At 45.7% G+C, this 144179-nt stretch overlaps 1 protein-coding gene and 2 long non-coding RNA genes across 4 annotated transcripts; 2 read left to right on the forward strand and 1 right to left on the reverse strand.

Annotated features, from left to right (window-relative positions):
* Positions 1 to 10617: 10617 nt before the first annotated feature.
* On the reverse strand, positions 10618 to 100453 carry UXS1 (UDP-glucuronate decarboxylase 1). Of its 2 annotated transcripts, none has more exons than XM_047745618.1 (15): positions 100220 to 100453; positions 74902 to 74929; positions 73553 to 73616; positions 72423 to 72466; positions 66773 to 66833; positions 57468 to 57648; positions 43304 to 43408; positions 40314 to 40373; positions 37530 to 37651; positions 28086 to 28205; positions 21551 to 21594; positions 17953 to 18013; positions 15596 to 15653; positions 13595 to 13698; positions 10618 to 11487 (listed from the first exon to the last, which is right to left on the reverse strand). In XM_047745618.1, the coding sequence occupies exons 1-15, from the start codon at positions 100311 to 100313 to the stop codon at positions 11356 to 11358; spliced, it is 1278 nt and encodes a 425-aa protein (XP_047601574.1). In that variant the 5' UTR covers positions 100314 to 100453; the 3' UTR covers positions 10618 to 11355. The 2 variants fall into 2 exon arrangements, with proteins under 2 accessions (XP_047601574.1, XP_047601575.1); XM_047745619.1 differs by having other exon boundaries at positions 73553 to 73601; positions 100220 to 100452.
* A 176-nt stretch (positions 100454 to 100629) lies between these two features.
* LOC125109032 (uncharacterized) lies at positions 100630 to 108107 on the forward strand. Its single transcript, XR_007130078.1, has 4 exons — positions 100630 to 100722; positions 103323 to 103407; positions 103714 to 103879; positions 104538 to 108107. It is a non-coding gene; the product is annotated as an uncharacterized LOC125109032 (long non-coding RNA).
* A 24588-nt stretch (positions 108108 to 132695) lies between these two features.
* LOC125109033 (uncharacterized) lies at positions 132696 to 141175 on the forward strand. Its single transcript, XR_007130079.1, has 3 exons — positions 132696 to 132782; positions 135390 to 135499; positions 140819 to 141175. It is a non-coding gene; the product is annotated as an uncharacterized LOC125109033 (long non-coding RNA).
* The last annotated feature ends 3004 nt before the right edge of the window (positions 141176 to 144179 follow it).

Consider the following 144179-nt stretch of genomic DNA (forward strand, 5'->3'; position numbering starts at 1 on the left):
TGGATTTGACAAATTTTTCCTTCGATTCTCTCAGTCTGGCTTCCTGAGGCTATACACAAGTTTACATGGTATACACAAATTTAGAATCAATGCATCTTCCTGGTGAAGGGAATCATTGATCATTATGCAGCAAATTTCTAATTTCTAATAATGTGTTTTGCCTGAATTTTCCTTTGATATTAATATAACTGTATTTGTCCTCTCCCTTTGGTTACTAACTGCCTGGTATATCTTTTCCATAGTTTGGCCTTTTTTTCTGGGTGCTTTATGTGTCTTTTGTAAAGAGTACATAGCTAAAATTTATTTTGTTTTTTAAACATGGTGTAACTATTAAGGCCTTAATGGGAGAATTTAGTCCACTTACACTTATTGTGGTTAGAAATTTCATTTTAGTTCTAACATCATATTTTGGAACTTAAAAAAAAAAGATTTGTTTATTTATTTCTAGCACAAGCAGGGGGAGAGGCAGAGTGAAGAGAGAGAGAGAGAGAGAGAGAGAATCTCAAGCAGACTCCATGCTGAGTGCAGAGCCTGATGGGAGGCTCCATCTCATGTCCCTGAGATCCTGACCTAAGCCAAAATCAAGAGACGGAGTCTTAACTGACTGAGCTACCCAGCTGCCCCATATTTTGAACTTTTGACTCATTCATTCCATTTCACCTGTTCCTGTCCATCTCTTCCTCTTTTCTTGCCTTCCTTTGGACTGATTTGCCTTCCTTGGTTTATTTTTTCCCCTTTATTTCTTTTGAAGGTATACATTGGGTCTATTCTGTTAGTATTTGCTCTTTTTAATGCCTATTTGACAATATGACAGGCACTCGGTAGCCATGGTCTTCTGGACAATACAAAGACCTTGCAAAACTTTATTCTCCAGTCTCCTCACCCAACTTCTTAGTGATTGTAACTTGGCATTTTAAATCTAGCCTGCTTTATTTTCCCCACAGATTACCTTTGTTTCATGTATAGTCACTAGTTTGTTTAGATTGTCACATAGTTATCTTGGTTCACTGTTTCTCCTTGCAGCTCATACACCTGCATTCATTTTCCTTCAACTGGAATTATATCCCTCAGAACCCACTTAGTGGGGGTCATTTGGTGGTAAACTCTCAAGTTTGGCACTTTCCCTTGTTTCACTTGGTACAGAATTTTAGTTATTTATTCAGCACTTTGACGATATGGTTCTAGCTTATGGTTTCCACTGTTGATGTTAAGAATTTTCTATCACTTTCTATCACTTTTCTATTACTTCTCTGTGCATGACACTGTCTCTCCAACTGTCTTTTATAACCTACATGCCTGCTGTCTCCTACAGCTAGGTCTATGTGTTGTTTGGGGTTTATTGGGCTTTTTAATCTGAGAGTCAGTGTCTTTCTACAAATCTGGAAAATTTTCCTCATTGCTTCTTTGAATATTTCTTCCTCCCCATTCTATTAGCTCTTCCCAAAATGTTATTCAAGTATATAAACTTCAGTTATATTTTCCCTTTTCCAAATATATGTTACATCTCCTGTTATCTGCTCAGATTTTCAATTTCCTCTTTTATTTCTTTAAATGTATGGCACTTCTTTTTTATTGGTTGTTGTTTTTTTTTCCCCTCCAGTATCTGAAGAAGTCTGTGTGGATCTGTTACCACCTGCCTTCCATTCATTGTTTTTCACTCATGATGTCGTCTCATTGATTCCATGTAATGTCTAATTCCTGTTCATTTTCTTTAGAGCTTTATTTGGTTGAGAAATATTTGATGCCTGATTTAAGCTGAAGTCTTCTGGATGTCACTTGTATCTCCCTTTATCAGTGCCCTTGGGTGCAGGGGCAGGGGGAAGGGGAGTCTTACCAAACTGGGACCACTGTAGATCACATTCTCCACTTGTGGATTTATAGACCACATAGGGACATCTTGCAGTTAAGATTCTCATGGGTGCTCACTCCACACCCACCCATCTACCCCTACACAGCTGTTTGAAAGAAAGCATTCTCGTTGCCCTCTTCAGTGTGATGAGTTTATCTACTCCCTCCTCCTGGAAGTTTCTGTTTCCCTCTTTTGCCTGGGTAACTCCCAGACTTCCTCCAGTGTTCAGTGTGGTCATTCCCCCTCCCTGGTTCTTCCAGGACAGCTTCCTCCCACAGGCTTTGCTACAGTGCTGGGATGCAGCACTTCCCTAGAGAAAATTATCACCTGGACCATTATCTGACAAACCTCTTTCTCTCTCCTGCACTGTAAAGTCCAGGACAGAGAGCATGACTATCTCTTGTTCACCACTGAACCTAGTACACCTAGTGAACCTAGTTCATCCAGAACCTAGTACAGAGCCCATTGGAGTAAATACTCTTTGATGTGGGTTGGTTGGAGCCTGACTGCATTCAGGAAGGGAAAAGTTGATCTAGTCTCATTTTTGAGGAAAATGGCTGGAAGCATGGGATGACAGATACCTCCTAAGATACAAAGTGAGTTAGGGACAGAACAGGAACTATAACCCAGAACTGGTGGTCCTTCCCATACCAGATGACCTCTCTCCTTCCCAGGACAAGTACCACCTACCTTAGCTTATTCATGTCCTCACCCCTATTTCCCCCATGACAGTATCCACCTCCCCACTACAAAGTATGCCTCATGGGCCTATAGTTTCCTGAACCTGCACTCAGACTGGAAATATTGAATTTTTCCTCACCTAACTACTGCACTGACAGCCTTCTGAGTAGAAGCTCCTATGAACAAGGGTGAGGACTTAAGGCCGGTCTGGATTGGAAGCTTTCCCAAGCTTGGTCAGAGGTCCTTGGCCAAGTGCTTTTCACATCATCCCACCTAATTCTCTGAGCATCCCTTTTAAATAGAGAAATACTGTTTTTTTTTTTTTTCTTTTTAATGGATCAGAATTACTCTCCAGGACTTTATAAACCAACTATTTTCCTATAAAGCTTCAACAAAGTGCAAAAAATGCCATTGTAAAAAGATGAAAAGAATGGAAATGGAAGGAGAGGACATGCCTACACATTGCTCTCAGCATCTTCCTCTGCCCCATGTTCTTAAAAACTGAGTGGACAGCGTCTGGGGGGAGCTAGGAATCTATCTATGCTGGGGTGGGATGCCTGGAGGGACCAGACTGCTCATTTTCAAACATCTGAAGGGCCGTTAAGAGAAAAAAAGTCTTTGTCTTGTTCTTGGAGAGCCCCAAGGGCACAACCAGAACCCAATTTTAGCTCAAACTTCCAAATATAGAATGGTTTCCCTCATAAAGTGTTTCCAGCAGGGTGAGTGAACGTTTTGTGAAGGCTGTTTATTGAAAATTCTGCATTTGAAGATTAAAGTTTCTTAAAGTTTGAGATCATGAGATACCCAGTGGTGATTCTTGTACAACAGCGACTCATTTCTCCATTCCTGCTGAGCCCTTGTGAAGAGATGTGGCATCCGATTCCTCAGAAACTCTGACTAAACTTTTTTCTCTCATAAAATGAATAGTATATATACATAAGGAGCCTAGGCAAGACTAGATAATGGTGGAAATGTTAAAGCCAAAAGAAATACACTCTACAGGCTACAGGCCACTGAATAAATGTTCAAGCAGTCTTGTTACTACTTTCCTAGTAGTTTGTGATCTATCCTGTCCACATCATATTGGAGCAATCAGGGGGAAAAGGTAAATATATCCCCCAAATCTGGATTTATAAGAGCTGTGTCTTTTCTTGAAAGTTCGTTTCTTTGCTTGTAAGTAATTACCTAGTCTACCTGACATAAAACAGCCTGGGAAGAGAGCAGAGAAAAACACCAAGAGGTGCTACAGCTGCGACCATCAGCATAAACAGATGCTGAGCAGCAGCAGAAAAGGCAGATGTAGCAGTTCTGAGCAGAATGTGTGGACTAGACTCCATTAACAAAGGAGGTGTGTGCGTTGGATGTAATTCACGTCTGGTTGGTGGTTGTTTTTAATTGAGCTCTGTCATCCTATTCTTTTCTGATTTCCAGTTCTTTTTCTCTTTTTGCTGAGAAACAAATTTTGTGAAAATAAACCAGGAAATGGGAATGAGAACATGGTAAATAAGCATCCAATATCAAAGAAGCCCAAATGCTGATAGGAACGCTGACAGAGGGTCCTTATTGCGCTGACAACAGATGAATTTCACCTCCTGCCATTTGATCTGTGAAACTGGGAATGGTGATTTTGATTCATTGTCCACCCATGACCTTTCCAGCTGGCCAATTGACTCAGACACAGTTCTGTTGTGGGACGTTGAAACACAATTATCATCATTTTTTCCTCACATCTGTGTATTATATCACTGCAACCTCATTAGCACCTTTAAAGTAGGAAAAATCAGGTGTTATCACAGGCACCTGTATCTTTTTTGTGTGTCTTTAACAAGTCTTATTTCATTAATACTTGATTAATGAAATTCCATTTTTAGCTCCTGATTCTTATTTGATCCTTTTCAATGCCTACCAAACTTTCTTTGATTTAAAAGTAATCTTTTAAATTCAAGTTTTGTCAGAAAGATAGCACAGGGTATCAAGCACAACCATGATATAGCTGTAATACTTACATGATTGGATTTTTAGCATCATGTGATCATGTTGTTTTTTCCTTTTATGGTGGAATATATTGATCAGGGTTTTCAAATACTGTATCAGACTAGTATCCCTGAATAAGTTCCACTTGGTCATGGTACAGAGTTCTTTTTATATACTGTTGTTAAATTCAATTTTCTAATATTTTATTTAAAAATTTGTACCTAACAAATAAAATTAAAAAATTGCACCTATATTCATGAGGTATATTATTCTATATTTCTTTTTTTGTATGTGTTTGCCTAGTTCTGATGTTAGGGTAATACTGCTTCATAAAATAAATTAGGAACTGTTCTTTCCTCTTCTAGTTTCTGGAAGAGATTGTGTAGAATTGACGTGCAATCTTCTTTAAATATTTCGTAGAATTTTCCAGGGAATCCTTCTGGGCCTGGAGGTTTTTCAGGAGGCTACCAGGAATTCTATCTTATAAGACTATTTAAATTATGCATTTCATATTGGGAAAGTTGTGTTGTGTTTTTCCAGAAATTGGTCTATTTCATCTAAGTTGTCAAATTTATGTACAAAATTGTACCTCCTATTCCCTTATATTCTCTTGAGGTCTCCAAATTGATGTCATTGGCTACTTATATTTAATGTAATTATCATGTTAAAGCTTGAATCTGCCTTTTTACTTTTTGTTTTCTGCTTATTGTATGTTTGTTTTCTTTCCCCACCTTCCTATGGGTCACACTTTCCTTTTTTACAATCCTATTGGCTCATTGGGATATGTCTCTCTGTATAAGTCTTTCAGTGATTGTTCTAGATAACCTATAACATTTACCCATGTTTTTGCTCTTTTCATGTCCTTTCTTCCTTCCTGATTATCTCCAGGTTCCATCTTTTATCATTTCCTTTTTGTTTAATTTTACTTTAGTCATGCTTTTAGGATGGGTCTGCTGTGAAAACTTCTCATAGTTTTCCTTCATATGAGGGGAAGGAAGGTTTTCCCCTCCATTTCTGAAGGATATTTTCACTGGGTATAGAATTCTGGGTTGACAGTTCTTTTCTTCCAACACTTGGAAAATGTGCCAGTTATTTGTGGACTCCAAGGTTTTTGATGAGAAACTCATAGCCATTTTAATTGTTTTGTCCTTGGAGGCAATGTGTCATTTCCCTTTTATTGCCTTTGAGACTGTTTTCCTTTGGCTTTAGTTTTTGGTTTTACTATTATGGATCTTGGCATGGATTTCTTTGGTTTTATCTTATTTGGGGTTCACTTTGCATTTTGTATCTGTTGGTTTATGCCACTTTGGCAACTTGAGGAATTAGTCCATTCCTTTTCTTGGAATATTTTTTTTCAGTCCCACTCACTCTCTTCTCCTGGAATTCCAATGGCATGACTGTTTTTTTCATTATTGTTCCACACATCTCTTTTTCAGTCTACTTGTTCAGCCTGGGGAATTTCTACTGTTCCATCTTTAAGTTCATGGAGTCTTCCTTTGGCCTCCCCACTCTGCTGTTGAATTCACCCACAGAGCTTCTTATTCTCATTATGTTTCACTTCTAAAAATTCCACTTAATTCTTTATACTTCTTTTCTGAGATTTCCTATTTTTAGTGTTTCAAGCACATTTATAATTGCTCACTGAAGTATTTCTTTAAAATATTTTAATAAAATGCTTTAAAATATTTGTCAGGTAGGGATGTGAAATGTACAGCATCAGTAATATAGTCAATGGTATTGAAGTAGCATCTACTGAATGGTGACAGATGGTAGTTACGCTTGTGAGCACAGTGTAATGTACAGAATTGCCAGATCACTATGCTCTACATCTCAAACAATGTTAACACTCTGTTTCGACTACAATCCAATACAAAAAATTAAAAATAAATTAAGTATTTGTCAGATAATTCTACACCTGTTATTGTCTCTTAATTCTGTTTGAAATCTTCTTGGTTCTTGGTGTGATGTGATTTTTCATGTCTTGATGTGACATGAAACCTGGTTGAATGTTCTAAGATAAAAACCCTGGGCTGTGGCAGGCCTTCTCTGACGCCGCTCCTGTGAGTGAGAGGGAGCACTGCTCTTTATTGTCTGGTGGGGGTAGGAGTCCAGGCTCTTCACGGGTGACAATCAGGCTGTAAGGGAAAGAGGCACCCCATTACTGCCACCCAAGTGGCTCCCACTGGCATTGCTTTGTAACAACTGATCAAACGGCTGAAACTCCTGACTCTCCGCTAGGGCTCCTTGGATACCACCCGCCATGGGAAGCAAAAGGGAGATGGGGTCATTACCATTCACTGGAGAGGCAAGTCCTGGATCTGGCCATCTAGTTCCTAGTTCCCACGAGGCCTTCCCTGAAACTACTGGGAAGAGGGGTGGGGAGGAGTTCGAAGTATCTTGTTCCAGCCAGGCAAGGGGAACTTCAGGCCCCACTTGGCCTTTGCTGGCAGGAACAGGGGATGGGCTGCAATTTTCTCACATAGTATTTGGCTGGAGTAGAACCATTATGGTTTGAAAGTTAGTTCTGCCTTACCAGGCTTCCTTTTTTCTGGCACGTTTGCTACAGTGAACAGGTTTCAGGAGGTTTGACTGTGTGAACTGGCATTCTAGATTGCTGGCTTCTCAAATCTGGGATATAGGACGCAAAAAGAAAATCTAGGGAACTCACCACTTGTATTAGTTTCCTTGGCTACCCTAACAAAATACTGGAGACTGGGAGGCTTAAACAACAAAAACTTATTTTCTCAGTCTCAGAGGCTGAAAGTCCAAGTTCAAAGTATCAGCAGATCTGGTTTCTCATGAGGTCTCTCTCGGCTTCAGAGGACGCCTGCTTGCTGTTCGGTCCTTCCTGTGCACATGCGCACGTACATCATCTGGATTTCCTCCTTATAAGGATGCCAGTCAGGAAGGATTGGGGTCCATCCTAAAGATCGCCTTTTAACTTAATAACCTCTTTAAAGACCTTATCTCCCAATATAGCCTACATTTTGAAGTCTGGGGGATTAGGAATTCAACATGTGAATTTTAGGTGGGACACAAGCCCACCCATTCTGACACTACTGTATCCCTCCTCAGGTCCTGAGAGACCTAGTTGTCTGCTTTATTCTATGCATTAACAAAATCCTCCTCTATGTGTCTTACACATCGTGTCCACAATTTTAAATTGTACTTTAGTGGGAAGAAAAGGCAAAGTCTGCCTACTCCATCTTCTTGGAAACAGAAGTCTCCTCCTTACGTTTTTCTTTATGTTTGCTTCTTTAAGAACTGGCCTTCCACGGTTAGTAAGTGGTAGGGTCAGCTGTTCTGACGCCGCATCCTGGGTCTTTATACCATGTCACATTAGTTTCACTTCAAATAAAATGTGTAAATTACACAGAAACACAAAATTCAAAATGTACCCAAATAGCAAGACTTTTGACAAGCATTAAAGTTCTTAAACAAACCCTTTTACCAACATGGAAGGAGCTTACAAGTCATCTCTCCGTCCTAACTGCTAAAAACCAGAACAGCAAAAAAACCCAACATCCCTTCTTAGAGGCAACAGAGCAGTGAGGTCTCAGGGCAACTTGCCGTCCCCCAAACTGAAGACTGACTGGCGAATGTACAGAATTGCAACTTACTGGAAGAGCAGGCTCTGAGTGAACGAGGGCTGAGGGAGAACCATCTGAACTGTAACTTACAAAATGCTGGAGGCAAGATGTGGACAAGTATGAGTTAAAAAAAAAATCCAGGTGGAGCCTATCATAGGGGACCCTGCAATTTGGTGAGTGTTATCTCTAGGATCTCAACCTGGTGTTCACAGGTAAAGAGCAGAATTTAGTGCTCAGAAGACAAAAAGGAACTGTTTGAAGGACAGCAGAGGACTCTTTTCTCCCTAACAACACCTGCCCTTGGGAGGCCCTAGTTCCTCAGTCTAACCTGCTGGGGTTATATCAGAGGCTGACCTGAGGAAAGGGGAAATCATGCCAGCTCTGCTAGATGCTGTCCCACTTAAAAGAAGAAAAAAAAAATTGAGATTTTTGATCATAAAATCCCTACTTTTCCTTCCCACAGCACAACTGTAGATGACAATGACCCTTGTTCCCCAATGTGCCTAGGGTACAAATAGGACACAGTCAAGAATTTTTAATACAGAAAAAACAGGTGGGTTCATCTTGGTAATTAGGACAAAGCCCTTCTGGAGTCTTTGAAGCAGTGTGTATCCCCACCTCCGGATACCATATGTAGTAAATGGTTCTCAAGGAAATGCAACTCTTCAATTCCCTATCAAATATAACAATCGAGGGGCGCCTGGGTGGCTCAGTGGTTAAAGCCTCTGCCTTCGGCTCAGGTCATGATCCCAGGGTCCTGGGATCGAGCCTCACATCGGGCTCTCTGCTCAGCAGGGAGCCTGCCTCCTCCTCCTCTCTCTCTCTGCCTGCCTGTCTGCCTACTTGTGATCTGTCAAAATAAAAATAAAAATCTTTAAAAAAAAAATATAACAATCGACCACAGAGAAAGTCTAGGTAATACACACAAATCACTTTCATATGCAAATTGAAACATTAAAACTCCCAGCTCCTCTGCCCCAGGAAATCACAGAAGACTTCCCGGATTTCCCACAGTCTCTTATGAGGCTAAATTGTAACTCACTGTTGTGCCCAGACCAGCCTTTCACTTAATACAACTTCAAAACTGAGAACAAAGTCAAGCTCCCAGTCCTACTCAGAATTATCAGAGGGACAGCCCACCCAGTGCCAGCGCCAGGACCGAAGACACACCACGGCTCATGGAGCAGCCGTAGAGCCAGGCTCACTGCTGAAGAGCAGGCAGGTGAAATCCAGCAGGTTCTGACTCTGTGATGTGCACCTTGCTTGAGCTCACTCACTGTCATTGAAAGAAGAGGTGATGTACCCCAGCGGTGACACCCAAGTCAGGAGCCAGTCCCGAAATGCAGGGGCACCGTCATCTAACCAGCCACCTGTCCCTCCCAAGGCTCCCTCAGTACCACTCTCCTCTCTCCCTGGGACAGTCATGCACTCAATCCAAAGCTCACATTATTTCCCTGGATGTATTACCCTTTTCCTTAGGGGGAATTAGACCTTACCCCCCTTCCCCTTCTTCCTTGTTCCCTGAAAACTTTTATGAAAATCATAGGGAAGAAAGTCAAAAGGACTCCAGAATTCTAGACATGAGCAAATAACAAGATAAGAGAATTCTGAACCCCAGGGCTTTTGGGTACCCCCAAACTGCTCTGCCCAGCTTAAGATTAGAAAAGTTCCCTCCAGGTCTCTGCTCATTCTGCGATGTCTGGACGCTCCCAAACTTCTCAGCTCTGTTCACCTCTGCCCAGTAAATGGTATATCGCACAGTTGGGGCTACAATAATGACAATTAAAATAAGAAACCTTCTGTGAATCCTCTTTCACACAATGTCTGATCTAGCAACAATCCCAAGCTCCAGAATCTTCTGGGGACTTTAGCGTGACAAATAAAACAAAACCACAGCTTCCTTGGCCTGGTCTCAGCAATTCTGATAGGAAAAACATGTCCAATTAAAAAAAAAAAAAAGTCCCCAAGGGATTGTGAGGGGCAGGCGAGTCTGGCTTACCCTGGGTGGTTATGGAAACAGGCATTCTGCGTAACTGCTCAGGCTCTCCTGGTGCCAGGTCAGGCTCTGTTGCTGTCGTGCAGAGCCAGCTGGCTTGGAAAATGCAGTGGCCTGAACTCCCGGCATTGTTCTCCCATTTATTCCAAAATGAGTATGAAAATCCTAATGCAAGAGCTTGAAAGAATTCTTAATGAAAGCAAAAGCTCTCAAAGTTTTCTCTCAATGTGCCTCGTTTACAGATTTTACAACAAATGGCCCTTCTTTTTCTCCATCTGCTCTGTGCTGCCAGGGAAGGACATAAAGCGATTCAAACCCTGAGTGGGACCAGAAAAGTCTCTCCACGCAGCAGTTAATGATATGCAGATTCAGCCTCAGGAGCAGAGCAGTGCTTTTAACACCCACTCATCAAGTTACCTATACCCGCCTGGATGTTTTCGGAGTTTTCCTTGAAATTCTACGGTATTTTTTTCAGCAATCCGACAATACGCTGTGCGAAGCAGAGAGCCAACCTTTAAAACTGCCAGTGTGTTCCAATATTTTATTAAAATAGCATATTTAACCACTTTTAACCAAGAATACGTTAACTTTGTCCCCCCACCCCCGCCCCAAATACGCAGCACAACACAGTAGTGATTTCAAATATCCTTGATCGTGATAACCAACGGAAGTATTTCAAAGTCAAGTTTGCAACTAAAAACTAGACCTTGGAAAAATTCTGAATTAAAAGAAACATAAAGCTCTCAAACAGAATTCTTTAATCTGCCTGAAGAATAAATGCCGGTGTGTCACCCACCTGACAATCCTGCCAAATTTTTTGTTTGTTTGTTTTTGTCCTTTATGCATAGTATAATGTCTCATTTATAAGTACCCACTTTTATAAATAAAATTGGCATTTTTCACCCCATTTAATGTTCCTTTTCAGCTTCACAAAGAAACCAGTAAATAAAACTGTCAATGACAGTCACGACATATGCTCTCATAGCAAGATAAAAAACGTGAAAATACGCAAAGATGCATCTACCCTATTTTACATAAAAAGACAGATTTTAAAAAGTGCAAGGCAAAATTTGCAGTTTTCTGAGGGGAGTTTTTAGGCACATCCATTTCTTTAAAGCAAGCTTCTGAATGAAATTCCAGTTTGTTCTTCATGACACCTGTTTAAGTCTTTCTTTAAAAAAAAAAAAAAAGAAAAGAAAAAAGAAAAAAAAAAATACATCCCATCAAGTGTGAAACGGAATCTCCCGTCCCGAGAAGTGAGGTTTTCAGTTATGGCGTGTCCGTCCTTTTTTTATCCTTGCGGGCTTTGGTTTGGGGATGTATTGATTATTTGCCTGGTACTCGAGTTCTTTACGGAAGTAGTGGATGGCTTTGTTTAAACCTTCTTCCAGCGGGACCTGTTTAAAGAGAAGGGGAGACAAGGTCACTGTTGCAGGAAACGCCAGACATCCCCGGGGCTTCGCAGGAAGAAGTGCTGACGAGTGCTCTGCCCTCTGCAGAGACACTCAGAGCAACGCGGTAGGCTCCCACGGCATTGCGGCTCGCCGGGAGAAGGTCCTGCCAAAGCTGCTTTCAGAACGCACTGGGCGATTTGACAAATTACACCCCTGACGGACAGAAGACAGGCTCTCATCCCCAAAGACCATGAACTACCTCTTGCTGATCTGGGGTCTATCCAATTTGAATCAACCACAAAGAACCCCTGAAAATAATGCCTGCGAGTGTGTGCCTTTCTTTCGGAAGTGTATGATGGAGGGAGGGTGCCTTGGGAAGCACCTGTGTGACCCCCACACCTCACTCTCCCACGGGACCTAACAGACCAAGTCTGAGAAGAAGCTATGACAACACCATGGAAGCCCACAGGAAATCCCAACAGCTGCCCATGAGAACAAGGGGAGAAGTCGGGAGCGGAGCACTGCCAAGGGCTACCTGGAACTGATGGGGGAGAAGGCTCTGTTACCTGGACGGGGGTGATGGTTTCATGGGTAGAGAAATACATCAAAACTTACCAAGTTGTACATTTTAAACAGGCAGTTTGCTGTACGAATTGGCCTCAACAGTACCGTCAGAAAGACACATATGGAAGAATCAGGATGGATATACGACTAAGCACTTCCTTGGACAAGATCCCTCAAAAATCACTAATGAGCTGGAACTAGCAGGAAGAGAAACTAGTGGTAGAGGCCTCATCTTCTAAATGTGTTAGAATGTTACACATCGAAACTCCAGAACAATAAAAAACCTACATACCTCACTAAGATAAAAGCAATAGTTACTACATAGCGAGTGTGCATTTAGCTTTTCAAAAAATATTTTGTTTAAAACATAGGGGCTCTACTTACAAAAGGACCCATGGCAAATGCCTTCTCAAAACGAACATGTGCACTTGCTGCTTTGTGCGGAGGGAGTTCTTGGGTATGGTCTGGGCGTGACCATATTTTTAGTGCACTTGACAAATCCCTGTAGCCCTCAGATCTCTCAGAGCTGTAGTTCCCAGGATAAAAAAAGATCAGACTGGAACTCTCGAGTCCCTTTAAGACCCAACACTGTGGGATTCCATTCACTTAGCTCTCTGGAGGGCAGCAGAAGAGAACACCTCAAAACAGGACTGTGGGAGCTTTTTGGTATATGGACCATGTTGGGCTCAGGGTCTTGAACAAGTGTAGGGCGAGGCTCTCTCTACACTCCTCTGACCAGTCAGTCCAGAGACAGGCCATCCCAACAGAAACTCAGCTGTCCTGAGTCCCCTCCCAGAGGGGTCAATGACCAGGGAGCACTGACTCTCGCAGCAGGGGAGGGCACTAGACATGGACACCAGGTACATCATCACTGGCTCTCTCATCTCCCATCTGTTCTTCTAAGGGCCCATTCACCATTCTTAAAAATCACTTACTGTCCTCGAAGAGGACGACATGCCCCTCTTCCCTATTAAGACGGTATTTAAGCCTAATTCTTATGCTGCCCCTTGAGTAACTTATGCTTCCCTGGGTATCTCCCGTATCCACCTGAGGGACGCACGCTACTCTCGCTGCATTTCCCCGTAGGCTACAAGGAGTCTAACTTAGTCTAGGAGCAACAGAAAGGTATGGAGGGTCACTGCTCCCTGGCCTATGGTGTCTCACCCTTCCAACCTGGTGTTCCACCTTCCTGGGAACTGGGGTGACCCTGCTCGCCCCGGTTCCCATAGCAACCTCGCCCAGCCCTGCATGTCCAAGGACATCCTGGGCCGAGTGGAGACTGGCAGGTCAGTCAGGGCAACCAGAGAGCACGCGGCCATTGCCCGAGACACTTCTCTCACGGAGTAAGCCGTGTGCGTGTGCAAGTTTACAAAAGCAGACTCCACAGTGGGCTCCCATGTCCCCGTCACAGAATGAGACACGCAAAAGGAGAAGCCACAGAACAGGCTGGAGAAAACCCTGCATCCTGTCCGCCTAAGCACACTAGCGCCTGCAAGGACCTGTCGTGGGCCTTTGTCAATGGGACAGTACAGGGCCCTGCACTCACCACGGGCTCCCATGCCAGCATCATCTTCGCTTTTCTGATGTCTGGTTTTCTTTTCTGTGGGTCATCCTGGGCTTCTGAGAGAAACTGAATCTCACTTCCACTACCTGCATTAAGAGAAAAGAAAGGTAAGTGAAGCACAAACCACTCCAGGTGGGGACTTTCACTGTAGTCCTCAAAGTGAAACCCCCTCCAGGCAGTGAACAAGGCTGTAGGGGACAGAACGCATTTCCCACGGAGCCACTGAGTCACACGGGGGACCGGACCTCTGGCCCCAAGAGAACTGGGTAAGAGGCAGTCACTCCCGAGGGAAGGGCAGGGCTCCCTAGCTGCCCGTCCCCAGGCAGACCACCCACCACCAGCTAACACAGCAGGCACATGCACAGAGCTAGACTCCAAAGTCAGTAAAAGTGGCAAATGTTGTGTGTGGTCACCTGTGAGGACAATGGCCCGAGGGAGCCACACCTGAGGCAGTCATGCACTGCAGGAGCCCCTGGTCCAGAAGTGGCCTGTCATCTTGTTTAACCAAGTAGAGAGCAGGAGGAAATGACCGTGGGCCAGTTCCTGGCTTATGCCTTACGGAAGACCTAACCCTTTATACACCTGCAGGTGGGAGTTCTGAGCCACGTAAGGTGTCTAGCTACCCTGCTGCAGAGACCACGTGCAGCAGACAGAGAGCCTGGCTTGTCCAGCATCCTAGTGGGGCCCAGACCCTGCTGGCCAGCAGAAGGAAGCCGCGCAAGGGACCACCGGCAAAGATCTGCAGGAGAAACCCCCAGCGGAGGCCAGCCCTGAGCACAGAACCACAGAAAACACAGCAGTTGCTATTGTAAGCCCCTGCAGTTTAGGGTGGATTGCTACTCAGCCTGTCACAGAAGCACAGTTATTATTAATGCCTGAGGATCTTATCAAGATGCAGATTCTGATCTGGAAGATACAGGTGGGGTGTGTGATTCTGCATTTCTAACAAGCATCTGGTGACACCAAAGATGCTGGCCCTGGCTCCCCACTAGGGGTAGAGGTTTTGGATGGCCTAGATCCTGGACAAACTGTTACCTAAGCACATCCCTGCCTTACCTAGGATGAGACAGGCAGACCCAGAGTGGGAAAGCTGGGGAAGCAAATCTTGGGGAGGCTGCTGGGGCGACACGATTCTGCAATTTATGACTGAGGAAGACCAGCCCCCTTCCTGTCCAAGTGTCCAGAGCTGATAAGAACATGCTGGTAGATGACAGCTCCGAATCAGGAAGGACAGCCCCGAAGAATCAACTCAGCTGAGCAGGGGTGTGGGCAAGCAGAAGGTCCTCCATCAGGCTTACCCCAGTCTAGCCTAGGGAGCCACACTCCAATCTGGTTGTGTCCTGTATCAAACATCTTGATCAACCATGGAAAACAAAGCACCCTCCCCAAGAGCCAGACTTCCCAGAGCTCTAGTAAGCCTGCTGACGTGACAAAGGGCTCACCCCGCGTGCATGTGCAACACGAGGGCTGTCTGAAACACACAAGCTTCTCATGACTTTCAGAGCCCACCCCTGGGGTTACTCCCAGTGTCTACGCTGCCGCCAACGTGTCACGGCCAGGTTGGCCAGCACTGCCAAGAACTTGAAAGTTGCCAACAGATTCCATCAGAAACACACAAGCTGGTACTGGGTACCGCTCCCGCTTGGTTCTTTGAAATCTCATTGTCATCACTGCCCATGTTTGGAAATCAAACACTTGTCACCTGTGTGGCACGATCTACATAGTCCCACCTCAAGCACCAGGAACAAATCTACTCCTCCCACTCCACCCCCACCTGCTGAGGTGGTCGTGAACACAACACACCCCCTGCATCGTTACCTTTCCATTACTTAATTAAAGAATCAGAAGACAATTAAGTGTTCCTGATAAAGTTCTGCTTTTTATCCAATTCAATTAGCTTGTATTAATTACACATTTTCTAATCAGGTTGTTATTAGCTGATAGGGTGAGTGCAGCCAATTTCATTCATTCGGTCTTACTTACCAACAAGGCTTTTAATTAACTGAGCAAACTCTAGGATTGTGTGTTCTTCTGGGTTCCCCTAAGGAAGAAACGGTTGCTGGTTATAAGTGTAACAACAGCAGAGACCGCCACGCAAACCCCATGCATGTCTTCCAAGCACCCACGGGCTGACTCCGGCATCTTGGAAAATCGCGAGGCTTCTGCCTCTTCGTGTTTCCTCGGGCGCTTCCTGATCGGGATGATGACTGATCCACCCAGTGAAGGGCTAAACTGTGTCTGGTCCTGCTTTTGTCCTCTAGACTAAGTGTCTGTTGACAAGAATGCCCCTCGGCTAGGTCAGGAGCTTCTAATACGGACACATAGTACATGGCCAAGAGGCAGCACAATTTCCGTATCTAACGTTACTGTAACTGCATTGTCACTTTGCATAGAAGTTTGGGTCTGCAAAACGAGCCCTCATAAGACAATATAATTCCCTCAGGGTGCACTGTGTCAACAAGTTAAGCAGTAACAGACTTGCAAACTTGCACGTGGGAGCAGTAAAGGAACTGAGATGCACTCGGCAGGTGAGGGCTCCGGGGAGCCAGAGGGAAAGCCTCCATGTGGTTTATAGTGTGAGCATGCCCTTAGGGGACATCAAAAAAAGCCATTTTTCTCCTTCCTTGCATCACACAGCGGCCACTGGCCCTCTTCCCTTCCCAATCCAGCTACTCTTACTTGCCACCCCCTCCCCCATCATAAAAGACCACCATCAAGTGTGACAAACAGGTGTCCCACACACGCTGCACTTCCAACTTCCTGGTCTGGCCCGAAGCTGGCAGGGACCAGGTCCTACATGTGAGCACCAAGAAAGGATTGACTTGCAAAGTGAAGTGATGGGAACTTGGGAGGAAGGGGCCCATCTTTGTCAGGGCTATTCGCAGACACTCTTCAGACTTTGGAGAACAGGTTCCTACCAGGGATGGGAGTTCTCAAAGGGCCCTGGGTCAAGGCCCCCTTGGAAAGAAAGAAGGAACCCAGTATCTAAAGAAAAGACTGTGGCTCCTTGGGGAGTGGAGGACATCACTGACAACACCCACATTTCAAAGGGCCTGGAGCAAGAGCCAGTGTGAAGGTGGCATGGCCTTGACAGTGACAGGCAGGTAAGTGCTCGGAAGAAACTGAGGCTCCCAAGACATGTCTCATTCTATTTCTAATTTCATGTTTCTTGAGAAGTACATGAAGAAGCGGTCAACAGCCTGACAAGGGAGTTAAACCTCCACTTTCCTATTTCGTAAGAACTCACTCCCAACTCAGTGAAAACAGATGCGACAGAACATGTTTCCAATTGCTGGTTACAGAGAGAGGTTTCTGAGTAAGGTGGTTTTGAGGAATCAGCAGGCACGGCCACCCCTGTGCACCTCAAAACCTTGTAGGAAGCCAGAGAGGTGGTTTTTGGGAGAAGAACCTGAAGCTGACTCCCAGGTTTGCCAAGGGGAGGGGACGGCTCCCGATACGCTAATGTCAGTGGCCACTGGCAGGAGCAGAACATCTAGAATGATGGGCGGTCTGCTCTGGACACTTCACGTTTTCAATCAGATGGAGTGAAGCTCTTCAGAGGACAGGGAGTGAGAGGGTAAGAGGACTCCAGACATGAACACCAACTCTGGCTGAGAGCTGGGGAGGAGGGGACTCAGAGGGCATGACCCTGCCTTCTCAATCCTTGGAAAGTTACCCAACTGTGGCCGCATTGGGCTAGCTTGAATGGCCCCCACCCCGAGAAGTAAGGCCAGTGGGTAGCTCACAGAGAATGAGATTTCAGTTCTAAATATAAGGAAACGCTTCCTGCCAGTGAGAACTGGCCAGAGACAGAATAAAGTCCTTTGAAGAGACACACGTTCACCAAGCAATACAAGTGCTTAGAAACACGGAGCAAAAGAACCTTACAATCCCTCCAACAGGGAGACTCTGGGGCCCTAGGAAGCCATGAAGGAAGAAGCAACAAAGGAGCCCCGTGCAGGCGGCTGAACTACAGACGTGATCAGAACCTGGGAAACGTTCTTAACCTCCTCGATCTAAAGCTCACTTAATTCTCAGGGAAATCAGATGACACCGAACTACAGAGAAAGGAACGCACACAAAAAGCGTCTATGGACCGCCATCAAAGGCTTCACAAATGGTTAGACCCAAGCCCTTCAGGATGATGGTGATAAACACTCACCCGTGCTGTGCAGACGTGCTACTCCTTGGCACACACAGATCTGGGGTTTCTCCCCCTCTACCATTCAGCAAGCAAACACACGCATGCAAATAAAGCAAAGGCTGCGGCTCTTCGTGGTTTCACAAAAGCACGAAACTCTGGCCTGTTCCGGGGGCGTGGGAGGGGCGGCCGTACTCACCAGGTTGACCGGGCTGCTGACGTTGCTGTTCATGAGAGCCACGAGGCCGTTCACCAGATCGCTGGAAGAGAATGGAAGGCTGGGTCAGGCGCCGCCCGCCGCGGACCCGCGCCACCTCCCGGAAGAGAACCAAAACCCACATGGAAAGCCGATGCCAAAACAAAATCCTGCAAATAAGCGGGGCTGGGAATGCTCAGGTATTCATGGGTGATGATATGAGGTCTGGGATTCGCTCGCAGCGCGTGGGGTGTAGATGGCTAAACGGGAAACGGGAATGGAAGCGAAATGGGCAAGTTCTCTACTTCCGCCTATTTCTGAAACCCTTTAACGACCGAAGAATAGAAATAAAAGAGACAAACGCCCCCAAAAGATGGTGTTAATACAGCTTCTGATGTTTAAACGTGAGCCCACGTGGCTGGTCCATATGAAAAAGCAATGATTAAAAAAAAAAACAACAGTTCCGACCCACTGAAATGAGTGCGCTCCAGTATGTAATTCTCATACTGGTAAATCACAGATAAAGCCAAACAACACAGTGTTGAAATCAACCGGACCGCTGCTCCCTACGCCCTCACCTTCGATTCCCCCCTGAGCCCCCTGCCGCCCCCCCAGACTCCTTGCACGGGACGGACGGCGATCTGGGTGTTTCAGATGAATCGTGACCGACGGGGCCATGGAGGTGAAGAGGAGTAAGCAAACGTTCGCTTACCAAGGTTTGGTTCTTATTTTCAGAGGCTTTTAAAGTGTGGCTCTGTCAAAAAAAAGTTACTTCGTAAAAATGACACCTCACTGCTGCTCACGAGCACGTTCTCTACGTCTGCTTTCCGTCAGCCGTACTTCTCAGAAGGCTCTGAAAGCTCTGTTCTGCTGATCCCAACGCAGTCTGTGCTGAAACCTTCCCTCCTCCTCCTCCCAATACCAGCAAGGAGCAGGCTGCTACGGTCAACTTCAAAACAGAACCTGTTTTTGCTTTCCTTTTTGTCCGAGAAAAAAAATTTGGGGGGGGGGGGATATTTGGCAAACTGTTTTCTGAATTTTTGTTTCTGATGATTGGGTGTTTTAAGGGAACATCCCTAAAGTCCGTTCCAGTCTCATAGGTCAAGCACAGATTCGAGTAACTGCTGACTCCAGAGGACTTTTCTAGAAACGGGCAAAAAAAGTCACTTCATCACGATGGCAGTAATTAGTATTAGTAATTAATAATTAGTACGACATGTCTCTCACGGCACAAGTCTCTGCACATTCGTCAGAAGACGTTAAAAGCTGCCATTCACCAGCATCCACAATCCATTTTAATATGGAAATGAGGGTGGGAGGCATACACATGAAGCCAGAAGACAACAGATTCACACAATCATTCTCATGGGGCGGAGGGGCATAGCTTTTATATAATCGAAATGGCAACTTTTAAGGTCAAAATTGCATAGATCACACCCATTTAACCTGAAGCTCTTTCAAAGTGTCATTTTGACAAAGTGACTTTAAAAAAAAAAAAAAAAAAAAAAAAAAAAGGACAGCATGCCTTTGTTATGGGGATGAGGCTGTAATCTGTCCGGGGAAAACATCAGACACAGTCATGCCAAGATGTGAATGCATATGGTATGGTCACCCGGACCTGAGGAGCCAGGAAATGCCGCTTCAAGGCAACTGTGGATTCTGGAAGCAGTTAACTTAGTGAGGGAACTGGAGATTCAGACATTGTGCACTTTTAACTACAAAATTAATTGTTTCTTAAAAAAAGCCAGCTTCTTAAAACTAACAAAACTGTACATTATCTCAGTGGAGTCCTGAATAACAAAACCAGGAAGTCGGGAAAGCTGTGCGAGCTTGGTACGCCCTAGAAGCACACAAGGGCGCGGCACGCACTGCAGGCATGTTCGCCCCTGAGCTGGGCTGGCGTGCACCCTGTGCATCACTGAATTCTTAACACCTTTTAATTACCAGCAGAGAAAGTCTGCTTTTAAATAAATTTTGCATGTGCTGCCTTTGAAGTCAATGAGCACAGTTAAGGAGAGGGAACTCTAACTGCTCTGCCGTTTACTGCCATCTCTCTGACGCCTCACGAGCTGTCCTAGCCAGAGAAGTTTGGGGACCACCAGTGAGGTGGAACTCACAGACGACCACACAACTCCCTCATGATGTGCACAGACCGGGGGTGGGGGGGTTAGGTGGGCGAAAGTGTGTTATTACGAGAAAATAGTACTCAATACACAAAGTCCAGTTAAGATGGTCCAGATACAGATATGTGACTTGATGCTTTGTCTCAGAGCACATGGTTCCCGGGGTAAGTGCCTTGAAATGAAAACAGCCCTAGAGGGATCCTGGTATTTCCTGGTTAAGTCTCTTCTTGAGATATTCGGACACCAAAGTGTGCCAGTTTTATTTTACCCCCGGGCTTTGCGTCCTGCTTAACAAGACACTCATGGCTGGGGAGGAAAAAACACTGTGATATATGTTTATTCATAGCTTTCTTTCAGACTAAATGTGACAACTGACACTTTTGGGGGAAAAAATCCACAGTGGCTGTTTTAAATTTTAATTAATTAATTTATTATTATTATTATTATTTGCTAGCAGTTCTTTTTCTCAAAGAGACTTCTCCCCAGGATTCTCGCATAATCCGACAGAAGTCTATGTGGTCGCTGTGGCTGAGGTGGCCCAGACGTGCACCGCCACTGCACCACTTCACAGTTACAGGACCCTGGGAAGGCCTCAGGACACAGCAGGAGCAGCATTTTCCAACTGACAGGCATTCCTGGGTATTTACGTTACAAGGTGAAAACACAGAACTGGATTTTACAATGATTCAGGTTATCAGAAACCTGTACAGAATTCATAGTAACAGTGTCATGGGGGGAAATATTTTGTTCTATGCAAGTGATTATAGTGATATAGTTTATATAAACTCTTTTCCCAGAACTCAAACTGCATTTTAAGATGTCACCAACTGAACTAACAAGCACACGAGACTTAGGAGGGTTAATGAGAAAAGGATAATAATTACCACCGTGACTATGAGAAGAGGTTCTCAAATCTATTTTTATCCGCATAAAATCTCATCCACATAAAATCTGACATGAGGACGGTCTACATTATCTTTCCCTTAATGAGGACAATCTCCCCCGCCCCAGAAAGCCATGTTTAAAGTGGGTCTGATTTCACCACCTGTAGGTTTGCTGGGTTTAGATTAAGGACAGCTGTCCAACTGGTGTGAACTGAAATCAAGTCGCTCTCAGGAACTGGGCAAGTTTCCCTAAGAAACACTAGGGGGCAGTAAAAGATCAGCACATGAGTTATAAATGGCACAGACTTACATGTACACTTTTTTTTTTTTTTAAGATTTTAAGTAATCTCTACACAAACCTGGGGCTTGGACTCACAACCCAGAGTTGCATGCTCCAGCAGCTGAGCCAGGCAGGAGCCCCTAAAATTTTACCTTTTAAACAGAGAACCCCAAGGGCTTTCCCACCTGAAAATTAAAATGGACTTTTAACCATGCCATGGTAGAGAGATGCGAAAATAATGCACATATCCAACAGATGCGGGCCGTCGGCTCTGCACCACCTGCCGGAAGCAGTGCGGAGGCCAGCTGCCTTACCTGACGTACTGGAACGCCCTCGTCTGTGACCCGGACCCATACACCTAGGAGGAGAGCAACAGTTAGGCCTCCCAAAAAAGCCACACCGTCATGGGAAAACGGGGTTCCTTAAAACTCCAGGGGCACAGACTGACCTCAGAACTGAGGCCGAAGGGCCAGTGATGCCACAACTCACTCCGTACTTCCGAGTTACGCCCCGAGAGTGGGACAGTGCGTGCACCCACGTACCGGTCTGTCCTTCGAAGTCAGTAGTGGAAGGAGCTGGCATCTGTTACGGTCTTATGACGTGGCAGGGATCACGTTAGCCCAGTAGGGTGACAGACGCACATGCAAGCAGGAGGCAGTACCTAGAACCTGAGTCCTATACCCTGACTGCCCATCAGAACAGCTGGGCGCTCAGTCAGACTAGCCCAGAATCTCTAGGGAGGAGGCGGTGGGCGTCTTGGTACTTGGACAACCCCGGCTGAGTCTCACACGCAGCCAAGTCTGAGAACGACCCAGGAAACTGGACAGGAGACAGGGGTGACAGAAGGAAGGAAGGGGGAGGCCCTCGCGCTCCATTGTGTCCCCTGTATGTTGCCACGTCTCCACGCCTGTACTCAGGTCCTTTCCTCCGCAGACCTCTTGTCTAAATGTTATCTCCTGGTGGCACTTCTCTGGCTCATTCCGCCAGCCAGAATGCAGGGCTCTGTCCTCTGTGCTCAGCCATCCTCCCCTCCTCCAGACTGTGTCACTCATACTTGCTTCCCACGGTGAGCTCTGGGGACAGGCACGGTGTCTGATTCACCTGCGCTCCAGGCACCCCGCATACTACCAGCGCTCCACAAACATGTACTGAACAACAACCTTGTGGGGTCTGCAGTGAATGCCACTTGCTTAGAATGGAGAGACTGAGGCAGAGGCTCTTTGAGGCACTCCCTCACCCTTAAGAGAAGGAAGGAGCCAGGGGATTTTTGTTTGCTTGCTTGCACTGGTGGAAAGGGAGCAGCTGGGAGGAGGGACTGCCTTCTAGAACAGCCTGAAATCCATGACTAGAACAGAACAACACTGGTGCCTCCTGTCACTGGCCACCTGATGCCAAAGAGGAGCCAGACGCCAACAGCTCTACAGCACATACCAGCCCCCAGTGGCCTTGCTTTCCAAGAGGGCTCCCTAGGGCTCAGGCCACCAGATTGGAGAAGCAAATGGGAAGGAACAGGAAAGGGAAGAAAAATATGCCTCATAGGTACCTGCTGCCTTTTTCATTTTTTAAAAGCAGGTTTGGAAGGCTGCTTTTTTTGTTGTTGTTGTTGTTTTTAAGATTTTATTTATTTGACACAGGGGTTGGGGGTTGAGAGCAAGCACAAGCAGGGGGATGGCAGGCAGAGGGAGAAGCAGGCTCCCCGCCGAGCAGGGAACCCAATGCAGGACTTGATCCCAGGACCCTGGGATCATGACCTGAGCCGAAGAGAGACACCCAACCGACTGAGCCACCCAGGAGTCCAGGCTGCTTTTGTTACCTTAATAAGTGTTCACATATACACCAATGTCATAGGGGCATCAGCTTTACCTACTTAGGCAGAGGCCCCCTGCAAGAAGAGGCTGGGGAACGGACTTACAGAGGTTTCTGTCTGTAAGACACAAGTGCAACAGCCAAACTCCGCACAGGAACACTGAAGAAAGGTGAACGAGCCTCTCAGAAGCAGACTCACCCTTCCTTGGCAGTTCTGCCGGAAGCCCACTGCCTAGTCTTGCTAACCCTTCTGACACCTTTGCGCAAGTCAGAAAGGAAACCACAGGTCCACTAAGTAGGAAGGAGGAGGGGAGGTCTGCCCACCACTGCATCATCCTGGAAATCCACCTGCACCTGAGGAGCCCTGCAGGTGGGACACCTGTGTTATTTTCTGTACAACCTCATGACAGATAAGGTCACGAGAGCTCTGAGCACCGCAGCACCCAGCGTCCAGGAGAGGAAAACCTACCGTGACTCCAAGTTCAGGAATCTCTTTCCTCACCCCCTGCATCAATAATTTCAGAACCGCCTGTAGCTCCAGCTGTCAACTGTGGCCCACGGCAAGCTGGCACTGAGCCATTCTCCCGTCTCATTATAAAGCATCAGATTTGGGCGACACCCATCAGCAGCCTGGTGTACGGCATCCTTGACACACAGGTGTGTGCGTGTGGAGCTATGCTTCTGGTTCCCTGCGTGGACCTGCCGTTCCTGGTGTGCTTAGGGTCCCTGAGGGTCCTGACACTCCTCTGTCTCCTTTCTTTGCACCTTCCCACCATGCCTAGCCAGGGGGTCTGCTGCTGTGGGCCGCCAACATTCACAGAGAGCCCACTGCCCGTGCAGAGCAACAATGAAGGCTTGGTGTTAGCTCCCATCAGGCCTCCAAGCTGAGAGCTGAGCCCACAGACAAACACGCGGGGGCAGCGCTCCGTCCCATCGGATGTGTCAGAAGGAACATGACTCAGTGCTGTGTGCTGGCTGAGCCCACAGCCAGGGGGAAGTGAGAGGGCTGCCAGGGTTAAGACTCTGAAGAATCACCTTCTCAATGAAAGGAACAAGAGAATCATGCTGGTGACATTCAGTGGCTTGAATGTCACAAACTGTCAGAGACCCAGAGGGTTAGAGTCTCATACTAGGAAGCCCAAAAAAACTCCTGAAGACTGAATTGATTGGCGTCTGCGGAGGGTTTCACACAGCTGCCTTGTTCCGAGTGTCCTTCTGGGTGGGAGGCAGTGGGGGTGGGGAAGTGATGCCCAGAGGGCCAGGCTGAGTTCAGGTACCCCACACTACCTGACAACATCGCCACAAGGCTTGAGGGGCCTAGAGCTGAGCTGCAGGCACCCGTCGTCAGGGGAAGCTCAGGCTGCTCCCTTCAGGTCCAGAGACTAAAGGCCCTTAGGAGTACCCTTTTGCAGATACCCTGCACAGGAGGCAGCACAAGGAGAACTGCAGGGGAGCACCACAGGGGAGCACAGAGAGCATCACAGGGAGCTTCCCCAGGAGCATAGGGAACGTGGAGGGAGGAGGGGGCGGGAGGCATGGGGAGTACTGTAGGTCAGCATGGGGAGCACTATGCCAACCCCAACCCCACAGCTGGGCCTCAAGTGCCTCCATGAATGACGGCCCGAAGTTAGGGATCACTTCCAATACCACAATGCAGATACAAAGGGTAAATAAGATGTAGACTTTGGTCTAAGAAATATGGTTTCTCCAAAATTTCCCTCTAGAAAATACAGCAAGGCTTTTTTAAAAGATACAGACTGTGACTCAAACCCCAATTCTGTCACATCTGGAAAAATTCACCTCAATCAAGTTGTTCTCTCTCATCTGCAAACTGGAATAAATCACGATAAGGTGATAAAACAGAATTAAACCATAATGCTCACACGGGTACGCATGCACGAGGGCTTTCACTGAGTGGTGAACTCCCGTCTCTTCAAAATATACTTAATGAGCTAGTTCTCCCTGAACCGTACCATCTATTTTCTAGACCTTGTAAACGAGAACAGTTTTTTGAGCTTCTGTGCGCTCAAGCTCAAGTATATAGCTTCTGTGCGTGACTTGCAGAACTCAGCAAAATCCTCCCGGAGTGACCCTGACAGACCTCTGTGACTCAAGATGTGGGGACAGGCCCAAAGAATGAAATCTGCCCTGAGGTAAGATAACAAAGGGCTTCAGGAAAAAGCAGCTGGAAGGCGAGTGATGACAGTAACCCAGCTTGGAAAAGGGAAGGCGGGACACTGAGGGGCCATGACAGAGGTCTTTAGGTTTGGAAAGAACGTGCTGGAAACAGAGCAGGAAAAGAAAGGATGGATGGACCTCCTTATTCTCCTTCCTTGCTAAATTAAACCAAGTGTTCCCGAAGCGGAGCTGACTGAGAGTCACGACACATGGCCCCCTCCTTCAGAACTTCTCCACAGAGCCGTCTGACAGAAAGAGATGCCATCTTAACGGGACAGCAAAGGATGAAGGGTGAGCGGCTTCATCAAAACATTGAGGGGACACAGAACTCTGTGTGACAAGAGGGACCACGCATTTCTGAAAGGCCTCCCTGAGGACTCCTGCCACCAGAGGCGCCTAGAGAAGATGAAATGCGGCATGTCTTGGACTAGCTGCGGCCCTGCCCAGTACCAGCCACCCGGCTCCTCGGTCCCCGGCAACGAGGCGACAACACATGAGTTATCACCCGCTGCCCACAATGGGTGCTTTCTTGGGCGGGCCCACCTGACCCTGACCCCGGGGCCCTGGCTGCTACCCAGGAGGCAGTCAGTCAAGAAGCCTCAGAAGGCTTTTAACAGTTTGCTCTGCAAACAAAGCAGCTCTGATGGAGGGTGCAGGAGAGTTAGTGAGGGCAGTGGCTAAAAAGGCTCCGGGAGTGTCCCTGAGGGTGAGGAATTCTCTACCAAGCAGCTGGGCTGCAGGAACACTTGGGACCCAACAGCAGGCAGAAGGGGAGCATGGATGAGGGGGGCAGCTTCGCCTTGCAGTCACACTACGAACACTGCTTCTAGAACAAGCCCCAGAGCACTTGTGCTCCTCAAAAAGGCCAGCGGCCACTATAGACCCAATCCTCAGCTTGACCAGCATTTATCACATGTTGCCTGGGTGCCAGGGACCCTCCTGGCAGCTGGGGACACAGCCATGAATGAAACCAGTTCCTGATTTCAAAGAGGGGGATTGGGGGGCTGGAAAAATAGTATTTCAGGCGCTGAGAAGTGGAAAACAACAGAAGGCATGGTTAGGAGGGGTAGAGTGGTGATTGGACATCATCACGTACAGAATGGCCCAGTGCTCCCCTAATGAGAGGATGTCTGAACAGGGAGATGCCTGGAAGGAGCATGCTCCTGGGACAGTTGGGAGCAGGGTGCTGAGCTGACAGAGCAGCAGGGGCGAGTCTGGGGTGCAGAGGGGGGCCCGTGAATCCTGCTCCCAGCAGATGGGAAAGCCCCCCAGAGCCGGTGCTTTTCTTTAGAGGCCCCCTGGCTGCTGGGTGAAGAGCCCCTGACAAGGGGAATGAGTGGCTAGGAGGCTGAGGCAATAAACTGGGGACGCATGGCAGTGAGGCCTGGGGGAAACTGCGGAAGAGGTGGACAGGGCCGGATCCTGGATCTTCTTAGGGCGAGACCACCAAGCTATATACCACTGCAGCAATATGTGGTGTGAGAAGGAGAGAAGTCAGGGTGACCATGGCATGGCCATCTGCAGGCCCTGAGGCTAGCAGCTGGTAGGGGGAGGGGAGAGCAGGAGTACGACAATAGCACAGTGAGGTGGGGTTTGGATTCACCTCTCCCCTGCGAAGTGTTTGGCAAAAGTCGCCTAGAGCGTGTATCTTACCCTGGGGTGTGGTGGGGGGGGGGGGGGGGCAGACCATTTTGTAACAGGCTAAGCTTTTTGTTCTGAATTGGCCTCAGGGTAGCTAACCCACCCAAGAAGAAACGAGCACCATGGAGAACTGTGATCAAGAGCGGACACCGTTGGCCACCGTCTGGCCACGTGAGCTTGGGCGACTCCTCTAGCCTCTGCGCTTCAGTCTCCCCATCTAGACAATGGGCTAATAACAGAACCCGGGCCCCACACATGTGCTGTGAGCACTGAGCGAAGTGAATTAATGGACGTGAACATCACTGACAGAAAACAGTAAACTTACTCTACCGAGAGACAGACAGGCGGATGCATATGGACGCAGAGCTGTAACTTTCGCCTTTGGAATCCACTCAGCTGATGAGCAAACCCTCCTGCAGTTTTTGGAGTAACAAGATGGGAACAAGCCCTAGAGGACGCAGAGCCCAGAGGGCTGTAAGAGGACGCGGAGGCAGACGGGAGGAGGAAGAATGAGAAAAGCAAGATAACAGAGGAGCTGGAAGAGGAGAGGAAGAAAGCACCAAGAATTCAGCAAAACCAAAGAAAACCAACCAAACTGAATCAGCAAATCCTTCGTAGAGCAGGAGAGGGCCACTCCTCCCCGAGGAGGGGACAGGGGATGGTGGGGACGTGTGTGGAATGGGCTGCCCACCCCAATGTACCTGAACCACTGACCCTAGACTATCAAGGTCCAGAACTTGGGCTCCAGAAGGCTTGACTGAGGTTGACTGTGACCAGCAGAGGGCATGCTTCTGGGCATCACCAAGAAAACCACCAAACCCTGCCCCAGACACCTCACTTCTCAGCAACCTGAGGGGTTACCAAGGATACACATGGCCCTGGCTACAGCTCATGGGCCAGGGGAAAGTCTGGAAAGGTCTTTGCCAGAAGGCTGGTGTGAGCAGATGCACACGGAGGCCCGGTCTGTATGCGCCAGGCTGCAGCCCATGCACTAGCAAGGCCACCAGGGCTCCGTCGCTCCTCTTCTGGATTCCAGCCCTGTGCCTTCCCTCCTTGTCACCAAGGGAAGTGGGATGGACCCAAGGCAAACGGGCAACCTCAGGAAAGTGAATGCCCAAACCAAGAGGCACTGCTCCTTTGTCACTTGCTGGCAAACGGCCAACTCTTTCTCTACCCCACCCCGACCCCGCACCCCTCTACCCGTACTCTGAGGCTGGCACCTACCGTAAGCGGCTCTCCCTGCAGCGCCTGCAGGATGAAGTTGCTGACGACCCGGCCATCGTTCATGTGCATGCGTGGCCCAAAGGTGTTGAAGATCCTGGCCACGCGCACTTCAACGCCTTCCTGGAACAGGAGAGGAGGGGGTGGGATGCATTCATTTCACCTTGTGTTTCTGGCGCCTGGACCGTAAATAAGTCTGAAAACGCCCTGCTTTTCGCTCCCAGATGAGAGAGGCTTTCTGGCTGTGTCTATACGACACGTTCACTAAGAAATCTGAGCACTGCACAGAGTTATACCAAACTCAAATGTGTCCCCGATTCCACCCCCATCAAGCCACCGGCAGAGAACCTGAGAGGCAGCAAACAGTACAAAGGAAAGAAATGTTTGCTGAACACTTTTTCCCCAGTAAATAAATATGTATTTCCCAAATAGGACCATGCCGTGCATACTCTTTTATAATCTTCTTCACATGGTATTTTGCCCAAATTTACCAGTCAACAGTGACTTTAAATGTCAATGAATGTTTAGTAGCTGATGCAAAGAAAAACAAGCAAGGTCTTTATCCTGGAAAAGGAGGGACATACACGCATTCTTAAAGAGGCACACTGCCCTACACCCCCCATCTGTTCCAATGGGAAACAGACTTGTTTTAGTGAAAAACTAAAGACAATGCAGCGACCCCTACAGGCTACTGGCTACAAGGTCCGGAGAGATGGGTGCCAACATTGAGAGCAGCTGTCTCTACGTGGTTGGATTATAGGTGTTTATTTTCTTCTACGTATTTTTTAAATCTGTTTTTGTTACAATAAATATGCATTCCTTTCGCATCAGGAAAAGTATATTTCAAAATATGTAACAAGGAAAGTAGGCTTTTTAAACCCCCAAAGCCTTCTTGAAACTCTCTCATGCAACTGTTAATTTCACAGGCTGCTTCTTCATGAACCAAAAGTTTACACACGTTTTTATCACACTCCGAACTGGTGGACCTTCACAGTGTCCATGTGTCTGATCTGTTTCACCCATCAGACTAGGGACGTGCATTTTCCAGGTGTCCGAGGGCAGGCAGGATGGCAGGGTGAGGCCCAGGGGCTCACGTGCTCTCCAGCCCCACTTTCCCTAGCTCTGCCGTACTGCACTTGGGAGAGGAGCGGTACTGCCCTCACAGAGGCTCACAAAAAGCCAGTCCCCTGCATAACCCTTGGCACGGGCCTTGTAGTGAGAAGCAGTAGTTGCTACTGTTGTCTCTACTCATCCAGAAAGTTTTCTTTTCTAATTCTACCGCTTCAGGTCTGGCACAGGCTGGGATCCGAACGACTCAATGAACACGGCTGACTAAGCACAGACTTTTCCATCGGTTTAATGAGTGAGAGGTGACGAGGTGCAGTGTCTCAAGGACCCATGCGGCCTCCGTGTGGTTGGAGGCACCCGCTGGCCACCTCTGCCCCCAGAAGCCGCATCTCTGCCCCAGCTACTAGACAAACACGGGCAGTTTTTATGGGCACCAAGATCTGAAACGGTCGGGAAGCACGGATCCAGCATACAGCTAGCTCACTTCTAGAAACCAGACGGCTATATTTTTGCTGATTCCTCCCAGCAATGCATTATAATGCTCCTGTGAGCTATTCAGAGTTTTAGGATTAAGGTATGAACTATAATCCTAGGTCCAAGATTAAGTCAACTTGTTTCTCTGCTGGACTACCCAGAGAGTCTTTCCAAAACGGGGGGTGGAGACAAAAGGAGAGATCCTGATCCCAACAGAAAAGAACTCAAAAAGCATCCACCTGTGTTTAATTGTTAAGATGCAGAAAGAATTAGAAGTAGACAAATAGGGTGTTAGTCCGGAAAAAGACTGGAAAAACCTCAACAAATCTACAAGAGTCAAACCAACGTGCCCAGCAGGAGGAAGCTCGATGAGCTACACGAGATTGGCAACCAATCAAATGCTTTCCTCCTCTGGACTTCGCTGTCCTCCAGAACCACCTTCCAGAACATGGCCTCACAGAAGCTGCATTCTGCAGACATGAACTGGCCAGTGTACGTGGACTTGTTTGTTTTGGTTTTCCCATTTGAACTGTGAACTTAGGCGTTACAGGACAACGTCTCAGGACCAGCACAGCTGCTGGGATAGCCGCCATGCTTTTCTGACCACTCCAGCTCTCAAACTCAAATGAAATAAACATAAACCCAAGGCTCCCTCAACTTAAGACCTGCTCTCCTCTCACACTCTGGCATCTCCTAGAGTTTGTGTACTGCTTCATCAGGACACAAAGGCCACCCCCATTCAGCATGCACAGTTCAGCAGCCCTCATCCCCTGGGATCCTGCAGGGGCCCCAAGTAGGAGGGCAGACCCGTCAGCAGGTACTGGCACGGACGCTTATGGTGGCAGCCCAATGGGTGTTCACATCCACACTTGGGAGGAAAGTATAATGACTCGCCATCTCAGGCCTGAAGAAAGGGTCAATGTCTGACCCAAAGACTGCTTCCCTGAATGAAAACCCAGTAGGTGCCCAACAGGCGGTGATGTCTCTTCAGGAAGACCCTCCTCTGCAGGACCAATGAGCAAACACATGCACCAACTCTTTATCTCACAGTCAACGTTCCATCTGCTGGGGGCAGGGTCCTGCCGACTACCGGGCTGGTGCATCGGAGTTTCCACCACGGCACAAGGCCAGGTCTCTGCACACTCGCACACACAACACTGATTCAGGAAAGAAGTGCTGGTCATTAAGAATGGTTGGGTTTCCGGGGCACCTGGGTGGCTCAGTGGGTTAAGCCGCTGCCTTCGGCTCAGGTCATGATCCCAGGTCCTGGGTTCGAGCCCCGCATCAGGCTCTCTGCTCAGCAGGGAGCCTGCTTCCTCTTCTCTCTCTGCCTGCCTCTCTGCCTACTTGTGATTTCTCTCTGTCAAATAAATAAATAAAAAATCTTTAAAAAAAAAAAAAAAGAATGGTTGGGTTTCACTGTGTCTGTGGTTTTGTCCCGGGTGGGGATCAGGAGTCATTCATTCACTTATGATTCCAAGCACCAAGAAGTTTTTATGAAGCATCAGGATAACTCCTCCAAGTTTGAGGCACAGCAACATAGAACATACAACCAGAAGCAACTTCAGAGAAGACAATGCTCAGGGTGCCACTCGAGTGAGTGTATGTCAGCACACATGGGTAAAGAGCACGTGGCCTGCCTGATAACTGGGCTTCAGAAACAGTGGCCAGGCTACAATATTATACAACCCCAGCTGGGTGAGCTGCCATCAGAATGTCTCCTGCCCTATTTCTAGTGCCCAGGAAGGGGGAGCAGTTCGGTAGGCAGGCCTACCCACTGATCAGCCAACAGTAACCCAAGAGATACAGTGATGTTTAGAACAAAGACTCCCCCCTCCCCAGACATCTCCAGAGGACAGAAATATTGCCCGCAGGGATTAAATGGGCTAACCCTCAAAAGCTCTCTTTCAAATGCAATCATTCCTTGGTCAGTACCGTCTGAAGCCATTGGACCACACAGTATGATCACAGTCCCTGTCTTCACTATGGCAGGTACCGGAAAACGGAACACAGAGGCTTCGAGTGGGGAGGGAGCAAGTGCTGACTGTCACCCCCTCCGTGGTGCAGGCAGCCTGCCCTGAAGGGGATACCTAAGGCAGGGATGGGGTCAGAGAAATAACAAAAAGGGCTCCCAGGTCCAACAGGCCTAACTTGGTGATGCTTCCATAATCTTCCCCATGCACTGGGAGAAGGCCACACATCACAAAACCAACAGGACCCTGAGACCGTGAACACTGAACCATGTAAATCCCCCATGGCCTCAACTAAATGCATCCTAATGGGGTCTGTTCCCTCCCTGGGGAAAGGACGGAGGCCACTACAGAACACAGAGCAATCCTGCTGAGCATGGTTCTCCAAGGTGCTAAAAAGCTGTAATCCACTCTCGGTGGTGGCACAGGGACAAGGCCATACCAGGTCAGGGGACAGCAGTTATGTGTCCATCTGGCAATCTCTCTCAACAGCCCTGGTTTGGTCTTAACCATCAGTCCAGAGTGCTCGCCACGCAGCAGGCTAGGCCAACACTCACACCGGGGCCAGGAGGGGTCAAGTACTCCTCTGCCAGTGTCTAGGTGTGGAGGGCAGGTGCTCAGTGAGCAAGCGGCAGAACCGGCAAACAGGGCAACTCTGGGACGTCACCCCAACGGGTGAATACCACCTTCAAACATTTGACTGGAGAGCTGCTTGCTGAATATCTACTTTTTTGAACTAAAATAAACATACCAACTATTTAATTTTTTAAAAGTATTCTGATGCCAGGAGCACCTGGGTAGCTCAGTAGGTTAAGTCACTGCCTTCCGCTCAGATCATGATCTCAGGGTCCTGGGATCAAGCCCCAAATCAGGCTCTCTGCTCAGCAGGGAGTCTGCTCCCCCCACCCCCCGCCTGCCTCTCTGCCCACTTGTGATCTCTCTCTGTCAAATAAATAAATAAATTTTTTTTAAAAAAAGTATTCTGATGCTGGAAGATAAAACAAAACCCTTGAGACCCCCGAACTAGATGATTTCTGAGTTTTCTGGCTTTCTGCTCTGCTAGTCTACGGTTTTATGAAGGGTGGCTTGTTTTTCAGACCCAGCCCCGTGGGTGGGCCACAGACCCCAGACAGTCCTACTCACGCAGGGCCAGGAGCTCACATGCACACCAACCACCGACCACAGCATGCAGACTAGTCCCCACATTTATACAAGTGCCGCAGCCAAGGGCACAGAGAAAGTGCACTTTAATTGCTCCCAGCCAAGTTCAAAGGACAGGTTTCTCCTGGTATCCGAAAGTCGCACGTTCCTATGAAACCCTTCAGAAGCAGGAATGACATATAAAGGAGCAATCACATCAGCTTCTATGGAAAAAATTCTGAGCTTTCCCAGACCCCCAGAATAGCCTCTCTTAGGGCTTTTCTGATACTGCAGACACATCTTGCTAACATGAACAGCATCAGTCGCGATTAAGCTCAGATGCTCACAGACACGCAGGTCAGAGCTCTGACACCTGGCACGATGCTAAGTGGGGTTCCCGGGGATGGGGCGCAGGGTGTCACCACCTTGGTAACAGCTCACTGCAAAACAAACTTTGAACACTAGCTTCGCTTTTCGCGTATTTTTGTAAAGGTGACAATCCTCTTTGGTTCCATCTCATTCCATTCCCTGGAAGACTCACAGGACCTTCTCTTTCTGTGAAAGACGTGTTTGGAAACGTGTATGTGGGACAGATTTTTCTGGGAAATCCAGTTCTATTTCAAATACGTTAGGGTATTTCCATACATGAAAATGAACTCAGAATTCCGAGAATCCTTTGGAAAAGGGAAAATCTTCCTTTAGATCTTCAGAAAAGTTCTTTAGAAACAGATCCTTAAAATCTTTAGAAAAAGATCGTTCATACCTCTTTTCTTGACTACATTCTTAATCCTTATACACTGGATTTATTCAGAGTAAGATAAAAACCGCATAATATGCAGTCTTCACGATGAAGTGACAACTTACACTTAAGAAAGATGTGTCATGTATAAAAAAAAAGAGTTAAAGTTATTAAAATAATTAATTAAAAATATGCCAAAGGATGATGGTTTCCCATTCTCGCTGGTCATTTTTTTTTTTTTCATTTGTTTCCAGACACACAGCCTAAATTGTACACCCAAAGCCTTGAATCTATCCTGCTATCCCGAAAGGCTGAATATTCTAATTATGAACAGAGCACGTCACAACACCGTTCCCCGCTAGCTACCCACACTGTTCTAAGAAGCAGCTGGCAATTTCCAAGTAAACCTGTGTGGACTACTGGCTCTAGGTGTCCTCACTGCCCATGGTCCTTCAGAGGAGCACCAATGTCCTTGGACTTGCAGCTGCATCTTCTCTAGGTGAACCAAGCTTCCTCACCTGCAATGCCCCACCAGGGCCACTGGCAGCTGCGCAACCAGGTGTGGCAAACTGCGCTTACTAGCCGAGGAGCTCAACCCAAGTTTTGCAGCTACTTTCCCATCTGTAAAATGGGCGACCCACCCACTACCTTAAAAGGGTCATAAGAATGAGGTGAGGTTCAACAGATTTGCCCTATAGGCTGAGCCCTAACAGAGGCCAGTGCCCCAAAGGCACTCCTCGCCCACAGGGTCCGGGTCCTCTGCAGCACCCACTGCAGCCCGGCACGGCACAGCCTCCAGACTGCAGGGCACCCTGCTGAGCGCTCAGAGTCCAGAAGGGCTACATCCACTAAGAATGAGAGCAGCAAAGTTAGAGTTCTGAAAATCAGGCACTTTGGGGTGGGAACCCCAAAGAGGATCTAATTTGCCCCAGACCAGGCCATTTCCACAGAGGCCAACCCTGACTACCCCCCAACCAGGCCACACCCAAAGGGCCGACATTGACTCCCCAAGACCAAGCCACACCCAAAGGGCCAACACTGACACCCCAAGACCAAGTCACACCCAAAGGGCCAACCCTGCCCCCCAAGACCAGGCCACACCCAGAAGGCCAACCCTTACCACTCTAAGGCTAGGCCACTCCCAGAGGGCCAACCCCATGTGGGCAGGAGGTGCTCGACCCACTCTTTCTGGTAGCTAAGACAAAATCCTGAGTAAAACATTTGTTCTAATGATGTAAATGTTTACATTCTCACAGTCTTCACAGGGTGGTGTTTATTTTCCTAAATTTTGTCCTTATTTTCATCTCCAGATAGGATTATGGGTAACAACTTCTCTTCCTTCCTACACATGTGTGTTTTCTTACTGTCTGTTCCTGCCATAGAGCAGGAACGCAAACACCTCTCAACCACAGGAAATGCAGCCATGTTTCTTTCCTCCTCCTCACCAAGGGTCCAGACTAAAGACAGAGAGAGCACCCCAAAGGGGCCTAGTCTTGGACCCAGGGCTTTCCCTATAAGGGAGTATAGTATTTGTAAGACAAATACTAGGGGAGGGACGGTGGGAAGCCCGTGCTGTGCCTTCCTCACAGGCCTCTTTAGAGCTGTGATTCAGGCAAGGTCCCAGCGACCTCTGTCCCAGCCCACCACCCTTGACCATGCTGTCCCCACATCAAGAGACATAACCTCCATTTGTCTGCTGGGCCACCACCAGAACTAGAAATGATGTGGTCCCTCCCTGACCTAATGGCCATGTCAAAGGAGCAGGAGCAGTCCTACTGCATCACATCAGGTCAGAAGTACCAACTCACCACAAGGGGCAGGTGGCATTTCCAGACAGCAGTGACCAGAACACTCCCCCAGGCAGACGCGAGTCCCTGGGCAGGTGTGCTGAGCAGTGTGATGAGACTGGATGGATCTACAGATACCAGGTGCTATCGGCCTAGACCCCAAGCTCCTCAAAAAGCACAGAGCCTTGCTTCCCCAAGGCTTTCTCAGACCTAGGACCATCCATGCACTGCTCCCACATGCAGAGCCATCAGTGTCCCAGGAAGAACCCAATACTGACTTGACCACCATGTGACTCTCCCATCCACACAACAATCATCTGTTCCGGCCTCCTGTACGTGAAGCACATGCCAGACATTCCACAGCAGAAGCAGTAGTCCGGGGAGTGACTGTCCTTCCCAAGGACAGCCCCTGCTATGCAGGGACACCCTTGTGTCGGCACTCTTATCAGGGACGTGTAGGCACACACCAACTGTATACACAAGAGCTTCTAATGGGAACATGACTTTACAGTTTTCCAGGCAATGCTGCCTCTGCCATTAATCTCCCAAGACCTCTGTGGGCAGAAAGGTAAATGCCAACAGATCCAGATTTTTTGAGATGCTATATTCCTGAGCTCATGAGCCGGCTGACGAGTGCAGATGCAGCGCTGGTTTGTGTTTGAAAAAAGCACCCTGGCTAGTACCCGGGTGTGTAGCACAGTTCCTGGCATACAGTTAGTGCTCAATAAATGTTGGCTCTACTATTACTAAATACTACAATTACCGTGAGCACCTACCCTGAGGAAGTAGGTGTTCTCCAGAGACTCACTAGACTCTTTAAATAAAAACTAAGAGATCAATTAAAATGTCCTATTTGCCCACCAGCTTTACCCTATATAAAAACTAAGAAATACCACAAGACTGAAAGCACAAGTACACAGTTGAGAAGCACAACAGTCTTCAAACTTACTCTGTAGTAAAATGCAACATGTGACCCCTTCAAGCCTTCAGGTTAGTTTCCTCAAGCACCAACATATCCAAAGGCTGATCTCCACATCTCAGAGACCTTCCCAAACTGTGGCATCAAGTATTCTGGGCTCAAGAGCGATAAAGCAATGTCCTTTCCAGAGCTCATTTATGCCTCTTAAAATAAATAGATAATAACAAGCCGGTGGCCCAAAGTAGCTTAGAAAGCAATTAGTTTTTCCTCTGGCTGAGAGAGTAGACAGAATAAATAAACACCTCCATTGGCACAGTATCCTGCGTCTCTAATGTTGGTATTTCATTAAAAATATGAGGAAAAAAGCTCCCGACAACTCTCTTCTAAGAAAAAAAAAAAAGACGCTCAGGGACTCTCAATGGCAGGCACATTGACACGCCTCTTCCTCATGCAAAACACAGGACTGTCTGAATCTGAGCTCGCCTGCACGCGAGACCCTCGGCCTCAGAATGCTGCTCCCAGGGACAGACATCCAAATCTCCAGGTCCTAGGAGCACAGGCCACACCAGCTGACTCCAGTCTGCAATGATTTGGCCCCATGCCCCTCCCTCCCCCAACCAGAGGGCATGTCCATGTGTGTATCCAAAAGCTGGTCCAAGCTCAGGGACAGTGACCGAAAAAAAGACAGGCTAGTCTGGGCCCTCGCCTGCAGTCACAGTGCTGTAACAAAGGGGTCACAGGTCCAAGGCACACGGAGGCAGAGCCAGGGTGCCTGACACTCCACCTCTCAGTCTTGTGGGCTCCTTCTGCTATAGCATGTGGGTGAGCAGATCCGCAACATGACGTCATCCATGGGAGAAGCCCCCCAGTGTGGCAATATATAATTAAGAAATCAGGAAACAGTAGTAAATAACTAAATAATCTCTAGAAAGATTCAAATTAAAGAAATCACAAATTCATTTTTATACCTATTAAATAAGTCCAAAAAAAGTAAAAAAAAAAAAAATAATAATAATAAAGTTCACTGATTTGGAGGCTTCAGGAAAACAGAAGCACTTACTAACTGCTGGTGGGCAATCAGGCAATAGAGAAATGTACCTTCGGAGCCATGCAACAGCACTCCACACTGAAACATTGATCTCCACGGGAGATTGTTTTTAAAAAAGGACATACACAGGAAAAGCTGTTGATAACACTACTCATTTACAGAAGTGGGAAACTAAGCTTCCCCAGTCACCACTGTCAGGTGGACTTAATCACGGCATTTCATTGCCATATGGCCGCTCTGAGTTTGATGGAACAGACGTTCCACGTGTCTACACCCCAAGTCCCCAGAACCCGGTTCGATACCTGCTTCATGTAGGCATAGCACATGGTCTCAGCAACGCGCTTTCCTTCATCGTAGCAGGCTCGGGGTCCTATTGGATTCACGTGACCCCAGTAATCCTCACTCTGAGGGTGGACTTCAGGATCTAGGAGTACGGAAAAGTGAGACTGTGTTCATCAGGTTCATATGCATTCTCAACGATGAATATTTATGATGCTCAAGATTGTTCCAGAAAGACCAAGGTAAACATTTACAGATGGGGAGATACCTATCAGTGTGGAACAGTCCATTCTCCCAAGTTCCAGAGTGACACGCTGCTCTTACCTCTCATATTAACTAAGGATGGTGTTTTACATGGAAAAAAAAAATAAATTAAAAGACCAAGGTCTCTCAAATTCAAGCTTCTCCTCTCTCCCGTAAATCGTTCTTAACATTTAACAAGGCTATAAATAAATGTTATCTATGTGAAGGGATATATGGTTCCACTTTATATTTAAAAAATATATAATTATAGTAAAGCATGTACTTACTGAAATGATTTTAAGAGCATCTCTGCAGAACACAGGACTTTCCCATGTGCCAACAACCCAAGAACAAACTTGAGAGGCTCACTGAGAACCTCAGTGAGACGATTAGTACCCTGGTCAATGTAGGTAGAAGGACAGAGTGCCGTAAGGGATGCTTGTTCCTTTAGCATACATTTTATATTTCCCAATTCCTTGTCTTTCTGGTGTGTAAATCAATCCCATTTTACAATGTGCCAAGGGAACAGACTATTTAAAGAAAAGAAACAAATTCTTTTGTAATGCAAGTATATTTTTGGAATGTGAATTAAAACCTAACGTATATGGTACATACGGCCACAGTTAAAATGTATAAATCTTTGCCAAGAAATCTGGACAATGTACAGGGACTCTATATGATACATTCAGTTCTTGCTTATCTTAAAGCCAAAATCTGACTACAGCCCATGGGACAACAGGACCCACGCAGGACAGAGATGTGAACGCACAGGAGCCTGAGCCAGCCGGCCCCCTTCAGGAGGCTGGCAGCCTCCTGCAGTGTGACAGCATCAAGGCACAGATTCTGACCTCTCTAGCTGCTGCTGTGGTTTAAAATTCTCTTAAGAAGGGGGCATAGTTTTCCTGCAGGATCAGAGGGAGGATCCATGGGGAATATTTCCCAAGAGAAGAAAACCAGTGACTTAATTTCACACAGATGTAACAGATGATGGAGAGCAGACTTTTTCTGGGGACTTCTGACAAGAACTGGGCCTCCTAGACTCCAAAGAGACCATCCTAAATTTAGCAAATGGCAAGAAACAGAAGATCAGACACACCCCTGCCTCTGCCCCTTGATGGGCACCCCCGGGCTGATGTCCAGATGTTCAAGGTTCAAGAGATGGTTTTATAAAGTCCCCACATTGTCATTATAAAAGATCTAGAGTCAAAATAGACTTCAAATTTCTCAGCATGTTGTGAGGCTAACCCACCAAGCCCCCATTCCACGATGCATCCGTTTACTGCACTGATCAAACCCCAGAGCCAGCCAGTTACACCCTGGGGTCATTTAAGAACCTTAAGGAACATAAGGTGTCATCAAATATGCAGATAATAAATGAGGAAGAAAGCTGGACATGGAAAAACACATCACTGTGTCCTCTTGGACCAATAAGAGGAGTACCTTCATATTTGAGACATTTAAAAAGCTTCAGCCCTTTGAACTGTATCAACACCACTCCTCTTGTGACACAGGAAGCAAAGGGGGATCCTCCCATGCTCTATAAATGGAAACATACCAATCCCTTGGGAAGTCTAGCTCTGGGAAGGGCAGGATGGGGGAACGCAAGTCCCCTCAATGCCTGTTCCAAAAGCAACGGGGCGAACAGGTTGGCGGCGGCTGCTTTTAACTGCCCAGATTTCAGAGTGGATGATGCTGTCCCTTTTCACGGGGATTACAAAGACTAGAATTGCACTTAGCAGAATTTCTGTTTCTATAATTTTTTTTCACTTGATTCCCTTATTTAAAAAAACAACAACACACATCTCTTGCTTTTTTGTCCCGACTTCCTCACTTCTCCACCCAGAATAACGACGCGCAGCAGACGAATTACACCACGTCAGAGTCCAGCTTCCGCTACGTCAACTGAGCAGCTCTCCATGATGCTGCAGCAGCTGGTCTGGGGCCGAACAGAAATCAACATGAACCGCACCGCAGCCCTCGCCCCAGTCCGAATGCTGGCCACCTTCACGGGCCTCACGGCTGGGCAGGTGCTGCAGGTTGGCAAAACACACTCAGGAGTTTTCTGGCACTACTTACTTAAGACTGTTCCAGAAATCACTATACAACAGGTCAGGCAATCAGCACCTCTCTCTGTGCCAAGCGAGCTAAGGCCAACCTCGGAGATCTCAGTGGGTCAGGCTTACCACACCCACTTCTCACACCGAAGAACAAGGATCAGCTCAGCCAACTGGCAAAAGAAATCCCTGACCAACGATCCCTGGGTCCTTTCAGAGCAGACTGGGAAAAATACTTTGGTGGGCTCGTCCATGGTGGGGCCTTAATGGCCGGGGGACAGGATGGGGTCCTCGGAGCGTGTTCCTCTGCAGGAGGAACAGGGGTTCGGCCCACTGAGAGCAGACATGGATGGCTGAGCTCGGAAGTCTCTCCGCTGCCTTGCGCACAAACCGGGAGAGCAGACAGGGCCTTCTTACAGCGGAAGCCTGGGCTCATTTTTGCTTCCTTCTTCACGTAAGGCAGTCCGGTGGGCCCCAGAACCAGTGCCCTTGTGGGGCCCCCCCACTCACCTCCATACACCTCCGAGGTGGAGGCCAGCAGCAGACGAGCACCGACTCGTTTGGCCAGTCCTACAGAAAGCAAAGATATAGTCAGAGAGGCTGTCAGCTTCGGGGAAACGAGGGGATGACACGAGCCTGCTCATTTTTGTAGCCAATTTATGCAATTTTTTAGTAGGAATCATATCTAATCATTTGTGCACTGTGAACCATCCCCTCATTTTGTACCTACGTTGGCACCAAAATAAAAACAAAAACAGTAAGAAAAACGCAAATGAACCCTGAGAAGCACAGTATTTAGTCAGATAGTGGTAAGTGGAGGTAGGGCCAAAAACGAGTCTGTTAGTTTGGGAAGGTGTAGATTCAGGATTACCACTGATAGGCAGAAGGCAAGGCCTTTTGCACCCTCACTTCTACTGCCCCCCCTGCAAGCTGGTCCACCTGCCACTTCCTCCACAGGTCACCGGGCACCCGAGGATGCCCGAGCCAGTTTCCCCACTCCCCGGCCCCTCTAGCCTGTCCTCCTGCCTCCTTTGAGGCTCAGCGTCAATGGCTCCTTCTCCAAAGCAAGTCTCCACATTCCCGTGTCCAGCTTTGAACTGTGTCCTGCGTGAGACCCCTGCAGGGAGAACAGGCTAGAACATCGTGCTCTATGGTGGTCATGTAAGTATGGAAAGTCCTCCAGACACAAACTCCCAATGTTAAGCAGTTCCTCAGAGGCTCACAGCCACCCTGAGTCAAAGAAACCCACTGCCCTTTGCTTAACCTGGGGCCTCTCGAATGTACTCCCCCAGGGAGCCTGTGTGCACAGACATCACCAGCCTGAGGGGCCAGCTGTGCTACACACGGAGCTGCCCGTGAAAAGCTGGGCATGCACGCGCCACCTGCAGACACTGCGAGGGGTGGCTGGCGACCTAGAAGGCCCCACCGTGCAGGGCCCAGGGCAGCAGGTGTGGGAGCACCGGGTGATGGAAGTAAGGAGCTGTGAAGACAGAAGACCAGCAACAGGAACAAGAGAATTGGGCTGCTGAGCAGTAAGGATCTGGAGATCATCTGTGCAAATGCCACAGCGCAGTGGAATAAAAAATGTTAGAGGAACGGAGCACAGTATGCAATTTATAGGCTTTATAATTTATACCAAGATGACAGGAATTTCAAAAGGAAGGAGCCCGAGCTGGGTTTTTTGGGGTTTTTTTTTTTTTGGGCAATAAACTTCTGAGATAACTACAGATTCATATGCAGTCATACAAAGCAATACAGAGGACCCTTTACCGTGTACCCTTTACTGTGAACCCCCCTCAACAGTAAAAACCTGCAGAACTAGCGTATGGTATCACAAGCATGACAGTGACACAGATTCACTCAGGACAGAGACATCCCATCACCACGAAGACCCCTTGGTGGGGGAGCCAGGGGAGCCCACGTGCGCTGCTGGAGTGCCCAGATGTTTACGCAGAGACCAGACAAAGGAGTCTCACCCTAAAGAAGCCGAGTGCAGGCACAGGGAAGTAGGGAGCCGCAGAAGGGGAAGGGGCCCACCAGGAAGGGGCCGCGTGGGGTTCACTACATCTTGTCTCAGGTGTGAAATGATTAATGACAACGTCTCTCTCCATTCAGGATATGAAGTTCTTCTTGGGTCAGTGTGGCCCAGCAACTGTCCCCCCGACCTCGGCTTTTGTCCCCGTTGTTCCTGAAAGGAGTTTACCCTTCCTTCCAGACTTCCAAGTCCGATCTTGGCAATGGCTCAAGGGTCTCTTCCGCCTGGAACTCTAACAGCGTTCCCCAGAAAGGTCCCTTCCTCCTCCATGCCACTGGTGCCTGGTCCCTATATCACCTCCTCCAGGAAACGCCAAGGCCTCTTTGCCTCTTCCTGGCAGAAGAGCCTGAGGATGATCCTTATTTGAGGACAGGACAGTGCCTCAGGCACAGGGATTGCTCCATGAATACCATCTTCTTAAACAGCCAGGGCTTCGTGGCCTCTCCCCTGTGGCATCTAGCTCAGGTAAGAAGGAGGCAGCTGGGGGAGCCAGAGAGTGTGGGCAGGGGCAGGAGCCGGCGGAGGCAGGAATGGACAGCAAGCAGCTTTCCCAACGTCTTAGCTCTGAGCAGAAGTGGGACTCTGTTTCCTCTGGTGGCCAGGGCAGGTCGCAACAAAGAGGAGAACAAATGCCCTTTCTAGACTAGGGGAATGAATCACTTTACTTCACGCAGAGCTTGACCCCCCAGAATGTTTAGTCTGAGAGATTAAAAAACCAATCTCCGGCTGCCCTTTCAATCCCTTGTCTCCAGGCTTAAAATTTAGTGCTGTATTTTCCAAAATCCATTTATAGAAGCTCTTTTAAATGTTCCCATAATTAAATCCATCTCCACTTGACATTTTAAAAAGTGGTTCCTTTTTTCTCCTTTGCAACTCATCATATCCTAGCTTTTGAGACCCGTGTCAAACTTCAGATGTCTCTAATTTAAGCATTAATAGGTATGGGTCACCACAGCTATAAATCTGAGGCGTGTTGTGAACTCGTATGGGCGGCCACCTTTACGGTGTTCATGTTGTCACCTTTCGCCTTCAAAGTGAACCCCGAGTTCAGTCTAGACGCGGGGACTCAGCTTGGCCAGCCCCATCACGTCGGCTAGTCTTCTGCTCCTCCCAGGAGCGCTCCTGACACCCCGGTGTGTGCAGTCCACAGTGGCCCAACCCTGGGTCAGAGTCGCCAGTGCCTCTTCCAGCCCAGAGGCCCACACACCATGTCACAGGGGAAAGGGAAGGATGCGTGGTCACAGTGACCGGTGGTCACTCCCAGGGGATTTAACTGAGGCCATGCTGACCGGGTACTAGGACAACTGTGTCCCCTGGCTCATAAGGCACTCTGAAAGAGCATGGACAGGGGATGAGGAAAGGGTCTACAGACCAAGACCAAACTGACAGAATGTCAATGACCTATGCATGGAATTGTCTAGAACATTCCTAGCAAGCGCTGCAAAATGAGGAAAGGACAACTTACCTAGCATGTTTAGTGTCCCAATGGTATTGGTCTTCAGGGTCTTGATGGGGTTATACATGTAGTTTGGAGGGGAAGCTGGAGAGGCCAGGTGGTATATCTGGTCAACTAAAGGAGACAAGACCGGAAATTTGTGATTTCCAAAGAATAACACTAAAAACATTCTGACTCCAAAGAATCGGGCTATACAACAGAGGCATTTCTATATTTTTCACTTAAGTTGTCATTGTTACTCTTTCATTCTTCATAAAAACGAATCTGCTTTTGTAATTAGAAGAATTTTAAACAAAGACAGAAAGTCTGTCTGGGCCTATTCTCTTCTGATCAGAGGCGATCTGATTACAGAGTTGACTGTTTCTGAGATCTGACCCAGGCACAGCATGAAAATAGGAAGGAAGACCGATTTTCCAGACATTGAATGAAGCACAACTATCTAAAGCAGACAAGGTTTTTAATTTGTGAAGCCAATCTGACATAAAAGCACTAAAATATGCTTTAGTTGCTTGGTTCTCACATATTTTGTGTCTATAAACCCGGACCCTGAGATGACAGTTGGAGGGTTGTTTTTGTTTGTTTTCACTGACATTATTTATTGAGGATCTGCTCAGTGGCTCATGAGCATAGAGACACCCTGGAGACCAAGGCTGAGAACAATATTTCAAGCATCAAACGCCTATCTCAGGAAGGACACAGGCAGAGATACAATGACAAACTGCCAGCTCTGGAGGATCCTGGTCTGATGAAGGTGCCTGGGCAAGGGGTCTGGCCTCTAGGTGGACCCAGCTATGGGGAGAGATGAGCAAGGAGCTCATTCACGCTCAGGCTACTTGGGAATGAGGGTGCTGTGCACCAGGGATGGGAAAGGACAAGAATATCTGCAGAGGCTCTGAAAGGTCTAAGTGACAAGTTTGGTATGGCAACCGCGTATGAGACTTTAAATACCAGGGTAGAGTATGGACTTGCGCCGATAATGAAGACTGCGGAGTTCCAAGCAGGAGACATTTTGAAGACACAGGTTTTGACAACCAACACCAAGCAGAGATAATGCATCATAATTATTATCATGACTTTGAGGGTAAAGCGCCATTATTCCTGTTCTACACAAGAGATTAAGAAGCTTGCAGGTGGAGCAGCTGAATAATGACAATGCCTAGATTTGAACCCAGTTCAACAGGCATCCAAACCCAGAGCTTTTCGAGCATTTTACGGTACTGCCATCAGTAGAGCTAGATCGGGAGAGTGGTTTTCAAGGCTGTGGATGGCAAAAGGACTGGGTTCTCCACAACTCCCCTCCTGCACAGGAGTTCGCTGTGAGCCATCCCCAACCCTTGTTCTCCAGGGTCAGACAGCACTGGCCACAGAGAAGAGAGGCTCCTGGGAAGCAACATCTCCCTCTGAAATAGCAGGTATGAAGAAGCACATATCAGAAGGCCATCCCTGCAGACAAATGATTCTGTGCCGTGCTCAACATTCCACTTCAGCTCTGGGTGAGCAAAAACATCATCACCATCACAGCAAGCAGAAGGACGGGGGATCCGAGAGAGACGCTGCTGCCAAAATGAACCCTCCTTGTACATGGCCTCAGCCCCCATGCAAGAGGGCCTGCGGGGATCTCCCTGGCCTCCCACCATCTTCCCAGCCAGGCACCACTGCTTTTAGGTAATGGCATGTTAGGGGTTGGGCTTCAGAAACAACAGGCAAAACAGGCCAACGGGGAAAAACAGTCCCCATGGTGAATTCTCCAACAGAACTTTCTCAGAACATCCCCTCCCTTCCAAAAATGCCCAACCTCCCTAACCATACCCACTCACCACATCTCCCCCACTGAAAATCTCCTGTCATGCCCAGGATGGCATGGTAATCACCGCAGTACCTTCTGGGGCAGTGGAGTGGCTTCTGGACACACTCTCCCACCCAGGGGTGAGGGCCAGATGGCAGGTTCTTATCCTCAGATGAGGGATAGAAGTGGTCACTCAACATAGGAGCACAATATTCTAGGCTGTGAGCTTGGTCTCCACTTAATTCATCCTAATTATTTCAGTCTTTCAAGCCCAACACAACTGGGAGGCTCAGTACACACGAGCCACAAAGATGAGGTCAAGGGGCAAGCCAGATGGTTCTATCTAGCAGATAGCATCTTTGGGAAGGGATTCTAGGTATGCAACAGGCTCATGGAAAAACCCAGTAATGGTTTTTCCTATACCGTGACCATTCCTCAAGGGAGGCAAGAACAATCTGTAAAAGACTGTAGGTCTCATCTTCTAGATATTTATGAGGTTTTTTTGGCTAAGACTATTCAGGCCAACTCCTGAAGTGATTGTTTTAAAAAGTCTTCTTCTACCAAATCCTCAACAGTGATTTTTGCAGAAACAGAAAAAAAAAAAAAAAAAAAAAAAAAAAAAGAAATCATCCTGAAATCCATGTGGAATTTCAAGGGACCCTGACTAGTCAAAACAATTTTGAAAAAGAATAAAGTGGGAAGACTTACATTTCCTGATTTCAAAACAATACAAAGCTATAGTAATCAAAGCAGTGTTACTGGCATAAAGACAGAGACAAAGACCAATGGAAAAGGATATGGAGTCTAGAAATAGATCCTGTGTACATGGGTCAATGATCTTCTACAAGGATACCAAGCCATTCAGTGAAGAAAAGTAACAGTCTCTTTAACAAATAAGGCTGGGAAAACTGACTATATGCAAAAGAAAAAAAGTTACATCCTTATCTTACACTACATACAAAAATTAACTTAAAATAGGCAAAAGACCTAAATGTAACACTTAAAACAATAAAACTCTAAGAAGGAAACAGGGAAAAAGCTGCAGGACATTGGATTTGGCAAAGTTTTCTTGGATGTGACACCGAAAGCAAAGACAACAAAAGTAAAAATAGAAAAATGGAACTATGTCAAGTTTAAAAACTTTTCTGACAGTATCAAAGGACATAATCAACAGTAAGAAGGCAAACTACACAATGGGAGAAAATATTTACAAGTCATATATATGAGAAGGTGTTAATATCCAGAATATATAAAGAGCTCCTACAAATCAACAACATAATCGAAGAACTCAAAAAATGGCACAGCACTCGAAGGAGTACTTCCTGCAAACATCACTAATCATCAGAGAAAGGCAAATCAAAACTATAATGAGGTATCACTTCACACCCACTGGAATGGCTACTATCAAGAAAAAAAAAAAAAAGAAAAGAAAACCCAAAATAGCAGGTGCTGTTGAGGAAATGGAGAAAGTGGAACTTTGGTGCACTTCAGTGGTGACATAAAATGGTGCAGTCACTATTCCTCAAAGTACTAAAAATAGAATTAACGTAACAGCAGGAATCCCACTTGTGGATACATAACCCCCAAGAACTGAAAGCAGGGTCTCTAAGAGATATTGGCACAGCCATGTTCATAGCAGCACTATCCACAATAGCCACCTGGTGGAAGCAAACCAGGTGTCCACGGACAGACAGATTAACAGATAAACAAAATACAGTGCGTGCGTGTGTGTACACACACACACACACACACAGTGAAATGTTATTCAACCTTAAAATGAATTGTCACATACTACAACAGGGATGTACTTTGATTACGTGACACTAAGTGAAATAAGCCAGTCACAAAAAGACAAATCCTGTAGGATTCCACTTGTATGAGCTACCTAGAGTCATCAAACTCAGAGAAAGACGATAGATCACTGGTCCCGGGGCCTGGGGGAGGAGCATTATTGTTCAATGGGTACAGAGTTTCAGTTTTGTAGGTGAGAAAGTTCTGGATATTGGTTCTAACACAGCATGTTTAACAGGACTGGCTAGTACAACTGAAAATGGTTAGGACAGCAAAACAAAATAAGATACTCATGATCAGTAAAAGCAGATGAAAAGAGTATTAGTGGAAAAAGGGTGTGACTTTTACTAAGGCTGAAGTCAAAATGAATGGTCTGGGTTTATGTATCTGTTCTCCTCCCTTTCTCTACCCCAGGAATCTAAGAGCTAACATCAGGCTCCTGAGCCAGTCATTCAAGGTCCTTAGTCAGTCCCTGTTATATAGTAGTTACCCCGTGAGGCTTCTGAAGGGGGGTTACCTGGACCCCTAGCATCCAGATGCAGACACTCCCAGTGGGGAGACTCTATATAGATTTGTGTGTATGTATACACACACACACACACACACACACACACACACACACTTTTTTTTTTTTTTTAAGATTTTATTTATTTATTTGACAGAGAGAGGGGGGGAACACAGGCAGGCGGAGTGGGAGAGGGAGAAGCAGGCTTCCCGCTGAGCAGAGAGCCCGATGCGGGGCTCGATCCCAGGACCCTGAGATCATGACCTGAGCTGAAGGCAGAGGCTTAACCCCCTGAGCCACCCAGGCGCCCCCCACACACACATTTTAAAGCCACATTTGAAAACTACTAATCTAAAAACAGAACCCATACTTTTGAAAGGCCAATCTTTCTTCAAGAAAACTAAGAAAACCCCAAACCTTTTGACATCGTTTATAGTCTTAACATGGAAATTCATTAAGAATCTCTATCTTAACGAGAGGAAAAGCCTGTGAATGCTTTCTGACCGCCCTCTGCCCAAGTCATTCTGAATAAATTACTAAAAATAAATAGCAAACAAAAAGTTTATTGTGTGAGCTGTAAGTTAACAAGCCAGGTGTCACAGAAAGCCACCCTTCTTAGGCTGTGTTACCCTCTGCGCAGCTTACAGACGGGACCGTTAAGAGCATGAGTCTGTCCCTGCTCACCTGCTTCTGAGTTCAAGGACAACAGGTGTGTGCAGCAGCCCACCAACTCCACACACACATGTTGCACCTTCTGTCTGGAAAATCCCTCATTGCACCCCAGTGCTGCTTCCAAGCAGAAGGGGCCCAGACCCACCACAGACTAAACCCGGCCAGGCCTTCAGAGCTGAGTGCCACCCCGGAGAGCACACGGCCGGTGTGCCTGGCCTCTGGAGCTGGCTCCCTTCTTCCCAAACACCATTTAAATAAAGGGTATGGGGGGGGGGGCGCCTGGGTGGCTCAGTGGGTTAAGCCGCTGCCTTCGGCTCAGGTCATGATCTCGGGGTCCTGGGATCGAGCCCCGCGTTGGGCTCTCTTCTCAGCAGGGAGCCTGCTTCCTCCTCTTTCTCTCTGCCTGCCTCTCTGCCTACTTGTGATTTCTCTCTGTCAGATAAATAAATAAAATCTTAAAAAAAAAAAAATCAAGGGTATGGGTTGTGATCTCACAGAACAAATCACTTAGCGCTGTTTTTACTCTGGAGGTGATAAGACCTGCAGCGAAGAAAGTCAGTGCCTCAGAGACTAGAGAAAAAGGGGACCAAAGAGCTTGTCCCTCACAAGTCCAACACCAAGCAAAAGGCACGAACATTTCCAACCTCCTCATTGTCTCCTTTGCCTATACAGGAGTCCACACTTCCTCCCTCAAGGCTCAATTCAGAAGTCGGCCTGTGGGGGGAGCCCTCTTGTACGCCCTGATAATCACCTGATAATCTGGGATAATCACCCTCCCCATTCGCTGCCCCACCGCTGGCTGATTCCCAAGTTCTGCCTTGTCCCGCTAGAGCTGCCAGCATGCCCTCCTCACCAGATGATAGTCACCGAGAACAAGCGATCCTTCTTCCTTAGGCTCTCCACATAGCTTTGCTCTCTGCAGGAGGGTGCCCCCACCTTGACACCCATGCACATGTAAATGCAGACTCCTGAGCAGATCTCATGCATCAGAAGGGCTAGACAGGGTTGGGGATCTGTGATGGAAAACCAATACCCCGCCACGGCCACGGCCGGGTTTGGAACTGTGCTCACTAAAAGTGAGCTGGGTGAAGATCCAACCCAGAGACTGGGGCCTGTTCATCCAAAAGGCTATTGCATCTGGTCTGTTGTTTTCACATCTGTGGTTCAGCCTGACTGCAGCTTCCTGGTCATCCCACCTGGAAAGGCTAAGGTGTGCCATAAAAACTATGTCTGTCACAAGGTCTAAGTAGCAACACTGATGCATCGTGTTTAAGAAGAACCTGAAGTCTGAGACGCCTGGGTGGCTCAGTCACTTAAGTGTCCACCTTCGGCTCAGGTCATGATCCCGGGGTCCTGGGATCGAGTGCCGCATCGGCAGGGAGCTTGCTTCTCCCTCTGCCTGCTGCTCTCCCTGTTGTGCCCTCTCTCTCTCGCTCTGACAAATAAAATCTTTAAAAAAAAAAAAAAAAAAAGAATCTGAAGTCATGAAAATTAGTATTTCGAATAGCTCTTCTTTCCCACAAGAATGTGTTCTGCCAGGAGAATTAATGACTCTAACTCCGGTTCCTGTCCTAAAAGGGACCAAGCAACAGAGGCTGCTGAGTAATTATTTGGGTTAGTAATTGTGAAGAGGAGAGTGGGGGAGGGGGGGTAGAGGGATTTAGAAGGAGTGTAAATAATCAGAATGAGAAGTGCTACAAAAATACTGAGCGATATTAATAAGAATACAGCAGCAAAGCTAACCCTCACAGTGGAGGGGGAATAAAGACCTCAAAAGATGTCAATTTCATCATAAGAAACATACACCAAAAATGAGCATGACATCCAAAAATCTAAGTTGAAGGGAGGGAGAGGAAGAAAACAGGAGAAACAAAGAAGGAGGAAGAAAACAGGAGAAAGAGCCGTTCATTTGCTGGAGTTGTGTCCACCAGGTGACCCTCCTATGACCCCAAAACATTTACAAGGGCCCATATGCTGTAATCATCGCCAGAAAAATAGGACCTAAGCAATGAGCCCTAAAAGAGCTCAAATTAATGATCAAGGAAGGGAAACAGTAAAGCAAACTAATGTTTTCCTTTTTCACAGTATTTCCTTAAGTAGGTCCAAAACAGCCTTCCTGCCAGAACACAGGACGTTATTTTTATGCTGGGAAGAGGATGGGCAAGGGGTGGGGTACAGCTGAGGCGTGCTCAGCCCCACCGTGAATCTTGAAAACAACGACCCTGCAGCAACACTAACCACACACCAAATTCCCACAGGTGTCCAGGATGAATTTCACTGTGCCTGGAAAACATACCGATGATACTTAAATATAGAAGGACAAAGGTGTCAAAATTGAACAACTCGAGATCACTCAAAATCCTTGTTCAGACTCCATAAAAAAAAATCAAGTATAGAGGCGCCTGGATGGCTCAGAGGGTTAAACGTCTGCCCTTGGCTCGGGTCATGATCTTGGGGTCCTGGGATCGAGGGCAGTCTGCTTCTCCCTCTGCCTGCCGCTCCCCCTGCTCATGCTCCACCTCCCCCATAAAGGACATCTTAAAAAATATATATAAATAAAAAATTTTAAGAAATCAAGTGCAATCTCCTATCAAAGGGGAAATCCACATAAAAGCCAACTGAATCTTTGCATCTCCCTGTGATTTTTCTTTCTTTCTTCTTTTAAAATATAAGTTCCTAGTGTAGCCTGTGTCCAATTGCTTCCCTGTGCCAGAGCCACACCTTGCTAAACTGATAAGATACTCATCAAGGAGTTGCACCCTGAAGCTTTGAAAATACATAAAAGGTTGGTTCTTGCTGTGAATATGTGTGATTATTTAGCATACAGTAAAATCCTAGCCTAATGATACTCCTATTTATACACGTTCTTTCCCCACAGTCCAGACCAGAGCCCTGGCATAAACACTGGACAAGCTGTCCCTCTGTGCCACTTGGAATGTGCAGCCCGAGCCCTTGTCCCCCAACACTGGTATTTATGATGGAAAACAGGATCTAAGAAGATAGAGGACTTCTCAGTGTAAAGACCCAATTTCTCTTAGCATGAAGAACTTAAAAAGTGAGATTTTTGCCTTGATTTCATATCAAATAATATTGACTTAATGCAAAGGGAAGACTACATGCCAGAGGTCTGGCTCAGCCCCAGGATCAAAAGTTCTGGTCAGCACAGCTGCCGATCAATTTCCTGCAGCTGGCAGCCACCCTCATCTGCCTCGAATCCCCCCCCCCAAGTGCTCAGGGATCACCATGATAACACCGTGGCGAGAAAGTACCTATGGGCCAGAGCCTCACTGCAGGGGTTCCCCACGGCTCCAAGTTCAATGGGGAGGTGTGTGGAGGGACATCAGATCTGCAGTCTCTGCATTTTATGTTTACATTTGCAAAACAAAAACAAAAACAAACTGAACAGGAGGAAAAGAATTCTAAATTATAATCCAACAAAAATCTCTGAATCAGAATAGCACTCCTCAAATACCTACATCAATATGGACCCAATGCTCTTGGCAAACACAGTTACTAGCCACCATTCACGGTCAACTCCGGGGCACCTGGGTGTGACAGTCCAGCCTCTCCTGTCTTCCCTGACTTGGCGCCTACCCCTCCTGGCCTTGCACAGGATCCCTGCGCCTGAGAAAAGGTGGGTTACAGGACTCCACGCACGAGTTCCCTCACCTGCGATGCGAAGATAACAACTGCCTACCTTACGGACGCTGAAAGAATTCAAACTCTTAATTATATGCAGTGATTAGAACCGTGCCTGGAACACAGTGAGTATTCATGAAGTGTTTATGATTGTCATTTTCTGCTTTCATTGCCCTGGACACCTCGTACTCACGGGTACTGCATGTTCCAGGAATGGACTCCCCATGATGCGAGGGGTGTCTCTGTCTTTTTCTGTCCTCTATAGAAATGCTGGTTTCAAGATTTCTGCTAAGGCAGATGGTGGACAAGTAAATTGGGACAGCTCTTGGGAGGGGCCCAGGCTGTCTACACCAGGAGCCTGGACATGAGTCAAAGGCAACAACAAAAATGACTTTGATGTGTATATGGGGCGGTTTTCTCAAGAAGGGGTCATCATGGCCCGTACGTGCAAAATCCCCAGTAATAAAACTATACTATATTCACAGGGTCAAGTGCTAATAAAATAACCTCCTGAACATATAGCTTAGCCTAGCCTGTGTTACATATGCTCAGAACACTTCCATTAGCCTCCAGTTGTGCAAAAATTCTCTAATACAAAGCTTACTTTGTGATAAAGTGCTGAATATCCCATGTACCTCATCGAGTACTGTACTGAAACTGAAAGCAGAAGGGTGGTCTGGGTATGGAATGGTTGTAAATATAGAGGGTGCTAACCCCTGTGATCGCTGGCTGATCGGGAGCTGCGGCCCCTGACATCGCCCAGCATCAAAAGAGGACAGGACTGCATGTCCCTAGCCCAGAATAAGATCCAGATTAAAAATTTGAAGTATGGGACCCCAGGTGGCTCAGTAGGTTGGGTGTCTGACTTACGCTCAGGTCATGATCTCCAGGTCCTGGGAGGGAGTCGCCTATCAGCTCCCTGCTCAGTGGGGAGTCTGCTTCTCCCTTGTCCTGGGCTCCTTCTCCCTCCCCCACTCACGCACACACGCGTGCTCTCTCTCTCTCTCACGCCCCTCTCAAAAAAACAAAATCTGTAAAAAAAAAAAAAAAATTCAAAGTATGGTTTCCACTGAATGTGTACTATTATCACACCACTATAAAGGCAGAAGATGGTTTAAGTTGACCATTGTAAGTCAAGAATTGGCTAGACCTCCTTCCTCCCCCAGCAGAGTCAGCTCTGTTCTGAAAAAGCCTCCGGGGTCAGTGCTCAGTGTCCTGCATCCCTAATCCTTGCCTCCAGGAACACACGGCTCTTTCTCTAGACACGCTTCCTTCTCAGGGAGCCGGCCTGCCGCCGCCGACATCCGCTGGCCAGCCCTCCAGGCTGGAGCGAGGGGCTGCCCCAACGCTGAGCCTCCTTTCCACCATCTCCGTGGCCTGGCATCTCCCTCACAAAACCCGAACACACCCCGCTATCCCCAACCCTGGCTGGTCTGAAACTTCCCCGCACCCTTACTAGATGGGGAGGAAGGATTAACTTGGCTCCTTCCAGAGATTCACCATCTGAATTCAATGTCTCATTTGGTAAAATCCAGAGTTCTTTTAAAGCAATATAAAACCAGATTCTGTTATTTCAGTATTATAATTCTCTCCAGTGCAGCAGGGGGACACGGAGGCCTCTAACAGAACCCCAATGCCACCAGCACCGCTGGTCTTCATCAGTCTTACAATTCGTGACCACGTGGCCATCCCTGAATTCCCCGGTACCCCACTCTCAGCCCTGACCCGGGCTGTGTGGCAATCACTTTCTCCCTTCCCAATGCCACCACCACGTCCCGAGGGCAGACAACAGTTAATTTCCCACAGCAGTTACATCACTAATGCCTCTGCTTCTGAAACTTAATGGTTACACTTTGAAAATAACAAGAGGAGGAAATCTGTGTGGAAGGAAAATGAATGAAGCTCTGCTACGGACATGCCAAATTAAGGGACACCACTGTTACCCCGTTACAACCCAGACAACTTGCCAGTCCCGGAAAACAAAGAAACCAAACCAAATCCCATAAAATGCTTCTGAGAGCTGAAGAACGTTCCTGCTATGGTGTCAATACCACATCAAGTGGGGGTTCCTTCACTAGGAAGAAGGGACTCAAAAGGAGAGGTATGTACCGAACATGGGGTGTACATACTTGTGATACACTGTCCCTCACAGAGGAGAGTGATTCTGTCACATCAGCAGGACATCTCGTTTGTCGCGGCTGAAAGCCTGATGTGCACACTACACCAAATGGTAATGCCCCTTAGGATGAGCACAGGCTGTGATACTTGATCAGAGGAAAAACTGATGGGGAGGTGAACTATGGCAGGTGCTGTCAGCACAAGGCAAGGACAGGTCAACTCAAGGGTGCCCTAAATCATGTCATCCTTTGTGTGACAACACCAAGGGGAGGGGGAAAACCAAACTGAGTTCATCTGGTTAAATTCATGCTGTGCCTGGCTTTGGTGAGGAGAGGAGGATCACGACCTGAGATGCACAGCTGTACCCACGAGTGGGATCCAGTGATAGTGCTCTTCTCCCCGTCCGGGGCTGAGTCAGGTGGGCACTGTGGGGGGAGAAGAGCGATGAGACGGGGAGGGAGTAGGGAGACTGTCCCGGGCATGTGTAAGAATCTTATGCTAAGGTCGGACAAAGTGAAAAACAGGCTTTAGAGTATGGAGGTGGAGAAATGTCTACTGCTCTCCCACACGGGGGCCACTCCCCCCACCAGCAAAGGGCAGAAGTGTGAACCCTTTCTTGTGTGAGTCCATTTGCTGGGTTCAGGTGTGTCTTCACACAGAGTCTACTGCCAGAAGTGGGAGAAACGGTCTCCAGTAGTGCTGGTGTCAAAGCTCGGAGGCAAAGCAGATAACTTATTTACCAACATACCATTTTTCCCCAGTTTTGGTTTCTCGGGATTACTGAAATTATGTGATCAATAGTTTTGTTTCACAAATGTTTACTGCCGTGTGCAAAGAAAGGGGAAAGAGGAATAATAATAGCATCTATCATTTGGGGAGCACTTAGGAGGGCCCAGCCCCTGTGTTAAGTCCTCAAGGGCTCGGGCTGCACATTCCACGTGGCACAGAGGGACAGCTTGTCCAGTGTTTATGCCAGGGCTCTGGTCTGGACTGTGGGGAAAGAACGTGTATAAACAGGAGTATCTTTAGGCTAGGATTTTCCTCTATGCTAATTCATCTACTGATGCCCTAACAAACTTAGAGTCTAAAAAAAAAAAGTGCCCATTTATTATCTAGCAGGTCTGCAGATCAGAAGCCAAGCGCGGTGTGGCCCAGCTGGTTCTCTCTCTACCCTCACAGGCTGAAATCAGGTGTCAGCAGGGCTACATTCCTGCCATTGGTGGGTGAGTCAAGCTGTTGGCAAAATTCAGGTCCATGAGGCTGCAGCACGGAGGTCCCCGTCTCCCTGATGCTGGCTGTGGGCTGGGAGCTCCCAGAGGCTGCCTAGAGGCTGGCTCAAGGCCACCTTCAGAGCCAGTGGCCATGGGTCAAGTCCTCCTCACACTTTGAATCCCCCTGTCCTCCCTAGCGCCTGTGGCCTTGGAGGCATCCCTGCTACCAGATCTCTCCCATTAGCTCCTCCACCCGCTGCCGCTGCCACTTTTCAATACTCGTGATTATGTGGGCCCACCCACATAATCCCAGGTAATCTCGGTGTCCTACTGCTGCCAGCTGATTCATGACCTTAATTCCACTAGCGAGGACTTTCACTGCAGCACGTAGACTCCCAGGCTCTGCAATTCTGCCTGTGAGCGCCCTATCATGTGTGTTACCTCAATTTACCCTCACAGCAAACCCACAATCAAGGATCAAGTCCGGGGGAACGTGAACCAATATATCTACTACCTAGATCATCTGGGTCACCTCACAAACGACAGCCTAACCCTGAAATAAATCCCTGATAGATTAAATAATCACATGTTTTAAAAAAAAATCACATAAACAAAAACACCATGGCTCAATATTTCTCTATTCTTGGGACACTGACAGCATAAAAGAAATTGAACAACAAACAGGGAAAATATACAGGTGAGACTGTAATTATAAAATTTCAATAGAATGAGAAGGCTAAAGCCAGAATTCGGGGGAGGGGCAAATGTTAAATATATACCAAATGATTAATATCCCTCTTACGAAGAACTCCCACGAAAAGCAAATTTTTTTAAAAAGGTAAAAGAACTAGATTTCTTTTGTGAATTTTAACATGTTAGGAAAAAAATCTTTTTTAGTCAAAGAACCATGTGTTTTCTATCAAATTAGCAAACTATTTTGTTAGTTTTTGAAGATAATGCTCAGTGCTACTCCTGTGTTTGTGAAACAGACAACACGGAATAATAAGGACATGGCATTTGGCAAAATTCACATTCAAAGTCTTTTATTAAGGAAATAAAATTCAGAGGAAGACAAGTTATAATAAAACATTGGAGAACATTTAAGGATAGGAGCAAATAAAGCACAGCATACCCATACTGTGGGTATACTCAGCAACTCTAAGGTGTCAGTCTGAATCTATGGGTAAAAAAAGTTTTCTGCATTGATGTAGGTGGTGGGAAAATGGAACCTCCAAGTACAACCTCCTTGTACTGACATGCAAAAATGTCCACGACCGGGCCACGCAGAGGAGCAGAACACCACACCATCCATGCAGGAGGTGGGGGAGGGGGGCAGGTGATGATTCTGGAGCCTGAAACCTGAGGCTGAGTTCTGGCCTGACCACTTAAGAGCCCTACGGCTTTGGGAAGACCACAACGCAATACCAGTTTTCTGTAAATACGCAAGGGAGGATGATACCATTTACCTCTTGGGACTCTGGTCAGATTTCGGTGAGAATGAACGAGAAGGCTGGTGACCCCAAGAGGCCTGCTGAGCAAGCACCTGGTAGAGGTCCTCATCAATACACCTCAGACAACCCCCCACTAGCCTCCTGAGGCTGTTGTAGCTGAGGGCCACACACTAGGTGAACTACAACACCAGAAACTTCTTTTCTCACAGTTCTAGAAAACAAGATGTTGGCAAGGCCACGCTTCCCTCAAAGGCTCTAGGGAAGAATCCCTCCTTGCCTTGTAGGCAGTCCTTGACCTAGGGCTGCGTGGCCTCAATCTCGGCCCTGGTGTTCATGAGACCTGCACTTCTCCCCAGGCATCTGTGGCTTCTCCATTCTGTCCCTTATAGAGACACTTGCAACTGGAAATATGGCTCACCCGGGGCATCCAGGCTGATCTCGTCTTAAGATCCTTAATTTTGTCACATCCACAAAGACCTTTTCCCCAACATAAGCTCACATTTGCAGATTGTGGGGATTAAGACATGGAAATATCTTTTTGGGGACCACCATCCAACCCACTACAGCCCCCAATCCCTGACTTCTTGAGAGTTGCAAAGTTACTGAGGCTTTAAACTCCTGATGTGGAATTTCACTGTTAAGTAGCATTCCATACCAGCCAGCACCCTGTAGGAAGCTCGAAGTATTTTCACACAAGTGGGGTAGGCACCGGATGTGTTATGCAGTGGGGAGGGTTGTGCACTGCACAAGCCCTTCTGGAATAGCCCATGATGCCCAGAGCCAGGAGTGCTGGGGACAGTGCAGTCAAACGCCCACACTGCCATCACTGCTCTTTATCATGGAAACTACGATAGTGCCTTGTACCCAGTAAGACCATTTCAGAAATGAGCCACAGCTCACACTCACTGTAGTCAGGGCAAAAGGCTCAGGCTGGGGGCCGGTGGCTCTGGAGAGCCCATGCACCATGCTCAACGCCCAGTCAGTGGCTGCTTTCTCTCACCTTCAATGTAGAGCGGCTCCACCACGTCGTGGTTAATGAGCTCGAAGTTCTCATGGCCGATCCAGTGTTCCACATTCCTCTTCCTGCCTGTGAAGAAGTTGTCCACCACAGTCACCTCGTGGCCGTCCATCATGAGCTTGTCGGTGAGGTGGGAGCCCACGAAGCCCGCTCCTCCGGTTATCTGCACACGCCCCACGTCCCCAGAGAAAGCACAAGAGGACAGGGTGACTTTGGAGCAGCCACAATTTAAAACATGGGAGGACAGCAAGGAAGGAAGACACCAAGAGTTTACGGACAGCATCTTCGCTCTTCCTCCAGAACAAGTCATCATACTACCACCAACCTCTAAGCAGCCTAAACACTGAAGCTACCACCCAGTCACCAGAGCAGAAAAATAGTTTCAAGTTTCCAAATGTCTCCTCTGACAGAGAATTTTATATCAAAAAGTTCTTATTTTACAACGGAGAGACACTGAACATCACTTGTCTAATTCTAGCACCACTCCTGCAAAGTTGCAGAATGACTTTCTTTTAAAAAGTGACTAGCAACATGCAGAGATTCGGTGAAGTACCAAATCATACAGGTGGTTTTTTTTTAAACTGGACACAAAAACGTCATAAAAAAATGATTATCCTTCCATCTGCTTGTGGGAACAAATAAGAAATACTGTTTGCAAACCGGAGCTCAAAGTGATTAAGTTCTACCATTCGGTCACTGTCTGAGCGGAAGCACGACCATGGCATGGGATCCGCTGGCGGGCCCCACGGGGACAGGATGCTGCTTCGGGGAGCAGGGGGCCGGCAATCTGTGCTTCCCAAACCTGAGCCACAACCAACATGAAGAGGCAATCACGACTGAAAGACACTGTTTAAACTAATAGAAAGGCTTTATTCAAATTACATGGTATAATTGGAGGGGGACAGAAAAAGCAGACTGCGTTTTAGGGAGGAAGGAGTGAGAAGAACGAACCCAGAAAGCAGAGCAGCCATGGGAAACCACCTCTCTGTCTTGTTCTCTGTGCCACCTTCTCTGCCATCAAAACTTGCGTTCACCTCACCCTCCTGTTCCGAACTGAAAGAATTAATGCCAGAAAAAAAAAAAAAAGCCAATTCTTCCAATGCTCTTACCGAAAAAGAAAAACCAAAAACCAAAAAACAAACAAAACACATAAAACCCTAGGTGTATGGTTTTAAAACATTTGGTTTGCCATGAAGTGCAGATAAAATCTGAATAAGTCAAATGTTTACCATGGGTGAGAGCAAAGCAGCCTGGGGCGAAGGAGGACCATCTGGGGGACAGGGAGGGGTCACGCCAGCCACGGAAGAACCCATCCACACCAATCGGACATTTGCATATGCTCTGACGACAACACACACACAGCTGGGCCGTGAATATCGTGGGTGTGGACTGCATGGCTCCACTCTTAGGCCGATTTGTGTGCTGAAACACACAGGACAGGACGGTGACTGCAGTTCCTCTTCCTCACGATGTTCTTTGTAACATTTTCCTTTCCCCAGTTTATTTTCGTGTGAGAACAAAATATGTAATGCACATAACACACAGAACACGTGTGAACTGACTGTCCGTGTTATGGTAAGCGGGCCGGTCAAGAGCAGGCGAAGATTCAAGGTACAGGCAGATTCTCGACAGCACGTGGGAGTGGGGGACGGAGGGCCAGCGCCCCTCGCCCCCCAGTTGTTCAAGGGTCAGCTGTATCACGGTTGAGAATGCGGATGGCTGGAAGGTCCTGACGCTCCACAGAGTTCCATCAGCTGTATTTATTGTTTACGGAGAGCCCCATTTCCCAGATCCTCTGCTTCACAAATAGGAAACAAGACACCCAAGGGATGAGAGTTTCTGCCATGATCCCCAGATCACTAGTGAGGACAAAATAAGCTCACAGTCTTCCTAATCTCATATTCTCTCCACTACCTAGAGACTTGTCTGGTTCATGTTTTACCCTCAGCCTGCCTACATCTCACCTGTCTACCTGAATGATGACCTGACAACAGAATTTTCAGGAAAAACACATGAATTCCAAATCTAGCTCTATGACTGCTTAACTTGAGGGGTGAACATTCATTTTATTTGGCCTTCTTGTCCTTGCATTTTCCCAAACCTTCCACAGTTCATAAACCAGAAAAATTACATCTCTTTTCAAAGAAATTTGACCTTCTTTAATGTAACTCTATATCTATATGCAAATATTTCTTAAACTGGGATGTTCTGTCGCATGCTAACTTTATCTCCACACCTAAAATAACCAAGCAACTACTCACAGCCAGCAGAAATGCAGTATACTAAATTATACACGATTGCCTCCAACATTTCGCTAGTTTTAGTGGTAACATAAACGTGCTGGAAGCACCTCAGCCTTGCTTGAAATGCATTTGAACTGTTTTTCTTGAGCAAGTGCTTTCTATTGAAAACACTTAAAGATTTATGGAACATAGCTGGGTGGTTATACAATGTCTCTCACTAATCAATTTCAGCCCAATAGGCAAGCATTTCAAACAGAAACGAAATTGACAGAGTCTCATCACTTACAAGCATCCCCTGGAAAAACGAATCGCCAAACCCAGGCAATATCCTTTGAATAACAAGGAGCTAACCCAAAAAAGATAGTGAGAAGAAAGGACGGGAGACACCTCTTCCAGGGGAACTGAATGGGCCCCAGGCAGCTTCGCATGGCTCTGCAGTTATGAGCTCATCTCAACTGCCCGTACTTCCTGCTCTTGTGGGAGCTCACAGGCGGAGAACCTGGTCCAGTTCAAGGGAGGCAATCAAACTCAGGCTGCTCGTTAACGTCAGCAACAAGAATGCCTTTGTAACAAACCCCTTCTTTGTGCCAAGGCACCCACAACCACTGAAAAGGCTTTGGGTTTTAGCAACAACGTGACACCAGATGACTCAAATGTGGCTTAACCTAGGAGATGGCCGAGGAGTGAAGGATGCTCAGCCCATTTATTGTGCTGGTGTGAAAAGTGAAATAAATTCATAATACTCAGCATTGATGGGAAGATGATCAGAAAGGGATATAATAATAACCCTTGCAAGGCTGTGCAGGGTTCATATGTTAATGGGGGACATCAAATATTCTGATCATTCTGACATATGGCAGCAGAAAGATTAAAAAAATTAATTTTTCTCTGCTGCTGAAGACACAGGTGTATTTCTCAATTCACGCTTAAGTGCCTACACGTTTTTGATATGGTCCCATATCAAAATCCCACGTTTGATATAGTCCCAAAAGATGGGCGTACAAATATAACAGATGTTAGAGTCTGCTCAGGGTGAGATTTATGTAACTTCCAGAAGAAAACGGAGATTATGGGTATACACGGTTTAATATGGATTCAAGACTAGTACTTCTGTGTTTGGGATACACAGTCCTACAGCTGAAATAGCAGGTAAAAGAACAAAAAAACTACCTTGTGTACCAACCATTTACATATCAAAGTCACAGATAAAACATTTCTTATAGAATGGCAACGTGAGGCATTCCACAGACCTGTCCCCCAGCAAAAGAAAGGTAACTGGTGAGAATTCAAAAGCCTAACCATTTAAAGTCTCTGGAAATTGTCCTAAGGGTACACAGCAAATGAAGAAACATTTATGCAAGAAAATCTACTGACATTCATTAAGAACAGAATCAGTGACACTGGAGCCATGGCCCACTCCCACCTTCTACCCTTTACCCTCATAGTTCAGAGTGGGTGCTGTTAGCTGGGGCCAAGACAATGGTGCTCCTGGTCAAAAGATAATGGTATCTCACCAGATAGGGGCAGGCCACCCACACTTCTCATGCCCCACCCCCAGCCCCCTGAGCCACACAGGCTCAATTAGTGAGGCGTGAGCCAAGTGATTAAGAGACCTTCCTCCTCCAGCTCCTGCTCCCATGGCAGAAGCTCTATTCCAGGCATGGCACACTGTGACTGAAGTAATGGGCTTGTGGTCACCATTGCCCGAGATCACTCACGGAGTGGATTCCACGCCCAGAAAAGCAAGGCAAGAAGACCAGGGGTACTGCTCCTGCCAGCCCCCTGCTTGTAAGCAGGAAAGTCACTCCCTCATCTCCACAGTCCTGGCTCAGAGGTTTCCCCTTGGGGGATGAGGCAGTGAATAAAAACACAGGAGCTCCAAAGCTCTCCCCAGAGAAAGAGACTTAATTTGAAAGAGAAAGTGGAGAAGTTCAAGCCTAAAGGTTATCTCAAAAACCCTGGAGATTTAAGTGGTAAGCAACAGAAAGGAGCCTGGTAGTTCTAGGAGGATAAGCTTAGCCCCAGGCCAGCCAGTTTAGTAATGAGAGCCAGGGAAAGACAGGCCCAAGAGTCCTCTTGGGGTCAGAGCAAACCTCCAAAGACTGGCCTAAAAATCTACCGCTGCAAAGGGGCCAGAATTTAACGGAATCAGACTGAGAAGCAATTTATGCAAAGCATTGGTTACAGCAAGCTTGCTCAACTAGCAATTACGTGGGCCTACTGGTTAGTGTGTGATACCACACAGGCAGACAGCTTAACAGAGCAATCAGGCTACGAGATGGTCAACGAGAGCCTGCTAGAACCGCTGGATCCAGGGTGACAGTGTCCATCACCAAGGCTGTGGCCTCTGGGCAGCAACCATCAGAGTCCCATACTCCAGGGGAGCAGACATCACTGAAGGAGAACAGCCAAGTCACTAAACAAGTATATACACAAGAAAAAATAAAACAAGGCTTGGTGAAAGGGGAGAAGAGTACCCAGGGACCTAGACCCAGGAAAACCACCAAGAGGCAAAAACTGCCTATGTCAGGGCCCAGCTGTCACCTTCAACAGTCCTCAAGTCAGCCAGCATAAACAAGTTCGGGAGAATGGAAGGAAACCAGAAGTAAACAGAGACTAAAAAGAGAAAAAAATACAAAATAGAAACAAATGGAAATTTGGGGGTTGGTAAGTATAGAAAAACTCATGACAGAGAGTCAACAACTGATTGGATATGGCAGAAGGAAGAAAGCAAAGCTGAGGATAAATCGAGTGTTTGTGCAACCTGAAGAGCAGAGGGAAAAAAAAAGGGAAGTGGATCGCCTCAGACCAGTACGAGACACCAACAAACACACCAAGACGCATGTAATGGGAGCACCAGAAAGGAAGAAAGGGAGGAACGGAAAAAACAGTCGAAGAAATAATGGCTGAAGAGTTCCCCAGACTCACGGGACATATGAATGTACACATTCGAGAAGCTGCACAAACTCCATGTAAGCAGGATAAATGCAAACACAGATGCATGGACTCAGATCATCCTAAAATTGCTGAAAATCAGAGACAAAGAGGAAATTCTGTAAGCATTTGGACTGGGTTAAATACTGCCCTACAAAAGTTATATCCGTCTTAATCTTAGAACATGACCTTATCTGGAAATAGGGTGGCTGCAGATGTAATCAGTTGAGATCCCGTCATGCCGGAGTAGGGTAAACGGTGGATCCCGTATGAGACACATGGGAGAACACCATGTGATGATGGACACAAGGACTGGATGGATGTGTCTCTACAAGGCAAGGAATCCAGGAACCAGTGGCAACAACCAGAAGCTAAGAGAAAGGCGTGAAACAGACTTCCTTCTAGAAACTTCAGGGAGAGCACGGCCCTGCCAAAACCCTGACATCAGAATTTTAGCTTCCAGTAGTGGGAGAATTTCAGTTTCTGTTGTTTTAAGCTATGAACACGACTGTGGCAGTGGCCCACGGAAAGTAGACAGGAGACAAAGAAAAGGACTCCTCACGCACAAGGGACCCTCACCATGACCAAAAGCCTACTGTCTATCTCAACTAGCGGAGGAAGCAGTGGGGTAACACATTCAAAGAAAAGAAAGAAAACTGTCAGCCAAGAATTTTATATAGAACTCAAACTTCTAAAACTGAAAAACAAAAACAGATACACAAAAAATGAGAGTATTTATTGCCAATAGCCAGCATATAAGAAAAACTAAACAATGTTCTTCAGGCTGAAGCCAAATGATCCCAGGCAGCATTTCCCACAGAGGAAACAAAAGGGGGAAGAACAAATAAAGGAATAAGGTAATTATAAAAGACAATATATGATGGCACACTCTCCTTTCCACTCTTGATCGATTTAAAGACCAAATTGTATAGCACAATGTGAACATACTTAAAGCCCACAGATCCATATACTTAAATGACACAATGATACACTGCGTTATGTACATTCCACCATTGCCACAACAGCAAAAACAACTGTATAAAATAATATGCATATTACTATATTATTTGCCTTGTAAAAAAAAAAAATACATTTGCCACAGCAGCATGAAGAGGGTAGGTAGGAGCAAAGTTGTATTGCCGTAAGGCAATGACATCAAAAGTTTACTCAAAACCACAGGAACAATGAAGGAAACTAGACAGGGAAATGAAAAGGATGATGTAACAAGTTCTGTAAATACATCTTTCCTCTCCTTTATTCCCTCAGCTTATTTACAAGATATAAAATTTAAAAATAATAAAATATAAAATAATTATAATAATGCACTGTGGCGTTTGTAACTTGGACTAAAGTGATACATAGAATGCAGAGACATGATATCACAAGAAGGGTTGGGTAACAGAACTATGTGGGAGTAGCATTTCTGTATCTCACTGGAACTCAGTATAAAGCTGAAGTAGTGTGACCTGAGATAAAATATAGATGGTAAGCACTAGAATAAATAGCAACAAAATGAATTTTCAAAATACATAAAAAACAATTAGAGGAGTTCAAATGTCACATAAGAAAAGATTTACTTAATGCATAAGAAAAGAAAAATGGAAGGCTGGAGGAACAAAGAAGATATGAAGCATACGGGAAACACAAAATAAAATGGCAATTATAAATCCAACTATGTTGGTAATAACATTAAATGTGAATGGATTAAGCCAACCACCCAAAAGCACCCAAATTGGAAAATAACAAAACAAAACAAGGTCCAACTATACTAAATCTTTTTTTTTTTTTTTAAAGATTTTATTTATTTGTCAGAGAGAGAGAGAGAGAGAACGAGCACAGGCAGGCAGAGTGGCAGGCAGAGGGAGAAGCAGGCTCCCCACAGAACAAGGAGCCCGATGTGGGACTCGATCCCAGGATGCTGGGATCATGACCTGAGCCGAAGGCAGCTGCTTAACCAACTGAGCCACCCAGGTATCCCCAACTATACTAAATCTTAAGGGAACACACAAGACTGGAAGATACAATGTGCTGAATGTAAAGAAGTAGAACATACACTTTTTTGGAGACAGTGAGAAAGCTGGAGTGGCTATGATGATATCAGACAAAATAAATTTTAAAACAAAAAAATGTTAAGAGATAAAGAGGGGCATTTAATAATGATAAAAGAGTCAATCCATCAAGCAGATATAAGGGTTTTAAACATTTAGGCACCTAATAAGAGACCCAAGATATACACAAAGCAAAAGTTGAGAGAATTGAAGGAAGAACTAGAGATTTTGACAATAGTTGGAGGCATCAATGCCTCACTCCTAATAATGGACAGAACTATTAAGATTAGCAAGAAAAAGAAGGACTTGAAAAACATCCAATCCAGCTAGACCTAACAGATGTCTACAGAACACTCAACAACAGCACAATACAGTCCTTTTAAGAGTACATGAGGGGAGCCTGGCTGGCTCAGGTGATGGAGCATGAGACTCTGGATCCTAAGAAGAGGAACAGGACAAGGATGTCTGCTCTTCCCACTTTTATCCAACACTGTACTAGGGTTCTAGCCAGGACAATTAGGCAAGGAAGTGAACTAGAAAGCATCCTTCCTGATAAGCCAAAAGTTAAACTTCCCATAATCTCAGATGACATAATCTTCAACAGTACATAAAAAATCCTCAGGAATCTACTCAAAACTATTAGAACCCAATGATTTCAGCAAAGTTGCAGGGTATAAGAAAATACAAATATCTATTGTATTTCTATTTACTTGCAATACAAAACATAAGAATGAAACTAAAAAACAATTCCAGTTATGCTAACATCAGAAATAAACATTTTAGAATAAATCTAACAAAAGTGTAAAACTATACTCTGAAAACTACAAAAGGAATGTTAAAAAAATTAATGAAAACCTAAATAAATAGAAAGATACCCTGTGTTCAAGGATCAGAAGACAATATTAAGATGAAAATACTGCCCAAATTCATCCACAGATTCAATGTGGTCTGTATCAAAAACTCAAGTGGCTTCTTTTAACAAACAGATGAGCTAACCCTAAAATTTACCAGGAACTATAAGGGATCCAGAATAGTCAAAACTATCTTGAAAAGGAAGACAAAGTGGAAGGATTCACACTTCCCAATTTCAAAACTTACTATAAAGTTACAGTAACCAAGACAGTGGTACTGGCATAAGGAGAGACAGGGTCAATGGAACAGAACTACAAGTCTAGAAAAAAATACTTTCATGTATGATCAGCTGATTTTTTTTTTAAGATTTTATTTGTTTATTTGATAGAGAGAGATCACAAGTAGACAGAGAGGCAGGCAGAGAGAGAGAGAGAGAGAGAGAGAGAGAGAGAGGGAAGCAGGCTCCCCGCTGAGCAGAGAGCCCGATATGGGACTCGATCCCAGGACCCTGAGATCACGACCTGAGCTGAAGGCAGCGGCTTAACCCACTGAGCCACCCAGGCGCCCCATGATCAGCTGATTTTTTACGAGTGTGCCAAGACAATTCAATGGGTCATGATTCGTCTCGACAGCCGGTGGCACTAGATATATACCCAAGAGAACTGAAAAACCATGTCTGCAAAACACTTGTACACCTATGTTTCATAGCCCCATTATGCACAATGGCCTCCAAGTAGAAACAACCCCAAATGTCCATCAATTGATGAAATGGATAAACAAAATGTGGTACCTCCATAATATGGAATATTATCCAGCCACAGACAGGAATGAAGTACTGATTTATGCTACAGAATGGATAAACTTTAGAAACGTTACTACAAGTTTAAGAAATCAGATCCTAAAGACCACATATTGTATCATTTCATTCATCGGAAATGTCCAAAATGGGCAAATACATTGAGACAGAAAGTAGTTTCAGTAATTGCCAGGAGCTGGGAGGAGAATGGCTGACAACAGGGATGGGGTTTCTCCCTGAAGTGATGAAAATATTCTGGAATTAGAATGGATTGCTGTCAGAGGACTTTGTGAACACACTATAAACCAGTAAACTGTATATTCTGTATGGGTGACTTATGGTATGTGAAGTATACCTCTATTTAAAAAGCCAGTTTTTTGATATTATAAGTATTAATCAGATGTACAAACTTACCAAAATTCTTTTACGGTCCTTTTCTGATAAAAATTTTACTGGTGGGTATTTCTGGGTAAAGCTGTAGAAAAGAAGAGATGAGAAAAAGAAAAGTCAAACCTCTCCTGTGAGGATTTTCTCTACCATCAAAACAAAGGTAGATTGTGGCATTATTATTGTCCACTACTTCTATCCACTCCAAGTGAGGGCTGTAGGAACAAGCGGTTATTGGCTCATTTGAATTCAAGAAATATGCAACCACTTCTTGTGTGGAATTAAGCTGAGGATAGAGATTCCATCTCGGAGAAGGGAAAATTTACCAAGGTACAGGCTATGAACACCCAGAGCTAACAAAAAATAAGGGAGGTGTTGGCCTCCTTACAATGCTGTATGGAGAGGTCTGGAAGGAAGAAAGAAGCTGCGTGAAGTTACAGACAGACCCAAAGCAGGACACCGTGCCTTGCAAGGGGAAGAAAAGAAAAAACTAAGGCTGTTTCCTCATTCTGGGCAACTTCACAACTGCAGCATCTCCTTCTGCACCGGTGCCCCCGGACAAAATGGCGGGGCAAGAGGCACTTTCCACCTCCCATGGTCTGCTCTGAACCCACCTTAAGTCTTACCTTATAATGCCTCTTCCCCCCAGGAAAGGTCCCATGGGTCCCCAACCCCTACTGATGTTTTGGGAGCAGGGCAGTACAAGCGGCAGATTAAAGATCAAATGAGAGTTGATAAATGCAGATTTGAAATATCCATTCTTAAAGTGGTTAAGTGGTTCAGTTAGGAACAAAAGTGCTTTTAGTAAATTCAGAGAAACCAACTTTACAGTCATTATTTTAATTGGAGAGGTGCCAGGGGCACTGTCTCATCCCCTCTACATCCCAGCTGGGATACAGAAGGCATTTGCTTAATGGTCGCTGAACTGAACAGACTATGACAGGTCATTAGACAGAAGACCTTGAAGCAAGTGTTTCTCATCTCTTGGAAGAGTGGAAACGTGGTTAAATTGGAGCTTGGGGCAGGAGGGCTTTCTTTTACGATGCAGATGAGTTCCCTTATTAAGAGCTTCCAGATTCTCCAAAGGTCAAGTTCCCCTTGCAGACTACAAAACCAGGCAGGCAGGTGGGCGAATCTGAGGGAGTGAGTGAGAACCTTGGCCACCCCCCTTACTAGTTCTGTGACCCAGACCCCCCAAGAGCTCTGTGCACCTCAGAGCTTCCTGCTGTCAAGGGGTAATCACAGCACCTTCCCCAGAGAGCTGCCCTGCAGGAGCTGTCCTCACCACAGGCAGCAGGGAATGGCCAAGTGAATGTTCTCACAGTGGCTGCGGGGCAGGGCACATTCTTCCTGCTCGAACAGTGGAAGCCTTCTGGGAGCCTGACCGATGCCTTGTTTGTGAAGTGACACTTCTTGTCACTCCAAATACTTTCTCCATCAGTCAGCTGGAGGGTGGCCAAGCAAACCACAGCACGGCTGTGTGCCCCCCTCACATGGTCCCAACATCCATTCTCTTCTCTGAGCGCCTCACATCCACCATCCGGCCTCAATCTCAAATTCCACAGCCAGCCATGTGGTGCACCTACGGTGTCTCTCTCCTTCCAGGCTGACCCTCTCCCCACCTGCCCACTGTCACCCATTTATTCCGGAGAGAGAATAGCAAACAGTTTTCTTATAGGAAATACAGTTCAATAAAACTGAAGGAAATTTGTAAGTGCCTGACACACAGTCACATGTGGAATACAGACTGATAAACCTACTTCAAACACTGTGTGCTAAAAACCTTTAAAATAAACAAAAACACTGGCTGGGCTTCTTGCTTTGTTCTTCTTCAACATGTAGCAACCAAGTTTCAGATTTCATACGTATGATCAAGTTATTAAACTGTTGGCAGAACTCTCTTACAACCCTCATTTCTTCCTTAGAGAAGTCAGGCACACAAAGCCAGAAATAGGAGCAGGGGTAAGCTCCATCAGGGTCCTCCTCAGTCTGCACTTACACCATTTGCCTTCCTGCAGTCACGGATGGCAGAGCTGGGACGGTGTGTGGGGGGACTGTGTGAGGTGACTCTGAGGTGAGTGCGTTAAGGGGACTGCGTGAGGTGACTGCGTAAGGGGACTGTGTGAGGTGACTCTGAGGGGACAGCATAAGGGGACTGCATGAGGGGACTGTGAGAGGTGACTCTCACGTGAGTGGACTGGGTGAGGTGACTGAGGGGACTGTGTGAAGTGACTCTCAGGTGACTGCATGAGGGGACTGCGTAAAGGGACTGTGTGAAGTGACTGTACGAGGGGACTGCATGAGGGGAATGTGTGAGGGGACCCTCAGGTGACTGCGTGAGGGGACTGAGTGGTAACTCTGAGGTGATTGTGTGAAGGGACCGTGCGAGGTGACTGCATGAGGTAACTCTGAGGTGACAGCATGAGGGGACTGTATGAGGTGACCCTGAGGAGACCGCGTGAGGGGACTGTATGATGTGACTCCGCTGTGGTGCTAGCTGAGCCATACCTTTAGCACGCCACTGAGACGTCCCCCACTGCGCTTTACCAGTACTGGGCAAAGTGGCCAAGGGAAAGGCACATGCTTCTTTAAAGACCTGAAATAGATTAAAACCCTATGCAGGGGCGCCTGGGTGGCTCAGTGGTTAAAGCCTCTGCCTTCGGCTCGGGTCGTGATCCCAGGGTCCTGGGATCGAGCCCCACGTCGGGCTCTCTGCTCAGTGGGGAGCCTGCTTCCTCCTCTCTCTCTCTGCCTGCCTCTCCGCCTACTTGTGATTTCTGTCTGTCAAATAAATAAATAAAATCTTTAAAAAAAAAAAAAAAAAAAAAAAAAAAACCCTATGCAGTGGTGTACTGGCTCATCCATCCATTCATTTATTCAGGAATTTTTTTATCGGGCTCCTATTCTATGCCATACACTAAGGACACAGAAGCAAACAACACAGAGAGGCAAGGCCCTGCCCACATGAAGCCTGAATTCTGCATTTCTGAGTGTGAGAGAGATAAGCAAGGGAGGTAAATGAAGCAGGAATTGAATAATGGATCTCTTCTTTCCACCCGAAATTAATCTTTTCGTAATTATTTAATGCCATTCTAGACTCTAACCTTCCTGTTCATGAAGGTAGCCAGCAAGAAGCATTTTTACTTAGAAGTTAAATTCTCATCATCACTTGCTATTTCTTCACAGAACATTTAAAGATATTGAGATGAAATTAAATGGCAGGCAATCAAACTGTTAAGAAATGGGGGATACAGTACAGAAGAGAAAAAACTCACATAACCCACTTATTCAGGCTTCTAGAATGGCGTTGTTCCCATTTATCTTCCTGTATACATATAATCCCTACCTTTCAAAAATATCCTTATTTCCTGGGGGTCACTTTGCCCCCAAATGACAAGCACATCAAGACAACATAGTCCAGTTATGTTCTTATCTCGCTCGTGTCAAGGTGGGTGTTTGATCATTCTTATCATACAAATCACTCAGGAAAAATAAAACCAGACAGAGCTCCATTGATTTCTACCACAAAGGCATGTCCATACTTGACTTTCTAGCTAACACAACAACCTTGGCTCATCTGTCACCTGACTTGCTCACCAACCTAGAGACCAGAACCATTTTAGGATGAGTAACTAGTAAAGAAGAAATAAGTAGAAAACACTTAACCTCTGCACCTATCTTAAAGGTAACTCTCAGTTTGATAAGAATGAGTTACTGGTATATTCTTCAAGATTATATTTATACTTGTGCTTTACTTTCCCGAATTTGAAAAAAAACAAAGAACATCACATAAGTATCAAAAGGAATCATAAAATTCTCCAATTTCAAAAGATCATGTGTGTAAACCATTGCCTTAGGGAAGTTATCCAATTAATTCACTTTTCACAAATATTACTCTCTAAAAAAGATATCAGTGGTGAGCAATTTTTTTTGGCGGGGGGTTGGGCAACATAAAACCTGGTGGGTTATTCTCACCATACACAATTTTTAGTTCCTAATTAAAATCTCTCAAATTATTCCAGTCTTACTGAAGGCAGGATTTCTGGCTCCCACCCAATGCAATGTTATAAAACAATTTAATTTCAGCCCAAATGATGGCAAGAAAATTTAAAGGACAAATAACAAATCTGTATTACTTAACATGATCTGTTATAACTTTTTGTCCTGTAAGAGCTGAAATTAAGTTTCCTGACAGCATATAAACTATCAGTTGAAGACAAGAAGAAAACGAATGAACACATTTTATTTGATGACTCTTCTCCACCCTTAGTTCTCTTTGATCATTTATTGAAAATACTGAACCCAAAGAAAAATTAGCTTTCCATTTCCTCCTTTTTAATCTGGGCTTGACAAAAGGTTCCTACAATCCCAATGCAGATCATCCCAATTCATCTCAAGAAAAGAAACAAAACAAAACATTACATAAATGCTGGGTGAGTGTTTTTACTTCTCTTTTTTAAACTTCTGAAGACCAACTCTGGACACACAGTTTCCCCAATAAACTCAAGGGAAAAAGTTCTAGCACCTGGAGTTCAATTATTTTAGAGACAGAATGTGGGTGCAGCAGAGACACACATGGCAGGCAGAGGGTTGGGAGCTGGGGGGTGTGGAAGACCATGATAAAAAGGGAGCCATAACTTGCTTTGGCATCTGATTCAAATATGTTCCCACTGTATTATATGATTCCTCCCTTCCATCCACTTTATCTGGACTCAGTTCTGGAACCTTCCTGATGTACGGTGATAAGCAAATAACTGACCCTAATTTCTTATAGTACTTACACACAGTACTAGGTATTAGGTCCTCCAGCTTTATTTTCTTATTCTGGAATTCTCCCAAACTAATCAATATATGAGAGAAACCACACAAATTCCCTGTGCAACTTAAAAGAAGGTAAGACTTAGCTTCAACTTGTATGCCATGAATTTGCAGGAACTGAGAAAGTCACAGAATTTGGAAAAGGAAGATTACAACACCTTAGAGCCTCTCTTCTTCTAATGTTTGGACTATTTGAGTATCATTCAAATCAGGGTTAAAAAACCCAACAAGGGGTGCCTGGGTGGCTCAGAGGGTTAAGCCCCTGCCTTCAGCTCAGGTCATAGTCTCAGAGTCCTGGGATCGAGCCCTGCATCAGGCTCTCTGCTCAGCGGGGTGCCTGCTTCTCCTTCTCTCTCTGCCTGCCTCTCTGCCTACTGGTGATCTCTGTCTGTCAAATAAATTAAAAAAAAAAAAAAAAAACCAACAAAAATTTTTTGTGGCCATTAGTTTACATCATCGTAGTTTGTAGAAATCAAACTGACAGAGGGTAATGGAGGAAGGACTTTTAATGCAGGATCTGTGTAGTTGGGCTTTAGGAAGACTCCTGAAAAAATAACTTTATTAAAATAAATAATTTTTTCTAGAGACAAAAAAAGCTTCCATAGCTTTCATAAGAAATAGTTCATAATGACAAAAGAAAAAAAAAAATTTAAAAACATTGCATCCAAATTTTACAGTAAACATCTACCTTCTCACAGAAAAGTTCCTGTGTTGAAAGTGCCTGGTATTTTTCATATTATGGAATAACACAGATTAAAAAAAAAGAATTAATTATACAGTTGAGATGAATTTGTATCAGATACTGACAAAGTCACTAAGAAAGAAGTATTTTCCAAAAAACCTCCAAAAGTGCACGTACCTTTTTTCCAAATCTCTGATTTTCTCTCTCAGTGGTTCAACGATCTAAAACAAAAATAACCAAGATCAATTTTGAAGCAAAGACAGTTCTCCACCACTTCCCCCTTCTCTGATGTTCCACATGGGCACGACATCAGGCAAAACAGATTTTAACTTCCTCTTCTATCCACTTCCACTTTGAAATTATGTTATATCACTTGAATCACAAGTCAAGAAGAAAGGTGATACACTGCATGCTGGAACTCTTACTTTACTGACAGTTAAGTCTCTGAGAAAATAAACCTTTCAATTTCCTTACAACAAGCAAGGTGGTTGAGGCTCACCTCAGGCAGTTCAACACCGCCCTCTTCTTTTCAGGAGAAAGAATCCCCTCAATGCTGCCCTCAAAGCTTAATCTCTTGTTTCTGTACATTATCTCCACATCATCTGCTCAGCACTAGAATGGAGGGCAGGCTGTGAGCAGACCCACATCCCTGTGTGTTAACACTGCGAGCTGGGGCAGAAGGACAAGAGCAATCCAAGAGCGTCCCTGCCACTGTGACAACTGGCTTCAGATCAAAATGACAGACTCCCCTTCTCCTCCTGCAGCCCACATTACAGCTGCGTACCTATGTCTACAATTAACTGACTAAGAACACAAGCAATTATTTTTAAGTAGAAGGTAGATAATCAACCAGAGGGGCTAGCTTTCCGTAAGCAGGTGTGGGCTTCCCCATCTGTGCACGTGGACACTCCCTATGTTCCCCTAGTTCCAGCACCTGAGTTGGGCCGGTTCTCCTTACAGCACCTGCTGGGGTGAGCGGATGCTGGCACTGGCCTCCATTCCTGGTGGAGGTACTCACTTCTCTTTCTCTAAGAAATTCTGGGAAGGTCACTTAAAAAGTCAGACAAACTCGTAAATCCATTTTGCCTCTGAGGTAGAATTTACAGTACATCACACCTTGATCAAATGGACAAATGCTGACCCAGAGGAAAGGCTCCTCTAAATAAGGGAGTAATTCCTGAGGAGATGTTTTCAAAATCACGGGTTAGCATCAGGCTTCCCCAAGAAAGGTACAAGCACAAGAGAAGGAACTGAAATTGACAAACATAACAAAAAAACAGGAGCAAAATACAGGAAAGGGAACCAACCTCTTCAATCTTGCTCTCGATTTTGAGTTCGCCATTTTCCTGGATCGACCTGTTGAGTAGAAAGCTGCGAAACTGAGATCCATTGAGAGGCTTGATGACCTCAAGACCTAATTCTGAACAGATGACAACACAAACCAAAGGCTGCAGACCAACTTCCACTCCCCTTCCCAAAAACATCAGTCTCCGGTTCCAGATTCCTTCCAGAAGGGGGTGCACCCGAGGAATGGAAGACAATGGAGGAGAGGAAATCTCCAATACATCTCACCGGCTCACCTCTACCTTGTAAGGGTTATTTCTAGTCCACTAAAATAATCTCACTTTCACGTTATGCTCAGCACAGGATTTTAAAGTGGAGGCAGGAAGTTTGTCTATAGGAGTCCAAGTCTCTCTGCTGGGCTTTCCTGGGGATTTGAGGCAAAATGGAGCTTTGCCAAGTAAAAAAACAAGAGTTCCTTTAAATGAGATCTGAGCACCCCTCCTAGCCGCACACAGAAAGTCTTTGTCAGGAGATACTCATGCCCGGGTGGTAGGAATCATATCCACACCACCTCACTGACCTTGCAAAATCTTCTCAATACGAAAGGCCTGGTGGGGGCACAGCAACGCTTTACCTTAGTAGCATCTGACTGCCAAGCCCACCACCAGCACCGCATGATCGCTGCTCTTTTATTTTTACTACCAAGGAATACAAAGTGAAACAGATTTTTCTTTAAATGTAAATCTGTACTAACAGCAGCAGACTTGTTTTTACAATGAGTGCTTATTAATTTTCTTTTTTCTTTTTTTTTTTAAGAATCTCAACACAGGATTTTACTCTTCCGAGTGTCCCTCCTACGTTTATCACAAAGCACAAATAACTCGCCCTGGGGCCGGAAGGCTCCTCGGGGCTGAGTCCTGAAATAAACAGGTGGCGGCAGAATCCACGGGTCTGCTTCCAGAGCCTGGGGCCAGCCGTGCTTTCCTACAGATGCCCCCTTCTCAAAAGGCTTTGAAAAGGCACACCCCCACCATATGCTTTGTTCAAGCCACCCAGGAACACAATCACATTTTAGCAGGGCAGAAGCTAGGGTCAACCCTTTCCAGTGTACAAAAGGAGGGAAGGGACCCTGAGGTGGGCAATGCAGAGGAGCCAGCCAGTAAAAATGGGCTTTCCCTGAGTAAATAGTAAGATCCGATGTATTCCTGGAGAATGTCCATAAGAAAAAAAGAGAAAGCTCAGGTGTGAATAGCAAAAAAGAAGTTTCATTTTTAAACTCTTCAATTAGCCCATGCCACCTACAGTCTATCTGTAATAACAAATGTGTCTATAAACCCAAACCACAACATCCAAATTATTAAAAAAAAGTTACCTCATATTAACGAAGTTGCCCCACACAGCTGGAAGGGAAAGAAGAATAAAATAGGTCAATATTTAACTTCGTGATATTCAAGGATTCCAACTAGTACAATTTTAATGTTTAACCAATATTTTCAAGTACACTAAGGAATCTAAATTACAGCTCAGGAAGACAACAAAATGAACACTTTTGAAGAATTAAGTCCTACTAAATAAGTGAAAGAGGACCTAATACATCTCTTTAATTTTGGAATATCTCTTTTGGGGTCTGGAGTTCAACGATATTTGTGTTTTGATAAACAGTATGTCCCCAACCTTTGTCTGAGAAAGTCACAAGCATCAAAGAACTGCATGTCTGAAAACAAGATCCTAGGGCTCAGTCTAGCCTTTTCCTTTAAATGTCCATGAAACCAAAACCCAGACAGGTTAGATAACCGCCTGGCCTGACTCTGAGGCTTAACTTCACCTGGAAGCCCATCCTTTCTCTCACACTTTCCACATCTCTCTTGGAGTCTAGTTTCTCATCTCCAGGCCTGCTTCCTTGATTACAGATACCTGGAGGGCGGGTTTCATGTGTACACAGCTGGTGCTCAATAAATGTAAATAAACTAGCCCAGCTACCCCAGTGAAGTTTTGCCATGGATGACTTTAAAAATACAGACTATGAGCCACCACGTGAAATGACTGAACAGAGAATTATTTAATAAAGAAACCTTTCCCACGAATGAGTGTCTTTAATATTTGTACTCATTCCTCTTTAGCCCGCCTGTAGTCATTCCTCAAATACTGAATAACTCTTAAAGGCAAGATGCTCTTAGGTGTTAGAGAAAGACAGAGAGCAAATGCAAACATCCCCACCCCACCCCCCCAGCCCTGAAGACAGTGATTCTGTGAGCTCAGGAATGCCTTCAGGTTAGGATCTACTCCCAGCCATCTTCTTATTGTCATTGTCTGGTATACAGTAGGGGTTTAATAAATGTTTGCCAACTAGGATTCAGTTTCCAAAATCACATGTTGCTGATTCTATACAATCACATTCCTCTCCAGAGTAGTACGGAACAGATACAAAAGAGAGCAATAAATAACTAAATAAAAGTGGCAAATAAGCAAGAAATGGGAAAATTAAAATAAACCCATACCATATTCCTTATTCATTAAAAAAAAAAGAATGTTTATACCTTTGGACCATGTGAGCTTACTTTTGAGTATTAACCTCAAGATATACATATACACAGGAAAGCCACCTTTACAAGTCATGGATTTACTTACCTAAAAAAAAAAAAAAAAAAAAAAAGAAGAGAGGGAGGGAATAAACCTAAAATCCTACAATTGGGGAATTGCTATATAAATTATGATACAGCCATTCAATGAAATTGGAAAGCCATTAAATACCACTATGACTATTATCAAACAGGCAAGAAATAACAAGTGTTGGCAAGGATGCAGAGAAGAGGAAAAAGTCATGCACCATTGGTGGAAATGTACACTGGGGCAGCCGCTATGTAAAACAGTAGGAAGCTCCTCAAAAATTAAAAATACAAATACCATATGATCCAGCAGTTCCATTTCTGGGTATTTACCTGAAGGAAACAAAAACACTAACTTGAAAAGATACCTGCACCCCCATGTTCACTGCAGCCTTACTGACAACGACCAAGGCACAGAAACCACCCGAGTTTCCATCCATGGATGAATGGATTATTCAGCCATAAAAAGAAGGAAATCCCGTCACTTGAGGTAACATGGATGGACCTCAAGGGCATTACACTACATGAGATAAGTCAGACAGAGAAAAGACAAATACTATATGATCTCACTTATATGTGGAATGTCAAAAACAGAAAGAAACAATAACCCAAGTTCATAGATACAGAGAACAGATTAGTGGTTGCCAGAAGTGAGCAGGGGGTGTGTAGGTGAAACAGGTGAAAGTGGTCAAAACAAGTAAGTCCGGGGATGTAATGTACAGCACGGTGACTAGTTATTAATATTGTATTGCTTATTGGAAAGTTGCTAAGAGTAAATCTTAAAAGGTCTCATCACACACACACACACACACACACACACACACACAAATGTGTAACTATGTGTGGTGATGATGGTAACTACTTACATAATATACACTGTGTATATAAATATATATAATAATGTATAAGTAGATATAATACCATATAAGTAGATAATAACTATTATATAACACAAACTAATACATAATATTACATATGTTACTAATATAATACTGTATAAATTTTCCATGTCAATTATATCTTGGTTAAAAAAATATGGTTATGAAAATACACTGTAAATGGTAATGCAGTTATGATAATTCCAGATGAGAAAATATATATGTAGTATGATTTCCGTTACTAAAAATCACCTAGAATAAGACTGTCTGAAGATGCCAAAATACCGTATAAATGGTGATGCAATTGTTTATCTTTCCTTGTATCTATACGTGTTCTTATCTTGCCTTTTAAAAAGGAGGGAAAAGATTTCCAAACCCTTGCTGAATGCCATGCCCCTCCCCACAGAAGACCTGGGAACCCTCGGATTAGCAGTCAGCTCAGACAGCTGCTGTTGTAGACAAACCCACAGCTGCGAAACCACACGGGCCCTGTTCTTCACTGTGTTCCTCAAACAAACATCGCCTCATTTTGGCTTTAGGATTCTGTCGCTTGTCAAAATACACCAGGAAGTGATCCCTCTCGGGCTGTGGACCCTCAGGAGGGGAATTAACCATTCCTCAAGATGCCTTACGGTGGATTATACCTTCTGACAACCTTTTCCAATCATTCCATGATTACTAGTTTCTCGTTTTCTTTTTAGCCTTTTCTTGAGTCAGTTTAAAAGGTCTATCTCAAAGATGTTTCTCGATCCTTCTGTCATCCCTTACACCACCTAAGACCAAGTAAGGCTGTCCCTCTTCCTGGGTGTCTTCTCCCTCCTTGAAGTAGAGACCCCAGGGCTCTGAGCGCTCTTCCCTTTCCTCCTGGTTTTGCGCAAGCATCCCTCCCCTGGGAAGCAGGTGAGGGCCTTGGGATCCACCCCAGGGAACGCTGCCCATGGCCACATCTTTGCCGCCCTTTATGAAGAGGTAATAATGGCCATACGTGGCTAACGCCCAATCCTATTGTTGTTGCTCAGACTTTTTGGATTGGCTCCCTGCACTTGGAAACTCACCCTGTTCTTTCCAGTTCACCTCCCCCTGCCACCAAGAGCTTCATGAACCTCATTCTCCCCTCCTCACTAATCAGACCTCCATGGAAGGCTTCTCCCCCAGGACCCCTGTCCACTCGTAGCCTCCACCCTCCCTAAAGCAGCTTCATCTTCAGGGCTCTCTTTGGCCAGAAGTGCACACACCTCACCTGAGCGTGATGTTCTTGGGAAAACCTCCCCAACCTCCCTGCCTGCTCCAGGGGACCTCAGGAGCCCTCTGAGGTATCCCAGCGCCCACAACACACTTCTTAACTGGCAGTTTACAGATGGTTCTCCCTGCAAGGTGAGGGGTTTCTGATTCACATTTGCAAGAGCAAACACAAGCAGGCCAACCACCAAAATTAGCTGAAAGGAGGAGGTCAAAAAATGTCTTCACTTTATTACATTAATCCCCTGCTTAGTACTTTTTCTCTTCAGAACTGTTATTACCAATTAATCTTTATGATGTTTTTATGTCAAGTGTTGCTGGCCTCCTTCTAAACTCTCGAAAGCTGTGCCTGCTTTGTTTTAGAGAACAAAAAGAACTCAGCACCCAGCACAGACCAAAGACAAACAGCAGACAGGACAAGTTCCCAAGCGGCCGAGCGGCCGAATTGCCACAGACTCATTCCAAAGAGGAAAACACAAGCAATTCCCAACAACTACGGAGCCTTGCCCTGTGCTCTGCGGAGACTGGCCTGGAACCTTGCAGGGCACGGAGTTTAAAAGATACACAGTATTAAAAATTAATGTTGCTTTTAGAATTCTGCAATCTGCTTAAGTGAATCTGACCCCTTACAGTGTCGCAAAGGGATCGCTGGGAATTACTAAGAGCTATACCCTAAAGATACCTGTACTAAATGGAACTAAATTAAGTCAATTACATACCATACAAGGACTCAGGATTAAGAAAAGTATTTGAAAAAAGATAGTCATTCACCATCATCGACAAAGGGCTTAAAACCGAATTCCCTTACACAGCTTTCAAGCTATTTTAATTTATTCTGATTTTTATTTTAAAAATACTTTGCCCACAATCTGAGGCACACTGGTTTCCCAATTCTCTGTCTGTATCCAGACATCATGCTATGCAGGGAAACCCCGTTCACAAAAATCCTTCACATAGGAATTTTCATTTAGGGCCAAAAAAAAAAAAAGGAGTATCCTTTTCCAACAAAGAAAAAATTAAAATGCTCATTTTGACGCTTTCATAGTCCCTATTTGCCTAACATGGTTTCTTAAATATTAATCAGATAGCACTCAAGACAAATCCTTTTAGAACACAATTTCTCAATCTGAAACCTGTGGGTCTCGACCACATTCCTGAATGAATTTCAGGAAGTCTAGGGGGAAAATCCTTGGAAGTCCAGGCAAAACCACACATACAGAGGTCTCAAAAATCCCCCATAAAAGCTTGAAATTTTAAAGGCACATTGGTTTTAGAATGTTTTTGAACGGGGACAGATTCTGAGTCCTTGAATGCCAGGCCGCACAGAAGGTGAGGGTTCTTCACCAGGAATCCTGTGACCCTATTTTAAGTACTGTCACGACACTGGATCAAACAGAACCATTTCCACTTCACACCTGTACCTTTTAAGTGACTGCCATATGCTTTAGCGTGTTTTTGTTGGGCATTCTGATGACCATTCTCACCTAGAAAGCACATGGATTTTTATCCTAAGTCAGAGGAAGGAGTGTGAATTAGGGAAACTACTCTCCAGCCCGGCTAACGGGCACACACCTCTATTAGACATTATATGCCCAGCATGCCTGCAGGCGAGCCCAAACAACCAGACATCTTACAAACCAGCATGCCAGGGCTCACCGACTCGGCTTGGTGACATTAGACAGTGTGACCCTGTTTGGAGAACCATGCAGGATTTGCTTTGTCTTCAGTATTCACAAAAATCCTTTCTTCGCTCAGCCACCAGCCAGCCATCCAACAAGACTGGGGCCTGAGGATGAGGAGAGAGCTAAGACCCTGTGCATGACTTCACCTGTATGGTGGGCGACATACACATGATGGTCAGGGAGGACCCCAAGCAAGGTGGGCCAGGGGAGGAGATGAGGCTCAGGTGACAAGACACAGTAGGGGAAACAGCTTGATCCTGCTCATGCAGGAAAAGGTGGGGCACGCCAGCCACCCACAAGACAATGGGGAACTGACCCAGCTCATAAACAGTCCTTCAAAGACAGGGCAGTGGGAGAGGACTGTCACCAGCATGAATGTAAGCCTCTTTTTAGAAGCGCAAACTTTTAGATATTGAGCCCCTACTAGGAGCCAAGCGCTTCATGAGGTCTTGCAGCAAAAAGCTCCTAACCCATGGTGCCTTTAGTCTGAAAAGTTTCTCCAGGACCTAACAATGACTAGGAACTGGCAGGGGGCTGGGGGAGAGGGGAGTTGAGGGTCTACCTTCTCCAGCCTCAAGGGCCTGGGAGCCCTACACGGTCTACACTTCAGACCTCCTGAATCAAGATCTCTGCAGAGGAGCCTGGGCGTTGCATTTTTTTCAAATGCCCCAGGTGGGCAGAGTCACCTGGAGAGAGAGGCAGTGGAGACAGGAGGTGGAAAGCCTGCACGCTAAGGGATCTGCCACAGCCACACCTCGCCTGTTGCCCACCTATCTGCTCAGACAGTCCAGGCTCAAGCCACTCTGGACCCTGATAAGTTCTCCAACTTGCCTCAGGGTCTTTGTGCTAACTCTCCTTCCAAATGCCTCTTTATCTGCCTCCCTCTGTTCATCTAGGTATCAGCTCAGTGAGGTCTTCCTGACCAGTCCATCCTAACAGTGCTCCCCCACACCCCTTCTTTCCTCCTTACCCACACTCCACCTCCCTACCCACACTTCCTTTTTCTTCACAGTACTTACTACCAGATAATATACCCATGTACCTATCTATGAAGTTCTGTGTTTGTATGTTTCCAGCCAAGAAAATGGAAGCCTCAAGACCACAAAGACTATTTCATTCACTGTTGTTCCCTATGACACCGAGATACTTCCATGTAACATTCAGTGCTCACTCAGTATTTGCTTAAAGAATGAATGCATGAGTGAAAAGCTCTCCCAGATGACTGGGACTCACTGCTCTAAGGCAGGAGTCAGCAAACTTTTTCGGTAAAGGGACAGAGAGTAAATATTTTAAGCTCTGTGGGCTCTATGATCTCTGAGGCCATGACTCAGCATCGCCACTGAAGTGTGACACAGTCCAAGACAATTCATAAAAGCATGATCCTACTCCCGCACAACTTTATCCAAGGACACAGAAATTTGAATTTCGTGTGTTATGAATTAGCACTCCTTTTTTTACTTTGTTTCAACCAGGTAAAAACTGCTAAGACCTTCGTAGCTCAGCGGTGGGCTGGCTGTGGCTCATGGGTCATAGCTGCTTACCAAACCCCACTCTAAGGGGATCCCAGAATGACTAGTGCTTCCCCAGTGCAGGAGGTCTTCTCCTTACAGGGAGAACACCTCTACGTGACACACATCAGGGAAGTACAGGCTGCTACTGGCCCACTCCTGGAGAGCAGAGAGGAGGCAACAGGTCACTGACCTGTGGAGATGGGGGTACAGGAAGCACACGGTGGGGACATCTACTGCCTTGTGAAGACGATGTCCTTGGGGGGTGAAGGGTGGGGAGGGCAATGCTAGCAGAAGTACCCTGGGAGGGAAAGATGAAGGTGAAGGCTCAGATGAGCCAAGCCCCCATGGGCCTTCTGTTGATGAAACAAATATGCGCACCTCTGGATTCCCTTCCCAGCATTCCAAGACAGCAGGCCTCTGGTGAGAGGGCGACCAGCAATCACTCACCGTGTGCGGCCATGCTCTGACCAAACAGGAAGCAGGGGTGTGAGGGACAGATGGGTAGAGAATGCCGAGGACAGAAGAGGGCGGTGAATGGCAGTAATCAGGAGGCAGGAACACCATGGTGGAGGATGGAGGCTGGGGGAGAGGATACCAGCCTGGGATTAGCATATGCTCCTGCTGGAAGCATCCTGTAGTGATCTGGGCGAAAGATGTCTACCAGGCAAGGAGACACAGAGGCCCGGAGCCAGGAAGGCCAGCACCCACTAGAGGTACAGGTAAGGCACCTGCTTGAGGACAACGTGTCAACGGCTCAACAGAACGTGGCCCTGAGTGTGCATCCAGCCAGGCAATGACCACAGCCCTGGGGAGTCTCACATCAAGGCCAAAGCATGCGAACAGCAAGCACAATAAGGCCAATGTCACTGATGCCAGTTACCCCACACTGGCCTTTCCCACTCCCTGTTTCTAGTCACGAGGTCATGCTGTCACCTCCACTTCACAGCCACAGACTGGACCCAAGAGGAGCCTTGTGTGACTTGTTCAAGGTCACACGGCTGGTCACCACCTACACTCTGCCAGCACTTTCAAGTGGGAGGCCTCATTCAAGGGCCCAGAGTCACCATCTCCAGTGATAAAAGTCATCTTGAGTTTGTTTTTTTCTAAACTTGCCCTCTGAGCTAATCCCCTCCCCTCTGAGCCCTGCAAGCGGCAGGTGCTCCAGCTATAACTGAGAAACCCTGAGGTCATGAAATCCTTCCAGGGACAGCAAAGCCTTTGTGCATACTGACGAGGCCCGTATCTCGAGAGAGCAAACGGCAATTCCGATCCCTGTTTGCTCAGGTCAAAAACACGTTAATTTGGAGAAGCATGCAAATCAGCAACGCTGTACAAACACTGGGCACCCTGAGCTCATCTGAAGTGAGTATTACTGGCGGAGGAAGTTGCAGCGTTGCTCAAACACATGCCCCCGGCCGCACGCGTTCTGCTGTGACTCTGTTTACTGTTCCTCTCCAGGTTTTCCGAGCGTGTTAACTACAACAGAACGCCTCGTCTCAGCTATGACTCACTTTGTGCCAAGCGCTCACTGCCGAGCTGTGTGGTGTCATTGTGTTTTACACACAGGGCCTTCCAGGTGGCACTATAAACCTGTCCAAAAATCTCTGACAACCTCCCCGCAGGAGGTGGGGTCGGTATATCCACCCCTTGAATCTGGTGGACTTGGGACCATTTCCCCCTATAGGGGAGGAGGGAAGTGACCCTTTGCAGCTTTGGGAGCTGGTCATAAACCGCATGCTCTTCCCTCGAGTCGGCTGGCACACTGTCTCTGGGGTCCCTAGGCCACTGTGGACAAGGTCTGACCACCCCACCGCTAGCCAGGTCACAGCCAGGTGCAGTGCAGGTGCCAACAGCCAGTCCTCGCTGATCCCGTCCTCAGGGGCCAGACATGCCTGCAAAGAAGCCCCCAGGAAGTACGTTCTCCAGCCCCTGCTGTCTTGAGCCATCCCAACTCAAATCCACGACATCATGAAACAGAAGAGTTATCCCCATTTCAAATTCCTGACCTGATAACCTGTAAGTACAATAAAATGGTTGCTATTTTACACCCCTAAGTTTTGAAGTAGTTGGAAAAACAGCAAAAACATAAGCAGAATCAAAACAGTCCTTTAATCTAGCGATGAGGCGGACCTGAAGTCAACCCGGGATACGAGGCTTAATTGCTCCCCACCTGATGCATTCCCTACCAAGCGCATGTGCACCCTTCCCCACGTCCAAAGCACAGCTTGGCACAAACTCGTCGCCTAGGTACAAAGCTTGGGTTGCTGCTGCTGTCCTGGGGAAACCCTCCCTCCCCAGCCACCCAGGCTGCCTGCCTCTACCTGAACAGAACCGGCACAGGCCGAGGAAACCCGCGCCCTCGTCCACCACTGATGAACCTCAACAATCCTCCTACCAGAACACAACAAATATTGGACTCCCCTCAGGTAAACGCTGAAGCAGCACAACTGAAATGTTTTTCAAAGAAGGTAAGAATATACATTACCTTTTTTTTTTTTTTTTAATTTGACAGAGAGAGAGAGATCACAAGTAGGCAGAGGAGCAGGCAGAGAGATAGGGGGAAGCAGGCTCGCCGCTGAGCAGAGAGCCCGATGCGGAGCTCAATCCCAGGACTCTGAGATCATCACCTGAACCGAAGGCAGACACTCAACCGACTGAGCCACCCAGGTGCCCCTACTTTTTTTTTTTAAGACTTATTTATTTATTTGTTTGAGAGGGACAGAACACAAGAGCATGAGCAGGAGAGGCAGAAGAAGAGGGAGAGAGAATCCCAAGACTAATGTGGGTTTCGATCCCTTGACCCCCCAAGATCACAACCTGAGCCGAAACCATGAGTCAGTTGTGCAGAAGGGGGTAGATTCACTATCTTCAGTTCCCACTAACAGAATTAGAGGTTCAGGGTCAGGCAGCATCATACCTCAAAAAGTGGCACAATGGCCACTTTGAATGGCGATCTTTACCTCCTGCCTACCCTGAGGGAGCCAAGCCCCAAACCCAGAACCCCATGCAATCAGCAAGGCCTCTGACTGTCCTGAGCAGTTAAGACAGGAGGAAAACTATCCCAAAGAAAAAGGCCACTTGGGGTAGCTGAGCAGCCTCCAGTAACTGGTGAGCTTCACAAGCCTCAGGGAAGGCACTTGCTTCTGTGTCCTCCCTGTGACACCAACCCCACCCTGGGGCCTCCCTCAGGCTTCCCCCACTGGGCCCAGGCTGCAGGAGTAGGCAAGTGCTAGAAGCAGACAGAACAGCAGCACCTTCTAGGCCCTGCCCTGCACTCCCTGAAGTCCCAACTGGCAGGTCGTGACCTTAGGCTATAAAACATTTTAAGTGACTCATACAGTCTCATAGGCTTATCTAATAAAATTATACAGACATTCCCATGGGAAAGCATTTTGCCCAAGATGTTCCTTTTTTTTTTCCCCAAAGTGGTTAAAAAGGCAAGAAACCATAGGCTTTGCAGAGGGCATATGGTCCTCTTAAAAGTCTTTATTACATGTAAAAATGTCAATATTAAGTGATGTTTAAAACTACATTCAGGTGTCTTCACAGAAGTCTGAGAGACATGGGGTAAGACCTTTTTATATATTTCTGTATTGTTTTAATGTCTACAACTTGCAGGAAGAAAGTGTGAAATACCGTTTTTAGGTCTGGAGAGGACACTATGCTACTTCTGTCCACTCCAAGCAGGGCAGCATCATGGTTTACAAAGCACAGGCAACCATTTAGACAAATGAGATCTCTGCACCAAAAGATTTTCTCCATATGTTAAGTACAAAAGCAAATCACAGAAAAACCCATGGTATAAAACCATTTATATTTTTAAAGTACCTAAATATATTTTAGGAACACATAATGCAAAGGAAACTATCTAGATGATTCATACATACATACTAAATGTCACCCAGGAACTGACAGGAAGGGAAACAGAGTTAGCTGGAAGGGGGAAGAAGAGGGAAGGGGATCTTCCAAATGTTTCCACATTGTTAGAATGTTAAAACTGGGAATTAAAACTGAGCCCCAAAGACATATATGATATCAATGCCCTTTGCACCTTACTATCCAAACTGTAACTTATCTTAAGCACCATAAAATATCTTGGTTTCCTCCAGGTTCTTCAATTCATTACTCAGGCAACAGTCTATCAACAGAGAGCTACCATGTTTACCCTATGTTATCTCAACTATGTGTCTATTTCTTGCAGCTGAAAATAAGGTGCATTCTGTCCCCAAATCTTCACCTGAGAAGATCACTTCTACTTCTTCACAACAGGACACCAATAAATTTGTAAACACATTCCACTCGTATTCTCAAGGTTCTACACAGTACTACTATTTCTTTTAAGATTTTATTTATTTGACAGAGGGAGAGAGCACACAAGGAGGGGGAGCTGCAGAGGAAGAGACAGAAGCAGACTCCCCACTGAGCAGAGAGCCTGGCATGGGGCCTGATCCCAGGATCCTGGAATCATGACTTGAACCAAAGGCAGAAGGTTAACTGACTGAGTTACCCAGGTGCCCCCATAGTACTATTTAATTAAACAGTCAAAAGCTGCTTAATCTGAACTAGTAGACAGTAATATCAAGTTTAGAGAAATGGGCACAAAAAAGATAGAAAAATGCCAGACCACCTCAGAAAGCAAACAAGCACTTTGATTCTTCAAATCAATGGGACAGATATAAAATGATGACAAGTGGACTCTCCTTCTCCTCTCCTATAGCTTCACAGATACCAACAGATCTCTAGCATGATACAAAGTTGCCACATCATTTCTTTTGCTTTATTCCACTTAAATAGATGGTAGCCTTAGCCCAAGGAAGTGTGGCAATACCTTCTCTTCAACAGAAAACAAAATAGACGTCCCCTGAGGCTAGCAAATAAAGGCATCCCATTAGTTCTCTGACAAAAAGAAGAAACAGATTCACTGAAATAAAATGAGAGCAACAAAGGGCGAATCCTCCCCAGCCCAGCCTTGGGGCTGCAGGCGGGAGAGATGAAGGCATGGCCCCTACCATCCCTGGTACAGCCCGCAAAGCTTAAATCACAATCACAGACCTCCCTTCCCAAGGATTCACTCTGAAATTGACCCAGGGCTCTTCCCTCTGGACCAATCACTTCCCACTTCCTGGTGGAAACAGAGGTCAAGAGAAGGCGTGCACTTCCAGATCACAGCAGAGAGCCCACCACTCCATCAACATTTGCTGCCAAGTGGATGGTGAATCTGCTGAAGAGTGACGAAGCTAGAGCTCTCCGCACAAGCACTTCCTTTTCAACTAGCCTCCAATGAACACCACAGAATAAGTCTCATCGTAAATCCTGATGAATCTATTTTTAGAATACTGAAGGCAAAGAACATCAGAAAAAAAGAATTTTTTTTACAGTAGGTAGGAAGAAAAGGAACATTCACACCCCCAACTCAATTTCTAAACAGTGAAAGGAGCCATCATGTGACCAAACCCAAAATGTGAAGGTATGATGTAACACATCAAGGTGTAGTGACCTTTTTTAGAAAGAACAACACTATGATTAAGAACAAGACACAAAGAGAGTATGTGTATATGAGGATTAGTGCAAAGCACAAAAGAGAAATATTTTAAAAATAGAATACAACTTGGGGGGTATTTTTGCAGTCTGATGTTAAAAGTTGCTTTGTATTAATAATATATTTGTTATCTGATCTTTACTGAGAACGCTAAAGAGAAACTTGATAAACTTCACAGAAAAATGTATAAAACCTACATGAAAGAAATTATAGAACTTTACTGAGGGTCAAAAAGAAAGACTTCATTAAAAACAAACAGACATCACTATTTCTGTATGGAAAGACATTTTAATATGCTAAAATTGTGAGGACTGAGATTTTACCTTTGTACTTCATTCTCTAGTTTTTCTACATAGAGTACACTATTTTCTGTTGACACATTATTTACTTTTAAATGGGAACTTAAAAAATCTTGATGAGGCTTTAAGTCAGCCTTTTCATTTTGTATTTGAAGAGGTGGAGAGGGAACAAAGGTGCGGGAGGGATTGAGGAGGGACATCCCAAACCACAATGCCCACTGGTGTCATCTAGACCGAGTCCAAAGACATCACGCCTCTGGGACCAGTGTGCCTCTGGGACCAGTGAGTAGATTTCCCACTAGGGGCATGGCCATCCACAGCGTCAGAATTACATGGAATGGCTGTGTCTGTAGGTCATCCTGAAAGATCTGGAAAATGCCAGCCTTCTGCCTACAGCCCCTGTCAGGGATGGCACGGTTCAGCGGAATATGAGGAAAGGGGCATATGGGAGAAGCCAGATGAGGAGGTGAGTTTGGTGGTGGGGGTGGGGGGGGTGAGAGCAGGGAATGGGGAGGGAGGGAAAGAGATGCAAGTATAGACTCAGTGAGGGTGTGGGGATGAGAGCAGGAGAGGGGATAAGGGCACAGGTAGAGAGTAAGGTGTTCTTTAGAGGAAGGGGTGAGATTGAGGGGGAGAGGGAGAGAGGAAGGGTTAAGTGAGCGGACAGTGGGGGGGAGTAAGAGGGACTAGGTGAGGTGGGTGTGTGAGAAGGTGGAGGTAGGAATGTGGAAGGAGGAAGGGTAAGAGTGGGTGGCAGGTGCCTTGGAGACCTCTGGAAGGTCCCAGGTGCTCAGTGGTGGGGGACCAGGTGGGTGAGCCACACAGATGCAAGTACAAGGCTGGCTACTCTGGCTCAGCAGGGCTTCAGGCCTTGCAAACTCAGCACCCCAGCCTAGACAGGACACCACTGTTGGAACAGAGGGACAGGCTGTCCAGCCACCCAAGCTGGGGCATGGGGGCCGTAGGTGCTTCACTGGAGACAAGCTACCCAGCAGCCACCTGGGCCGACCATGCTCATCAGCCAGAGTCAGAAAGAAGAGGGGGACTCCTATGGCAGGGCCAAATAAGAGAACCAGAAGCCAGGTGACCGCCTACCAACAAGACAAAGGTAATGCTCAGGGATCCCCTAAAATGCCTCCTGCCCCCTCCACCTTGTAGGCACCCCAACAAGACTGCTTCAAAGTGAAACATTCTTTCAGGAGAAGTGTCACTAGAATTCTACACTGAAGCTAAGAAATGGGGTAGGTGCAGCCTTGGGGTTCCTCCAGGTCCCTCCATATTAGCATGGAGTACCAGACTAAGAGCTGGAGCAGGTCATGTAACTGCCCTCTGCCTCAGTTTCCCCATCTATAAAATAGGGGAGATTATCCTCCCCCATGCCTCAAGATAGTAGCATTATCAAAGTAAGTCACTCCCCACGCTAGAGTTCCACACCTGCATCAGTGGCAGAAGCCGGAGGTTGGGGGAGCCTTCACTGCTTTGAGAGCCAAAGATAGAAATTTTGTCTTTTAAATAAGATGGACTGGGAGTAAGGAGAGCAAGGAATCAGAATGAAATTCTGTAAAAATAAAAGAAAAAAAAAACTAAAAGGAAGAACAGAACTAAGATCCTGATTTGGCTATATGTAAGTTTCAAGGAGAACCACCATTTATGGCCCCTTACCATTCACTAGTGACGGATTTCCACAAGGACTGTCATTGGCCACTGAAAGCATCAGATTAATGTGATTCTTTCCCTTGATTCCAACACAGCCATCCTACCCCTTCAGTCTTCTGTTGCTGGTGTAACACAGCTGTCTGTTCACACCTTTAAAAATAAATAAATAGCAGTGCCTGGGTGGCTCAGATGGTTAAGCATCTAACTCTTGGTTTTGGCTCAGGTCATGATCTTACGGACCGAGCCACGTGTCAGGCTCCCCACTCAGTGGGGAGTCTACTTGGGATTCTCTCTCTCCCCCTCTCCTTCTGCCCCTCCGTGGAGCAGACTCTCTCCCTCTAAACGAAATAAATAAACTCTTTAAAAATAGATAAATAAATGAAACAGATTACTTGCATTACATATGTCAACTGAATTCTAACTTAGAAACAGCTTGTTTGTTTTCAGAAAGAGGATAAAAATGTTCAAAGATACTAAGAATAAAATTCCAAGGTCTCACCTCCCTAACAAAATTGTTTTCATTTTCCAAGATGTTCAGACTCTTTCTGAAAAAGACAACGAGAAGGGGAATTCAAGTGTTTGTTGCTGCTGCTTTATGGCACTTAGTTATTTTGGTTAGAAAAACGGAAAGTTTATCCAAAAACTCAAAGAAGCTCATGGATTAACTTGAAATTCACTTCCTGCCCTTCTGAATAAAAGGGAGAGGAAGACCACCTTGGCCCACCCTTTGGGGAGCACCTACTTGCCCACTGTTACTGCCCTACCTACATGAGGACAGGCCCTCCCCACATGTAACTTTCTCACACCTGCACCTGGAAACCTCTTTTCTCCCAAGTGGATCATCAGGCGAAGCTGTCATCTCTGTAAAGAAATTCTGTCAATTCCTCATGGTGTTTTCTAAAAAGTACTATTACCTGCAAGGTATAAGAGAATACAGTACCTCCATGTTTTAAGTGCATCAAAATGAAACAGCACAGTTAGATGACTGTCCCTAAGCCAGAGAAGGAGCTGAATGGGGGCAAGTGAAACTGCCCTTCTCCAAAAAGGGTCAACCCGGAATGATTCCTCCCACATGTATCCTGCAGGAGCTCCTAAGACCCAAACATTCCTGAACATAAAGCAAGAAAAAACAGGGCGGGGGGGGGGGGGGGGGGAGTAGGCATTAATGTGGATTCAGCGAACATGAAGAATCTGGCAGCCAGGCCTGCCTGTTAAGGAAACATCTACTCACAACAGTGCTTCGACATCACAACAACCAGGCTCTTGATCTCCTGGCTACACAGCAAGACCACACACCGGGCCTAAACCCTGCTGGTGCATCTACATGAGGTGGGGGGATGCCCACAACACACACAGTATCCCAGCTAGACGGGCTGATTTGATATGCCTCTGCCCTAATGCTGGTATATTGTATATTCTGAAATATGTTGAAATATGCTGATCGAATGTTTACTCAGCTCAGAATGAAGTGTATATGGAGGCCGACTTGAAATGCTGCCTTAAAGGACCAGAAGAACCTGCTCCTTGCACAGTAACCTCCATGCTCATGGTCATGCTGTCACCACTGCCTTCAACCCTACGGTCCAAATCCTATCCATCCACTGAAGTACCAACCCCTGGGCCTTAAGGGCATTCTCATTCTTCCCCAGTCCCCAGTCTCATTTCTCACGTCAAACACCCTGGCCAGTGTCTGAAGAACTACACAGGGAAATAGAAAACTGTTGAAAATAAAACTCCCACGTCCTAAAATCTGTTTCTACCCTCAGAACACCTCTGACACCAAATGCATGGGTTTTTCCACACTAACAACCGATTCTCCAACTCTCTGCACGCTCATTATGTGGGTGTCCAACAATTCAATTCAATTCTCACACTAACAACCTAGAGTTAAGAAAGACCCAAGTGAAGGGCTCAGTCCCACAAGGCTGCCCTTGCTTCAAACACCAATCACAAAGGGCGCCTGGGTGGCTCAGTGGGTTAAGCCTCTGCCTTCGGCTCAGGTCATGATCTCAGGGTCCTGGGATCGAGCCCCATATCAGGCTCTCTGCTCAACAGGGAGCCTGCTTCCCCCTCTCTCTCTGCCTCCCTCTCTGCCTCCTTGTGATCTCTCTCTGTTAAATAAATAAATAAATCTTTAAAAAAAAAAAAAAAACTAATCACAAGTCCCTACACTTCTGATGAAGTGGCTATAAACTGGGGATTCTCATGACTCCCTCCCCCCCAACCCTTGGGTTTGATAATTTGCTAAAATGGCTCCCAGAACTCAGGCAAACAGATTACTTACATGTATTGGTTCATTATAAAGGATAAAACTCAGAAACAGCCAAGTAGCGGAGATGCACTAGGCAAGGTATGGGGAGGGGACTAGAGCACCATGCCCTCTCTGGCCCTCTCTCCCTCCCAGTCCCCCCCTTGAGTTCCACTGGGGGGCTCAACAAACCCCATTGTTAAAGTTTCTGTAGAGCTCAATTTCCAGCACCTTATTCTCCCCTCCTGGAGGCTGGTGGGTGGGGTCCTTCTCGTGACCAGTTCCATCCTGGCTGCCCAGGAGCCCAACCTAAATCACTTCACTGTCATCAACTCAGTTGTGACCAAAGAGGGGTTCTCATAAGCAACAAAAGACACTCCTATCACTCAGGAAATCCCAAGAGTTTTAGGACCTTTATGCCAACAGGGCACAAAGACCAAATATATTTTTCTCCACACCACACCAGGCATGAGAAAATAATCGCCATCCCCTTCAAAGACAACAGTTAACACATATATAAGGAATTCTTAAAAGTCAGTGGAAAAGAGGGGCGCCTAGCTGGCTCAGTGGGAGGAAGATGTGACTCTTGATCTCGGGGTTGTGAGTTCAAGCCCCAAGTTGGGTGTGGAGCCTCCTTAAAAAAGAAATCAGTGGAAAAAAGAACCAACATCTCAACAGAGAAATGAGCAAACCCGAAAACAAGTTCTCAGAGGCAGACAGAGTAATAGCCCTTAAACATCTCAAAAGAGATGCTTCGTGATACTCACAATAAGAGAAACGCAAATTAAAACGAGATGCCATTTTTCAGACCAGTGAAAATGCAAGCGTCCACCAACAGCCTCTGCTGAGGAGGCTGAGAGAAGCAGCTGCTGGCGGCCCTGGTGGGAGCGTGTGCGCAGGTTCCTTCGAGGCAAGCAGTCTTTGGGACACCAACACGTCTGACATCACTGAAATGCCTTCCGCAGGAGACAGGTGCACACGCATGCCAGAGTATTACACAGCTGTAGAACAGTACGGGGCGGGGGGGCCAAATCACGGGCATCCACACGGAGCACTCGCTCTCCAGGAAAGGGAGGCAGAGAGTCTGCACAGAATGCTACCTGCTGGGTAGACGCCCAGAGCAAGGGCACGCATCCACACAGACTAATGCCGACATGTGCCGTAAGATGGATTAAAACAGAGACGGTGCTGAAGGTTTGAGATTTCCCCAAGAGGCAGCCAATTTTTTAGATACTTTGACTTCTGGACCATATACGTGAATACTTTATCAGAAAGAAGAAACCTGAACACAAACCAAGAAATGAAACTGATCTATATCAGGTATCAAAAAATTTATCGCAAGTGGCTTTGGAACACAACACTCTAACTGCACATCCTCAGTGGGACACATTGTGAGGACCAAAAGAACTTCACAGAAATCCTGCTTTTGGTTAAGTTTGTTGTTGGTACAGTAAGTTTGCTGTTGGTACGGTACCAACGTAGTAATTCTGAAACCATTCTGTCTGTATGGTAGCAGAGAGGCAATAACTTTTTATTAATGTCAGAAATGAGATTTTCACAGTGGAGGAAAAAAGGACACAGCAATATGGAATGGGGGAAGGTAAGGAAGAAACCTGGTAAGATTTAAATTGGGCATATGGGCATAAACTCAGGATTGGAAAAAGTGTGTAGATTTCCTGGTTCTGTCCCCTGAAAGAAAAGGGAGCAATGACACCTCGATGGCAATGCATATAACTAGGGTCCAAGCTCTGAATCCTGCATGTTCCCCAATGAAAGGAAGCAGGACTCCTTCAAGAAATAGCTAATTCCAGGACTGGGGCAGGGAAAGAACAAGATGAGCCTGAAACATCTGGAGATCAAGGAAGTGCTCAAAGACTCAAAGAATCTAGGAGTCCACACAGAGTTTTTTAAAAGGTGGGGAGGGGTGAATTGATTGGTGACCTCTCCCCAAAATATGTCCACATCCTAATCCCCAGAACCTCGAATGTGATCTTACTTGGAAAAGGGAGTCCTTGCAGGTATCATTAAGGATCTCGAGACCAAAAGATCACTCTAGATTATCCAGTTGGGCCCTAAATCCAGTGCCAAGTGTCTTCAAAGGAAACACAGAAGAGATGTGACAGACAGGAGGTGATGTGACCACCCACAGAGGCAGATGGCAGGATGGCAGCCAGAGCCCAAAGCATCTGGAGCCTTGAAGGAGCCTTCGGAAGGAGAGCAGCCTCAAGCACCTTGATTTCAGACTTCCGGCCTCTAAACTGTGAAATGATAAACCTCTCCCATGTGAAAGCCACCTAGTTTGTGGCGATTTCTTACAGCAGGCACAGGAAACTCCACAGAAAGTGAGAGATGAACAAGGGAGGCAAGTTCTTTCCAGAAGAACACAAGTTTATAAACACAGAAGGCCTTACAGAATCAAAAAATCACCACTTGGGATTTCCCAGCGTAAAATTGATCCAGGAGAGAACCGCCAACGGACGCTGAATGCAGTGGCTGGACAAGAAGATACTCAGAGTCTCCAAGAATCACCCCCAGGACTGTGCACAGGGAAAAGGCACCTTTAAAATGAAATGTGGTGACGGCCAGCCCTTCCAGGTGTCCAACGTATGGGGAACGGTGCGATGAGCCTGATGGAATGCAAATGCAACAAAAAAATGTATACATTAAAACAGAGAGAAAGAACAAATGTGGAAAAAAAAGAACAGCTGGTAAATCTGGGCAGAGTAGTACTTGGGTGTTTGCTGAATAGAACATGTGTGGAAATTTTAAAATAAAATGCTGAGGACTCAAAGCAATTTCAAGGCGCCCCTCTCCAACCCCCAAGGAGGGACAGGAGGAAGAGTCCCAGGCCCCTGCTTGGTGGGTCTCAGAGGATCCTGAGAACCTGCATTTAACAAGCAAAAGCTGATCTTCATGCTCGGGTGTGTCTGGAACCAGCTCCTGGACTGTTTGCTTGTGTCTCCCCTACCTTTACTCTCTAGAGTCTACTGGCATCAGGATGCCAGCTCCCTGTGTCTCCCTGTGTCCCCTGGCGGCAGGCCAGTGGATGTTTTACTGAGGGAATTCACCAAAACAGTCCCTTAGCCACGTGGGGCTGATTAGCTTAAGGGCAAAAGTATTCTAAGGGAAGCCCAACTCAGACAAGGTGGAAGTCTGTTCCCATAAATGCAAATACCATGCCTTTATATGGTTTTCAGCGTTTCACCTGGTGGCTTTCCTCCGCAGTGGAATAAGAGCAACAGGATAGAAAGGTGCCAGGGATGCAGTGTCCTTACCACAAGATCCACGATACGCCAAAAATTAAGTGAATGTTACAGGACATCACAACTCTAGTTTCCAAGAGCTAAAGGGGAAAACAATGGCTCCTAAACTCATTACATCAGCAGGTAGACTTCTTTTCCATTCTTGCTAAAGGTCTGAGCCTAGGTGGACAGGTAAAGGGGAACAGAACAAGGCTAGAAGGTGAAAGGAGGATGAGGCAGGCAGTGGGAAAGGCCAGACCACACCCCAGGGGGGGTCAGGAATGGTCATGCTTGGTGCATCTGGAAGTGGAGTGACAAGGCCACTGAGACAGAAGGTCTGATTTCAAATCTGTCTGAACAACAGGACGAGGGGCAGCTCCAGTGCCTGCCCTGGCAGATGAGCAGCCCCACCTCCGGGGAGGGGTTCTCCAACTGGGGAGCCCCAAGTCCACCTATGACAATGATCAAAGTACTGCTCACACCCGAAGCCCAGTCCCCACTTGGCCCCCAGGATGCAGGCAGCCGGGCCTCCCCGTCCAGCAGAAGCCTGGCAGAGCCTTGTCACCAGAGCTCAGAGCCCGGAGGACAGACCTACAGTACTCCTCCCAAACAGGAGCAGACAACCTAGGGCCACCAGAAAGCCAAGGAAAGCCTCGAACAAGAAAAATGGGAAAGGACCCGGAGGGAAGAGACTCTTCAATGTGACAAAGCCCAAACAAAACTTCCAAGAAGAGAATACAACCATGAAATGAAGATACATTTTTTTAGTTTCTTTTTTTTTTTAATCCAGAGGGAAAAGAGCTCTTATAAATGGAAAATGATAGCAAAAATAAATTTTTAAAAAAATCACCAGAAGCCTTAAAATACAAAGTGGAAGTTTCCAAAAAATAGAGCAGACCTTTTAAATAATAAAGGAAATGAAAGGACTAGAGCAGGCAATACTACATCAGTGTAATAACATTCCAGAAAGAGAAAACACAGAATGGAAGAGAGGAAACCACCAAGGAATAATTTAAGAAAATCCCGGGGTTGCCAGGGAACTCTGCGGTACCCAGTACGTGGGGCACGGAGGCACGCGTGGGCCAGGCACACCTCGGACCACAGGAGACAGGTTGGTCAGGGCAGGCTCTGCTGAGCTGCAGCAAAGAGCAAGTAGGCCCAGACCCTAAGAGGCTTAAAAACAAAGATGCATTCTTCAAGTTTAAGTCACTCCGGGGGGGGGGGGGGGGGGGGGGGGGGGTTGCGCACTAAGTACCATCACCTTGAATGATGCCAGTTATCAAACCAGAGGAGGAGGAAACATGTTCTCGACTACTCACTGGGCCCAGAAGTGCAGCAGGGTTCTGCAGCTCTGCTCCTGGGCATGGGGACTGCAGTGGCCCTAGGAATGAGGAAAAGGCCAGGGGCAGAAAGCTGGAAATGGGCGGTCAGTGATGACTATCATGGGCCGAAAGAAGATCCCGCAATCTTCCCAAAGGAAGATTTTATTTATTTTATTTATTTTATTTATTTATTTATTTATTTTATTTCCCAAAGGAAAACACAAGTCCCACGGAAAGGGATCTGCCTGAAACAACTTGTCAACACTAGAAGCCAGAAAGTAATGAAACAATTCCTGAAAAGTTCTGCAGGGAATCTTTTTCTAGAATTCGACATCAACAATCTATGGGGTAAAGGCGAGGAAAGGCACTTAGGACGGTCTCAAGATTCACCTCCACAGTGCTTGTCCAAGTGAAATAAGTGTTAAATAAGTAAGGGTAAGTTGGGAGACAGGACGTCTGTGATGGGCAGGCCAGGTCCAAAGGCGCTGGGGGCCCTTCTTCAGGAAGGCACCCCATCAAGAGGTCCGCTGCTCCTGAACATCTTGGGGGGAAGACACAGCAAACACCCAACAAAGTCTTTGGTGTTGAATCAGAAATAGTCCATAGAGAATGAAAAAAGAAAAGAAAAGTCAATGATTAGCTCCAGAGAAACCAAAAAGTCACTGAGCATGGCGCACTAACAATCAGAACAACATTTAGTCATACACATATATACCAAGTGTTGATCTCAAAATTACACCACATTGGGGCGGCTCAGTGGGCTAAAGCCTCTGCCTTCGGCTCACGTCATGATCCCAGAGTCCTGGGATTGAGCCCTGCATCGGGCTCTCTGCTCCATGGGGAGCCTGCTTCCTCCTCTCTCTGCCTGCCTCTCTGCCTACTTGTGATCTCTGCCTGTCAAATAAAGAAATAAAATCTTTAAAAAAAATTACACCACATCTACACAGGTGATGGTGAACACAGGAGAGGAGGGCAGGTTAAGAGAATAAACAATCATCTTCCAAAGAATAACGTCACTAGGTAATACCTACAAATGACAAATCAGGAAGTGTATCATCCTATGGCACAAAGACAATAGCAAAATCAGCGAAAGGAAGTTAAGTGTTTGCCTCTGGTGGGGGGCAAAGAGAGGCAGGGACCCTGTTTTGTCTAACAAAGCCTGCAGAGGCTACTGACTTTTCAAACTATTTGTATGTTAAAAAACGGGGAAAGGAAAAAAAAAATGGGGAAAGATAAGTCCACCTGGGGAGCCTCGGCCTAGAAGATTGCCATGATTTTCAGTCAGACCTCTGAGCTCTTCCAAAGAGCTAATAGCACTGACCTGAGTACTACACAGGCTCAAACACTTAAGAGACAATCCCTGTCCTCAAGGATTGGGAATTTTTTTTTTTTTTTTTTTTTTTTATTTGACAGAGAGAGATCACAAGCAGGCAGAGAGGCAGGTAGAGAGAGAGGAGGAAGCAGGCTCCCTGCTGAGCAGAGAGCCCGATGCGGGGCTCGATCCCAGGACCCTGAGATCATGACCTGAGCCGAAGGCAGCGGCTTAACCCACTGAGCCACCCAGGCGCCCCAAGGATTGGGAATTTTATTGAGAAGAAAACACAGGCATGTGCAGTGCAAGGTGGCATGAGCTCACTCCCCTAGGCATGGTCCAGAATGTTCACTGAGAGCAGGAAGAGAGACTCTGGCCCAAGTAGGCAAAACAAACAAAAACAACAAAAAAACAAAACGAAACAAAAAACCCACACCTTTCAGAAAGATCCGAGGAGAAGGAGAAAGATTAGCAGAACTTGAGAGAGGAACAGACAATGTACTTCCAGAACAGGGACTGGCTAGCTGTGAGGGTGTGTGTGGTGTGTTAAGTGGGAGCGTGGACAGTTTTTTCAAAGAGATTTCTCCTCTTGCCATTCCTAATAGGGAGGGCAAGATTGTCAATGGGCGCCCTGTTGACTTACATTTTCAGTGTCCTTGGACACTACCAATCGGGAGCCCGGTAACTTTTCCCCCCACCTCCCCCACACTGTCTCAGATATGCCTTCCCTACTCATTAGTAACACTGATCCACCCTATTCTTAAGCCCCTCAAAACTAAAATCACAGATTTTATAAGCTGGCCCAAAGCCTCTCCCAAGCTGGCCCACACTGGCCTCTGTCTGCTGACCAGTCTCATTAGGATACCTTGTTTTTGTGCCCTACAAACACTATCCTGCTTTGCATTCCTATAGCACTCCCTGTACTCGGCTGCCACAGGACTTCTGCACATGCTATTCCTTCTGGAACACATTCCCTCCTAGCCCTCCTGATGCTATACATCCTCCAATTCTCAGCTCAAGCCTCAGCTCCTCATGGAAACAAATGCCCCTAGTCACTCTACTTCAGGAATCCCTGTCATAAGCTCTCATACACGCTCCCCTTCATACCAGTTTGTAAATTAACCCTCATTGGGGTGATTATCTCATTCTTGGCCACTTTACCTTCTAAGCCAGTGGTCCCCAGACCACAGCAACACTCCCCAGGTGAAGCTATGAGAAATGCACATCCCAGACTACTCAACCAAAAACCTGAGGTGGGAGGCAAAAATCTGTGTTCTGAAAACCCTCAGGGCAATTCTGATCCACACTCCAGTTTGAGAACCACTCCTCTAGGTGCCAAGATGGCACTTCTCAGTTTCCCCTGGCACCAAGCACAGTCACAGACGATGGTAAGGACTTGGCAGGATTTCCCGGTGGAATGGATGGTGAATAATGTCCCATAGCTCTCTAGATCCCCTTTTATTAATTCTAAACACCTCTGTCTAACTTTAGAAGTCCTAAAATCAACACTAAGCCTGCTGCAGATCTGGGTTCTACACCAAGCTCCTTGGCCTTTTTGGGTTCAAAACTTGGTTCTCTATCGTTTGTCATATGTGTAATCATCCATAAATGTTCCTAATTTCTCTTGGTCTTAATTTCCTCACCTCTAAAGTGGGAATAACCAAAGTATTTCCCAAGACTGTTGAGATAATTAAATAAGCCAATGAGACTCATGCCTGCACATACTCGCAAACACTCAAACAAATTTAGGTATTATTATTTCATAACAATAATTATGCAATTTCAAGGGATCTTTCCCGTGGGTCTCAGCTTACTCAAGACTGACCACAAACACTTAAGGGTAGCTTTCTCCTTTTCAAACTACTCACTCACATCTAACACCCATCCCCAGCTGGAAACTGTCTAGGATCTGAGAGCCCTGCTTGAGCCTTCTCTACTCCACCTCCTGGAAGAGCTGGTTTATGCTGGACAGTCTAGGTCTGAATAACACATGTCCTCCTAGAGCTCAACTGAAGTCACCTTCTCAAGTCCCCTGTCTCCTCTGGAATCAGATCTTGGTAACCAAACCAGTTAGCAGGTTGTTTCATTTAAGATTGTCTGGTGGCTGGGATCCAAACGGAGCTCACACTGGCACCTATTTCTAGTCCCACCGTGGTAGTTGGTAAAGTATTAAGAGCCACAATTAAAATATACTCCCATCGAATAGATCTTTCTTAAAAGAGCAAGCAAGCACACAAGCAAAGAAGAGTTTCCGCCTCTAAGACGACAAGGGTCTACCACCTGCCTGCGGAGTGTCCGTCCCTCCTGCCCTGCCGTCCAAGGCAGAGGTTGGAAGTCATGACTGACAGGGGAACCATACACACCGTACACAGCAAAGCGCCGCCCTGGGTCTCCCTGCGCTGCGCCTCCCTTCTGGGCCGACCCGCTGCGCCCCGGGGACCCCGCGCCCCGGGACATCTGGCCCCACCGACATGAAAACAAGGTACCGTGATGAGGCTGGTCAGCCTCACGGGCCGGCGGGGGCCAGCAACACTTGGCTCCCCAATAGTTAAATGCTGAGTAATTTTCCTGCGGAGCAAACAGTCGAAGCGGGGGCTCTGCCAACGGCAACAGTATTTTTATCCTACTTAACCAACACGGCGGCACGTCCACGGCTGTCCCCAGCTTGTCCTCGCGCGGGACGCTTGGGAATCGCCGGCTGGACCCTCGCCGGCTGCCGGGACGACGTGGACAGGAGTCCCACGCGTCGGGACGGGGAGGACTGAAGCAGCAGGCTGGGGCCGAGCGCGCGAGGCTGGCCGAGGCCGGAGGCGTCTCGCCGCGCGCGGGGCCCAGCTGCCCCAGAGACCCGGGGCAAGGACCTCTCCTCCGGGCCGCCCGGTCTCCGGGCCGCACGGTCTCCGCGCCGGGGCCTAAGCGCTGAAGGGTCTGCGCCCAAGTTGGCCAGCAGCTTTGCCACAAGAGCGGAAAGGGAGAGTCTGGTCCGCAGCCTCCGAAAAGGAGTGAGAGCAGGGAGAGCAGGTCCCGCCCGGTGCGAGACGGGAGATCCGGCAGCGGGGCCGCCGAGGGGCCGCACGCAGCCCGCCGACCCCCGGCTCGTGGCCGCGGCGCCCGGGAATGAATGGGGCTCCCCGCCGGCCCCGGGAGCGAACTCACAGGCTACGTAGGCGAGCAGCGCGATGCCCAGCAGCAGCTTCATCCTCCTGCGGTTGACGGCAGACACGAGGCGCAGGAGCGCCTTGCTCACCATCCCCAGGAGGCGCGCGGGTCCAGGGCCCTGCCGCGCGGGGGCCGCCTGCTGCACAATGCGCGGCGGCGGGGACAGAGGCGGCGGCGGCGGCGGCGGCGGCAGCAGCGGCGGCGGCGGCGGCCCGGGAGAGCCCCGCCCCCTGCCTCCCGCCCGCGCCGTCCCGCCCCCGCGCGCCGGGTTTCCTGCTGGCGGCGGCACCGCGCACGCGCGACTCCGCCCTCTCCCCGCCTCCTCCTCCGCGCTCCCAACGCCCCGCCCCTCCGCTCCCTCTCCCCGCAGGCGCAATTGCGGTGGCTAGCGCCTCAGTTTTCGAAGAATGTGGCTGCGAGCCGGGGGCGGGGCGGGGTTGGCGCATGCGCGAGCCTGCCTGTTTTCCCCGGAGGTGCGGCTGGGGTTCGGTACCTAAAAGGTGCGTCCCCTACCCGAGGGCGGGACCGCGGTCGCCAGGTTTCCGAATCTGGCCCAGAGGGTGGCAGGCGGTGGGCACTCATATTTAGCGATGAAAAATATTTATACTAAATTTAACCATGTCTTTGAAGTTTTTTGAACGCGTCTTTCAGAAAGTTGTCTAGTTCCGTGGGCTGTTGTGTTGGCTTCAGTTACAATAGCGGCAGCGAAAATTATTAATCTTCCAAATACTGCTAAAGTCAAAACCCGATGCGTTTTCTCTCTCTACTATGATTGGACTGGGATGTCTTTCTTCTAAAAATAGTTTGTTATTGCTATGAAAACGTAATGCTGGTGGTATAGAATTAGGACAAACCAGGAAAAGGAAGGGATGAAACCGCGCTTTGTCTCCGCCTCGAGAAATACAGTGAACATGTCAGCACATGTTTCATTCCAAGCTTTTTGTTGAGTGTATATATACACAAGTAGTTAGGTGAACTGCGGTGGTGTACAGATTGCGTGTGTGGTGGCTGAATATATTTATTCCATAAGCATTTATTGAATGCCAGCTGCAAACAAGTGTGTGTCAGAGGGCCCACAGATACCAGACGCTCGTCATCGGAGCCACAGAAAGCTGGTCCCAACAGAGAAGAAAAGATGATACGCACAGACCTGTGATGCCAAGTCAAGTGAGACCCAGAAAATGTTGGGGAGCTACTGGCTAGAAGTGCTGGTCCTCAGCCCCAGGGAGAAATCAGAGGAGCTAGCAGTGTCCCTGGAAGGCCAGGCCATTTTGCCAAAATCAAATACTTTGTGTTAGCTTTATTAGAAACCTCCAAGAATAGTAAACAATTAGCAATAAATCAAAGCAGTCATATGTTACAGCCTTGAAACTACACAGAGCAAATGCTGGGATTGTGTGATTCACATGCAACCTTCCCCCCATCCCTGGTGTCCCCCCTGGGAACTGGTTGAGAATCACTGAATGGTAGGGAACATCCTGCTGTCAGGCTGCCCACACATGGAGTGGCCTACTTTCAAGGAGCCCAGATCCCAGTCTGAAGTATCAAAAGAAGCTCCTGAGTGACACTTCCTTTACTTCCTTTGGAGGCAGAGAGAGCCGTCCCGTGGGAGCCAGAAGCCTAGGTTCCCACAGAGGCAGGGTTTCCAGAGCCCACTTGTGAGCCTGGAATAACTTGCTTTTTGCCTGTGAATCTTAGTTTACCTATCATTAACATTTTGGGTTTGATCTATAATTGTTGCTCTGAAACGTCTAGAGCAAGCAGGACTCTGGGCTGTCCTCTGATTCTATGATCCTGTGAGTTTTAGATTAAAGCTGAGGAGCAGAGATGTGAGAAAAGATTTTGTTGACACTTGACCTATTGGGAAAATCAGATTGAAGCTGTAAGCAGATTTCAAGCCTATTTGGTTAGTAGGTAGGATTTAGTTGATAGGTATGTACCAGTTCAAACAGGGCCACATTGTGAAATATATGCTATTTCTGTACCTAACTGTACTGCATTTCTAGTTGAGCATTTTTTTTCTGCCACCATGTGCTATTGCCACATTCTCCTGCCCCATTGGATTAAGTACTTGGAAATGTCATCAGTGGCTGCTGGTAAAATGCTGCTGCTGCCGTCATCACCAAGAATGCTGTTGGTGGCCTGGAATCCTGATTACCCACTCAGCCAAAGCCACAATTCCGGAGAAGGCAATAGTATGCATTGTGCCCAGGTGAGGTGCAAAGGCACCAGGGAAAAGAGGTGCCAAAGAGGCCTTCCAAACTCATCAGGGAAACTGTGGGCTTGGTTCTGTCATTCCTTCTGCCCCTCTTCTCTGTTTTCTCTTGTCTTTTCCCAGTTGGCCGACCTCCACTCCCCAGAACAGGTCTGGGCTCCTGTGCCCACCCCCACCTTGCCGTTGCAATCAACAACGTCATTCTTTCTATGGATATGTTAACAAGAATATTTTTGAGCAGTTACTAGTTACAAGGGGTAATTAAAAACAATCATAATATGGCTCCTGTCCTAGAGTGCTAAAAACCCCCATTCCTCGTCTCCCCCCGTAATTCATTGAGAATCCCTGAATGGGAGGCAACACGCTGAGCTGTTTTGCCATGGGAATTGCCATCCTGCAGTCAGGCTGCCCACAAAACACTGCTTACACCTCTATCACAGGCCAGAGACTTGTTAACCCCAGATGCTTTGACACGTGGTCTCTTGTAATTCTTGTAACAGCCCCGTGTGTTAGGGGCGCTGTTGCTGCTGCAGTGTTTAATAGAGGAGCAACAGAAGCCCTGAGAGTTTAGGCACTAGCTGGGAGCCTGGGAATGGGGTGTAGCCCATGACTTTCCCCCTCGCCCGGATGCTCTTCGGCAGTAGGGTGAAGACATGCTCAGAAACAACCGCAATTCCTGGTAGCTAGTGGAGGGCGCTATGGGACAGGCTCCGTGGATGGCTAAGGAATTTCAGCAGAGACACTGCTCCTAGAAAGTATGGGGGGCCGGGTCTGCGGGTACATGCTTACCAAAGTTGAGTGTCAGCAGCTCCAGCTAGAGTGTTTATTTAAACCATGGAAATGAGCAGTTGCTGTAAATCAGGGCTTCTTTTTTTTCTCTTCTAGCCAGCACACCTCTGCATCCAGGTGAGAACAGTGAGAGGAAGGTTTGGCAGAATAGGAGCAGCGTGAGCAGGATTTAAAAGTGCAGGTAAGATTTTTACTTGTGCACGTTGAGCACAGGTCTCCCTGGGTGGACCAGTTTGGGGCGGGGGAGGGGTGGTAGGGGAAGCAAGGGCAGGGGCACTGGGGAGGGAAGGGATCCCAGAGGGCACAGTGGAGATGTTTGGTTGTCTGGGCAGGGATTGAGAAGAGAAGGTACAAATGTTGGAGAAGAAAGGTTCTAGAAGGCCTTGAGAGTTAGTATAAACCAAGAATCCACCAGGCCCTGGTCAGGGGCCACTTACTGGTCTCCTCAGTTTCCTTCTGTACTTGGGGTCTTGGCTCTGTTCTGCAGGGGTTGGGAGTGTGTGCACTGCATTGTCCAACCTCTGGCAGGATCTACCCCTCTGAGGTCCTGGTAGAAGACTGTCAGGAAAAGATATCTTCTGCTTCTGGCTCCCGAGGGTGGCCATTTCTAGCGGTTGCGGGAAGTTGCTAGCATTAGCCATTTGCTAGCAAAGGTGGGTGATGCCAGACCCCAGCAGTCTAGAGGATTTCGTCAGAGAATCAAGGCTTCTCTTCAGGGCGATTCCAGGGCTGGGCACATGGCCATTCCGTGCTTCTCATCCCTGGGTATCGCTCCGTTCTTTCTTATGCCTCTAAAATCCCTCTTCTTTGCTTTTTTAACTCTTCCAACAGCTTTGTCACCCGTCTCCTGTATTACATGCCTTCTGTTTGAAATACTTAGACTAATTTCTGGACTAGAAACATCTTCCGCTAAGGTATTTGAGAAAGAAGAGTGGGTCTCAGCTTTACTCTGGAGCTGCCTGTCATGATTCTCTCCTTCATGCCACACCAGCTGTGCCACAGGTCACTGCTTGTTTCCTCCTGGGTGCCGACCCTGATGCCTGCCCTGGAGTCCTTTTGTAGAGGTCCCCTACAAAAGGACACAACTGCCGCGGGTCTCAGGAGAAGGACAGATGAGAGGTAGGTCTTTGTTTTCCACCCCACTGTCGCACCAGCATAAGTGAGTATACACTAGACCTTCCATCAGGCTTGGGGATGCGGGAAGGTTTAATATGCCAGACGCATGAACGATTTGAAATTGCATATCTAACATTCCCATTCCTAGAAGTCTTTAAAAAAAAAAAAATACGCTTTTTTTTTTTTTTTGAACAGCTTTACACTTCAAAAAAATAACAGCTTTAGACTTCCAGAAGAAATTGAGAAGATGGCACAGATCATTCCCAGGCCCCCAATTTCCCCTGTCATTGACATCTTGCACTCACCTAGGATTTATGTCCCTTCACGTCAGGGCTTCATGCTGTCATCGTGATTTGTGACTGCCTGATGGTGGCCTCGATCGCCTGGCTGAGGTGTGTTTGTCAGGTTCTTCCACTGCGCAGCTACTCTTTGTCCCCTTCCCATTCTGTCCTCTTTGCAGGAAAGCCTACACATGCACAGCGGGCAGTTACGCACCAACTCCCTGAGGGATCATATCTATATAAATTATTAGGAATTCTTCATTAAGGGAGTTTTGTCCCGTCAAACCCATTCATAAATATCCAATTATCTAATTATCCAATCCATCATCCTTACTTTCTGCCACTGCAAGTGTTCCAGGTTCATCTTGTATTTTTCCCGCCCCGGTCCCAGAATGCATTCCTCCTGATGTCTCCAACTCCGGTGCATTGCCACATGGATCCCTCTAGCTCCCTCCCTTGCTCCTCCCAGTGAGAAACCTGGCCCCTGCCATCCACCAGCCGTTTGCTTCATCATCTGATTATAGCGCTCAAGTACGGCTGGGTCACTAAGAGTTCTTTGACCGCTGCACCACTGGGGATGGCCATCTGTGCCGTCTTCTGTCCCTTCCCTGCTACACACGCACACACAGACACATACCGTCTTCTCCTCTCTCCTCTGCCCCTCCCCTCATGGCCAGACCCCCCCATCCCACCCCAACCCTGGAGTTCCTGTTTATCTCTTCGCAGTGCACTTTGTTTCCCCTGGTTTTGCCCATACCCCAGCGGCTTTCCCTTCTTATCTTTCTAAGCAAATACAAGTTCCCTTTCTACAAAATACTCTGGTGTCACCCTTAAAATATCTTCCCAAGCCTGATCAGGCTCAGGGGCTGGTCTTTAGTCAGTAGACACTGGGTGTGACCACACACACACACACACACACACACGCACACACACACCCTGGGACAGCAGCATCCATTGTCCTCCAGGTCTCCTGGCAGCAGAGGCCAGAGTGGGAACAGTCACGGGAGGGCACAATAGCCCAGGTGGACAGGAGCCAGAACACGCTAGGACTCATGGTAGAAAGGGCGTGGCTATAAAGTGGAAGGTTGTTTCCGAAGTAGAAGAGTGGAAGTTCTAGTTGATTGTAGAGGTCAAGGGAGAGAAAAATTAATCACATAAGATTCTCATGTCATATGCTGGAGTGAAGCCTGAAAGTATTTTTCCTGGTAGGTGTTTGCATTTTAATGAGACTGCTGGTCTAGAATTCAGAATTTGCAAGGAGGTTTCAAATGCATGCCAACTGCAGGAGCAATGTAGGGGTTGCCTGAAGCAGGAGTTAGGAAGGGCTCCTGCGTCCCTCCCTCCTGCAGGAGATGTGCCGTGATGTTAGTGCTGCCTGCGTGACTGGGGAAGAGTGGGGCAGGGCTCTTTGGGTTGCCCTGGTTCTATCTGCAGGTTTCCTTCTAGTTCAGGGACTTTTTGGCAAATTATAAGTAATAAAAACACCATTGGAGGAGATCATTTTGAGCCAAGGCTTCGTATCATGTCCTGCAGGCAGCATCCTTTCTTGTCTGGTGTAAAGGCAGTCCTCTATTCCAGACTCAGATAACTGAGCGGGAAGATAGCATGGTAATAAAGAATTCCTGAAAGCTGACCTGGGACTTTGGTTAGAGCACTGTCCTACAAGGCAGCGTGAACTAATCAGTTACTTCGGTGGATTGGGTATCAGCTACTAAACCATGCTTTTCAGACCTTATGATACTTTACATATTAGGGAAGAAAGATTAAAATGAGAATTTGAGGCACAAATAGTGGTCAGGAAAGAAAATTGTGTGTGTGTATGCACATATGTCTGCATGTGTGTAAGGAAGCACCCGCATGAGATCTTCAGAAGCAGAGAATGCAAAATATGGCATTCTCATAGGGAGCAGGAAAAGGCTTTTCTTTCCAAATATACCTTACTTCTATCTGGCAGGAAGTTGTCACAGTAAATATATAAATTTGTGTTGTCTATGACATTGTGAGCTTAATCAGTGCACCACCTGCACAACTGTATGTGATATACATGGCCAGGAGTGGGGCGAGATATACTGACACAACAAAAAAGAAGGGGAGAAGACAGTAAGAAAATGGTGACTTCCCAGGGTGCCTGGGTGGCTCAGCTGGTTGAATGACCAACTCATGATGTCAAGGTCGTGGGACTGAGCCCTGCATTGGGCTCTATGCTCAGCGCAGAGTCCACTTGTCCCTCTCCCTCTGCTCCTCTCCCTTCTCCCCCTCCCCAAATAAATAAATAAATAAAATCTTAAAAAAGAGAATGGCTTCCTTGTAAGCATATGAAGCCATGGAGTTAGACTGCTCTGGGTTTTCTGATGCACAACTAATTATCACTTAGTAAAGCTCTCCAAGCAGGCAAGCATCTGATGCATGAACAAACGTACATGAAATAGTGTGCATCTCACATTCTCCACTTGTACTTCACTGACTGGCCCCCAGTCAATGATAGCAGTGCGGGAAGTTGGGATGGGACAGAATTAAGTCATGTAGGGGACAAGGTAAATGGCCGTGATAGCACCCGGTGATGGTAAAGTAATAGAACTCATAGGTGTGAGGATGGTTCTACAGACATTTTGAAGAGGTGATAATTTTGAAGGACAACACATTTAGACATGTTTAAAAAAAGATCGGTTACCTATGTCGTACTTCATGTGCAGCTTTCGGATTGCTTTTCAGTTACCAACAGCAAGGAAAGGCAGAGACCTCGTGGGGGTAGCAGATCTCCATCATAAGGTAGTGTCAGAGCTCCAGGCTGAGATGGGGAATTTTTCAGTGTTAATGGGACAACACGAAAGTGTTTTGGCAGAATAAAACCCAGAGCAGGGAGGGAGAGTAGGCAGAAGATTCAGTACAAGTAGGTGTCCATGTATTTTGTTTAAAAGGTAGGTAAGCCTTATTTCATATACAGGTTCAAGGTGAAGCATTAAGCAGTGATAACATAGCAGCTCAAGAACTTGCCAGCAGGCCTTCCTCTCTTCATATACGAGGGTCCCGAATGCTTAAGGGAGATGTTAAGGGAGATGTTCCCTGGAAAAGAACTTCAAAAGATATATCCCTAGGTGAATTGCTAAATAAAAGAAAAATTAAGTGACACTACCCAGATGTTCATAGTGAATGAATGGATAAACAAAATAAGGTATGCATGCTGTGGAACATTATTCAGCCCTGACCAGGGAGGAAATCCTGACACAGGCTACAACTTAGAGGAAGCTTGAGGACATTGTGCTAAGTAGTGAAATACGCCAGTCACAGGAGAACAAACACTGTGCGATTCCAATAGAACGAGGAACCTAGAGGCAACATAGTCATAGAGACAGAAAGTAGAGTGGTGGCTGCCAGAAACTGAGGCAGAGGAGAATGGGGAGTCCTATTTAATGGGTCATTAGGACAGATGAAAAGTTCCAAGAACGGATGGTGGCAGTGGTCACACAATATGAAACTCCTTAATGACTCCAAACTATATGCTTAAAAATGGCTAAAAGGGTAAATTTCATGTTATGTATATATTACCATAACAACAAAAAAAAAGAGGATCACTCCTACTTTATCTTTTTTTAACTTATTTGACAGAGAGAGAGATCACCAGTAGGCAGAGAGAGAGGGGGAAGCAGGCTCCCCACTGAGCAGAGAGCCCGATGCAGGGACTCGATCCCAGGACCCTGAGATTGTGACCCAAGCCAAAGGCAGAGGCTTAACACACTGAGCCACCCAGGCACCCCAAGGAACACTCCACTTTCTATCCTCACTGGTGATAAGAATCTGGATGTCATGACCTTGTAATTATGTAACAAAAATGTGGCTTTTCTGGTTTGGTTATTTTTTCCTGGTACAATAAATGTATTCTTACTATTAAAAAAAAAATAACACTAAAATACCCACCAGAGCCTCTCAAAAATGTCTGTAAAAATCTCCCTAATGAAATCCTTCTGAATTATTCTGTCAAATAGAGGTGGTTATTTACTTTGTGATTTGCTGAAATTAACACCATGTCATAACCACAGAGAAGCATAGGCCTTGTAGAGTGGCCTATAACATTCCATACACAATTTGTGTGAGCTTTTTCTTAGAAGTTCCATTTCGTTGGCTTGAGAAGCTTCCTGAAGCTTTATAGAACTTAAAGTATGTCTGTCTGATTACATTGTGGGTGCTGTTGTGAACCAGTTAGCATCTGACCCTTCTTTATCCTCATGGCAACATCCTTTCTTGGGAGAAAAGAGGTGGGGAGAGAGGGATAGGATGTATTATTGTATGATTGTATTGTATTATTGTATTATTGTATTATTATATGACTTGTGCATATTGTCCCAAAATAAAATGAGTCATAGGCATTGGTGACAGCTTGGAGCCCTGAAGGATTTTTCTGATGGCCATACTCTTATGTTCCCTTCTGCTGAGAAGAGAGAACGCATGAGAATGCACGGTAAGTCTTCTTTAACAATTTAGACTAACGTTTCCTGTAACCCTCCCAAAGGGTGGCTAGCAAACACACCGTGGGTGAGGACAAGAGGGTATGGTATTTCATATTTAAAGTCAGATTGATTTGACTTTAGGACAGTTCATCTGTCCTAATGACCCATTAAATAGGACTCCCCATTCTCCTCTGCCTCAGTTACTGGCAGCCACCACTCTACACCCATACAAGAGGGTATGGTCTTTCATATTTAAAGTCAAATGGATTTGACTTTAAATATGAAATATTCCAGTTATGACCCCACAGCTAATGTGGCTCTGGACACGGTACTTCACTTCCATCTATAAAATGTGTTGACTGGTACGTATATTTCAGGGTTGCTGGAAGAGTTGGAGATAATATGGGTAAGACCACACTGTGCCTGCCATGGAGAAGACACTCCATTAACACCAGTTAGCCTCGCATATCTCAGTGCTGTCTGTGTTAGAGTGTTTGCTCAGAAGAGCTGTCCCTTACAACACTAAATATGCATTGGCAAGAAGTATGCTTCCCCAAACTTTCATACTAATGCCGGATGGAGAGCATCACTAATTAACAGTAGAATTATTGGTTGATTTCAATAAAATCCTTCACATCTGGACTTGTTAACGCTTTCAACTTTTCTGATCATTTCCTCCTATGTTTCACATTCCCAGGAATGGCATGCGGAAAATGTGGCCTGAAGGCATGCTGACAATTGCCTTCACTAAGGGAGGAAAAAGGAAATATCTATTTTTACATGTGTTATATCACCTTATAAAGATGATCGCACACAGCAGATGTTGCAAAAATGCAGGTCATGACTTAACAGTAGGTGCCACAAGGGAGTCAGTCACCAAGAGAAGGGTCCCACTAACCCTCCTCATCCCAGAAGCAGTTTTTCATCGGATTAGGATAGTGGAGCCTGCAGGCATGGTGTTATTACTCTTACAGCAGTGTCTCTCTTAGTATTTGAAAAGCAAATGTTTTCACCCAGTCCAAGGTTGCTGGCAATTGATAAACTGAGTAGTACTGTTAGAATAGTTACAGTTGCAAATGACAAAATTGAACCTTGTATGTCCTCAAAAGAGGGAGCCTGGAATAATTACAAAATTAAGGGGAGGACAGAAAAACTAGGGCCTTTGGGCCTCAAATTAGGAGCTCGATAGTTATGGAGCTATGTGGTAGATAGTTATCTACCACACTCACACGGACACCCACACGTAGGGACACACCCTCAGATACTCTTATGCTGGATAGCATTGCCCCTAAAGAAAGCAAACATGGTCCCAGGGAGTCCTAGGATTACTATACAGGGTCAACGAGCTACAGCCTGCTGACCTGCTTCTTGTATAGCCTACAGGTCAAGAATGGTTTTATAAGTCAAATGGTTAAAAGAGATCAGAAAGAGAATACTATTTTCTGAAAAATGATAGGAAATGTACATTTCCCTGTCTATCAAGTTCTATGGGAGCATAAACACACTCACTGATTGCACTAGCACCACCAGGACAGAGTGGAATAGTCAGGACAGAGACCTTCTATGACACCTGTCACTTAAAACATTGCCCAGCACGCCACACACAACTGTGACTTGGTTGCGAATGGACAGCATTCAATTGCCATGGATCCCAGTAGATCCCAGCATCTTAAGTTTTATTACCAGTGCATACTCATGATGCCAAAATACAAAAAAGAAGAGAAAAATGGGCTTTGAATGTCTCCTTTTAAGGCATGGGAGAATGCAGATGACTTTACTAGATTAAATGGCAAAGCATTTTTTTTTATCACATGATAACACTGCAGCGTGCTAAGTGAATATGACCTAGGTTGGCATTACCAGACTTAGCACCCAATTCACAGGAAAGTGGCAGTCAGAAAAATTAGAACATTTGAAAAAAAGTCTCATCAAGCAGAATTCCTGCACAAAAATGAAACGTGAAAGTAAAGCTGCAAAGTAAATTTCCTAATGGACAAGGACATTATTTACTAAGCAAGGACAACTGTTTACCAATGGTGAGTTAAATTTTTTTAAGGTTTTATTTATTTGTTTGAGAGAGGAAGAATACAGAGAGGGAGAAGCAGACTCATTGTTCAGTAGACAGTCTGATGCGGGGCTAGATCCCAGGACCCTGAGATCATGACCTGAGCCCAAGGCAGATGCCTAACGACTAAGCCACCCAGGAGCCCCCAGTGGTGAGTTAATTAAACCACATTTTACGGGGCGCCTGGGTGGCTCAGTGGGTTAAGCCGCTGCCTTCAGCTCGGGTCATGATCCCAGGTCCTGGGTTCGAGCCCCACATCGGGCTTTCTGCTCAGCGGGGAGCCTGCTTCCTCCTCTCTCTCTGCCTGCCTCTCTGCTTACTTGTGATTTCTCTCTGTCAAATAAATAAATAAAATCTTTAAAAAAAAAAATAAAAAAAAAATAAACCACATTTTACAGCACTAGCCAGGAAATGAGTTCAGAGAACATAAACCTATCTAAATCTATTGCCATTTGGTGAGAAACAGGTCCTTGCTGAGTTGAAGACTTTTTTTTTAAAAAAGATAAGTAATTTGCGGGTACCTCGGTGGCTCAGTTGGTTAAGCGTCTGATTCTTGATTTTTGACTCAGGTCATGATCTCAGGGTCATGGGATTGAGCCCCAAGTCGACTGAGCATGGAACCTGCTTAAGATTCTATCCTTCTCCCTCCACTCTCTCTCTCTCGCAAAAAATAAAATGTAAGTGATTTCAAGTGGTTTTTCTTTGCTCTTGACCAAATATTGCTCAGCTATTGTTTATTTAAGAAATGAATGGCTGGAAGTAACCAAAAAGTTGGTTCCTATAGTCTGTAGAAAGACTATAGGTAAGAGCTGTAGGTAAGAATATTTCCAAAGAGGCTGAGAAAACACTACTTCAGTACAACTTGAAGTGGAATCTACTAAGAAGTGTTACTCTGATGGTGATCAAAACGTGTGAAGTAGAAGAAGAGTGTAGTTGGACAAATTTATAAATGTACAAATTTAAAGCCTTATAGCTACTCGTTGTAGAATTCATCAGTAGGTACTTGGTGGAAAATATTTAAAGATCTCATATGCTATTGAATAAAGAGCATCAACAGTGGACTCTATTCACACTAATGGGCTTCACCAGTGTCCGTTTCATGAATGTTATGTCAGGTGGAAGCTGAATATCCTGAGTGGCCTGGCCACGCGGCGTTCAAGGGCTTGGCAGTGGCCAAGTTGTGCTGAACTTGTTTCAGCCCAGGGCTTAGGTGGAATTTCTGAGCAAGAAGTACGGCATTTACCCCCCTTTTCACACACCAAATAGCTTTAGAATTTCACTTCTGCTGCAGACTTGATAATGTTTCTTAATGAATTCATCCAAAAACTAGAAGGCAAAACAACACTTACATGCCAACACTTAAACTGTGGTAAAACGATTTCAGCAACAACTAAGGTTTAAATCACACATAGTCTCAAGCAGCTTTATATACTTCTCATGCTGTCAAAAGTTAAGAAATGTTATCTCCATTCCCACACAAATTTACAGAGGATATAAATAGATAGATGATAGATAGATAGATATAGATATACATACAAGATTTAGCTCAACCCGCGGTTCTAGCAGTGTTTGTCAAATCTTGTTGCAAGCGAAAACCAAATTTCCATATTGCAGAATCTATTGAACTATGCAATTGAGCTTCCCCAACCTTCCACTGGAAGGGGTTCATTTTAAATGCAATGGCATGCTAAATGCAAGTATCACAAGAATCATAGAATTGTAGCACTGCTTTCCAAGGCATGAATATTCTCAATAAAATCACAGATTTATATCAGTATTTGACAGCACTTCCCTGCATGGAAAGACATTTTCAGTAATGAAATACATGCTGTCTCAGCATTAGCATGTGAACATTTGCAATTGATTTTATTTTTTTAGAGATTTTATTTATTTATTTGACAGCGAAAGAGAGATCACAAGTAGGCAGAGAGGCAGGAAGAGAGAGAGGGGAAAGCAGGCTCCCTGCTGAGCAGATGATGTGGGGGAGCTCCATCCCAGGATCCTGAGATCATGACCTGAGCTGAAGGCAGAGGCTTAACCCACTAAGCCAACCAGGCGCCCCTTTGCAATTGATTTTAATAAGAACTCTACATCGAACACCAAATTAGCAAGATGATATCTCACAAGAAAGAGTTCCATTATTCTTATTAATAGACTTATATTATGAAAAATAGTGCTCAGTTATTTTTTGAATTTTTGTCCACCAAATTCTTGTAGAAATGTGTTTTCTCTCTTGCCATCGAGGTACCTACATCATATCCTTATTGTGCCTCTTGTTCTGCAAAACCTAAAATATTTTCTAGCTGGTTCTTTAAAGAAGCCTGCCAACACTTGCCCAAGAAGATAGGTAACTTTTAATACTCATTGCCCTGAGAAAAGTGAAGAATTAGCCAAGCTCTCTTCGTGATCCTATGCCGGAACCAATGACTGTGGCTAACAGGATTAGAATCAATGAGTGGATTGGCCTGGACTACAGGCCAGTCCCTGAAGCCAGAGGGATGGGGCACAGCACCTGAGTATAACTGCAGGGTGGCATGAGAAAGGAGGAGAAAACTTTGGGGAAAATTGTCGCTGGGTGATCTGAAAAGGAGTATATTAGTTGAAAAGGCATGGAAAAGCAGACTAGGACCACATTGAAAGTGGTGTCGATGTCATGACAGCCCACTTCCCAACACATATATTTTAGAAATAAGAAAATTTTAGACATTGCAATTTTTTAAAAAGCTCATTGGATTTTGATCTGTTGAGAGCTAGAGTTTGACACCAGGAAGAATATAACACGGAGGTGTGGAAAATACCAGATAGGAGATAAAACACATGGAATCAGGAATAAGAGATCCAACATAGGACTAAGAATCCAAAACAAGGGAATAGAGAGAAAGGAGTAGAAGCAGTACTTGAAGAAATCGTGCCTTAAAACTTTTCTGAATGGAAAGAAATAATGAGCCCTCATGTATTAACAAATGAACAAATCCATACCAAGGCACTCCCACCAGAGAAACTACAAAACATTAAATTCAGAGAGAAACTTCTAGAAGTTACCAAAGGGAATAGATGTATCAACTTTAAAAGAATAATAATTACATTATGAGTAAACATCTCAACTACCAAAAATATAACTTAAAGGACAATGGGACACGTTCAAAGTACAAAGGGAAAAATAATGTCAACTGTAATGTCTGTACACATTTAAACTATCATTCAAGAGGGGAGGTGAAATGAAGACATTTCTAACATTCAAATGCAGAGTTTGCTGGTTATAGACGTATAACCAAGACTAGTTGAAAAAGAGGGATAAACAGTTTGGCTGGGAAGAAAGAACAGATTTTATTTTGGATACGTTGAGATGTGTACCAGCTAGATGTCCAGGAGAATGATCAACATTTATACCTGGGGCTCAGAAGAACTTAACTGAGTGATGTCAAAACCACCGACCCACAGTAATTTGTTCTGGGAGACACACTACAGGGAGAAAAAAGGAAGGCTGGTGACAGAAAGGAGTAGAGAGAGCAGAGAACGGAATTGCAGAAACCCAGAGAAAAGTGAGTAGAAAGGCAGAAACTGTGGTCTGCAACGTGGGCTGTTACCTAAGTCAGACAAGAAGCATCAGAAGAGGTTGGATTCAAAGCATGAAGTCTGTACTGATAGTTATTCTTGAAACCAGACTCTCACGCAGTCCTCCTGTTCTTAAAGACCCCATGAGATTTTTTTTCCCCCCCTCCAAAATGATCACTTGATTCAGTCAGGATCTGACTAGAAAAACAACTACTCAGGATATTTTAAACCCTATGTTAGACAGGGAATTTATCACGATGGTGACAGCTGGGATAGTAAAGCACTGCGGCATTCAGCAAGGGCAAAAAATTACTCCCCCCGGGGTGCCTGGGTGGCTCAGTGGGTTAAGCCTCTGCCTTCAGCTCGGGTCATGATCTTGGGGTCCTGGAATTGAGCCCTGCATTGGGCTCTCTGCTTGGCAGGGAGCCTGCTTCCCCCTCGCTCTCTGCCTGCCTTTCTGCCTACAGTGATCTCTCTCTGTGTCAAATAAATAAATAAAATTAAAAAAAAAAAATTACTGCCCCCCACCCCACCAAATGTATACGTTGCAGCCTAATCCCTAATGTGGTGGTATTAGGAGATGGGGCCCTTGGGAGGCAATGAAGTCATGAGGGTGGAGCCCTGGCAGATGGGACTAGGGGCCTTCTGAAGGGCTGAGGAGTCTGAAGTTCCGCCCCTCCCCCCACCCTGCCTTGAGAGAATGCAAGAGAACATGGCAGCCTACAGCCCAGAAGAGGGCTCTCATCAGAACTGGGTCATGGTGGCACCCTGACCTTGAAATTCCAGCCTCCGGAACTGTGAGACAGAAGTTTCTATTGTTCATAAGTCACCCAGGCTATGGTACTTTAGTACAGCAGCCCAGATTGAGTAAGGCACCCCCATCAGTGATTGTCTAGAGGGTCAGAGATAGAAGCCAGTGTTGCCAGAACACTGAAGCCAGGGTGACCAGCAGGTGCTGTAAGCACCTATGAGCCTGTCCAGTGGGAGCTGAAGCCATGGCAGAAACAGGTAGTGCTGGAGCTGGGTCTGAGGCAGGAAGAGGGCTAGACGCATCCCTGGTTCCTCTCTTCTTCGTGCCTCTAGCCTTCTGCCCATGCCTCCTGGCAAGCTCAGTAGGCGGCCTGCTGGCTGGGGAGCTGGGGAGTGGAGCCTGAGCCCCTGTGAGATACTGAACAGAGCAGAGGAATGGAAAGAAGTGGACCTGAGAGCAAAGAGGCCAGGTCTTGAACCTCTGGGCACCTACTTCATCTGCTTCTCTCCCTCTCCTTCTCTCATTAACCTAATGCTAGTGGAAGAAAACCACTGTTCTCAGGGGGCCCCTCACCTGATACTTGCCTTGGTTTCCTCTTAGTTTATTTTATTAAAAGATTTTATTTACTTATTTGACACAGTGAGAGAGATCACAAGAAGGCAGAGAGGCAGGCTGAGGGGGAGGGGGAAGCAGGCTCCCCGCTGAGCAGGGAGCCCGATGCGGGACTCGATCCCAGGACCCTGAGATTATGACCTGAGCCAAAGGCAGAGGTTTAACCCACTGAGCCACTCAGGTGCCCAGTTTCCTCTTATTTTAAATGGGATCAATAATAGTATGGTCACATAATGTTGTTTTATGGATTAAATGAGTTAATTCATGTAAAACGCTTAGGAAAGTGCCCTTTATATTTATATATATAAATATATAAATATATTTATATATTTATATATATAAATATATCTATCTATCTATCTATATATATATATAATATATTATATTTATATTATAAATGCTCAGTAATACTGGATATTATTCCAAATCTTCGGTCTGATAGTCATCAAATCTCTACCAGTGAGTTAGGGTTTATTCTCTTCTGTTATTAAGTTATCTTTCACTTTTATACCCATTCAGTATATCATTGTGATGATCAAACAAGTTGGTATATCATATATTCCCTAATATAAGGGAAAGAGTTTTTCCTTCTTCTAAAGTTCACTCCTCAGAGAAAAAAGTCACCTAATACTTGTCATTACAAAGATTCATAAAATAGGATGCAATCTCAATTACTTTATTTTGAACAACATTTAAACTTGAAAAGAACTTGGATGTACCTGGGTGGCTCAGTAGATTAAGTATCTGCCTTCAGCTCAGGTCATGATCCCAGAGTCCCTGGATCAAGCCCTGTATCAGGCTCCCGGCTGAGAGGGGAGTCTACTTGCTTCTCCCTCTCCCTCTCCCCATCCCCCGCTGTTCCTGCTCCCTTATGTGCATGCTCTCTCTCTCTCTCTCTCTCTCAAATAAATTAAATCTTTAAAAAAAAGAGAGGGGTGACTTAAAAAATGCTAGTTTGGGATATCTGTAGAGGTCACCTAAGAAATTACTTGTTAAAAAAAAAAAAAAAGGAAGTCATTTGACACAGGTTTAAGAATTAGACTGAGCATATGACCTTAACTTTCAACTATTGAATGTCCTAGCACACAGGCTTTATAAAAATCAATTGAGGGCACCTGGGTGGCTCAGTAGGTTAAGTGACTACCTTTGGCTCAGGTCATGATCCCCAAGTCTCAGGATCAAGTCCTGCATTGGGCTCCCATTTCCACAGGGAGTCCGCTTCTCCCTCTGACCTTCTCCCCTCTCATGCTGTCTCTCACTCTCTCTCTCTCTCTCAAATGGATAAATAAAATCTAAAAAAAAAAAAAAGGAAAAGATGAATTGAGAAAGGAATAGAGTGATTATTCAAGTTATGGAGAGCATGTACATGATGCATGAAAAACTCAACTATCTTAGTGTGTAGGCAGACCCCAGTAGATGGACTCTAAGCCTGGAATCTGAATTCAGCAGGCTTTTATAGTGTAGCAACTAACCTCGCAACTATCTGTATGTAGCCTTTCCCTCCTCGCACAGCCGTGTTCCAAGGAGATCAAGACCTGCCACCCAGACGGACATTCTTTGTTACAGAGGAGACACCCTGACCTTGAATGCTGAACAACACATTCTTCTACATATTCTGCTTGATGGACATAGAGAGGGAGGATGGGATCTGTACATTCTCAAGATAGCGATTACAAGGGGCATTCAGGATGTGCTTGCACAAAGCAGCCTTTGGCACATACCATGCACTTAGTTAATTATGAGAATGGATATTTGTGATGGGAGTGGAATTTTCCACTGGCAGCACAATACACTGTTCAAAAAGTTCTATATCTCTGGGACGCCTTGGTGGTACAGTTGGTTAAGAGGCTGACTCTTGGTTTTGGCTCAGGTCCTGATCTCAGAGTTGTGGGTTGGAGCCCCAAATCAGGCTCGTGCTCAGCAGGGAGTCGGCTTGTGACTCTCTCTCCCTTTCCACTGCTCTAGAATAAATCAATCAATCAATCAATCAATCAATCTCAAGTTCTAGATCTCAACTTGGTCAAGAACTAAAAGTTGTGTGCTTTAGAGCCTTGTTTTCGAGCCTCCAAATTGGCTCTGGTAATGAGAGATACTTATGTCAACACCGCATAAAGTGTTTGAATAAAACTGAAGAAATAAGAGAATGGAAAAATTAATATTTCTACATTCATGTATTGTCAAATATATTTTGTAACATGTATTACAGCTAAATACGTTGAGGATTACAAGTGAACATTTGATCAAATCTAAAGCTTCCATACTCAAGTTGTCTACAAAACAAAAGATTGTGGGTCAATATTGAAAGTATTGATCACGGCCCCAGCTCCTAGCAGGTGGCTATAAGTGTTTTCTTGGTTTTGAATAGAAATCTTGCTTCATCAGACCCAAATACAACGTGGTCCTCAAAAGAAAAAAAAAAACAAAAACAGAAGAATGGACACCCACACCCAATTTTTGCCTTCCGAGTCAGCGTTGCCTGTGGCTGCCCTCTGAGCAGCAGTCTTGCTCTTGAGGACAATGGCCCCACGCCTGTGAGCTACAGTTTGCAGAGAGGATGGAGAAATGTTCAGGTTTGTAACAATCAGCAAGTAAGCTAAATGCCTATGTGATCACCTCCACTAGGTAGCCTCCCAACAGATGTCTGCTGGAAGAACGGGAGGAAAAAACAAAAAACCAAAGAGCAAAGAAGAGGAGATTTTGCCTCTCTTCCCCAGGTCCTCTTCCCACTGAGCAGAGGCCTGGCTGGGGTTGAATGTCTGAGAAGTGAAGCTGGGGCCTGGGGGACCACTTCTTGACCCTCTGTGCCACTCCCATCTGGCCACTTGTGGACCTGGCGTTCATGGGTCCTGCCCTAGCATCATCTCGCCGTGGTCTTGCCTTTGGAGGAGTGAATAATCAGTACATTATCTTTGGAGAACAGAGGTGACAACTTGGGGAATATATTCAAAGGGTACAGTCACACCCCACTTCCCCTCTGATGCCTATGAGTCCCTTACTGAAGGGGCACGCTGGGCGCTGGGATGAAGCTTCCACGAGTCAGTGTTGGCTGTGATGCCGTCTCTTTCCCTCAAGGCAATGAGGATGAACAAAATATCTGAGGGACTGAGTGGGGCAGAGAGCCGGCATAGCTGGGGCACCCAGAGGCTTCACAAGGAATCCAGGGATGGTCACAACCACAGGGAGTAAGTGGGAAGCTGGTAACAGAGCCAAGATGGCCAGCCCCTTAAGTATGTGTGTTAGAGGGTACAGAAGCCAATTCTGGGGTACTTGCCTCTATTCTCTGCTAGTGTTTGAGGTTTGCTTCTATGAGCCAAGCAGAGTCATTGGAGGATATGGACAGAGTAGGGCCCAGGAAGGAGCCAAGGACCTTCAAGGCTCTTGCAGATCTCAACCGAGAGCTTTTCACCTCCTTCATCCCCCCTCACTGGCATGCCACAGAGCATCAGAACAGAGGATTTCACTGGCAGTCGGCTAAGTCCAAGTTCAGAAGTAGATCACTCTGATATGGCTGGTAATTTTTGAAGTGCTTAATTCCAAGCTTCTGTAGAACTTGGAAGATCTATAAGAAGAAAATACAAAGACTCAGGTGCTGAACTCTTTATGAGGAATGGAGTAGAAAGAAAGAAGCAGCTTCCTCCACTAATTCCTTAAGGCTTTCCCTCCTTTGTCATTTTCCCCCCGGGGAAGGCTGAACTGTCATTTGTATATCTGACTGGTAACATTGTGTCTCTGCTAGGGTGAGGTTTCTGATGAGCCAGCAATAGATTCTGGTGGTTCAAGGGCGTGGCCAGCCGGTCCTGAACGCTCAGTGAATGCTTATTGACCAGCGGAATCCAGGGAAGAGCATTAGAGAGGCAAATTACGTTTTCAATTTGTTATTTTGTGAAGTTTGCATTAGCCATTAAAGAACATGATTTCTCTGGAGTGTGTTGAGTAATTAACTTCCCATCAGTGGAGAAAAAAAGCGGCCGTCAGATACACAATAACACGATTCACAAAATGTGCTTTTTTTTTTTTTTAAGATTTTATTTATTTATTTGACAGACAGATCACAAGTAGGCAGAGAGGCAGGCAGAGAGAGAGGAGGAAGCAGGCTCCCCACTGAGCAGAGTGTGAGGCTCGATCCCAGGACCCTGGGATCATGACCTGAGCCGAAGGCAGAGGCTTTAACCCACTGAGCCACTCAGGCGCTCAGACTCCTTGCCTTTTAAATGGTCACTTTCATCAACTATGAATCTGTCCATTATTAAAAGTCCAATTAATTTTAAGCACTCTAATTACACAGTTACATGGTGATACCAGACCATTTTAAGAACGCAGATGCAAAAGTTTGCAAAAACAATGTTAATAGCCCATCTTTGGTTCTTCCTTTCCCAGGAAGGAGGCAAAACCTGTTTGAGATGGAAAGGAAGGCTTTGTAACGGTTCGGAAAAGATGGTCTCTTACATAGCTGCTTTAATCGGGTGTAAATTACAAATCAGTATTATCTATCACCCTTCATGTGGGAGGACAGCCTTCTAAAATATGCTGCATCAAGTGGCTTTGCATAATACCCCCCTCTCTTCTTTCCTTTAGCCAAATGCAAATTATGTTCAGACTGGGCTACCAAAAATGTGTTTCAGCACTTAACTGAGGTTCACCTAGAAACAACTGTTTTTTAAAATTAAAAACAGTTAAAGCTCTGTTTTAGAAAACAGAAAAGCTGTTGGGAGCTTTACTGTGCATAGTGCAATATTTTCAACACTTTCCTCAGGATTATTTAGGAAGATCACTGCAGTTTTCTTTAAGATAGCTCATCATTTTAAAGCAAAGTATAGCACTTTGATGAGCAAGCAGAAATCAGGCATTTGCTAGTGAGCTGCTCAAAGTGCTGCATGAAGGGTCCCCAGTTGCCCACATTCAGGAACTGGCGTTAGAACTGCCTTCCAGTTGTTTGCTACTTAATATCCTAGACGAAGTGGGGGATGTAGACAAAACAGCCTCCTCTCCAGGAATGCCTCATCTTATTAGACAGGCTCAATTGGAAAAGGCACAAAACCTCAACGAGAGGAAATTAATACAGTGGAAACGAGGTGTTTGAGAACGGGAGGGGGTCATCCTGAGTCATCCTGGAGAAGCGGTTAATCTGGAAGGATCCATCCTAAAAATCTTTCTTCAGGAGATGAGGTTTGAGTTGGAATTTTTAAAATGACAGGACATGATCTGGCTGAAAGAATAAAGGCAAGAAAGTGGAGTCACCATTCGAATGTGACACCAAATTGTGCAGAGGTGGGGGCTATGTTGGTTTTATTTTTCCTAGGATCTTTGTTTAAAAAATACCCTGCAGTTCTAAAGGGTAAGGACAAAGGCAAATAACTTTAGACTTTGAATCAAAAACTTTGAAACAATTGGAGTCAGGAGGTCATTACCTCCCTGGAGGAATCTGAAGTTCAGGCTCAGTGGGGTTCTCTCTGCTTTCTTCTGCACACAGGCTGACACTCCCAAGCATGTTTTCTGGCTGTCGATGGTTTGTCCCTACCCCTTTGCATTTTGGGGGCTCATAAAAATACCTTGTCCCATAGTTCTGTTGCAGTTGTTTTCTATGGATTTCTTGTTTCAATTTTTCAATTTGGGAAGATCTGAAAATTATTCCACTATGCCATTGCCCTGTTCTCAGGTCTGTCCCGTGTGTGTGTGTGTTCTGATGATCTTTTAAAAAACAACTTTATTGAGCTATAATTTGTACACTATAAATTGATATACTTAAAGTGTATCATTCAATGACTTTAGTATATTCATAGACACATGCAACTGTCACCACAGTCAATTTTAGAACATTTCATCACCCCTCAAAGAAGCCTCATACATACCCTTTTGCTATCATCCCCCAATTCCCCTCCCCCCAGCCCTAGGCAAGCACTAATCTACTTTCCGTCTCTGTAGATTTCCCTGTTCTGGACATTTTATATGAATGAAATAATACACTATGTAGTCTTTTGAGACTAGCATAATGTTTCTCAAGGCTTGTCCATGTTGTAGTATGTTGGAGAATATTCTATGTGGCCATACGAGGTTTTGTGTATCCATTTGTCAGTTGATGGCTGTTTGGCAGTTTCTACCTTTTGGCTACTGTAACACCGCTGCAAGCATTTCTTAAAGGAACAGACCTAGGAATATATACCTACAAACAGAATTTTGAGTCAAATGGTAACTTGATGTTTTAATCCTTTGAGGAGATGTCAAACTTTTCCATAGTGGCTATACCATTTTATGTCCACCAGCAATGTATGAGGGTTCCAATTTCCTCACATCCTTGCCAACATTTATCATCTCCCTTTTTGATTCTAGACATCCGAGTGGGTGTGAAGTGGTATCTCATTGTCGTTTAGATGCGCAGTTCTCTGATGACCAATGATGTTGTGCATTTTTTTATCTACTTATTGGCCATTTCAACATCTTCCTTGAAAAAATATCAATTCAGATCCTTTGCCCATTTCTTAATTGAGTTTTTTAAATTATTGGGTTGTAAGGGTTTTTAAATGTATATATTCTTGATACAAGTTCCTTATCAGACACATGATTTTCAAATATTTTTCTTCCATTCTATGAGTTGTGTTTTGCTTTTTAAATGGTGTCCTTTGAGACATAAAAGTTTAAATTTTGATGAAATCTAATTTATCTCTTTTTTTTCCCTTTATTCTTGTGTTCTTGGTGTCATATCTAAGAATCTTTCGCTAAATCCACAATAATGAATGTTTATGCCCATATTTTCTCTAAAGAGTTTTGTAGTGTTAGCTCTTACATTTAGGTCTTTGATCCATTTTGACATAATGTTGGTATATGGTTCATTCTTTCTCATGTGGCTATCCAGGTGTCCCAGCACCTTTTGTTGAAATACTGTTATTTCCCACCATTGGATGATGGTCTTGGTACCTAGTCAAAAATGAATTGACCACAGATTCCTGGACTCTCAATTCTACTCCATCGATCTATGTGTCTATCCTTGTACCAGAACCATACTATTTCAAGTACTGTTGCTTTGCAGTAGGTTTTAAAATTGAAAAGTATGAATCTTCCCCTTTCATTCCCCCTTTTTGAAGATTATTTTGACTATTCTACATCCCTGGCCACGCCATGGGAATTTTGGAATCAGCTTATTGATTTCTGCAAAGAAGTCAGCTGGGATTTTTATGAGCCTTGCATGTATCTGCTTATCATTTTGGGGAATATTGCCATCTTAACAATAAGTCTTTCGATCCATGAACAGGGAATGGTTTCCCAATTGTTCAGATCTTCCTTAATTGGTTTTAGTTTTCAGGGTACTGTAAGTTTGGCACTTCTTTTAAAAAAATTATTACTAAGGTTGTTATTCTTTCTTATGTTATCATAAATGGAATTGTATTCTTAATTGCATTTCTGAATTTTCCTAAGCTTTTTTTAAAATAATTTTTTGAAGATTTTACTGATTTTTTTGAAAGAGATAGCAATAGAGGGAGAGAGAATGAGAGCATGAAGGTGACAGAAGCAGAGGGAGAGGGAGAAGCAGACTCCCCACTGAGCAGGGAGCTCCACTTGGGGCTCAATCCCAGTACCCTGGGATCATGAGAGCTGAAGGCGGGTGCTTAACCCACTGAGCCACCCAGACACCCATTTTGACTTAAAACAAAACAACACAACACTTTTTATTGTTAGGGTGGCTCAGTCGGTTAAGCATGACTCTAGATCCCAGCTCAGGGTTGATCTCAGGATGATGAGTTTAAGCCCCAAGCCAGGCTCCACACCCAAAGTGGTGTGCCATCACAGAACGCCACACACTCTGGGTGTGGAGCCTACTTAAAAAAAAAAAAAATGCTCTTTATTGTTGAAATTTCAAACATATGCAAAATGTTCCTCAACACCTTCAGCAATTATCATCTCATGGCTGATTTTTTTTTTCACTTTTATCCCACCCACTCTATCCATCCTGAGACACTTAAAAGCAAATTCAGATATGGTATCATTTCATTTATGAACATTTCAGAATATATCTCTAAAAGGTAAAGATCTTTAGAAATCACTACATTATTATCAGTACACCTAAAATATTAACACTAATCTCTTGCTAGCATCATACATCCAAGCAGTATTACTTCTTCTGTCTCTCTCCCCCTGAATACTCACCATGTTCATCTTTGTGTGCATGCATTTTTCTGGTTCACTCACACAATTAACTGAAACCTACTTAAGGAAAGATACTGTATTATATTCATTGCTGTAATTAAATGTCTGTTGCAGGAAAGCATGATGCTTCACAGTGTTTTCACTGACTTCTGAAGATTTGCTTAGAATTAACCAACCAACCTCTTCGTAATACAGAATAAAGGAAAGCAATTCCATAAGGCAACATCCATTTCAACTTGACACATTTTGTGTTAGGAATTCCATCAGATAAACTGCCCAAAATATATAAGAAATCCATCAGGCTGTTTATTGAGGGGTATTAATTTAAGTGATTTTGAATTAAAGAAATATATTTCTTACCTAAATTGTCCCATAAGATGATTTAGCTCAGGAGAAAATATAGTTACATCTTGGTATATTTCCTATAGATTGGAATTAGACCCTTACTATTTACTAAGGCCTTCTGAAGTTTCAGTAGTAACTTGTCTTTGTTTGGACAATGAGTCACAATTGGATATTAAAAGCTTGTTTGTAAATTTCCATATCCTCCATGTTGTGCCTGGTTCCTGCATTAGACACAATCAAATTATGTCTAGACAGAATATTAACATCAACCATGGCTTCCTGTGTCCCCTCTTCTGTCTAAGGTATGTGTGCCTTGTCAGGACAAGATTACATTGCAAATCAAATAAACTCTCCACTAAGATGTGTTCCTGCAAATCTCCAATTTTAACTAATGCTGTGAAAATTTCTTAGATGCAAATATATCTAAGTATAAGAAAATAAATTGATTCCAGCCTTCCTATAGGTATTCCAAATTTGGAGTGTTATCTTTCTTTTATATAGAAACATCAAAAAGACAATTTCAATCTGAGGCGAGGGGTTATAGTTAACAGTAGGAAAGAAAGGTACTGTGCTTTCCTTAGGGAGAGATCCACATTTTTCTTCAAGAATCTCTTATTCTGAAGCCCCTGGGACTTGGAGAATAAGATAAGATTTAGCAATTCTGTGATCCCTTTAAGTTTCTACTTTTTTTTATTTGTTCATGTTTATTTTCCCAATTTATTGGGACTGCCCAGACTTACATTGGCCTTATAGTGTATTAATTGTGAAAGTCTATGTGTAAAAAAAAAAAAAAAATGCAAATCGCCATTAATCCATGAACAGTTTTGGAGAGAAAAGGTGGTCCTCCATTCTTTTCTTGTTCTCAGCTTTATTGTGGTATATTTGGCATCGCACTTGTGTTAGCAACCAACAGGAGAGAAATCAGAGCAGTTCAGACTTCCAATCAGTCTGTCCTATGATCTGCCCACTTAGGCAAAGCTGCCAAGGACCAAGAAAAACAGTGGATAGGTCACTCCTCCCTGCCCTCACCCCAGGGTGAGCTCCCAGAGAACCAGGGTCTGCTGAGTAAGGAAGAGGAGGTCAGCAAAGGACAGAGGCCAAGGAAAGAAGAAAGAAACAGATCCTCTGGGTGGGCTGGTTCAACCTCTTGGCCCCTCACTCTCAAAGGGGTTGGCCAAATGCCCTCATTCCAAAGTCTCAAGAGAAATGAATCATAGCTATATTTGGTTCTGTCACTGGGACTCCCTCTCTCTGATAATGCCATGCCTCTAAAGAGAAAAGTATTAGATTTTGACACAGCAGACCTGGGTTCAAATCCCAGCCTTGCTGTTTAGAGTGGTCCAGCCTTGGGTGTTTTTTTGCATGTTCTCAAGCTTCAGTATCCAGCTCTGCAAAGGATTACTGAGAAGAGTAAGAGGCTTTTGTAACCGGAACCACCCAGTGCCCTGGTCATGGGATGCAGGAGGCTCTCCGGACAGGGAAAGGCATCAAGAGATCTTTATATATATTTTTTTATTTTTAAGATTTTATTTATTTGTTTTAGACACAGAGAGAGAAAGAGAGAGAGAGAGAGTTAGGGGAGGGGGCAGAGTGGAAGAGGGAGAGAGAATCTGAAGCAGACCGCACACTGAGTTGGAGTCCGACATGGAGCTTACTCTCCCAGCAGCAAGATCATGACCTGAGCCGACACCAAAAGTCAGACACTTAACCTACTGAGCCATCCAAGTGCCCCTCTTCATTCCATGTTTTTTTTTTTAAGATTTTATTTATTTATTTGACAGATAGAGATCACAAGTAGGCAGAGAGGCAGGCAGAGAGAGGGGGAAGCAGGCTGCCCACTGAGCAGAGAGCCCGATGCGGGGCTCGATCCCAGGACCCAGAGATCATGACCTGAGCCCAAGGCAGAGGCTTTAACCCACTGAGCCACCCAAGTGCCCCTTCATTCCATGTTTTGACCCACTTAGTTCTGGTGGAGCAGACACACCAGACACCACAGCCCCAACCTTCAGACTGCCTAGCACAGTGCTGACGCACAAGGCAGGTACCCAAGCAATGAGTGCTGAACACCACAGCTGAAAAACCAGCTGTTGGATGCAAAATGACCACCTTGAATTGTTACCAGTTTTGGAGGTCAGACCACTCTGGTTATCCTGTGCCAGCCATGGCACACCCAGCCGGCCTCATTCGTCAGCACCTCACTCTACTCTTGGGGACAGGAGACACCACCCCTCTGTAAGGAGTTCACAAAACACATTAGTGCAGAACTCTATGGATTGAATTATGTTCCCATCCGAGTCAGATGTCCAAGCCCTGACCCTTAGCACCTCAGAATGTGGTTGTGTTTGGAAACAGGGCCTTTAAAGAGGTGACCAGATGAAATGAGGCCTTTCGTGACTCTAGGTAATGATACTGTATGTTGTACTTGAAAATTAAATGTTCTTAAATGTTCTCACCACACATACAAGAAGGTAATTATGTGAGGTGATGGGAGGGTAGCTACCCCTACTATGGTAATTTCACAACATATAAGTTTATCAAATCATCACATGGTCCACCTTAAATTTGCCCAATATTATATGTCAATTAGATCTCAATAAAGCTAAAACAAAAAAAAAGTGAGGCCTTTAGGCCAACTCAACCTGACTGGTGTCCTTATAAGAAAAGGAAATATGCTTCAATAAATGGAGTTGGGAAAACTGGACAGCCACATACAGAAAAATGAAACTGGACCATTTCCTTATACCACACACAAAAATAGACTCAAAATGAATGTAGCACCTCAATGTAAGACAGGAATCCATCAAAATCCTTGAGAAGAACACAGCCAGCAACCTTTTTGACCTCAGCCTCAGCAACTTCTTCTTAGAAACATTGCCAAAGGCAAGGGAAGCAAGGGCAAAAATGAACTATTGGGACTTCATCAAGATCAAAAGCTTTTGCACAGCAAAGGAAACAGTTAACAAAACCAAAAAACAACTGACAGAATGGGAGAAGATTTTTGCAAATGACCTATCAGATAAAGGGCTAGTATCCAAAATCTATAAAGAACTTAGCAAACTCAACACCCAAAGAACAAATATATTCAAGAAATGGGCAGAGGACATGAGCGGACATTTCTACAAAGAAGACATCCAGATGGCCAACAGACACATGAGAAAGTGCTCCATATCACTCGGCATCAGGGAAATACAAATCAAAACCACAATGAGATATCACCTCACACCAGTCAGAATGGCTAAAATTAACAAGTCAGAAAACAACAGCTGTTGGCAAGGATGTGGAGAAAGGGGAACCTACACTGTTGGTGGGAATGCAAGCTGGTGCAGCCACTCTGGAAAACAGCATGAAGGTTCCTCAAAAAGATGAAAATAGAGCTGCCCTATGACCCAGCAATCACACTACTGAGTATTTACCCTAAAGGTACAAATGTAGGATCCAAAGGGGCATGTGCACTTGAATGTTTATAGTAGCAATGTCCACAATAGCCAAACCATGGAAGGAACCTAGATGTCCATCAACAGATGAATGGATAAAGAAGAAGTGGTATATATACACAATGGAATACTACACAGCCATCAAAAGAAATGAAATCTTGCCATTTGCAACAATGTGGAAGGATCTAGAGGGTATAACGCTGAGCAAAATAAGTCAATCAGAGAAAGACAATTATCATATGATCTCCCTGATATGAGGAATTTGAGAAGCAAAGGGGGAGGTTTGGGGATAGGGAATAAAAAAAATGAAACAATATAGGATCAGGAGGGAGACAAACCATTAGAGACTCTTAATCTCAGGAAACAAACTGAGGGATGCTGGGGGGTGGGGAGGTAGGGATAGGGTGACTGGGTTATGGACACTGGGGACATATGCTATGGTGAGTGCTGTAAAGTGTGTAAGCCTGATGATTCACAGACCTGTACCCCTGGAGTTAATAATACATTATATGTTAATTAAAAAAAAAAGAAGAGGAGCAAGTGTGGACAGGCAGAGCCTAGGGCTGGGCCTGAACAGAGGGAAGACCCTGTGAGGCCATAACAAGAAGGCAGTCATCTGCAAGCCCAGATAAACCATACTTGCCAACACTCTGATTGCCAGTGTTTAGTTTTCAGGACCATGAGAAAGTTAATTCCCAGGCTAGCCCTTTGTCATGGCCACCCTAGCAGACTAATACAGATATTCTTACAACACTCCGATGAGTCAAGCTACATGATCCCAGATTTACAAATTGGGAAACTAAGGTGAAGACAGGTTATCTAAGCAGCTTCCCATCATGCAGATGACTAGAACTTGTGTCTTTTGGCTCTAGATCCAGGGCCCTTCCTTCAGCATCAGATCTGCCTCCTCCATGAGGTGAATGCTCCTCTGGGCTCTCCCATTCTGTCTTCCCAAGGGGAAGGTCCAGGCCCATTGGGAGAGGAAGAACCTTCCTAAGTAGTATTTGATTTTAAGCAAGCCTACTGAAGGCAATGCTATCACTATGGCAGATCAATCTCTATTTCTTTGCTGTGGTTTCTCTTTGCTTTGAAAATCCAAGGAGATTTTAATTTTTGGATTTTCAAGAAGTTGGCAAGTATTCAGTTCCCTCGAGAACTCTCAGAACTACACAAAATGGAACCCCAAGCCCAAGACTGTTGGGAGACCTCTGACTCTCACTTTGAATGAAACATTTAATAGACTCATAGATTTTTAGAGCTGGAAACATCAAGATTATCTGGACAAACAGAAACGTGAGTGCATTCCTCAATGGCAGAATATTCTTCTAAGATTGGAAGGGTTCAATGTCTCAGCTCTCAGATAGTTAATTGTGGGAAATTAAAGGCAAAGGTGGGGATGGCTGGAGCAGGCACAGTGACAGCTACGAGAAGGGACAGCATGACAGCAAAAGAAGGAAAGCCAAGCTGACCACCAGATCCAGCATTAGCCATGGGATGAACAACCCCATGGTCCACTGTAACTCTCAAGACATCCCCATACTCACAACTCAGTTAAATCATGAATGTTCATGATGATCTTTGGCCATCCAGAAAATTTTCAATAATACTCTATTTACTCTGATTCTAAGGCAGGGACTTACGTAATACATTTTATGAATAACAACAATGATAATAATGAATGTTTATGGAACACAATGTGTCAGGGTCTGTGCTAAATGCTTTATAGGGATCTTCTCATTTGAGAACTACTGCCATCCAAAATGGTTTCAATTAAAAGTGGTTTGGTATGGGGGCACCTGGTGGAGGGGCTCAGTGGGTTAAGTGTCTGCCTTCTGTCCGGGTCATGCTTTCAAGGTCCTGCGATCGGGCTCCCTGCTCAGCGGGTTGTGTGCTTCTCCCTCTCCTTCCTCCTCTCTGCTCATGCTCTCTGTTTCTCTCTCAAAAAAAAAAAAAACAAAAAAACAAATAAAATCTTCGGGAAAATGTTTTGGTATTTTAAGCTGCAGTTGGTTGAAAAATTCTCTAGCATGGAAAAACTCATTTGGTAAGGAGGACCCGACTCTTGATGGCTCCTGTGCCCTCTCTGTGTTGGTAGCAACGAAGAAGACACCTGAGGCTAATTCTGCTTCTGAGCCAGTCTCCATGCAATTCCTAATGCTACACGCTCTTCTGCCTCGAGGTTTATCCATGTCTCACTTGTCCTTCAAGAGCCGCTGGAGTCCCACCTCCTTTGGGGCAGCCTCGCCACTGCCCCGCCCCGCAACCGCTCCCTCTTCTGAGCACTGCAGCTCTCACCTCCTTTCCGGTTCACGTCGTTTCCATGACGCGCAATCTGGTTTAGCCATTTATCTTTTTGTGTGGCTGGCGCTAGCCCCTGGAGTTGGCGTCACGTGCCTCGAACAATGTGCGCACTGTTCTCGGAATCCTCCACGGGCTCCATCGATTCTTGCTGCTGGTGAGATAATCACTCTTCCCACCACACGTGGCTCGCCTGTCCTCCTAGACCTTGGGTTTCTCGTTGGCACTGTGGAATATACCAGCTCCCTCAAGGGTGTTGCTGTGGCATGGTGGAAACAATGTGAAAACAGTTTTCTAACTTCAGCATTGCTATATAAATGTTCGTTATTTGTGGCGCATTTTGAGTAGTACTCAGTTTACCCCACTGCCCTATGCACGTGGCTTTTCAGAAACATAACCTGTCCTGGATGATTTCCAGGGAATCTGCCCAGCTTGGATCCTGAGAAGGGCCCCACCTGCCACCTTGGGGTTTGCAGAATCAGCATGTGAGCCAGCAGCTCCTGATCCTCTGACTGGAGCTGGCAACTCAGGTTTCCTCCCCCAGATGTAGGATTGAGTTCTCGACATGTTTGTTACTCTCTGTGAGGTGCCCAGAGTGGAAAGAAATGTAAACCTTGACTGTCTGTGGACGAGTCTACACTGAAGTAGAGATAGCAGCTGTGTGGGATCCGGAATGGAACCGACTTCGAACAGCCAGGGTAGGACCACACCTAACTCTGAAGATAGAGAGGACATCCCCGGTTCGGTTGACACTTTCTGGTTTTTCTTTCAGGAGGCCTGGCTGTTTGTCCTGCCGTCTGATTCTAGCACTCGCTCTTCTTCTAGATGTTACGTCATGTTACCTAAGCTATTTTGGGTGACTTTTTTTTTTTTTTAAACTAAAAAAGCCTCAATTAAGGCAACCTATTATGATAGACACACCTGTTCTCTATCTTCTAATTGAGCCAGTTTTTCTGAAAGAGTGATGAATTTCGGAGAAGTAATATGAGACTAGTTTATGAGACAAATGCTTTTTTCTTTGGGAAGGTACCCTAAAGGACTGAAAGATTGTCACAATATATTTTCCCAGAAATTTCTTTCCTGAGTTTGAAATGTCAAAGGAATGCGTTTTGTTTTCCTAAACATCCTTCTGCATTTCATAAGCAATCGTAATTAGCGTTTCCAAAATACTGAAATGCAGGCCTGTTCTAGCGAGCGTATGGGGTCTCTCCCACCCTACGATTCAAAAACCTACTTTTCAAGTAGATGCTCTTGACCTTTCTGTAACCTTTGATGCTGTCTGCTAATTGTTTTCATTCATTCAAGTCATTCACTCTTACGGGCTCCTTCAGTTGAAAGTCCTTGTTTCCTTCAAACATACTATCTTTTGTATCTCAGTGGTTTCTCTTTTGCTGAGTCCTTAAAAATAGGTGTTCTTAAGCTTTATTTTCTTCTCTTTCTCTTATCCTTTCTTTTCTTTTCTCTCCAGGTCTGGGCAAATCATGTACCCAGGCTAGAGAATTCTTAAATGATTCATGGTGACCTAATAATAGAAACCCAAGCTGTTCACTGTGGGAGTCAAGGCCCTCCGGCCCTCCAGGGTCGGGTTTTTCTACTTTCCAGCTGTATTTTCTGCTCCACACTCCTGTTGCGTCCTCTGGGCTGGGTGCCTTGCCATCTACCGTCATGCCACGCTTTCGCTCACCCTCTCTTCTCTTTGTGGACTGGCTTTCCCTTCTCATTGCCCATTGAAACCCTCCCTGAATCCTCAGCTGGATTTAACTGTCCTCGCCCTCACCTCCACATGACCATGCTTGCGCTCCTTAGGGTATCGGTTTCCTTTTTTCCCCCTGAGATCTGAGATGCACGTTCTGGTCTCCTTCCTCCCTGGGTGGTTCATTCTTTGGAGGGGCAGCACTTTCCTGTTTCACTCCTCCACTCACCAAGCGCTGTTTTGCTTTTGTTTAGCAAGTGTTCAGTGCCTGTTGGTGGAATCGAGTGCTGTGGTTCAGAGAACTGGATCCCGACGGCACACGACAGAGGACCAGAAACTGGCTCGATTCTATCCCCAGGGTGTGTGGATTTACTTGGCCACACAGCCCCCAAATCCCTCCTCAGTTTTAATATTACACATCTGTGAGGGGAGAATAATAGCACTCGTGTCATAGCCTGTTGTGAGGACTGAATGCGAGAACGGAGGGTTTAATGGAGAGCCTGACACAAAGTCAGTGCTCTACGTCAGCTCTTGTTCCAAATTAACCTGAATGCTTTGAACATCACTGAATACTGTCCAAAGTATGTACCCCCAAGGGAGTTTGTACAGACAGAAAGGGTATTTTTATTCTTTTTATAGATCGCTTTTAAGCTGTTATAATTATGGATTTATTTTTTTCAGGATCTGTCTGTGCAATTTCTTGTCCTGCTAATTTCCTCCTATCCACTCTCACTTAGGTTCTGAAACATGAATGAGCAACAGGATCCCCTGGAGGGCTTGTTAAGGCACAGATGTCTCGGTCTCCGCAGAATTTCTGATTGGGTAGGTCTGGGGTGAGGATGAGAATTTGCATTTCTAACAGGTTCCCTGGTGATGCTGATGCTCCTGGTCCAGGGACCCCACTTTGAGAACTACTGCCCTATGAGGACTCTGCTCCCAAATCAAGGGTCCCATTTATAGATTTTTTAGGGTAGGGTTCTCTGGAGCACATGGATTATAACTTCATATAGAAGAAAGATTAGCAGAAAACGGATGACCCTTTGATGTCTAGACTTGACTGAATGATTATGCTAATAATTTGCAGGTTATTAACTCCCCAGTCTCTAAAATCTTTAAATTATTCAGGTTGGCATCTTGAGTGGAAATATTTCAATGTTACATTAGACAAGTGCTGACGTGGGAATTCTCGGGTTACAGCTTTCTGTATCTCATTAGCCTCGATGCCCGATGTTGGCCAACCTACCAAAACATAAGTGTGCGTTCCCTGCTGGAATGTGTCCCTGGCTTGGCCACTGATGGTCCTTCTGTCCTTCTTGCAGGGAGTAACTGATTCCCTTGTCAATCACAGAGGCAGATTGGGAGGGGAGACGGATCACAAGCCAGGAGAGATGGGATGCCCGGCGCTGCCATCTACAAAGAACCCTCTCCTTCTCACTGTGCTCTCTCGGGGATAGATACAGCAACCCCGAAAGGCTGAGCGTGTCTGCCTCTTGGGACACAGGATTTCTTTTTTTTCCTCTCTCTTTTTTAAAGATTTTATTTATTTACTTGAAAGAGAGCAAGAGAGAGCACAGACCGAGAGGGAGAAGCAGCTCCTCACTGAGCAGGGAGCCTGAAGTGGCGCTCATTCCCAGGACCCCAAGGTCATGACCTGAGCTGAAGGCAGATGCTTAACCCACTGAGCCACCCAGGTGCCCTGGAACACAGGATGTCTTGAACCTGAGATTATGATATTATTATTTCTACTCTGTGTGATTATGCGTATGTGTGCGTGTGCGTGTGCATGTGCGTGTGTGTGCGTGTGTGTGCGTGTGCGTGTGTGTATCAGGAGCAGGGAGGAGACATCAGCTTCTTTAGTCACCACAACAGCCCTCAGCAAGAATATTTGCTAGCATCCTCATCATGTAGATGAGAGCACTGGTGTTTCTCGGGTGATGTTCCCGAATCTCACAGTTGGTAAGTATCAAAGCCGGGTTACGAGCCCAGATTGGGCCCTCACTCCACTGACAGGAGACAGAGGTAGAGAAGCATAGCCTTGTGTCCTATTACCAAGATAGTTCAGAGCTTGCTTCATTCATTCTCACATTGATTTAGCCCATACTGTCCACAAATCATTATGAAATGTATTCTGAGGGATAAGAAGAGGAATGTCCCAAAAGATGTTACCTTGAGTCTTTTTTTTTCCAAATAAAAGTTCTCATTTATTACTGAAGTAGCCTGTTAATAGGAAGTATACAAGCAAAAACAATGAATAAAACCAGTAAAAAACCAATAAAACATGTTCTACTATTCATAGAGCAGTGATTTTTTTCAGCTTGGTTTGGTAAGATCCTAGTGACCATGGGGCAGCATGGAGATCTAGCAAGATCCTAGTGATCATGGGGCAGCATTAGACCAGCACAAATGCAGTTTCTTATAGACCATCTTCATTCTCCGCCAGTGACTCCTCTTGGAGTCGAACCTGATTTTGTTACCAGTTTTCATTCACATCCATTGAAAACGGATTGAAGTTAGCAACTAAATAACATGATAGAGTGGAAATATCAATGGTCACATTATCTAATAAAGGAACAGCTAATAGAATATGGAAGCTAAGAGGCTGGAGTAATGCCAAATCCAGTCTTTCACCTAACACTCCCACCATCATTAAATTTTATTACAAAGATGACCCATGGGGACACCTCGGTGGCTCAATTAGTTAAGCATCTGCTTTCTGCTCAGGTCATGATCCGCGGGTCCTGGGGTGAGTCCAGCATCGTGCTCCCTGTGCAGTGAGGAACTTGCTTCTGTCTCTGCCTGCCACTCCCCCTGCTTGTGCTTTCCCTTTCTCTCCGACAAATGAATAGATTAAAAATCTTGATATTAAAAAAATACAAAGATGACCCATAGTCATAATTAAGGAATTCTAATAAAAATAGTTTTTATCAGGTAAGACAATTTGGGGATGCAAATAATCTCAAGTCAGTTGACTTAAAGCAAAAGACATCGAGGGTTAAAAGTCCCTGGAAAACCAAAGAAGGGGCGTGACACATCAGTGACTCCAAAATCTTATCAGATACCAGTTTCCATCATCTTCTCTCTGTGCTGCCCTCACCTTGGGCTTTGTCCTAAGACTGTACCAGCACGGCTTCAGGATGATCCCAGCTGTCCTAAGCATCACGTCTAGACATGATAAGGTCTGGTGTGAAGAGAGGAGCTGTCTTCCTTGCGGCCCTTTGAATGAGGAAAACCTTTCCAAGAAACCGCCCCCAGCAGATTTCCCTTCAGGCCTCATTTGGCCACTTCTGAGCCAGTTCCTGATATGGGACTGCCCGGTTTGCCTTGGATCTGTCACGATTTACCTGAGTCTCAAGGCAAAACTGGGGCTCTTGCCAACGTGGAGGAGGGAAGTGGCCATCTAGGTAATAAGCGTATCTGCCTCAATGGCAGGAAATGTAGACTGGCCACAAGAGATGGATCACAAGTCGCTGCATATGGTAAACCGTCCTGAGGGCAAGACCCATGTGGATTTCTCACTTGGACTGAAAGTAACAAGCAAGGTATTCTGCTTTTCGATGTCTCATCAATCATTATGATAGGCATTTACAATTCTCTGCATGCAGCTGTCAGCAGGCTTTTAGTGATTCATTTGAATAGACACCCATCAATTTTCTGGGATCTATTTCTGTTCAAATGAAAATAAAAAAGATGGTAATTAACAGGAGCTGTGGTCACATTTTCAGTAATTGCGTTAGAACCAAATTTCTCCCAAGTGGATTTTCAACATGGGGGGCTGTATGAACTCTGGGAGTTGTGATTCAGCAGAAGGTGCGATGTTCAGAGAGTCTAACCATATCAAAAAAAAGTACAGGTCCATAGCTGGATGGCTGGTCTCACCTCAGCATGAGCCCTGCCATCCCACCTGAGGCCTAGGGGCATTTCCCTGCTCTGTTTGGCTCTGAGTTAGAACTGGCCCAGGAGAAAGACTCATGAGATCTGAAAAGTGGAACACAGTAGGGACGTCACTTGGTGAGTCCTTAGGGGCAGATGAGACAGGCTCAGACCTTTCCACAAGCTCCAACTTCAATGGACACAGCAGCTTTTCAGCCCTACCTGGGATCCTTGCTTTGTGCTTGTGATGGGCACCAGCTCTCCACCCTTGCCTGCTGGGGGCTTAGGCTGAGATCATGGTGGTCTCTGACCTTTGGTGGCCACTTCCCTGTGATCCACTCCTCCAGCTCTTCCAATGGCCATGGAACCCGAATTCTGTCTTGAATGTTTTGTGCCTGGCATGGCTACTATTTTCCTCATCAAACCCTAACAGATTGGATCCCTTTGCCTTTCCCTTTCCAAATCCACCCCTCAATACATACAGACACATACACACACACACACATACTCAAGGGCTCTGTTTGACTTCACAAATATCTCACATATATAACATTTTAAAACATTAATACAAGTAAGGTGTGATTAGAATGCTCTTCATGTATTTAGCAATATTCTCTTTTCCTTTACTAGGTTTTGGATGTGTTTTTACGAAACAGACATTACCTTTGGTATTTTTAAGAGTTCCAGAGTATTCTGTTACATGGCTGCAATGCAGTTTGTTTCATAACCATTCCCGTATTGATGAGCATGGAGGCTGTTTCCAGTATTTTGCCACTAGTAATAGGACTGCAGTGAACATTCTTGTAAGGCCCTCAGTGTGCATGGGGGCACACGTTTCTGTAGGATGGCCTCTGCAGGTGCAAACAGCTTCCGCAGAACACATTCCCATTTAATATTTGATTGGACATTTATTGCAAAATGCCCTCCAAAAAGTGGCAATTTTTATCCCCTTTAATGTATCATGATTACTAATGCCTTAATCTCTTATGTAAAAAGCCAAGATAAGGGGATGCGGCCTTGCTTCTGGTGACTCCTAGAATCTTTTCAGATTCATATTTTGTATCACTTTGTCCCTTCAGCATTCAGGGCCGATGTGCAGCGCAGTGCCAAAGAGGCGGTGACAAAGACGTTGCTGAGAACTAGATCTAGAACGCAGATCCAGCTCTCTTCATTTGCAATCTTTAGTACTGAATCCATCTTTTTTTTTAAACATTTTATTTATTTATTTGACAGAGAGAGATCACAAGTAGGCAGAGAGGCAGGCAGTGAGAGAGGAGGAAGCAGGCTCTCCACGGAGCAGAGAGCCCGATGGGGGGCTCGATCCCAGGACCCTGGGATCATGACCTGAACCGAAGGCAGAGGCTTTAACCCAGTGAGCCACCCAGGTGCCCCTGAATCCATCTTTTTAATTCCGCATTTTGACTCTCAGCCTGGGACGCTTTCAAGAAAGGATTTAAAGATAATTATTAGAAGCTTAGCATTAAGCTGAACCATATCTAGCTACTATTTTTGAGAATTATAATGGTCCAATATCAATCGTGGTGTGTGATTCATCTTAGTACTGAAGTCCAGGAAACATTGCACACATGAGTCTAACATTTACGGATGGCCTCGTCGTATGCTGCTGCATATGGTATTACGTACAAGGCACTCTGTAGAAGTCAAAGATAATATTAAGGATAATGAAAGGATAATATTAAGCTTAAGGAATTCACAATAATGAGAGTGAAGGACACTTTCTTGGGTCTTTGTGATTTGAGATCTGAGTTCCTCTTTTTCCCAGGATCACAACACTTAGACAGACATTCAATCAGTCCTTTCTTTTGTCCCACCCAGTAAGATGAGTAACTGTTACAAAAAAGGCTTTTGGGCCTCTATTCTGATAGGAGACAGACAGTATAAAAGTAAACAAAGTAACACATACTTGTCAGAAGAGCCCCTCCTCATCGTAAGTATAATTTACCCCATAAGTGCCAAAAGTAGAAAACAGACATGTTGGGTCAGAACAAGGCAATTTATTCCCCACAATCCAGCGAATGGCAGAAACACAGACGTGTTTGCACAAGTTCCCATCGCCCCAGGTCCCATGAGGGGGGCTCTTGCTGACGCAGCCCTGGCAGTGGTCTACAAGAGCCTGAGCTGGGCAGGGCCAGGGGTTCAACACCTGCTCGTGAAGCCCACAACCAGCAGGCCAGTTTCCCTTCTCCAAGGGAGGGAACACTTACATAGGAGTCAGACTCTGGTCCCCTTGACTTACTTAGCTTACACCTTTGAAGAAAATCAGACGAGTCGAAGGTAAATAAATAAAAATGATATAAACTGAACCACAAAAAGAAGAAAAATAAAAAGGACAGAGAATCCAAGAGCTGTGGGATGGATTCGGTAGGTCTAATGTACCTGTTCCTGGAATCCCAAAAGGAGTATACAGAGAGAAGGGGGCAGAAGAAATATTGGAAGTAGCAATTGCTGTGAATTTTCCAAAGTTAATGACAAATCCCAAACCATGTGGCCAAAGGGCTCGAAGAATACCAAACAAGGTAAATAAAAAGCAAGACAGAAAACCAACCAACCACAAAATAAAGAAATAACCTATATACCTAAGCATATCATTTACATTTCACACACACACACACACACACACACACACACACACACACACAGAGGCAGAGAAGATTCTGAAGGCAGAGAGGGGGCAAAAAGACCACATTACAAAAGAGGAACAAATAAAAGAATTACAGTGGACGTCTTGTCAGAAATTAGGTGGGCCAGAGACATCTTTAACAAGCTCAAAGAAAATAACTATCGACCCACAATTTTACATATATTGAAAATGTGTTTGAAAATGAAGGAGAATAAAGCCCTTTTCAGGCCAACAGAAACTGAGAACGCACTATAAGAAATGCTAAGGAAAGTTCTTCATGCAGGAAGGAATAGAACACCAGACTGAAATGTGGATTTACACGAAGAAATAAAGACCACTGGAAATGAAATACATAAAGGAAAGAATAATGTTTTCCTTCTTTCTAATTGCTCTAAAAGAAAACTAGCTGTGCAGAGCAAAAATAGTAGCAATACATGATGTTTTGATAGAATACATAAAAACAAAGTACACGGCCACAGCAGTACCAACATGCTGAGCAGACAAGGGAAAACCTGGAAACTTCTGAGCCATGGGAGCCACAGCCACAGACGTGGGAGGCTGGGTAATGCTGGAGGCAGAGCACCACTACAGGGCTTACTTTGACAAATATCACCCAAGGGGCAGCTGGTATGAGCTGTTACCACTTAAAGAAGAATCCGAGCTTCTGCCTGACTGTCAACCTTGATAAACTGCCGACATTGGTCAGGGAGCAGACATGGGTGAACATTGCCAAGAGCAAGACTGTGGTGCTCCCATCATTGATGTGGTATGTCTGAGGCTGCTACAAAGTTCTGGGGAAGGGAAATCTCCCAAGGCAGCCTGTCACGGTGAAGGTCAAAGTCTCCGGCCAAAGAACTGAAGAGAAGATGAAGGGTGTGTGTGTGCGTGTGTGTGTGTGTGTGTGTGCTGGGGGTGTGTGGGGGGGTTCTGTGTCCTGGTGGCTTGAAAGCACATGGGAGGAGGTTCACTAAAAGCCAGAAGATGCTTTAAAAAACACCAAAACAAGTATAAATAATAACTCAATTGTGGAATTAAAATGGATAATTAAAAGGTTCAATTAACTTCAGTGACACCCAGAAAAAAGGGAAAAAGAAACAGAACAAATGGAAAAATTAGCAAACAAGTAGAAACATGATAGATTTTGTGGGGCAAACATTAAAGAAAGCTGGAGCAGCTATGTTAACATCAAGGTAGACTTTGGAACAAGACATATTATCAGGGGTAAGGAGGGACAAGACCTGATGAAGGGGTTGTGTCTCCAAGAATATGTACAGATCTTAAAGGTGTAGGCACTGAACCAGAGAGCGTCCAAATATACAGAACAGAAACTGACAGAACAGAAAGGAAAAGTAGGCAAATCCACCATTATCGTTGGAGATGGCAACACTCCTCTCTCTGTAACTAAGAGAGCTGGTAGGAAAATAATCAGTAGAAATAAAGACATAAATACTGTAAATTAACTCAACCTAGTTGACATTTATGAAACACTCATATTTCTAGAACCTAACAGCAGAATACATATTTTTTTCAAGTGCACACAGAATGTTTACCAAGATCGGCCACATTCTGGGCCTTAAAACCAACCTTAATACATTTAAAATTCCCAAACATTTAGAAATTAAATAACATATTTATATAGGACTTGAGAGTCCAAGAAGTCTCCAAGGAAATTTTAAAGTTTTGAATTGAAGGTCAATATATCATTTTCATGTTGCGGCTAACGGTGCTAATGGGACATTTACAGCTGGAAAGGCTTAGCTTCGAGAGGAAGAAAGGTCTCACAAATTGGTCATCAAAGCTTCCCCAACAAGAACCCAGAAAAGGGAAAGCATGTTAAACCCACAAACAAGCAGAAATAAGAAACTGGTAAAGATATAGACTAAAAATGAGAATCAAAGCAGAAAAACAACGGAGAGAACAGCAGAAGCCATAAGCTTTGAAATGACTCACATCCACGCTGAGGCACAGACAAAACAAATTTCCAACATCAGTAATGAAACAGGGCGTATGGGCATGGGCATTAAAAGGTGGTTAAGACTATAGGAACAACCTACAATGCCTGTGAATCTAACAGGCGACATAACAGTGATTGTCAAGGAGGTGTAAAAACACACTAAAATCTGGTCTTGGAGTGGATCTGTGTGGCCCATTTAGCACATACGTGGCAAACTCTGCCTGTTAAAGAATAAGATGATTGAAGGTTTGTGGTAGTTTCTAGGGAGAGGGCTTTGTTTAGAATCTTCAAGCGTTCAGGAATTATCCGGCCTCAGAGTGCGCAGTCTGATTAGCGTATTAACCCACAAATGCCATTTCCCAATGCACATATTTATGATTGTTCAAATTGAAGGTTTTACTGTGGCATCCCTGGGAAGGCCTGTCGTGGACACCGGACTACAGCGAACTCAAGTGGCCATGGGCCAGGTTGACATCCCCCAGTGTCTCCTTTGAGGCCACGCCTCCTCCCGTGGCTCATTGCGTGACTGAGTGCCTTGAGGATACTGAAGCAGATCTAGTCTTGAGAAACATGGGGCTCCTTTGTTGGGTGACATTTGCTCAAGGACGGCCCGACGATCTTCTGCAGATGTCCTGCGGGGGAGTGTAGAACGCTTCGGCTCCATGTCCTCTCCCTCGCTCCTTTAGGTGAGGGCCGCCCTGTGAGGTTCTCTGATGGTTCTCCCAGTCTTTCCCGCCCCCTCCCTATTTCTTTTTCATACAGGCACTTTCCCTACCAAATCCTTGCCCATTCAATCCTGTCTTGATCCCTGCTTTTCAGAATATCGCGATTTAAGGCCATGCTACAGACCGGAACTATTTTGGAATAGAGCGGTCTGACCTTGGTGGTGATTTCCAAGGGGCGCGTGGGAAAGATTCTCACGAAGGGGTTTCTTTAAGGAATCGTCATCCCAATAACAAACCTGATTCAGTAGAAGGATCAGAGACAGAGGTGAGAATGGAACGTCTCCTCGCGCTGAATGCCAAGTTCAGGTCACGTCCCCATAAAATTACACAGCCCTGGGACCTGGGGGTGATTGGAGCTAATGAATGGCTTGTCAAGGGGCGGGGGTGAGGAGCAAACCCATGGGGGAAGACAGGAGAAAAGTTGGAAAAACGCCTTTTCCGGGCGCCAGGGGCAGCAGAGGTGGTGTCTGAGAGCTTCTGTCTACCTGCGGAGCCCTTTACGCTGGTGATCCCGTTCTCCTTCGCATACCTGGATCCTCTGCCCCGAACTGCCCACTGGGACAGTGTCTCCACACACTGCTCCCTCCGGCCTCCCTGGTCCTCTGACTTTGAGCGGGTGTCCAGGACCACAGGGTGTTTATTTCTCCGGCTCCTTCCGGCCTCACCATGGTGCTGGCTGCTCCTCCTCATAACACCCGACACTCCTACAGGGAGCTCTTTCTCCTCACCTTGCAGTAACAGCCCCTTTCAGGCTCAAGGGCGAGCGACCCCTTCTTATTGTTCCTATCCCCCAGGGGAGGCGGGTGGAGGGTGGGAGGGGGAGGCTCCACTGTCTCTTCCTAATTCCCCCCACCCACTCTCTCTCCTAGTTCTCCCCACCTCTGCAAATATCCCTCCTTCGTTAAATCCCTTCACTGTCCCAACCATTTCCAGCGGGACCTGGACCAGTGCAGTTGTTAGGGTCGATAGGATGAGAACAGCAAAATTCCATGGCTGGGGCGGGGCAGCGTAGAGGGGGCGGGGCCAGCACTGCCCTGCTGGGAATTCCTTTGCTCTTTCTTTACCCAATCACATTTCACAGACTATGTCCTATACAATCTGTGTATTGTATAGGGGAATCCAGGGCCAACCTTTAGCTCTGCCAGGGTCCTGCCCTCCGTCACAAAGCTCCAGAGCACTGAAAGCCTTGCTTACTCCAGACCCATGCTATCTTCGTCACATCGCGCCACTTCGGGTTGGGTAAAATTAGAATAATACCTATACTGCAAGGTCTGTAAATAGAAATAAAGGACTTAATTCCTGATTTCTTTCCAGTAATGGCATATAGCTGATATTTCACTTACTTCTGGCTTGCTTTTAACGCTTTTGGCTTCAACTTCTGGTTTCCTGTAGTTTTGGCTTTTATCCTGTTTAAAAAATGTTTCCTGTAGCCCCATTATTCCTTGCGGGGCTCTGTTTGATCTATGTGCACAGCTGTACATTCTGTATATTCTTACTGCAGCATCAAAATATTTTTTAAAAGATTGATTCATTTATTTGAGGGAGAGAGAGAGCAAGCCTACACCCGTGGGGTGAGGAGGTAGGGAAGGGCAGAGGGAGAGGGAGGAGAGGGAGAAGTCCCAAGCAGACTGAAATCAAGAGCCCCCGCCCAACTGGCTGAGCCACCCAGATGTCCCAGCAGCCCCAAAGTATTTGTACCAGCAATGTCCTGTGCCAGGTAACGTCTCTTTAAAAATACCACCTTTGTTGTTTCCTTGTAAAGGATAGATCTGTTTGCAGCCAGTAACTTAGTTCATGGGAACCGCACTGTTTCCACAGATGAACATTTCGAAGAAAAGGCAATGGTAAGTAAATTAATGAATACTTGTAGCAGTCAGGTTAATGATCTCCGCACTGCTTGTAAACCAAATAAATCCAGTCACTTTAAAAGAGCCCTTGATGATTGATGACTTATTTTTTCTTATAACATCCAACAACCAAAAACATTAAAATGCAAAGAAACTTGTTTCCTCTTTAACTGGAAATCTGTAATTTAGTCATCCACAGGTAATTATCAGTAGTGGTAATACCATTAGAATGCGTATCAATTTACTTGGTTAATCAGGAAGCCATCTTGTCTTCCTAATGCATTTTTAAGGACAAAGCAATTCATCTTAAAATTGATTGCTAGGACAACATTTCAGCAAATTCTTAATGACACCTGTAATTAGAGAGAGGGGAAAATGTTCTTGATCTTTGAAGCCTTAGGTAGTGAAGCAAACACTTAGGTTTGAAAGGCCTTTTCCAGTTTTCCTTGGAAAAGATGGTCAAGCAGCTGCCTCTTGGAGTGGGAGTATGGTGTTCTGCTAAGGGATGTATGAGTCCTTTGGACCTGGTGGTGTCTTGAGTTTCTTTTGATATTCTGGTTCATTCCCCATGGAACAATAGCATTCTAGGTAATGGTTGATAATAGCCAACTCTTGGGGAAAGTTTAGTCTTTAAAACCTTCCAGAGTGGTTGACAAAGCACAGTGGTTCTTAACCAGGGATGACTGCGGGGAGGTGGGGGGTAAAGATTTTATTTATTTATTTGTCACAGAGAGCAAGAGAGCGTAAGCAGGGGGAACGGCAGGTTACCTACTGAGCAGGGAGCCCAATGCGGGGCTCAGTCCCAGGACCCTGGGATCATGACCTGAGCCGAAGGCAGATGTTTAACTGACTGAGCCACCCAGGCGCCCCTCAACCAGAGATGATTTTGCCCTCGGGAGATATTTGGCAATGTCTAGAGCCATTTTTTTTTTTTTTTTCGATAAACATGACTCAGCAAGGATGCTGGTGGCCTATGTGAGCAGACACCTGAGATGCAGCTGAGTATTCTACAGAGCATAGAATAGCTCCCCCTCTAGAGAGTTTTCTGGTCCTGATACAAGCAACGGAGAAACCACAGAGGGCGCTCTGCTCTCCGATCAGCTCTGTGGCAGCCTCCTGAGGACATGTATGGAGCCAGACTGTCACTGCACAAAGCTGTCACTGCCTCTTGGCCTCTCTGCT

Source organism: Lutra lutra, chromosome 9, assembly GCF_902655055.1.
Source record: "Lutra lutra chromosome 9, mLutLut1.2, whole genome shotgun sequence".
NCBI lineage: Eukaryota > Metazoa > Chordata > Mammalia > Carnivora > Mustelidae > Lutra > Lutra lutra.

What these genes read in the sequence shown, in the direction of transcription:
- UXS1 (XM_047745618.1), bottom strand. Translation starts at nt 100,313, where the DNA reads ATGGTGAGCAAGGCGCTCCTGCGCCTCGTGTCTGCCGTCAACCGCAGG. An exon ending in GCTATGCCTACATGAAGCAG is followed by an intron (nt 28,206 to 37,529) that starts GTATCGAACCGG and finishes CTCCTGTTCCAG; the next exon opens with GAAGGCGTTGAAGTGCGCGT. An exon ending in TCAGCAGCCCGGTCAACCTG is followed by an intron (nt 15,654 to 17,952) that starts GTGAGTACGGCC and finishes TTTCTTCCTTAG; the next exon opens with GGGAACCCAGAAGAACACAC.